This window comes from Pongo abelii, chromosome 19, assembly GCF_028885655.2.
Source record: "Pongo abelii isolate AG06213 chromosome 19, NHGRI_mPonAbe1-v2.0_pri, whole genome shotgun sequence".
NCBI classification, from domain to species: domain Eukaryota; kingdom Metazoa; phylum Chordata; class Mammalia; order Primates; family Hominidae; genus Pongo; species Pongo abelii.
In genome coordinates this window covers 83,968,227-84,112,405 of record NC_072004.2, presented here as the reverse complement: position 1 = coordinate 84,112,405, position 144,179 = coordinate 83,968,227, and the positions used below count along the sequence as shown (strand labels likewise).

Genomic DNA, 144,179 nt, shown 5'->3' with positions numbered 1-144,179 from the left:
GCATGAGCCACCCTGCCTGGCCAAGAGTGATGGCTTATGTGCCCACTTGGGCTAGTACCAGTTATTTAACCAAACACTGGTCTAGATGTTGCGGTGAACGTATTTTGCAGATATGATTAACATCCAAAATCAGCTGACTTAAAGTAAAGGAGATTATCCTAGATAAAATTTGTCGACCTCATTCAATCAATTGGAGGCCTAAAGAGAAAAAGACTAAGACTTCCCAGGGAAGAAATTTTGCCTCAAGATGGCAACATCAACTCCTGCCTGAGTTTGCAGCCTGCGGCTTGTCCTACAAATTTCCAACTTTCCAGCCCCCACATTTGCACCAGCCAATTCCTTAAAATAACTTTCTCCATCTTATGCACGCATATACTCTTGGGTCTGTTTCTCTGGGGAACGCTGATTGATTTATTACATTTTGCTAAAAAATAATTCACGGTGTCAAGACACAACCCAGGCCTGATCGTGCTGTTTTTTGTTGCAAAAGGGAACCAGTCCCATTTGCTCCATCCCTCGGAACTGCTGATCATCGGTCAAGTAGGGCTCGGCAGTGCTCACACACAACTCAAGGTGGCATTCATGCTCTACTCGAAAGAGCCAGGCTTCCTAGTTGCCGGCCACGCCTCACAGACTTTTTCCCTCAGATTTCAAGACAGCCCAGTGACTCAGCAATGGGAAAGAGAAAGCATAAAATTTGGACCGTGCATACTGCAAACATATCCAACACTATCAACAGGAAAATTCACTTTGAGGATGAATGCTTTCTTGGGAGTCCCATTTCTTTGGTAGGATTTAACCTACTCTAAGCAAATAATCACTTGGACAGTCCTACAAAATCCCCCACATAATAGGAACATGGTTGACTCGCCATTTTGTCTTGTTTCTGCCTGCCACAAAAGCTAGGCCACCTACTCATTGTTCTAGATTTTCTTACTTTTCAAGTTTTCAGGGTTGTCTTTTGGAAATTTAAGCCCGTGGAGCCCGAGGGTGCTGCATGCATGCCTGCATGTTTATGCACGCAGGGCATGACTCATCCTGACCCCAGGATGTCAGCTGCCCTACCCGCGGTCCTGGAGAGACAGACACTGCCTGTGCCTGCTCTGCAAACCCCTTGGTTAATCCTGCTGGTGGCCAGGACCATAACCTGCCATTAGGCCATGTCCTTGACCACAGAGTGCAAAACATTTTAATGGTACAGGCTTGTTTAATCCCTGTATTATTTTGCAAGATAAGTTTGAGATGTCTTTAGTTTTTAAATTTCTGCTTTGCATATGGGGAAACAGGACCAGATACGCTGAACGTAATGCAGTGATTCGGAATTAGAATGAAGGACTCTTACCTTCAGTTAAAGGTGCTAACCTCCCTAAATCTCTCCCACGAAAGTCTTCCCTCTTCCCCGCCACTGCTGACCTTTACCGTATCCATATAGTATTTGTTTGTTTATTTTTTAGAGTGTACACATTTACATAAGTACACAGATCAATGTCTGTGTTCCTGCAGTTTTAAACCATGTGCCAATGGTGCAGTGTTACTGCCATGACCCGAAATTAGAATCTTTTACATTAGAATCTGACTTTTAGAATATACACACAGTCTCCCTCTTAAAGATACATAATTCAGAATAGCAGGTGGAAAGCCCTGAGTAATCCTATCCAAAATAAAAAATGTAATTCTATTTAATCACATAATTTCTTAATTTACTTGAACAGAGATCTTTTTTTTGCACTGTACTCTTTAATTTAACATCAATAACATTCCCTGTAGCACCCTTTTGGAAATGCTGAATAAAATTAGAATTTTTTTATGGCATAAAGTTGGGTGTGTAGACAGTGACCACCCCTCCCCTCCGATAGTCCACCTTACTAGGCAGAGGAATTTCAGAGTTCACCAAATTAGTCTTAGAGATAGTTGGATTTCTGTGGCTTCCCAAAGCATCCCAATGGTTGACAAAAGCCAAATCCCATAGCAGTTTTCTAATCCTGAAATTAAGGAGCAGAAATCAGCTTACATGGGTTAAATAGCACTCTCTTCTACTTTGGATGGGCCCTTCCCTTCCTAAGCACACAGGCATCTCCCAAGGTCCCCTTGAGGCTTCTCCAGCTGTTCCAGCCTTGGCATCAACAGGTGCCTCCCACTCCTAATCCTTTGGAAATGTCCTCCAGCCATTTTCAGTCCCTTAATTCTTGAAAGGTGACTTGATTACTGGGATATTCCTAAAAATCCACTACATTTTTTGCTTTTTTAAAATTTTTATTTTAAATTCTAGGGTATATGTGCAGGATGTGCAGGTTTGTTACATAGGTAAACAAGTGCCACGGTGGTTTGCTGCACCTGTCAACCCATCATCTGGGTATTAAGCCCAGCATGCATGAGCTATTTTTCCTAATGCTCTCCCTCCCCACATCCCACTCCCTGACAGGCCCCAGTGTGTGTTGTTCTGCTCCCTGTGTCCATCTGTTCTCATTGTTCAGCTCCCACTTATGAGCGAGAACATGTGGTGTTTGGTTTTCTGTTCCTACATTAGTTTGCTGAGGATAATGACTTCCAGCTCCATCCATGTCCCCGCAAAAGACATGATCTTGTTCCTTTTCATGGCTGCATAGTATTCCATGGTGTATATGTACCACATTTTCTTTATCCAGTCTATCATTGATGAGCACTTGGGTTGATTCCATGTCTTTGCTATTGTGAATAGTGCTGCAATAAACATATGCATGCATGCATCTTTGTAATAGAACGATTTATATTTCTTTGGGTATATATCCAGTAATGGGATTGCTGGGTCAAATGGTATTTCTGGTTCTAGATCTTTGAGGAATTGCCACACTGTGTTCCACAATGGTTGAACTAATTTACATTCCCACCAACAGTGTAAAAGCACTCCTATTTCTCTGCAACCTCACCAGCATCTGTTGTTTCTTGACTTTTTAATAATTGCCATTCTGACTGGTGTAAAGGAGTATCTCATTGTGGTTTTGATTTGCATTGTTCTAATGATCAGTGATACTGAGTTTTTCTTTTTTTAATCTATCCCCAAATGAAAGCCAACTCCAGGCAATGACTTTTTCTCTACAATGATAAAAGCCCTCATTCTCACAGAGGAACACACCCTTCATCCCTTTTATTTGTCCAAGAGAGTGGGTAGGTTTGTACCCACTAAAGTTTCTCACACTACCCCTGGTGGTCTTTCATACCCATAGGAGCTAGAAAGAGGTATGGACTTTGTTTGAAGTGTTTTAGGGGTCAGAGACCTTATAACAATGACCCTACATGGCCAGGAATTTGTTGTTGAATATAACTGTATGTTAGTTTTCAAACTCTGGATCATCTCAGAAAAACATTGACTTAGAAGGAATAAAACTGCTGGGCAACGGTGGTCATCCCACGCTGAGTAATTTCCTCTGGCTTCTTTGTGAGCTTTGGGACCATCGATAAGACCGGTCTTCAGTTTGTGGCCCTTGCAAACTTTTTTATCAGGATAATAATCTTAGTTTTCTTTAAATAATTATAAGACCTAAGCCCAAAAGGGCAAGGAGACCTGATAGAATCAGCCCCTTTTCTGTTAGAAATGTGATTTCTATTGATCAAATATATTTTCTTTAGAATCAACCAACTCTCCCCAAATCCCAGAAAACGAAACAAAACAAAGCCATGCCACTTACAGGACCAGTAACATCTACATCTAGAAACAATCCTACTCAAATGTTTCTTCCTTCCTAAAGCTCAGGATCCAAAGTCAATAAAAGAGACTCCTTAGTGAAGATTTTAAGAAGACAGAATCCAACTAACTTGAATGATTTGAGTTCTGTCCAGCTAAGAGAGAAAGAAATAAATTCACCTCTTAAGACTTGGTTCAGGCCTGCTTCCTCAAGGACGCCCTCCCTGATCACCATTCCATGCAGCCTAGCTTTAGCAAGGGGCACTTTTTTCTGAGCCCTCAGCCCAGGGACAGACCTCCATGCACCCTGTGAATATAGCACAAAGGGTTATGATGATCTCCTTGCCACAAGGCCTGATGCCCATTCACCTTTGTAGGCCAAGCACATAAAGGTTTACTAAACTGAATTGGGCCTCCCAGGCTGAGGATTCTGGGAGTTCAAGCACGAGTGATGGCAAATGCTGCCTGTAGAGTTCAGCTTGTAGCCCTCCCCACTCACCCCGCATCTGATGGTTAACATGGCTTCATCTCCACCGGTCAGTTTGTCAAGAGCTGCTCACTCTCACTCTGGGAAGATGACCATGAGAACTGAGTATGCTTTGCTTCCATCATTCTCACAACAGTCTATCTGAAAAGCCTTTCGTTGGGCCACATGGACTCTCAGCCATCTTCAAGATAGAGGATCAACTGCCCTTATTGTATTCTTCATGGTTATTTTGTTATGCTGTCTATGGAATGCATGTTATTTGCCAGACCCTGTGCTTAGACCTTTGCATATTTAATTTTACTTAACTCTAACCTGTTAATGTAGGTTTTCCTATCCCAATTTTACAGATGAGAAAACTGAGACTCTGAGAGGTTTAATACCTATTCAATATCACACAGCAACCAGAACTAGAAAACACTCATGCGAAAGTTCATCTGTCTATTTAATTTTACTTAACTCTAACCTGTTAATGTAGGTTTTCCCATTCCAGGTTTACAGATGAGAAAACTGAGACTTTGGGAGGTTTAGTACCTATTCAATATCACACAGCAGCCAGAACTGGAAATCACTTATGCAAAAGTTCATCTGTCTTCTGTTACCAAACTCCACTGCTATCATAGAAGATATATTAAAATGTGAAATTGAAATATAAAAGGAAGAGGTGGAGAAGGGAGAGGAGAAGGGAGAAAGAGGGTAAGAAAAAGGAGGGATAGTGATATGGTTTGTCTGTATCCCCAAGCAAATCTCATCTTGAATTCCCACGTGTTGTGGGAGGGACACAGTGGGAGGAATTGAATCATGGGGGCAGGTCTTTACCATGCTGTTCTCATGATAGTGAATAAGTCTCACAAGATCTGATGGTTTTTAAAATGGGAGTTTCTCTGCACAAGCTCTCTTCTCCTGTCTGCTGCCATTTGAGATGTTCCTTTCACTTTCCACCATGATTGTGAGGCCTCCCCAACCACATGGAATTGTGTGAGTTCATTAACCCTCTTTCTTTTGTAAATTTCCCAGTCTCAGGTATGTCTTTATCAGCAGTGTGAAAACAGACTAATACAGAGAGGAAGGGGAGAATAAACTGAATAATTTTTTTAAATTAATTCCTTTGAAAGAAATTAAGGACAGAACTTTTAATTTGAGTGATGCTGGTAGAAGTGATGCAGGTTAAATCTTACTATCAAAAGCAAAATATTTATCTCAAAAATAAGTAACTTCCTGCATTAATTATCTATTTCTGTGTAGCAAATGATCCCAACGCTTAGCCATTTAAAACAACCAATATATACTCTCTCATAGTTTCTGGGTGTCAGTAATTCAGGAACCGCTTAGTTGGATGGTTTTGGCCCAGGGTTTCTCATGAGGCTGTGTCAAGCTGTCAGCCAGGGCTGCAGTCATCTGGAGGCTTCACTGGGGGGCTGAAGGATCTGCTTCTAAATTCACACCCATGGCTGTTTTCAGGAGGCTTTCGTCCTTGCTACATGGGACTCTCTATAGGTCGGCTTGTGACTTAGCAGATGACTTCCCACAGAGCGAATAATTCAAGATAGAGAGTCTGACCATGACAGAAGTCACAATGACTTTTATAACTTAATCTTGGAAGTGATGTGCCATTGCTTCTGCCATGTTCTGTGTGGTGCAGAGGAGACAACACAGGATGTAAATACTAGGCAGAGTCCATTGGGGATTATCTTGCTGGCTATAGCTTCTACCCTCCCTAAGCTACAACCTCACAGAAAATTGCATTGCCTCTGAATCTGGGGCCTACTGCTGAGCATCCAGCTGATGAAATTCAAATGTTCAGTAGGCAAAAGCCACAAAAATGGGCATGTCGGGGGCACTTTCAGACAGAAGGCAGATGTTTAGCATCATCCACGAAAAAGGAGAGAATCAAACAGGTCATTTGTATGCATATGGGGAGGCAAGAGAATCTCAGACAGACTTCAGTACAGGGTATAGAGGAATGAGTGGAGACCACTTCATTGGAGACCACTCAGACCACTTCAAGAGAGATGACTGTATGTGTCTCTTTTCTACTCCATCTTCAGTGGAGTTGAAATCAGCCATGGAGGAGTATTTCATCATGCAAACCAGCCAATGCTATGAACCAGGACTTTTATTTGTTTTTAGGAGAGTGATTTGTTTAAACATTTGCCAGGACACCAGTGAAAGAAACCCACTTTCATCTTTTTTTTTTTTTTTTTTTTGAGATGGAGTCTCTCTCTGTCACCCAGGCTGGAGTGCAGTGACATGATCTTGGCTCACTGCAACCTCCACCTCCCAAGTTCAAGCGATTCTCCTGCCTCAGCCTCCTGAGTAGCTGGGGTTACAGGTGCCCGCCACCATGCCCCACTAATTTTTGTATTTTCAGTAGAGATGAGGTTTCGCCTTGTTGGACAGGCTGGTGTTGAACTCCTGAGCTCAGGTGATCCACGAGCCTCAGCCTCCCAAAGTGCTGGGATTACAACCACGAGCCCGGCCTCCCATTTTCATCTTGGTCAGGACCCACTGAAGCTCACACAGTCATAGATAAAGGTCTGAATTTGGTACCAATCAACTCTAGGTCTTGATAATAACAGGATAATTGCCTGACTGTAACAACCCACATTAAACAGATTAATTCCCTCATATTGCATTGGTGGCCACCAATGCTGTCTTTTTACGTATGTAAGTCAAGCTTTGCAAGGAGTACTTTCATTTTTCAACAAATATTTTTAAGTTGTAGTTTTATCTTATCATCGAAACTCACACCAGGCACCTTGACCAAGGAAAGTTTACAGTTTATGGCAAACACCTGGAAAGAATGACAATGTTTCTAACTTTGATCCCTTGCCAGTACCGCATAGTTAGTAACTAACTAACTAAATAAATAAATAAATATTTTTAATTGCATTGGATTCCAATCTTGAGGAAGGTTAGGGATTTTAGTTTGTTTGCAAGAATGTAAGATAGCAACACCTCTTAATTTTTTAAGTCTAACTTTCAAAAACTGTCACATAGCATGGAATAACCCCAGGGGCCCATCCACACTGGATCAAATAAAGAAAATATGGTGCATATGCACCATGGAATACTATGCAGTCATAAAAAAGAACGAGATCATGTTCTTTGCAACAATGAGAATCAGCTAGAGGCCATTCTCCTAAATGAGTTAACACAGAAACAGAAAACCAAATACTACATATTCTCACTTATAAGTGGGAACTGGCTGGGTGCGGTGGCTCACACCTGTAATCCCAGCAATGTGGGAAGCTGAGGTGGGCAGATCACCTGAGGTTGGGAGTTTGAGACCAGCCTGACCAACATAGAGAAACCCCATCTCTACTAAAAATACAAAATTAGCTGGGCATGGTGGCGCATGCCTGTAATCCCAGCTACTTGGGAGGCTGAGGCAGGAGAATCACTTGAACCCAGGAGGCAGAGGTTGCAGTGAGCTGAAATCGCACCATTGCACTCCAGCCTGGGCAACAAGAGTGAAACTCTGTCTCGAAAAAAATAAGTAAATAAGTGGGAGGTAAACATCAAGTACTCGTGGACATAAAGATGGGAACAATAGACACTGGAGAATATAACAGGGAGAAAGGGAGATGGACAGAGGCTGAAAAGCTGCCTATTGAGTACTATGCTCACCACCTGGGAGATGGACTCATTAATATTCCAAACCTCAGCATCATGCAATATATCTTTGTAACAAATCTGCACATGTACCCCCTGAACCTATAATAAAAATGGAATTACCAAAACAAGACAAAACAAAAAACTGTCACATAGAACCTATCAATTCAATTCAACTGACAAACACTGATTGGTTACCAACTGTTGGCTAATGCCTTGGACCAGGTACATTCTAATAAGACATAGTCCCTGTCCTTTGGTAGCTTAATCAGAGTCAAGGGCATTCAAATATGTAGGTGCTGCTCTTAAAAAAAAAAAAAAAAAGCATTAAATTAAGTTTAGCCTAAAGCTGCCTCCCTGCATATTTTAAGCTCAACCTAGAGGTTTCTCTGTACATAGTGAACTGTACCTCACTGGATGTATAAATAGACTGTAACCTAGTCTTATATCAATCACCAAGTTTTGGCCAATAACAGACAGCCAACTATTCAAACCATGTTCAAATAGGACAAACGCTGAGCTGTTGCCAGTACAGCTATTCTGTACCTCACTTTCGTTTGCTGAATGTCATTTTCCTTTTTCTGTCCACAAATCCTCTCCAACCATGCAGCAATGCTGGAGTATCTCTGAACCTACTCTAGTTTGGGTGGCTGCCTGAGTCGTAAATCGTTATTTGCTCAATTAAACTCTGTTAAATTTAATTTGTCTAAATTTTGTTCTTTTAACATACACTTGGGCCGATATTTCCCTAAGTAAATAGCCACAAGTTTTTTAGCCCAGTCATTAAGAAGAGTACAGCCTCTATATTAGAGTCCCAGTTCAAGACCCAGTTCCACCATATAATAACTGCATGACCACAGTCAAATTATTTAACATCTTTAAGTGTTAGTTTCCTCATCCATGAAATGGAATAATCATAGTCCCTGTCTCTAAGCTTGTCATGAGGATTAGATAAGATAATGCATCCAAAATACTTTGTACAATATCTAGCAGATAGTAAATTCTCAATTAAAAATAGTATTTGGTATTCATCTTCTTCTCCCTGCCAACCCCTGCTCAGGATTGTAGAAAAGCACAGCCACTTTCTCAGCTTTAACTACATCTCTAGTTTCTACTATAAAGCCATTTCCCAACCTGTACATTCCAGAAATGCAGGTCATTTCATTCTCCACCAGTCCCCAAATATTCATTGTAATCATAGACAACAAAAGAGAAAAACCTACAAGTGAAGTATTAAAAGGGTGAAATCAAGATCTACCCCAGGTACCATGAAAGGGGCAGGAGGAGAGTGCCACACTTTTGTGGTATATCCCTTTACACATTCTTATGTTATTGTCATTTACTCTCCAAGAAGTCATGTACTTTGACTATTGCAAGTCTCTGAACCTCCCTGGGAGGAGTACACAGCTCTGTACAACTGTGAAGTTCCTGCATCATCGATCACCCAACAGCCATTCTCCAAGGACGTTGCAGAGAGATTCTGGAAGTCACCATCTATGAAGCTCAAGGACATGAGCTCAGCGATCCCCAGGATGCAGTGAGTAGACTATGCTTCCATTGGCTCTCACTGTCCATGGAACACGCCTGGTGCTCTCCCAATGCTCCAGGGAGAGTAAGACGGTTTCTCCTGGCTGCTTTCCCTTAGTAGAGAAAATCCTGCACCTCCCTCCTTTAGGGAGCAGGGCACTAGTAGATTACCTGGAGATTCACAGCTGCTTATACCAGCAGCAGCAGCCCTTGGACAGCTCTAGTGCCAGGATTCCCAGACTTGTGGCTTATCACACATAACACCAGTGCAGTTTGATAAGTTTATTAGAATATGGCACTAGTGTAGAAAAGATCCTCGTCCATTTTCTTGACAATGTTCTACATTCAAATACCTTTACAGAGGGATAGAATAGTTTGAAATGAAACCAAACCAACAAGACTTTTTAAAGAAGTTGAAGGGTGGCCAGGCGCAGCGGCTCACACCTGTGGTCCCAGCACTTTGGGAGGTGGAGGCGGGCGGATCACAAGGTCAGGAGTTCAAGGCCAGTCTGACCAAAACAGTGAAATCCCATCTCTCCTAAAAATACCAAAAATTAGCCGGGCATGGTGGCGTGCGCCTGTAATCCCAGCTACTCAGGAACTCGGGAGGCTGAAACAGGAGAATCACGTGAACCCGGGAGGCAGAGGTTGCAGTGAGCCGAGATCGCGCCACTGCACTCCAGCCTGGGTGACAGTGTGAGACTCCATCTCAAAAAAAAAAAAAAGAAGTTGAAGGGCACAGGATCAAAGAATCACAACTAATTGGTAAAGATTCAAACAAACAAACACTGATAATAGTTCATCAGTGATCAAGTTCTTGCTACATTCCAGGCAGCATACTAAGTGACTTACATAGAGTTTCTCATCAAATCCTCTCAAAAAACTCTTTAAGAGGATGCAATATTATCCCCTATTAAAACTGAGAAGACACCGCGGCATAGTGGTGTTAAGCAACTTGCACAAGGTCATGTGGTAAGTTTTCAACGCCTCCTTGTTTCTAAAAACTTGTATTTAGAGAGTTTCAAAAGCCCTAGAGAGGAAGAGAGAAAACATAACTTCAACATTTCTTGGGTTGCATTTGTAATGGGTAGGGGTACGGACTGGTTGAATGACTACGATCGTCAATGCCTTTAGGTGTTTGCTGGTTGAGCCATCTTCCCTCGCAAACAACTATTTCTGAAGCATGGACTGACGTCATCACCCAATTCTGAAAGTAAATATATGGTCTAAGTGGTTTTACAGTGGTTCTTAGCCTCACTTCAGGCTGGGACAATCTTCTGCTAGAACTGAGGAGGGCCAGGAGTTCTAAACAGAACAGAAAAACTCAGTAACCTTCCCTTCTTAAGCCCTCATGGGCTTGTTTTCCTGTCTGAGGCATAGACACAGTTAATTCCAGCAATCAGAGCCCTCAGAGTACTGCTGATTCCAAATGAGAGAGTCGTATTTTTATTATGTTATATTCACAGATGCCCCCTCAAGCTCTCCATTTCTGTTCATCTGTTGAAGATCACTTACTGAGTTTAAGATTATCCTTGAGTTTATGTACATTCTAATGCAAATTAAAATGGTGATGAAGAACAAACAAGTGTCACAGGAAAGAATCTGCCTTCTTTAACCTCAGAAAGTAGAATACACTGTTGAAAGAGATTCCACAGTTAACAAACTTTACAATTAAAAAAAAAAGTCCTAAATTTCACTTGGAAATGCAGCATGTGAACTCGCTGGCTGATGAGAAGCAGCTTGTAGAGGCTCAGCTTTGACAGTAAGGAGGCCAGCATTCTGGTTCTAGCTGTGCCACCAACTAGAAGGGTAGCTTTAGAAAAGCTAATCCCCTCAAGAAACAACAGATGCTGGTGAGGTTGCAGAGAAATAGGAGCATGTTTACACTGTTGGTGGGAATGTAAATTAGTTCAACCAGTGTGGAAAGACAGTGTGGCAATTCCTCAAAGACCTAGAATCAGAAATACCATTTGACCTAGAAATCCCATTACTAGGCATATACCCAAAGGAATAGAAATCATTCTGTTACAAAGATACATGCACATGTATGTTCATTGCAGCACTATTCACAATAACAAAGACATGTAATCAACCCAAATGCCCATCGATGATAGACTGGATAAAGAAAATGTGGTACATATACACCATGGAATACTATGCAGCCATGAAAAGAAACAAGATCATGTCCTTTGCAGGGACATGGATGGAACTGGAAGCCATTATTCTCAGCAAACTAATGCAGGAACAGAAAACCAAGCACCGCATGTTCTCACAGTGGGAGCTGCACAATGAGATCACATGGACATGAGGAGGAGAACAACACACACTGCGGCCTGTCAGGGGGTGGGATGTGGGGAGGGAGAGCATTAGGAAAAATAGCTAATGCATGTTGGGCTTAATACCTAGGTGATGGGTTGATAGGTGCAGCAAACCACTAGGGCACACGTTTACCTATGTAACAAACCTGCACATCCTGCACATGTACCCCAGAACTTAAAAATAAAAATAAATTTAAAAAAAGAAAAACTAATCCATGTCCTAACCTTCTTGTAGAGAGGAGCAAAGTCACATGAAACACATTTGATAAATGTTGCATTTTGCTTTCATTATAATATTAATCATAGTTTGAAATATCATAACTTTTCATGATATGAAGTGTACTGGTAGCTCTCTCCCAATTGATGACCTCACTTTGCATTTCTCTAACTGGAAACACTCAGCCAAGAACTATCTCATCTTTCCAGTTGTCTCCCACCTGGTCTCCCTAATTCTGCCCTTGTTGCCTTGGGCCCTTTCTCTGACCAATAACTAGAATCAGACTTTCAAGTCCTAAATCAGGTCACGTTGCTCTCCCACCAGAATCTACCAGTGGCTCCCCTTCATCTTGGTGTAAAATCTAAACTCTTTCTCTTGACCTACAGGGGCCACAGGATCTGATCCCACCTCTGACCCCTTTTCCTCCTGTTCTCTTTCTCTTGCTCTCTGTGCTGCAATCCTGCTGACTTTGGACACACAAATTTTGGGGCTTATATTGTTCTAAATTTAGATTGTAAATCTTTGCATGGGTGGCTACTTTACCATCTGTCTAAAACTGACCTCCCATGTCTATGGCCTACTACCCTGGTTTATTCTTAAAGTATATTATTTCTTCATTTGTTTACTTTTTCTTGTAGCCCTCACAATTCCCAAGTGTCTACAATAATGACATGTTGTAGGTATTCAATAAACGTTTATTGAAACAGATGGAGAGATGGATGGATTCAGTTCCAAAGCCTACATGTGTGTATGTGTGTGTTCATTTATTTACTATTCTGAAAGACTGACACTTAGCTCTACAACATTAGAGCAGCTAATTGATCATTGATGCTGTGTTTCTCAACAGTGACCTCAAATGGATTACTGACTGACCACCTGCAGAGGAAATTATCATCACTTCCCTTGTGGGACCCAGTATCAGAAACAGTGAGAACTAAGGAGTATCTGTGATAGGACAAGTAAACCAGAAATCAAAAGACGTATGTGTAAATAGAATAACTTAGGACCCAAACTGGTGGAATACAGAAATGAGCAAAGGAGCCCTGAACCTAGATGAGAAAAATCACAATCTCTGTTGGAGAAGAAATTTCTTCATTTTCCACCATGTTCCAAATTATGGGTGCCTTATGTCTTCTGCTCACTCTAGCCCTGCTCCTCCTTATCTATGTCCTAGCTTAGTCAATGTTCTCATCATTCACCCACCCACCCTCCCATGCCTACAACCTTGGTGTCAGCCTACGATTCCTTCCTCAACTTCGTGAATGTTCCTTGTATTCAATCGATTTGCATATCCAGTCAATTTGATCTCACCTTCTCCTTGCAACCACAATCTTAGTTCCTGAGCTCTCGTCTCTAAGCCAACCTCCACATTACTTCTCAAAGGATCTTTCTAAGTAGTAAATCTGATTATATAACCTCCATACTTAAAACCTCTTGAAAGGATAAAGTCCAAATTCTGTAATATGGTTTTTAAGGGTCTTCTGCTCATCTCTCTGGCTTCAATATCTGCTTTACTCTCTCACTTTTACCACCGTGAGCCACACATACACAGTCGCTCTCCTTAATCTCTTTCTATCTCTCGCACATTCTCTCTCTCTGTCTATAACATTCTGTTTTTGTTTGGGGGGGGGTTGGTTTCATTTCTGCTTTGGAGATGGGGGTCTCCCTATGTTGCCCAGGGTGGTCTCAAACTCCTGGCCTCAAGTGATCTTCCCACCTCAGCCTCCCGAGTCACTAGGATTACAGCCATGAGACGCCACATCCATCTCAAACATTCTTGTTGCCTCGCCTTCCCTAATTACTTAAAGCTCCCTAAACACATCTTGGTCTTTCTAGTCATTCCTTAGCACATCTTGTTTCCTCTACTCATCTTACAGGACTCAGTTTAAGCATCTTTATGTTCAGAAAAAAAACAATATTTTCCCTAATGTATGAGAAGACACTTTTTGATTGCTTTCTTTTTTTTTTTTTATGAGACGGAGTCTCACTCTGTTGCCCAGGCTAGAGTGCAGTGGAGTGATCTCGGCTCACTGCAAGCTCCGCCTCCCAGGTTCATGCCATTCTCCTGCCTCAGCCTCCCAAGTAGCTGGGACTATAGGCACCCACCACCACACCCGGCTAATTTTTTTGTATTTTACAAAGGTAAGATTAAAATGTATTATTGATTTATGTCTTTCTTTGGCTGCTGGACACAAGCAATCGCCATCCGTCTTCAATAGATAACATCAGCATAAGGCCCTTTTCCTTTTCTATACATACATCTTGGCCATCAAATTAAACAGGTTGTCATTGGAATGAATCACAGCCAACACACTACTATATATTTAACGTTCAGGATGTTGTGGGTACATAAGCCTCTTAGAAGTGAGTTAGGATCTTCAAATAAAAGAACTTAAATGTAAGAGCCACAAGCACAGGGGATTTAGATGGGTTTCCTGATCTGCATAAGAATGACTGACACAGGATTCTTTAACATTAACACAATCCAGAAATTCATGGAAATGTTGACTTTTATTCTTTCTTTTATGATGAAGGTCTGCATCTTCATCATAAAAGAAAGTGTCTGCAGACCATGATGCTGAAAGATCATATCGCCCACATCTGAATGACCCTCCAGAGGAGCAAGGCAACTTCTCCCTTCTGTTTGTCCAGCAGCCTGTTCCCTCCTTCTGATCTCCTGTGCTGATTCAGCCAATCTGCTCAAATTGATGCAAGAATCAACCTGCACCAAGGCGCCACTGTGTGAGTCTTGTACAACGATAGTTACCACCAAGTTAGATACCACTGAAACGGGAGAAGTTTCCTTATCCCCCTTGCAGGGCATGAAACAGGAGTGTGGCTCACTTCTTCAGTGCCCCGCTGCTCAAACCCCTAGGGGAAGCATGAAGATGGGCAGGTCGTGGGGAGTGTTTTGGGGCTCCAACCCCACAGCAGCATCTAGGGTTGAGTGTCTACAGCTCCCAAAGCCCCAGTGGACATGTGTTACATTGTGCTCCTTCAGCTTTGCCATCTGCAGGTGGCTTGTGTTAATCAGCTCAATTAGACCTTCTGCCTTATTGCAAGGACAGAGGGCTTTCTGTATCCTGGGTTCTTGCCTTAGTGTACAGGAAAAATTGGATCACTCATGGGCTTGGAGAATGAGTGCAAGGTTTTATTGAGTGGTGAAAGTAGCTCTCAGTAAGGTGGATGGGGAGCTAGAAAGGGGAATGGAGTGGGAAGGTGGTCTTCCACTGGAGTTCGTCCGCCCAGCAGCCAGACTCACCTCTGACCGTCCCTGGCCAAATAACCCTTGGCATCCACGTTGTTCCACCATCGATGGCTTGCTGGTGTCTACTGGTGTCTGTCAGTGTGTTCTGGACATTGTGCACCTCCCAATGTCTGGCCACTTGTGTCCATGCCTGCTATGGTCTCGGATTTTTATGGGCACAGGATGGGGGGCATGGTGGGCCAGAGTGGTCTTGGAAAATGCAACCTTTGGGTTCAAAAACAAAAGTGCCTGTTCTCACTTAGGTCCATGGGCTTAGGCCCGAGGGTAGAGCCCTCACCAGGGACCCCACCCTTCTCTACCCAGCACTTCCCTGCCCCCTTCCCATATCATTAGGATTAAAAACTCTTAGGGTCTAAAGCCATGCTGATGAACCATGCAGAGGATATGACAAAAGTAGATTTGGCCTCCAGTCTGCTCCTCAGTTATGCTGGCCATTTCTGATCTAAACGGTGAAAGCAGGGATGTATGAGGTGAAAGAAAAGGGAATACAACCCTCGTATGAGGTCAAAAATGCCCAAACGCAGGTTATCTGGAGTAGATATCTGCTCTTCAAAACACTTAGCCATTTGTGATAACTTGTGGTTATCTTCTTGCTTTCACTTCATCTGCAGACCTCAAACAATAGCCCCTGGAATAATATGTGTCTCAAACACTTCTTCAGTTGTGATTCCTAAATAGAAAACATTATCCTCTGGCAGAAACAAATGTTACGGAGCTGCGAAAAGGAAATCCAAGTACAGCCAATGTCTCAAAGAGAGTTTTAAAAATGAAGGAAAAAGAAGCTTTCAAATACACCATTACTTCTCGACGGCACAATTGCTCCTTCAATGTTGAAAACACCCTCTCTAGTATCAGGAAATAAATTACCTTCATGCTAAGTCAAACAACAGGCTGGAGAACTGGGTAGGAATTTATCCCATTTTCCCCACCTCCACCCCTCACCACTTTTCCAGGAGAAATTTTAAAGTTACATCCCTTCTCAACCAGGGATCCTGCAGGGAATTAAGCCCTCAGATCCTAGGGCATCCATTGTATTAACTTATCTTATTTGCATCGAAAATGCTCCTAACTCTGTACTATCTATGGGAGAATTGAGAAAATAGTCATTCAAAGCATTTTCTGTAGGACTTAGTTCTCTCAAGGAACACAGGTTGAATAAGTCTGTAGGTAGGAGACTAGATTTTGTTTATTAGCAAGCAGAGTTGAACATCTAAGTGAATATTGTCTCTTATAAAGTAAATATCTTCTCTGATTCTCATATCTCAAAACAGCTTTGGGACTACTTTTTGGGAATGAATTTCATGGCCCATAGCAACATTCCTTTGACTCTTCAGCACTGGCAAATTTTCATCTTTTCTATGAATTGTATTGAACTACACATACATATAGTGAAATGCACAAGCCTTAAGTATCCAGCTCAAGAAACTTTTACAATGGCAAGACATTCACTCAATGGCCTCCAAGAACCTCCTACATTTTTTATTTTATTTTACTTTTTTGTAGAGACAAGGTCTCACTATGTTGCCCAGGCTGGTCTTGAACTCCTGGACTCAAGTGATCCTCCACCTTGGCCTCCCAAAGTGATGGGATTATAGACATGAGCCACTGCACCTGGCCTCTCACTTTTTTTTCCAGTCATAGCCTTCATCCCAAAGAAAACCACAATTCTGACTTCTATTACTATAAATTAGTTTTCCTGTTTTGGTATTTTACATTAATGAAATTTAACAATATATAAAAATTTCAGTCTAGTTTCTTATTGTCACACGTAGCCCTCATTTGTATTTTTATTTTTCATTACCATATGATATGTCACTGTTTGAATACATCATACCCATCATAATTTGAAGCATATTTGGGTTTTTCTCACTTTCTGGCTATGATGATAATGCTTCCATAAACATCTCTCATACATTCGTTTGGCAGACGAAATGTTTTATTTCTATTGTTTATATATCAAATAATGTAATTGATGGGTAGTAGGGCATGCATATATTCATAGGTTTAATAGATATAGACAAACAGCTTTTCAAAGTGGTTATATAAATTTACACTGACTAGTATTGTATGAACATTCCATTTACTACAAGTTCTCAACACTGCTTAGTATTTGTGTAACCGAAACACAGGTTCAGTCACTCACCACCAGCAGAGTCTAACTAACAAGAGTGAGGTCTGGTATAAAGAAAGTGACTTTTTATTCCTAAAGTAGTTTAGGGGAAGTACAGGCTTCCTGCCTTAAGTATCCTTAAGGGTACCGCTTCACTTTTGCAGCAGAAAGTGGGTGCTTTTAAAGAGGGAGTCTATGCAGAGGTGGAAATGAACAGGTCCAGGCCTGCATATCACATTGGTGCCTTACTTACCGGGCAGTAGAGTTGGCATTTTCATGGGCAGAAATAGGTTGTAAAGGTGGCTGAAAACTCTCCAGGTGGGAGAGAGTTTTGTAGCAAACATACTTTGGGTTATGAATTGACTATTACCTCTCAAGGCAGTCTCCTGGTGAATGAGAGTTCCTCTCTGGAGCTTCTAAGCACGTAGTTAGATGAACTTGATCTGCAGCAAGTATCTGGTGAGGGGAGGTAAGAGGTTATAATTGCATTTCTAAAGGGCTAAGTAGGAAGTCAGGAATGGGGGAAATAGAGTAAACAGAAATGAAGAGAAAACAATTTTTAAAAATAGTAACTCATTCTCTTTTTCTTAGAAAAAATAGTGTTGCGTTTTGTACTAAGTTACACTAATGATGGTTAAACAATAATGTTGCATGTCGTACTAGGTTACGTTTTTGGTTTTTTTAATTTGGGCCATTTGGGTGTCTAATAGCATCTCATGTAGTTTTAATTTGCATTTTCCTGATGACTAATAACGTTGAACATTTTTTCTTGCTGAATGTCCAGTTAAATAGTCTCTTTGGGAAGTAATTTGTTTACCCTTTTTTTTTTTTTCCTTAATGATCTGTAGAAATTCTTTATAGATACTAGATATAAGTCCTTTGTTAGATACATATTTCAAATTTCTTTTCCCAGTAAATGAGTTTTGTTTCTTACTCTTTTATTATAGCATCTTTTGAAAAACAGAAATATTTTATTTTCATGAAGTCCAATTTATCAAATATTCTTTCCTTTCACTTATTGTGAATCCTGTTTAAAAATTACTATCCACCCTAAGTTTAAGTATTTTCTCTTTTTTATAGAAGTTTATTGTTTTACCTTTTATATTTTCTAGAATTGATTTTCCCATTTGGTGTGAGTAAGCAATCAAGATTATTATTCCCATGTGAATATCTAATTGATTCAACAACATTTATTAAAAATGCCATCTGTCTGTGATGCTGTAATGTTGTTGTAAATTAGGTGACTGTATATGTATGGAATTGTTTTTGCACACTCTTCTCCTCTACCATTGGTATACCCTTAAATCAATAACATTCTTCTATATTTACTGTAACCTCATAATAATGGTATCTGTACTGTAGAGCCTCCAACTCTATTCTTCAAGATCATCTTTAACATTGTTGGTCACTTGCTTGTCTATATAAATTTTAAAATTAGTTTGTCAATTTAAAAAAAAATCTTCAAATATTTGATAGGATATTGGATGTATAAGTTGGTTTGGTGAGAATTACCATCTTTACAATATTTAATCTATGACTACAATATGTTTTTCCATTTATTTAGAGTATTACTAATTTCTCTTGATAATTGTAGTGTGTTAGAATTGTGGGTCCCCCAGCCCAAAAGATATTTCCACCCAAAACCTGTGAATGTGACTTTGAAACAGGAGAGTTCCCTGATCCCCGTCACAAGACATATAACAGGGGTGTGGCTCCCCTCTTCAGTCTCTGCCTCTGCTCACACCCCTGACAGAAGCAGGAGCATACAAACAGGTAAGTGCAAGAGCCGGGGTGAGTGCTTTGGGCTCTGGCCCCACAGTGGTGTCTAGGGGTGGGTGCCTGAGGCCCCAGTGTTACAGTGCTCTTATAGCCTTGCCATCCACAGATGGCTTAAATGTTAACCAGTTCAATGGACCTCTCTGCCTTTTCACAAGGGCAGAGAGCCAATGTGACAGCTTTCTTTATCCTCAGCTCTTGCCCAGCATCCCAGAAGAATCAGGTCACACACAGGCTTGAGGGATGAATGTGGAGTTTTACTGAGTGCTGGAGGTGGCTCTCAGTGAGATGGATAGGGAGCTGAAAGGGGGATGGAGTGGGAAGTTGATCTTCCCCTGGAGTTTGGCCATCTAGTGGCCAAACTCTTCTTTGACTGCTCCCAGCCGGACTCGTCTCAGTGTTTAGACGTTCCTTCTCTTCTCTACTTCTCTGTCATGCCATTCCACCATTCATCTGCCTGTCTCCTCATCTCCTTGTCTCCTCATCTGCTCGTCTGTCTGCTTGTCTGCTTGTGGAGACTGGGATTCAGAGTTTATATGGGTACAGGATAGGGCATGTGGCGGGCCAAAAGGCAACTTTTTGGGTGTGAAAACAGAAATGCCTGTTCCCACTTAGGGCCACGGGTCTCCAGGCTTGAGGGTGGTGCCTTTGCCAGGGAACTGCCCTCTTCTGCCCAATGTTTCCCTTTCTCCTGTTCATATCATTCTTATCAGGAAAAAGAGTCTGTGTAGATATAATTAATGTTAAGGATCTTGACATTTAAAATTTTTTGAGATCATCCTGGATCTAGCATAAGTCTTAAATCTAATGTCAGGTGTCCTGATAAGAGAAAGGCAGAAAGAGATTTCTCACACACACACACACACACACACACACACACACACACACACGGGAGAAGGCTATGTGAAGATGGAGGAAGAGATTAAAGTCATGCAACCAAGGAATGCCCGGAGCCACCGGAAGCTGGAAGAGGCAGGGAAAGAGTTCCCCCTGGAGACTCCAGAAGATTGATGTCCCTGCCAACATGTTGGTTCAGACTTCTGACCTCCATAACTGTGAGAGAACAAATTTCTATTGTTTTAAGGCACTAATTTGTGGTAATTTGTTACAGCAGACCTATGAAACTAATACAATAATTTTTGTGGTGTTCTATGCGAAGATAGTAAAATCTCATTTAGACATATTTCTAGATTTTTTAAGTTATTGGTGTGACTGTAAGAGGTGTCATTTAAAATTTTTCATTTGTAATTGTTGGTACTGTATAAAAATACAGTTGATTTTTCTATGCTGACCTTTTATCCACCAACTTTGCTAAATTTACTTATTAATTCTAATTGTTTGCTAGTAGATTCTTTTGAATTTTGTACATGCACAAACAATGTTTATATATGTGGCTTCCTCAAATAGTAATTGTTTCATTTATTCATTTGCCATTTTTAAAGGTTTCTTTTTTCATTGCTTTATTGCACTGACCTCCTATACCATACTGAAAATAGGTGGTATTTGTAAGCATCCTTATCTTGCCCCCTGATCTCAGCAGGAAAGCTTTCAATATTTCACCATGAAGCAGGATGTTTGCTATAAGTCCTTTATAAATAACCTTTATCAAATTTAAAAAGTTCCCTTTGTTTCCTAGTTTGTAAGGTGTTTTTATATCATGAATAGGTGTTGAATTTTATCAAATATTCTTTCTGCATCAAATGAGATTATTATGTTTTTTAGTCTTTATTCTGTTAACAGGGTGACTTACATTATTTGATTATCAAATGCTAAGTCAAATTTGCACTCCAGGAGGCAAATTTGCATGATGTATTACCCTTATACATCACTGGGTTTGATTTGCTGGTATTTTGTTTAAATTTTTATGTATTTTTGTAAGAGAGATTGGCCTATAGTTTTCCTTTCTAGCCAAGTTTTTGGTATCATTCTTTTACAAAATGAAAATGAATAACCTCCAATTTTTTTAGTCTACAAAATTCTTTCTCAAAATGTCTATATTTCATCTTCATTTATTAAGGGATAGTTTTTCTGGGTGTAGTTTTCTATATTAGCACCTTTTTCCTTCAGCACTTTAAATGTATCATTTTATTATCTTCTGGCTTCTATAGTTTATGTTGAAAGACAGCTTTTGGCCATATAATTTCTCCTTTGAATATAATATGTCTTTTTTCTCCAGCTGCTTCTAATATTTTTTTACTTTCTTGGTCTTTCTGCAATTTTAATAGGATGGGCTTTCTTTACATTTACTTCGCTTAGTGTAAGAGATTCTTCAATTTGTGAATTGATGCCTTTTGTCAACTTGGAAATTATCAACCAGCATCTTTTCAAGTATGTTTCTCCCTAACACCATTTCTCCTCTTTTTCTGGCACTCCAATTACACATGCTAGCCAATTTCAAAAATTTTCATGTGCTTCTTACACTTTTTCTATATTTTCCATTCTTTATTTTAGTATCTGTGCTCCAATCTGGGTATTTTAAAAGACAATTTACTAACCATTTCTTCTTCTGTGTCTAATCTGCTATTAAATCCATTTATTAAATTCTTAATTTCTTATGTTATTTTTTAACTTATAAATTTCTACATCTTTTTACCTATAATAAAATAATTTCCAATTCTCTAATGAAATTCTCTATATGTTCATCTGTTTTTCAACATATTTATAATATTTATTTTAAAGTCTGTGTCTCACTACTGTCTGTTTTTCCTCTTAGGATTGGGTCAATTGGCCCTGCTTCCCGGTATATCAGGTCATTTTAATTGACTGTCAGACATTGTATGTAAAAACTACAGGTGGTTCTAGGTGATGCTATCTTTCTCCAGAGATGATTAATTTTCTTCTGGCAAGCAAATATGGTTAGTCACATCACCTTGATCCAACAATGGATGAAAACTCTGTTTCAGGCTTTGTGAGAGCTGGTCAATTTCTGGTCACCTTAATCCTAGTGCATAGCACTTAATGAGGCTCAACTAAAAGCCTAGGATGTTCACCAGGCGCCTCCTTCTTGGCAAGCTCTGAATTTCAATGTTTGTCTCTCCAGCAGTGAGACTGCTGAAATCTCTGCTTAGCCTTTTATCCTCTAAGCTACTATTTTCTGCTTGTTTTTTTAGATCAGTGCTCTAGGCATGTGGAATTTAGTAATCAGTAACTGCTTCAAGGAGAAAGAGCACTTAGAATGTGAGGCTTATTTCTCTCCAGTTTACTGTGCTCTGGGACATTGGCACCTCACGTCCTGGCTGCCTTGGTAATCCTGAGCTCAAGTTTTACCCTTAGTTCCGTGTATCTGCTACAAGCTCCAAGCAACCTCATTTTGTTCTCTATGACCCATGATGTACATTTGCAAATTCCCTGAGGGGAGGATAACACGTAAAGCTCACTTCAAGGTATTTTCCTTCTCACCTGAATCTGGGCCCCTCTTGTTCAACTGCTTTGGCTGCCTTCCAACACCTTCACAGAAATGTTTATGAATGCTATCCATCTTTCCTAGTTATTTTCAGCAGGATTGCTAATCTGCTAAAAGTCATTCCATAATTGTTGGAAGCAGAATCTTTATTTTACATTTCAAATTTCTGAAAAAGAGCAAATTAGCCACAAACAATTTCAGCAAAAATGTTATATATATATACACACACACATCTAGGGTTGTATTTTGTAGGTTAAGAAAAAGGATGGCTATAAAACAATTTTGCAAGTATGTGCAAGGGTTAAATGAAAATACAGATGATTCATACTGTCCAGATGTAAGACACTAAGAAATGGAAGACCTCTGCTAACTACTGGAGACTGTGTGTGTCCCGTGTAAAGGGGTCAATAGCTTTTCAGCCCTAGATCTAATCAGCCAAGCTTTTCTGTAAGGGCCAGATATTAAATGTGTTAGGCTTCGTGGGCTATACGGTCTATCAAAACTACTCAGCTTGGTTATTGAAGTGTGAAAGCAGTCATTAGGCAATAAGTAAACAGTGGGTCCAGCTGTGTTCCAAGAAGATTTGATCTACAAAAACAGGTGGTGGCTATATTCACGAGAGACATTGGCTTGTTGTTTTCTTTCTTGGTACTGTCGTTTTCTGTTTTGGATATCAGGGTAATACTGGCCTTAAAAAATGAGTTGGGAAGTGTTTCCTCTTCTATGTTTCTGGAAGAGATTTTATAGAATTAGTGTTAATTCTTCCTTAGACATTTGGCAGAAATCTCCAGCAAAACCATCTGAGCTTAGAGATTTCTTTTTATGAAGTTTTTAAATTAAAAAATTCAATTTCTCTTATACTTAAAGGCTATTCAAATGATCTATTTCATCTTTTGTAGTAGTTTGTGCCTTTGGGGGAATTGGCCCATTTCATTTAAATAGTCAGTTTTATGTTTGTAGTGTTGTTTGTAGTATTCTCTTATTAGCATTTGGATGCCTGCAGAGTCTGTAATGATATCTTCTGGTTCATTTCTGTTGTTGGTAATAGGTGTTTCCTTTTTTTTTCTTTGTAAATTTTGAAATTGAGGTTTCTAAATTTCATTGATCTTTCCAAAGAATCAGATTTTTGTTTCATTTATTTTTACCTATTTTAGATTTTTTTTAAAAAAATCACTCTGCCACTCTCTTACTTTTCTTTCCTTTTCTTTGTCTTGCTCTTTCTTTTATTTCTGAAGGATATTTTCACTGGATGTAGAATTGTGAGTTGACAGTTCTTTTCCTGAGCACGTTATGCCATGTCCTTCTGGCTTTCATGGGTTCCAAGGAGAAATTAAAGTGAAAATGTTATCTTTCTTTCAATCCTTTGCAGACTTTTTCTTTGTTCTAAGTTTCTGGATTTCGCTTATGAGGTGTGTTGGCATCAATTTCCTTGGTGTGGATTTCTTCAGGTGGGGGGCTGGATTTGGCCCACAGGCCCTGGCTTGCTATACTCTGCCTGGATGATTGATGCTACATGAAAATCCAGGCTCAGTATTGTCAGACTTTCTGATTTCTTTAAGAGAAACTGGAAATCCAGAGTTCTTTAAAACTTGAAATCACCTGAATTTTTAAGTCTCCCAATAAATTCTATTTTTTTTTTCAGCAAAGAACTGGACAAAAAATGAAAACAAAAAAAAATCTTCATACCTTCAAAGGCCATGGGTCATATTTGTTAGATATTAATGTGGTACTCTTTAAAATTGTAAAGTGTCATTCTTTGTTTCATTTAATGCTTTTTTTGTGCCTTTAACTTCAATACAAAAATAGAGATTCATACTTTTTTTTTTCAAGACAGGGTCTCACTTTGTTGTCCAGGCTGGAGTGCAGTGGTGTAATCACAGCTCACTGAAGCCTCAACCTCTCAGGCATAAACTATCCTCCCATCTCAGCCTCTGGAGTAGCTGGGACCACAGGCATGCACCAACCACCAAGCTCAGCTAATTTTTTAAATTTTTTTTTGTGGAGACAGGATCTCACTATGTTGCCTAGGATGGTCTTGAACTCCTGGGATCAAGCAATCCTCCTGCCTTGTCCTCTCAAAGTGCTGGGATTACAGGTGCGAGCCACCAAGCCTGGCCCATACTTTCTTTTAACTTATATTTGCCTGTCATGCATTTTCCCATCCTTTTATATTGAATTTCTGTGAGTCACTTTGTTTTAAACATGTTTTTTTCTCAGCTTATAGTTGGGTTTTGAGTTGGGAAGTGTTTCCTCTTCTATGTTTCATATTTTTAAATCATATTTTTAAATTATGGATTTTAGCTCAATTATAGTAATTGACATGCTAGATATGATTAGTCTTAATTTGTTTCTTCTCTGATGAATGCATGGGCTTTTATGCATGGCTTCTGAAGACAAGTAATGATTATAGAAAAGGCCTACTCCAGCAAAGATCTGGAATAAGCATGTCATCAAGATGACTACATTGATAGGGTTTAATGATGCTTAATGCTCCCAGGGATGTACAGCTTTTGACATAGCAAATATTTAAAAGGCCATTCTCATTTATTTACAGTTAAATCACAGATTCCTTTCAAAGAAAATCATTGGAGAATAAAGCAATTATACTTCCCTCCTTTCTTTCTGCTTCCAATGCCCAAAGGAGCCACAAACCAGTTAGGGTGGTGGGTTTTTAATGTTTCCCGTACACCAACTGGCACCTCCACATCCCTTAGCTGCTGGCTGTCAAGCAGCTGGCCCTCATTTCAAGAAGTGAAAGAGCTCAGGCATGTGACATTTGGGACTCACTCTGCTGCCCAAAGCAATTGGAAAAACCTGTTCTGTTTTTGCATTCCTAAAACTCAAGCTGCCAAAAGGCAGAAAGGAATCATGAGAAAATTACTTTTTCATCTCAGGCCTTCTTTTTGGTCCTAAATAGGGAAAATTGATATGGGAGAGCTAGGTCATCCCTTGGTCCGGTGGCCCTTCTCCTATATCATGGACCCTGGATTTACTTCCTTCCTCCCTTGTGCCCTGTGTTCTTTGGATCCCATGTTTACACTGAGAGAGGCAGGAATCAAGGGGGTTGAGGGCAGAGGGCTACTGCCAGGAAATATCGAGAGGGAACAGAAAAGCAGAGCATCTCTTTGGCAAGTGGTTGATGAGATAATGGACTCTCCAGGTGAACTCCCAGGCACCTGGGATGGAAAAAAAAATCACCTCTCCTTCCACTGAAACTGAAGGGCTCAGAAGGATCAAGTCATCCTGATCCCAGCCAACCTGAGCTGGCAAGGACCTGACATTGTGTTTTCTCAGCCTTGAAGACCAGCTGTGTTTTGTATAGCACAGCACAGCACAGTGAAGCAGCAAGCCCAGTTACTTGATTCTCCACTAGTTCCTCACACAAACAAGAGTATCCATGATCCAAGTTCTAGTGAAAAGGCCTCATTGCCTGGGGTGGCACCCAAAGTTCTTTGTCTCACAGCCAAGAAAATCAAGGACGCAGACACACCAAGGGTGAGGTTAGAGCAGAAGTTTACTGGGCAAAAGAAAGAGAACAGCTCTCTGCTGCAGAGAGGGGTCCCAAAAAGGGTTGCCATTCTGCAGTGAAATGCAAGGGTTTTTATAAATGAGCTAGTGGGAAGGGGGTACCTTATCTACATAGGGTACAAAAAACAGTTGAAACGAGGTGGGTCATCTGCATAGAGCATGAATCTCTGGCAGTCCCCATCCCAATCTTTTATTATGCAGGCGGGTCCTTAGCCTGAGCTACTCTGTGTTGTTTATCTCTTTCCTACTGTGCATGTGCTAAAGGAGAGGGGATGGTGCTCCCACAATGAGCATGCCTGGCCCAAGGTAATCCTTTCTATCAGTGCAGCTGCAGGCATTCCCCATGCAAGTTTCCAACTTCCTTATCTGAGTATGCCTAAAAAAGGAAAGGAATGTGCTTACTAAGGCCGCAGTGCTTGCTGGGACCCACCGTATGTATGTGAAGCTAGCTGATTACCCAGGAAGCTCCCTCTCTGTGCCAGAGTGCACTTCCTTATCTATGTTTGCAGCCCAATCTTCCAGGCTGCTCTTTGTTAGAAGAGAAGTGATTTCTTGGGCTGCTTTTCATTAGAAGGAAAGTTCTGCCGAGGACTCTGCCCTATCTGCCTTGCTAGTTTCTTTCTACTGTCTCTCTCACTAGTTTTTCAAAAGTCCTTTTCTGGGCCCCAAGGAGGGTGATTTGATGAGGATAACATGGGACTTGATGTGGATTTGAATATTGTCTCTACCACTATTCGTAGCTATTTGACCTTCAACAATCAATGCCCTTAAGAATGCAGTGAGATATGCACCGAGTGCCTATGACATCACTGTATGGGTCTGAACTCTCCAGAGAAACAGAATCAAGTGGATATGGAGAGAGAGAAAAAGATTTATCTTAAGTCATTGGCTCACACAATTGTATAAACCTGGTGAATCTAAAATCTGACTGGGGAGGCCAACAGGCTGAAGACTGACTCAGGAAAAAGTTGAAATTCAAGTCTGAAGACAGTCTGCTGGTGGGCCGGGAAAAGCCAATGTTGCAGATGAAGTTGGAAAGCAGTCTGCTGGCAGAACTTCCTCTTGCTCAGGGGAGGTTAGTCCTTGTTCTACTTAGTCCTTGAACTGACTGGATAAGGACAACTCATATTTTGGAGGGCAATATGCTTTACTCAAACTCTACTGACTTAAGTGTAGATCTCATTCAAAAACACCCTCACAGAAACATCCAAAATAATGTTGGCCAAATATCTCAGTACCATGGCCCTACCAACTTGACATTACCACTGCCAACAAACACTGGAGATCCAGTAAATATAATTCCTTCTTTCTCATTTCCCTAATTCCTGAACTATTAACTCCTCTTTCTCCCAGCTCCTTTACTTTTTTCTCTGTCTTGGGCCCTTTGGTCACTGACAGTCTCTGTCACTGTAACTGCCCAGTTGGTTCTTCCTTACTACTGCACAAACACATACCATGGCATTGCAGTGAGGAAAGCATTTAATTGACATGAAGCCAGCCATATCACACAAGAGACGGAGTTATTTACTCAAATCAATCTCATTGAAAGCTTATATGTTAGGGGTTTTTCAAAGATCATTTAGGGGAAGGAGTAGGGGGGCTAGGCAATGGGTGCTGATGGTTGAGTTGGAGATTAAATCATAGGGAGTTGAAGCTTTCTTCTTGCACTGAGTCACTTCTGGGTGGGGCCACAGGAGCAGCTGGCAGATCTAGGTGGAGCCATGGGTGTCAGACATGCAGAAAAACCTGAAGATAGCTCAAAGGCCAATGTTAAGTTCTACTGATAGTGATGTTATCTGCAGGAATAATTGGGGAAGTTGCATATCTTGTGACTTCTAGAATAATGGCTGGCCATTGTTTATGTTTACACCTTAGCAGAATTTAGGCTCCTCTCCTCCTCCTAGCCTAGTGGTCTCTCATTAGCTTTACAAAGGAAGTTGAGTTTTGGGAAAGAGCTGTTATCATTTAAACTAAATGTGTCCCAAAGTTACCCAGCCTAAGCCCAGGAATAATTAAGGCAGCTTGAAGGCTAAAGGCAAGAAGGAGGTTGGCTAGATCAGATCTCCCCCCCCTCCCATTTCACTGTTATAATTTTTGCAAAGGCAGTTTCCTGATTGCTGAGTGAGAATTGTCTCCCAGAATGCTTGCCCCCAGAATCTTCAGCATGCGCTTTTGAACTGCTGTCTGCTTTGCTCCTGATAACCCTCTGTCCTTCACTGTGCCCTTGCCTTCTTGTTCTACTGGCCTAGGCACTTACCAAATGTTTACTCATCCTCAAGACCACCTGTCTGACATTACATGCAGTCTCCCCTCCACATTTTTATCTCCTCTCAAGAAAATTAATGATGATTATACATAAAAATAACCATGAAGAGGAAATAGCAAAGACTGAATTTAAATTCTTCTTGATAATCACCTGTTTCAAATATTTCTGAGTTCCATTTCTCTTATATTTGGCTTCCTGGTCTTTGCTTTTGAGAAAACTGAACAAACAGCCTCCCCACTTGGTTGCTTTTCCCTTGCTGCTCCTCCTCTTTCGGTCAAGGCAGTGGAGCTCATTTTGCAAATCTCTTCGGGTAATTTCTTTTAACAGATGCAGAGTGAATGAAGATTTTCTCTAGGCCATCAGTGACCCACTGATATGGTTTGGCTGTATCCCCACCCAAGTCTCATCTTGAATTGTAGTTCCTATAATCCCCACATGTCATGGGAGGGACCCAGTGGGAGGTAATTGAATCATGGGAGCAATTACTCCATACTGCTGTTCTCGTGATAGTGAGTGAGTTCTCATGAGATTTGATGGTTGTATAAGCGGCTTTTCCCCCTTTTGCTCAGCACTTCTCCTTCCTGCCATCATGTGAATAAGGGCATGTCTGCTTCCCCTTCCACCATGATTGTAAGTTTCCTGAGGCCTCCTCACCTGTGCTGAACTGTGAGTCAATTAAACCTCTTTCCTTTATAAGTTACCCAGTCTCAGGTATTCCTTCATAGCAGCGTGAGAATGGACTAATATACCCACTGACCAATTAACAGAAAAATTAATTTGGGTAGAGAAAAACTTCCTCAAAACTAGAAAATATGCAAAGATTTGTAAATGCATATTAATCTGTAATCTGTCTCTAAGAGATAAATGTAATGGTCTTCTATATAAATTACAGAACCAGAAAAGAAAGATCACTTCTTGAATATACAATTTTACAGAGCTTGATCCTGGGTACTGGGAAGGCACTCTAAAGATAAAGAAGGCACAAAAGGCCAGTCACAGTGGCTTATGCCTGTAATCCCAGCACTTTGGGAGGCAAAGGCAGGCAGATCACTTGCGGCCAGGTGTTCAAGACCAGCCTGGCCAACATGATGAAACTCCATCTCTACTAAAAATACAAAAATTAGCCAGGCATGGTGGTGCAGGCCTGTAGTCCCAGCTACTTGGGAGGCTGAGGCATGAGAATCGCTTGAACCTGGAGGCAAAGGTTGCAATGAACAGAGATCATGCCACTGCACTCCAGCCTGGATGAAAATGTGAGACCCTGTCTCAAAAACAAAGAAAGCTACAAGAAGCAATAGACAATGAAGATGGAGAAAATTTAGAAAATACCTTAAATGGCAACCAATGCATAACTGAAAGAATGCAAAGAGTAACAAGCACTCCTAGATTCAATAAACACCCAGAAGAGCATCAGAAGCACTTCGTCCTCTTCTCCAGACAACTAATTTCTACCCAACTTAAATCCCCAGATCAAAACTCTCCTCATTCTTAAAGATTTCGTAAAGCACTCCAACTCACATGTTATCACTTTCTTCTCCAAACTCTTAGAGAAGTGTGTTGCCATAAGCTTTGCTCAGCACAAGATTGTGATGTCTAATAAACTGCGACAGCTTTGCTTCGCTATTGATTGATTTTTCACCCTTGTATGTCGTGCTTTTCTCATTAGACTGGAACATCCTTGAGGACTATGCATATGACTTGTTTCTCTGTGTCACTCAGAGAACATAACACAGTGACTGCAATGGTCACTCAAGACATATGAGTTGTTTGTTAAAATGTGTCCTATTTTACCCACACTATCAGGAAATGACCCAAGAATACCCACCTAGTATGGTGAATTCTTACAATTTTATGTTGCCTCAGCATTCATTTTGAATATAAGTTTAACTTTCTCATACCAAAGCAGGGCTCAGTCACCCTTAACACAGTTTCTAGTTCTATATCTCCTTACAGTACCTCAGTGAGGTTGATCCAGTTGTTTGCCTGTAACAGGAATGGCATGGCAGAGATTACTACCCAGATATCAGAAGTAAAAAACACCATACCTAAATGGCCCAAACCAGTGGCCAGAGATAAGAACTTAGAGGCATTCTTCCTGCCTACTACACTGGGCTCCCACTTTTCAGCTGCTTCCTTTAAACTGGTCATTCAGACATTTACCCAGGAACTTAAACGTGATCCACATCCTATTCTTCTATATTCACTGCTAGTTGTTGCACTCTCTCTCAGGCATTTTTTTTTTTTTTTTTTTTGAGATGGAGTCTCACTCTTTCCCCCAGGCTGGAGTGCAGTGGTGCAATCTTGGCTCACTGCAACCTCCATTTCCTGGGTTCAAGTGGTTCTCCTGCCTCAGCCTCCCAAGTAGCTGGGACTACAGGCATGTGCCACCACATCTGGCTAATTTTTTTTACTTTTAGTAGAGAGGGGTTTCACTGTGTTAGCCAGACTGGTCTCCATCTCCTGACCTCATGATCTGCCTGGCTTGGCCTCCCAAAGTGCTGGGATTACAGGCATGAGCCACCATGCCTGGCCTCAGCCTGACTCTTTATTTCTGCCTTGCCTGACCTGGAGATGGAGGACTGCCCTTCTGACTCATTTCTCTAATGATTAGTGATGTTGAGCATTGTTTCTTATGCTTGTTGGCCACACATACATCTTCTTTTGAAAAGTGTGCCCTCCCTACCCAGGATCTGTAAGTAATAAATCTTTGAACTTATTTCCTGCTGCAGTGGTGGATTGAATTTGTGCCTTCCATCTGAGGAACCCAGGCTGAGTTTTCCCTAGGATGTTGGGAAGAACACAAGGCCAGGCTCCCAGTGCCAGAGAGATGGCGATGTGGGTATAAACTGGAAATGGCTCATACAAGAGCCATCAAGATGTCTGCCAGTACAAACAAGTTTCCCGTGTGAGGGTTACCTGGTCGTAAGTTGGGCAACTAGGCATTAGGCCGTTCATGAGGTAAAAGAAAGATCCCATGAAAGGCAGTCACTTATAGACACCCACTCCCAGCTCCCTTTTATTTACCACTATCACAGGGCTGCTAGTTGCTTTGGTACTGGAACACCAATTTAGCTAGGAGCTCTCAAGTCACCTGGTCATATATATAAATTACAGAACTGGAAAAGAAAGATCATTTCTTGAATACACAATTTTACAGAGCTTAGGGTCACCCCTAGCTAAACTAAGCTCTTTAGTTTAATTTAGTTTAGTTTAGCTCTTTAGCATTTTTCATGGCTGTGTAGAATTCCTTGGTATATATGTACCACATTTTCTTTATCCAGTCTATATTAATGGCATTTATTATTCTATCTTTGCTATTGTGAATAGCGCTACAATCAACATACATATGCATGTTACGCATGTTTCTTTATGGCAGAATGATTTATATTCTTTTGAGTATATACCCAATAATAAGAGTGATGGGTCAAATGTTAATTCTGTTTTAAGTTCTTTGAGGAATCACCACATTGCTTTTCACAATGGCTGAATTTACATTCCCACCAGCAGTATATAAGCATTCCCTTTTCTCTGCAACCTTGCCAGCATCTGTCATTTTTTTACTTTTTAATAATAGCCATTCTGACTAGTGTTAGATGATATCTCATTGAGGTTTTCCTTTGCATTTCTCTAAGTATTAGTGATGTTGAGCATTTTTTCTTATGCTTATTGGCCACATGTGCATCTTCTTTTGAAAAGTGTCTGGTTCATGTCGTTTGCCCACTTTTTAAAGGGGTTGTTTGTTTTTTGCTTGTAAATTTGTTTAAGTTCTTTATAGATACTGGACATTAGATCTTTGTTGGATGCATAGTTTGCAAATATTTTCTCACATTCTTTAGGTTGTCTGTTTACCCTGTTGATAGTTTCCTTAGCTGTGCAGAAGCTGTTTAGTTTAGTTAGATCCTATTTGTCTATTTTTTTGTAGCAATTGTTTTTGGTGTCTTCATCATGAAATCTTTGCCAAGTCTTATGTCCAAAATGGTATTTCCTAGGTTATCATCCAGGGTTTTTATAGTTTCACGTTTTACATTTAAGTCTTTAATACATCTTGAGTTGATTTTTGTATGTGATGTAAGGTAGGGGTCCAGTTTCAATCTTCTGCATATGGCTAGCCAGTCATCCCAGCACCATTTATTGAATGGGGCCATTGCTTGTTTTTGTCAGCTGTGTCAAAGATCAGATGATAGTAGGTATGTGGCCTTATTGCCTTATTCCTGGGCTCTCTATTCTGTTCCATTGGTCTATGTGTTTGTTTCTGTACCAGTACCATGCTGTTTTGGTTATGGTAGCCCTGTGGCATAGTTTGAAGTTGAGTAACGTGATGCCTCCAGCTTTGTTCTTTTTGCTTAGAATTGCCATTTCTATTTGGGCTCTTTTGCAGTTTCATGTGAATTTTAAAATAGTTTTTTTCTAGCTCTATAAAGAATGTCATTGGCAGTTTGATAGAAATAGCATTAATCTGTAAACTGCTTTGGGAAGCATGACCTTTTTAACAACACTGAATCTTCCTGTCCATAAGCATGAAATGTTTTCCATTTACTTGTGCCATCTCGATTTTTTTGAGCAGTGTTTTGTAATTCTCATTATAGAGCTCTTTCACCTCCCTGGTTAGCTGTATTCTGAGATATTTTACTCTTTTCATAGGCAATTGTGAATGGGATTGTGTTCCTGATTTGGCTCTCAGCTTGGATGTTGCTAGTGTATAAGAATGCAATTGATTTTTGTATGTCAATTTTGTATCCTGAACTTTTGCTGAAGTAGTTTATCAGATCAAGGAGCTTTTGGACAGAGACTATGGGGTTATGGGGTTTTCTTAGAGTGCAATGGCATGATCTCGGCTCACTGCAACCTCTGCCTCCTGGCTTCAAGCGATTCTCCTGCCTCAGCCTCCCGAGTAGCTGGGATTACAGGCATGTGCCCCACGCCCGGCTAATTTTGTATTTTTAGTAGAGACAGGGTTTCTCCATGTCGGTCAGGCTGGTCTCAAACTCCTGACCTCAGGTGATCTGCCCACCTCGGCCTCCCAAAGTGCTGGGATTACAGGCATGAGCTACCACACCCAGCCAGGGTTTTCTAGATATAGAATCATGTCATCTACAAACAGGGATAGTTTTACTTCCTCTCTTCCTATTTGGATGCCGTTTGTTTCCTTCTCTTGCCTAATTGCTCTGGCCAGGACTTCCAATACTATGTTGAATAGGAGTGGTGAGACAGGGCATCCTTGTCTTGTGCTGGTTTTCAAGGGGAATGCTTCCAGCTTTTGCCCATTCGGTACGATGTTGGCTGTGGGTTTGTCAGAGATGGCTCTTATTACTTTGAAGTATGTTTCTTCAGTGCCTAGTTTATTGAGGGGTTTTTTTTGTTTGTTTAACATGAATGGATGTTGAATTTTATCGAAGTCCTTTTCTGCATGGCCCAAACCTTCTTATTACTGCTGACCCCTATACTCCAGAGCTCTGTCAACATTCCACCTACTTTTCAAGGCCCAGCTGAGATTTGCCCCACCCAGGAAACTTAGCCTTCTATTTCTTTCCTTATCAGAATTTATCCTCCTCTCCCCCTAAAAGATGACATTTGTAATAATTTCACCACTGATGACTTGCATTCAGATAAGCTTCCTTACACAGATGAGAGGCATGAAGCCAGAGCTGGTAAGCTGGTTGGCACACATACATCACCACGTCTTGTGTCTCAGCTGAAATGAAGCAAGCCCTGCTTATATAGATTCACAGGGGTATGGGGGACATGTGCATCAGGAAATAAATTTAAGTTGGAAACTACATATTTATGTGAGTTTCACACACATAAATAATGCTAGAAAAATCATGAAGGGTTATAGTCAAAATAACCCTGAATCCACTTAGATTTATTTTTCAATTTTTTTTATTTTGTTTTGTTTTTATTTTTTTGAGACAGGGTCTTTCTTTGTTGCCCAGGCTGGAGCACACTAGTGCCATCTCATTTCATTCAGCCTCGATCTCCTGGGCTCAAGTGATCCTCCCAACTTAGCCTCCCAAGTAGCTCAGACTACAGATGCACATGACCATGCCTAGCTAATTTTTGAATTTTGTGTAGAGACGGGATTTCACCATGTTGCCCAGGCTGTTCTCCAACTCCTGAGCTCAAGCGATCCTCCCACCTCAGCCTCCCTAAGTGCTGGGATTACAGTCATGAGCCACTGCACCTGGCTAGATTTATTTTTCTTAGTGCATTTTATTCAGTACTTTAACTATTATTTGTAACAAACTGCTGATGACATATCTCACAACTGATAGAGCCCACCAGAATGTGTTAACAGCAAGGCTGAAAGCTGCTGAACTGATAATGCCTCCTCTTGCTGAACTGATAATGCCTCCTCTTGCTTCAAAGGCTTTGGAAGGTACAGACTGTATCTTCTTTGCTTAAAGGTCTTAGCCTTGTGCTTCAGTCATAGGAGGAACTTATGAATTGTGAATGGTATTGACCCGAACTGACTTTACCAGACCTGAATGAGGGTTTAATCAGAAAAGCTCCCAGATTAGAAGAGAGAGCATCCTGAGGAATCCAGCAGTTGGTAAACAAGCCTTTACTGCGCTCTCTCGGGAAATGAAGCCCTGTAAGTAGGCACTCTAGATAATGGATGGTGGGGAACAAGCCTGTCCCCACCCTGTAAAGAGGGCGTATGGGAGACAAGACCAACAAATATGTAATCAGCATAAACACAACGAGAAAAATACAGTCATTCCAAGAGTATGTTGAGGGGGAAGAATGAATGGGTAAGGTGGGAGAAATGAACCACAAGATCACTGGAGAGAGAAGAGCCTGGTTGTTGTGTCTCTGGTTCAACTAGTCATTAGTACCCTGAAAGCAGAGAAATCCCAGAAAGCAGTCTTCCAGGGGTCTCACACTGCTCATTCTCCACCAGTGCAAAGGGCTGGGATTAGCAAAGTCCTGCTCTGAACTTCATAAGTCTTTGTTTGGAGTGTGGAGCAGTCAGAGTCCACTCAGTCCACTAGGGAAGGGTGACCCATCCTCGCTGGGAACACAGATGAGTCTTTTCCTGTATGGTTCTTTCTAGAGCATTCATGTGGTCACCCACACATGAGAATGGGAGGACAGCTCCACACAGAATGTGGCTTAGCTGTGGATGATTGTCCACCTCTTGATCTCTTTGCTACCACTAGTTTTGATGGAGACATCATTGTATGGAATGTGGAGACCCCATTGGACTCTGCTGCTTCCGAAAGACACTACATGTCCCTCTCAGAGAGAGATGCCAAATGACAAAAGAAGGTTGGAGATCCAAGCTGACTTCCTTTCAAGTTATATTAGTTGATGATTAGGTGAAAAAGGAATCTTTCTGCTGATAGACTGGCTTCCCCGTGATCCAGTTGACCCTTTAACAACACAATTTTGAACGGTTTGGGGCCACTTATATGCAAACTTCCTTCTGCCTCTACCACCCTTGAGACAGCAACACCAACCCCTTCTCTTCCTTCTCCTTTTCCCCCTCCTCTGTCTACTCAACATGAAGATGACAAGGATGAAGACCTTTATGCTGATCCACTTCCACTTAATGAATAGTAAATATATTTTCTCTTCCTTAAGATTTCTTGGTAACATTTTTTTCTCTAGCTTACTTTATTGTAAGAACACAGTACATAATACATATAACATACAAAATTTGTGTTGATTGTTTATGTTATCAGTAAGGCTTCTGGTCAACAGTAGACTACTGGTTAAATTTTTGGAGAGTCAAAAGTTATACACAGAATTTTCTACTGTGCAAGAGTTAGCACCTCAACCCTCACATTATTCAAGAGTCAACTGTATATTCACTATTTGTATATAAATCTCAGGAAATATCCTTTTATATGAAAGGTTCTTATTAACATCTTCCTTCAATATCATTTTAATGAGCTGGGGAAATGAGCAGGCTTGCTCTCCTATATTTGACTATCCCAAGAATTCTCAAGTGATACAACTTAGCAATATTTGTGTGGCCTCCAAAAAAACTGGAAAATCAGTTCTTAAAGAATTAAACCATTCCACTGAGCAGTTTTGCAAATATTCAGTTGCCTGTCTGCTGCAAAAAAGAAATTAGGTTAGTAGAAGAGTACTGCATGTACTTTTCTGCTTGTACTAGATCCTGGAGGATCTAGGATTGCTGTTTTTGAAACAATTTCACAAGCTAATTTTTATTTATTGATGACCTCCTATTTCCAGTATCATGCAGTGTGTTTTTATGCAAATCAATCTTCACTGCCACAGATTCATTACTTTTTGGTCCAAAACAATGGGATAGAGGAAAATAATCTAAATGTCCTGGACTTACTAATGACCTATGTTATTAGTAATGATAGTAGGTAAGTCTTATAATCTCTGGACTTTAATTTCTCCCACTTCAAGAATGGAGAACTAAAGTGTCCCATGCAGGACTGAGGAGATCAAATAAGAAAATGCACATAAATCTCTTTTGTAAAGAATAAGATATACCAATGTTAATGACAGTGTTGCTGTTACTATTTTTACCCTCACTGTGATCACAGGGCATTGGCCACCAGATTCAAGAGTGTCATTAAAATCCACATTTAAGGATAAGCAAGATCCCATTCTTTTCATCAAAATGTAATAGTGTGGCATTTGACTATTTCGCTTTGATTCTCAGAAGTATAATTCATTGAAACTGAAATGGGCTGAAAGATTATTGGATAATCTATCGGCTACCCATATTTTTATTTATGAGTATTTTCTCTGTGTCAAAGCAACTAACCTTTTCTTAATCTTCTTTAAGGAATAAAGATAAGTTTTAACCCATTTCTATGTTCATTTTTCCTTCTGACATCATGTGAAGCTGGCAGTTCTTCATTTGTGTAGGATGGGCTCAGATCTGCCTGATTCAAAAAGAGTAAGAACATTATCCCAGAAGAAATGAGAGTAAAGCTGAAATGGTCTTATCCTTCCATATGATGGAGGCAGCCTACATAATCTGTCTAGTTCTATTTTTTATTTCACTCTAGAGCTAATAAAACACATTCAGTGATAATTCTATTAGCAAGAGATAGTGCAAATAATGGCAATAAATCTGCAGGACAATTCAAGCTTCTAGAGCTTCTATGGATCATCTAAAAGAATCAAGTTAATATCTGAATGCATTAATATATGTGTGCCCGGCACATAGGATGCTTCACGAACTTGGTAGCTTTTAATATTGAGTGACAGCAGTTGTTTTTTGTTTGTTTTTTTAGACAGGGTCTTTCTCTGTCACCCAGTCTGGAGCACAGTGGCGCAAACACGGCTCACTGCAGCCTTGACCTCCTGGGCTCAAGCAATCCTCCCACCTCAGCCTCCCAAGAAACTGGGATCACAAGTGTGTGCCAACTTGCCCTACTGATCTTTTTTTATAGGCATGGGGTCTCCCTATGTTGCCCAGGCTGGCCTTGAACTCCTGAGCTCAAGTGATCCTCCTACCCTCAGCCTCTTAAAGTGCTGGAATTATAGGCATGAGCCACCACTCCCAGCCAACAGATCTTCATTTATGAGGTGGGACAATGCAGCACAACTAGGCCTGTCTTGTGTTTCTTACTCTAATTTTCACCTCCTTGATCCCATTGGGTAAAGCAGAAGCCCAATAACAGAAAGTACTTCTCAGGTCCCACCTTCACCTCCTGTCAAACTCTGGCATCCTTTAAAGTCCTGATGAACCTTCTGGGGGTCCCCAGGTAGTGTCTCCTGCTGAAAGATAAACAAGTCTTGTCTTCTAAAAATTACTTGTATCTCAGCCTTCCCACAAACAGACCCATCCAAGAAACCCTCCAAGACATCATTAAATGTCAAGGTAAATACAGTATCATTTGCCAAAATAAGACCTGGCTGACTTACCATAGTTTCCCCACAGGTGACAGCACAGCACCTAGAACCAAGATTTTGGAATCTGACAGACCCAGAATCAAATGCAGCCACCGCTATTTACTAAGTGTGACACTGAGTAAGTCATTTAACCTTTCTGATCCTTATGTTCCTTGTAAATGGTAGTTATTTGAAAGCCACAATATATTTGGCCAATCTGTTGCTTCTGTACAAAATTTGTATTTTATCAGATACTTGTATGTAATTTATTAGGTGCTTAGCAAACATCAACTCATTTAATTCTCCTAACAAGCCTATGGTGTAGGTACCATTTTTATCCACATGTTATAGATGAAGCCAACAAGACACAAGAAGATAAAGTAGGTCACAAGGTCACACAGAGTGTGGCAGAGGCAAAATTCAAACCCAGGTATTCTGCTACTGAATCCTTATTCTTAACCATCATCCTAGCTAATCATTAATAGCCAAACAAGGAAGTATTTTTTAAAACTTTTTCAGGGAAGCAGTTTTTAAAATAAGAAAGTATTTTTTAAACCATGTTGTCATGGACATTTTCAAACACACAAAAGCATGAGAATTCCTTGTGCATTGCATTTTCCTCTCATTGCAATAAAAAATATCTTTGTTATTCTTTTTGATCTTGCTCATATCATTGGCTAAATTACGGTACTTACCATAATTTACCTTTCGTTTCCTCACACAATCATAAAAGTAATCATGGTGAGTTCTTATATTTGTGCAGTACTTTCTTTCTTTTTTTTTTTTTCTTGAGATAGATTCTTGTCCTGTCACCCAGGCTAGAGTGCAATGGCGCGATTTCGGCTCAATGCAACCTCCACCTCCTGGGTTCAAGCAATTCTCCTGCCTCAGCCTCTCAAGTAGCTGGAATTAAAGATGCATGCCACCACTCCTGGCTAATTTTTTTTTTTTTTTTTTTGTATCTTTAGAGACAGGGTTTCATCATACTAGCCAGGCTGGTCTTGAGCTCCTGACCTCGTGATCCACACACCTCAGCCTCCCAAATTGCTGGGATTACAGGCATGAGCCACTGTGCCCAGCCTTGTACAGTACTTTCATAGTATTATTTTCTACATTACTTTGGAATGTTCACTAAGTACTTTTATTTTATTGTTTCATTGAATTCTCCAGCAATCTTCTAAGGCAGGCAGTGAACTTTCTATAACCCCATTTTGCAAAGAGTCAAATACAGCTCAGAGAGCTTAAGGAATTTTCCCAAGTTCACACACCTAACAAATGATGGAGTCTATTAAAATATCAACCTGATTTTTAAAGTTTTCAGCTCATTTATTCTCTGGACAACAATACATAGTGGAAAAATTAGTGAGTTCTGGAACTCAACAGACTTCAGCACAAATCCTCATTCTTCCTCTTAAAAGTAGTACCTTACACAAGTAATTCTCTAAGCCATAGACACTTTATCATTAAAATGGGCTAATACTACTTATATCACAGGTATTTGGAAAGACTATATTTTAAATTGTTATAATATATAAAATATTATATTATAAATACATATAAAACACGTGCACATATAATGTGTGTAATCTAATATGTACGTATGCATAAAATCTATACATACACATATGTAAGCATGTGTGTATGTGTGTGTGTAATCTAATACCATGGCTATCCCAAAGCAGATGCCTATTGAATATAAGTTACTTTTTCCTGCTTCTAGATAGGATCAATCAGAAGAAACACCCTACTGATGGCTCAGTAGTCAGGTGCCCTACATCCAAATCTCCCCAAACCTTTTCAGCATTAGGATATTCACCAAAGACTCCTGGATGCTTTTTTTCTTTCCCAAAATTGCCTACTTCTTTGGTGCTCAGTTGCCCCATCAAACTGAAGATGTTCCAGTTTTATTGATTACATTACATTCATCTGTTTGGAGAAACTAAGCAAAACCTCCATTATTTTATTTCAACTTGGGGGTCAGGTTGGAGGCTATATGTTATATTTTTATAAAAAGAATCATTTGTGTAAAATCAATTTTAAAAATGCATTACAAGGCCGGGTGTAGTGGCTCATGCCTGTAATCCCAGCACTTTGGGAGGCCGAGGTGGGCGGATCATGAGGTCAAGAGATCGAGACCATCCTGGCTAACACGGTGAAACCCCATCTACTAAAAATATAAAAAATTAGCCAGGCGTGGTGGCGGGCGCCTGTAGTCCCAGCTACTCGGGAGGCTGAGGCAGGAGAAAGGCGTGAACCCAGGAGGCGGAGCTTGCATTGAGCTGAGATCATGCCACTGCACTCCAGCCTGGGTGACAGAGCAAGACTCCATCTCAAAAAAAAAAAAAAATGCATTACAACAGTGGTCTTCCCACCCCTGAACTAAGCCTTCTCTATGTCAAATAAACATATCTGTGGCTTCATGTCTTCCTTCTATATTTATGAATAGTTTATTAAGAACATCATGGATGAATACTTTTTAGTTGAAAAATATTAGACTTTAACAGGAAGGCACAATTTGTCTTTTGTTACTGGATATGTCAGCCAGCCTGTTTCTTTACTCATATGTTTGCATTAAACTCTCCTAAATCGGTAGAAACCATAAGTGACTTTTAAAGAAGAAATTCAAGAAAAGCGGTTCTTTTCACTTGTCCCATTACAAAATGAAACTTCCCTGCTTAGAACTAGATGGCATAATGCCTGGTACAGAATTGGCACTGAATATATTTTTGTTGAATGACTAAATGAATGAATGAGATCATCTAAGTATCCTACTGAAGCATATGAATTATGACACTTTCCAGAAATCTGCTTTTTGATTCTTTTCCATATATATGTGAAGTAGTTTTAATTAGAGCTAATAGTTTCTTCAAGTATTAATATTTTGAAAACCTATTTTAATGAACAGTGATAATATTTAGTGAATATATTGATCATAGTATACAATAAATCTCTCACACAGACACACACCGTTGCTCTCTCTTTCTTTTCTAAAATAAAAAATATGAAGGTAAATATCAGGCTTTCTCCGTCTAAATGATTACAACTTCTGAATTAGTGAATTAAGTGAGGTTGTATTGTATCTAACTTTAATACTTTATGTTTAAATTGGAATCCATTTTCATACTGAGATATGAAAAACATATGGTTGCCAACTTTGTAGTACCAGCCCCTGGGCAGGGTGCATCACCTTGCAAAGCGAATGCATGAACTCACATAGACCAACCCCCAGCTGTTCCACTAGTTGAGCAATTGAAGCTCCTTAAGGCTTTTCTCAAAAGGCCTTCTTTTCTCCCTTTTAGCTTACAGTGTCCAGTGGAAAAATTCTTGTTTCTCCAGCATCATCCTACCCTTTCCTCCCTAAAGAAGGCTGCAGTCCTGATAAGCTCCCATTCAGGATCCCTCCACTGATGGAGTGTCTCTGAGGAGAGAAAGAAGTATGACAATACATAGTTCACAGTAACTATGGCCTCAAGGCACAGGGGTGCACTGGGGGGTGGGAGGAGACTTGGGTGGCCTTTATACCTGGAATGGTGAATTTGGAATCAAGAAATCAATAGTCCAGGTCTGGTTCTATCATTAACTGTGAGATCCTCCTCTTCTGTATTTAAGAAAAAAAACATCAAAACGCAGTGTTTTAAATAACCTCAAATATCGTCCAATCTGACTCAGAGGGAATCACCACTTCCCAGTGCAATAGGCTTAGATTTCTTGGGTTGAAATCTCCTGTTTTCACAGTCTCTTGCAGACAAAAATGGAAGTAAAATGATGTGAACCAGACCTGGCTTAGTTATTATTTCACTGGTTGGAACCTCTGTGCCCTGCATCAGAGTAGCATGTCTTTATTTTGGTCTTCTGTGAAAGATTGAGATTCTTGATGGGAAGTTTCAGTAGTTTTTTTTGTTTGTTTTTTTTGTTTTGTTTTTTTTTGAGACAGAGTCTTGCTCTGTCACCCAGGCTGGAGTGCAGTGGTGCCATCTCGGCTCACTGCAAGCTCCGCTTCCCGGGTTCATGCCTTTCTCCCTCCCGAATAGCTGGGACTACAGGTGCCCACCACTACACCCGGCTAACTTTTTTTGTATTTTTAGTAGAGACAGGGTTTCACCGTGTTAGCTAGGATAGTCTCAATCTGCTGACCTCATGATCCGCCCACCTCAGCCCCTCAAAGTGCTGGGATTTCCGGCGTGAGCCACCATACCCAGCCTCAATAGATGTTTTTTTCCATCTCCAATGTTTTATGATTCTGTATCCTTTGGATAATGAGGATTGCTCATTATTGGTAACTTCAGTAAGCCAAAGCTAACCCCACAGCTAACACTGATACATAAAAATTCTATGTATCCTCTTTTCACCCACCCTGCTACTGTAAAATACAATAAAACCTCAAATAAAAAAATCAGGTAAGCTTGTGAAATGGCTAATAAATACAGGAAATAGTTTATCATAATTTTTAAAAAATCATAATGAAACTACAACATCAGCATCAAAGTTAAACTCTTATAAAGAGAATATTAATAATAAATACGTCAATTATTAAATTAATAATATTTGTTATTTTTAAACTACCATTTACTGAATATTTATTGTGAGTCAAACTCATAGTAAATAGAAAAAATAATAATAATATGCCAGACATTAGTCCAAATAGAATTTAATCAGAAGAAAGATATGTGGATTACATTTTTAAAATACTGATCAAAATAAAGATGCTCTAACCATATAAATTGGCAGATGAAATAGACTTTAAAGTAAAAACGTTATCACACAATATGTCAGAAAAATATCACAAACCTGAACCAACAAACATGAGCAACATAGCTCCAAAATATTAGATCAAACCGTAAGAAATTCCTAATAGTTGACAACTTTTTGACCTACAAAAGCAACAACTCATATAAAGTAAAGGTCAATAAAATTATGGTAAATTGAATTTCTTAGAGTATAATTTTTAATACTTAATTATTACAGACTGATTGATCAAGTGATCAAAAAATTAACCATGTTGGTGAGTTAAACAGCATGGTTAAGACATTTGGTCAAATTCACATATTTAGAACTTTATGTCAACTCTTAAATAATCTGAATTCTTTTCAATTTTCCAGGGAATATTTTCAAAAACTGAGCACATACTAGACCATAAAGGACATTTCAATAAATATTAAGGAATTGATTGATAAAACATGCAGACTATATTCTCCAACACAATGCAATGAGAACTCAATTTCAAAGAAAAAAACAAAAATACTTTTGTGTTCAGAAACTGAAAGAAATATGGTTCTAAATTATTCATGACTCACAAAGGAAATTATAAAAGAAATTAGAAATAATGTCATTCCGGCTTATCACGATCTGATTTTCCTATTTGATTTGGTCAGCATGACTTAAAATCTGGTAATGCTGCCAAAGCTAATGTAGTGGGCTTCAGGAACAACAAAAAGAAAATTACTTGTTTATTTCACCCATTTGCCCATAGCTTTTGCCTCTAGGTTTCATTCAGTCTTTTCTCTATTTTTTTCTCCAGGGTTTCTCTAAGTGTCACCCCCTTCAAAGCTGAAAAATACACAGGAACATCATCCATGGTGTTTAGTACTTCTCATGTGGCCCCATGATCATCATGTTTGAGATACTTCTGCAAGAAGCTCCAAACAGTGAACTACTGAGAGAACACTTGTGGGAATATTTGCAGAGACAAACAAATGTCATCTCAAAATACCAGCTACTGTAACTTACCTACAGCAAGTAGGCTTCTTGGTCTGTATTAACCCTGTAGGTACTATTGTTGAAATAGGCATCTCCCCTACTCAGGAATGTGGGCAAATCTGATCATGCCTCTTTAAGGTTCTAAGTTGACAGAAGCACATGAATAAGCAATTGTTTAGAAGAGTATATGCCTCCAAATCAGAGCAATACAAATAAGAGCAGGGAAAGCTATTTCACTTCACTGCTCATTTCCCAAGTATCCAAGTAAAACACTTCCTTAAAGTATCACATGCATTAGAACACAAAGGAGAAAAACAGGCAGAGGTAAGCAAAGTTTAAATCTGTAAATCTGTTCTTTAAGACTCCAATTAATAAAAACTCAGGGATTCTACTTGGAATATTCTACCCATAACATCATAATGTCAATAATCCAAAAGAGTCAAGAGCCCCAGAATCAGGGTCTAGAATGCCAGATGAAGAATAGAGAGGAATCCCCATGAATCCTGGGGTTTTGTATAATGGCAAACACTAAGAAGTAAGATAAAAAGAGTGAAATCCTATTGACACCGTTGAGTCTGGACACCATCCTAAAAATGTCCCATTTCACTAATTGGAAGGGCATCCAAGTAAGGAGAAACTTGATGCCATATGACAACATCAGGTACTCAGCTCATTTCTCTCTCTTTTCCTTTACGTCACCAAGGACAAACTCAGGATGTTGACAGGACAGACTTTTATAGGCAACGGTTTGGCCAATCTGTCAGCAATATATTAACATAGGCAAAGAAAATATTTTTTCAAAATGGATGTTTTTGCTTTAGGGTGGAGGGATATGATATTTTTCTTTCTATCTTAATTTCCTTCCATGTTTATGTTTAAAATGACTTAATAAGTAAAAGTAATGGTTATGTTAGAGAAAATTCATTCACCACCCTTAATATGACTCAGTGACTCAAAGACAAAGGTCCAGAGAAAAGGGTCAATCTTGTGAGAGAGGTCATGCAGAATTTACAAAACAAAATTTATACAGAACACTCGGAAGCATAAAAAAGATGAAGTTCATTATTATTTATAATTACTCTCTTACTCTGAAGCTACCTTTCCTCCTGCTGGCAGAGAAAAATTCAAATTAATTAAATTAATTTTAATTAAGGGCAACTGACTTTGTTCCTGTTTAAAACATTTCACTTTGGGATTAACTTAGCTTCATTTGGGTAAATTACCCAGGAAATTCAAAACTGCTTCCCTCCTCTCACAAGGGGTCACTTTGCCCATACCTTCTTCCCAGGGTGATATCTGGGGGCAGAGAAAAGCTGGTATATAGTCCTTGGAGTCCTGAGTCTTCAGCTACACACTGGTTTTGTCCCTGAATGTCCTTGGCTGGTGTTTACTTAGGTGTGGCCGATTTCACTGTCCTTTACGGGCATCCGCTGGAATCTGCTGCTGATGTCCAAGGTCTCTGGGTCCCTCAAATCACCAGCCCTCTATGGTTTGTGGCCTCTTGCTTCTTAGCCCTAAAGTCTATACCAAGACAACATTGTTCTCAGCACCTTGGTGTCCTCTCCCTGGGGCAGACAGGAGCTCTGGGCCATAAGGAACCCTCTACCCTGGAAGAGGGATGGTGGAAGTTTCACCATGTCCCTACCACAGTAGTCACAGGGGGACACGGGGGACAAGTCAAGATGTGTTGACTATCCCTCAAGCTATCTGGGCTTTCTGTGAGGGTTTACAATGCCTCATCACACCCTGCCCCAATTTTGCTTAAGTAAGGTGGGGTTGGGGAGGAAACAGTCATTTCTCAGTGACCAAGCTGTGGTACACATCCTGGTTGTGCCTTCTCAAAATCTCCCTTCCTTCTCCAGGGCAGTGGTTTCTATTTCCTCTTCCTGTCTGGTGGAAATTTCCCACAAGTCCTTTCTCCTGCCTGTTCTCCACTTGTGGCTTTGATCCTCTGTGACCTAGCCTGGCTTTCTATATGTTAATGGAAACCTCCAAGAATTTTAAAAACTTTTTTCTCTCTCCATGAAGCCTGATTTCTAGGACCATTACCTTGCTGTGGATTCAAAATATCATCTTGAGCTTAGAACCTTAAAATTAACTCCTTTTCTTTGATTTTTACTTTATTCTTTCTTCTTCTTCTTTTTTTTTTTTTTTTTTTTTTTTTGAGACAGAATTTCACTCTGTCACCCAGGCTAGAGTGCAGTGGTGCAATCTTGGCTCACTACAACTTCCACCTCCCAGGTTCAAGGGATTCTCCTGCCTCAGCTTCCCGAGTAGCTGGGATTACAGGCACCTGTCACCATGTACTGCTAATTTAGTATTTTTAGTAGAGATGGTGCTTCACCATGTTGGCCAGGCTGGTCTTGAACTCCTGACTTCAAGTGATCCACCTACCTCGGCCTCTCAAAGTGCTGGGATTACAGGCATGAGCCACCATGCCCAGCCACAATTCTAATTTTTTTTTTCAAGGCAACGGAAGCTACATCATTTGATGATTTACTCCAAGTAGGACAAGTAGAAATTGTTTTGATAAAAAAGATTGTCTACAAAAGGTTCAAAGACATATGAGAGCACTGCAAGAAACGTGACATAGCCCCAGGGCTAGTGAGAGTGTCATCATTACCACCCCAGGTCCAAGACCTCGTGATCTGATGGAAGGGTTACCAAACTCAGAAGGAGAGAATATTTGAAGGGAAGTAGTAACCTTCAGTGAGGGTCTCAGCAGGCTCAATGCAACGCCTTAGGGAAGAAGCTAGACGGGGAATAAATAGTGACACCATTATCCCCTACTGATGTAATCCAAACAAGTCAGCTCCCAGGTGGAAAAGGGTGAAGGGTGGATGTGACAGCAGAAGATTCTCTGTCAAATGCTTTTCCCTAAGAGGAGAATATAGAGACCAACTACAAGGATGTATGAAAAAAGAAAAACTCACTGTATTTTTCAAAAATATTATGTCCCTATAACAAATGTGTGTGTTATCCACAGTTTAATTTCTGTCAGTGTCTACTTAGGTATGTATTTCAATTAGATACCCATTAATTTGCAAAGCTGCCTAATAATGATCATAATAATAGCTAACCCTGAGTTCTTTCTCTCCACCAAGCACTGTGAAAAAACTTTTTAATTGAGGTTTTTTAATCCTCAAAAGACACTTTTGGGATAAGTGTTATGATTATCATCTTCATTTTACAGATGGGATAACTGAGACTAAAAGAGTGAAAGTGTTTGTCCAATCACATGAGCTGGTCAGTAGTCAATATAAGAGCTAACACTAGGTTATCTCTAAGATAGAGCACTAGGAAGGAACAGTGGAGAGAATTGGAAAGAGCCTGCCCTTCTAAGTTACAGCTGATGGTCATGATCTGGAATGCAGGGGGCCTTGTGTTGCCAGATCTGGTTTTTCAAAAGAAGCTTGTCATCTACATTGCATAGGAAAGGTCTCCATTTTTTTAACTTAATTGGTCAATTTGAATTTTTAACACAATTTGAAAAATAAGTGAGTTAAACACGCCAGGAGCTTCCCTTTTGCAACATTTGCTAGCCTGTAACAGAGAAGCCCTACCCCATCATTCCGGCGCCCTCTCACCATGGTTTTAGTGCTTGTCAACAGCCCTTACAGGGCTACAAACCAAGGAGGTATATTTCCTGTCAAACTGACACCATTATGTTTGTATATTCAATATAATAGCATGACAGACTATTTGTGGTAACCAGCATGAAATAAGTATCATCTAAGAACTTTACATATGTCATATTATTTACTCTTCACAACAACCCAGCCATTTACATATGTATAATTATCCATACTTTACCGATGAAAACACCAGGTTCAAAGATATTAAGTCACAAGGCTAAAGTTGCAAAATAGAAAACAGCAGAACTAAGGACTGAACTCAGGGCTCTCTGACTCCAAAACTTAAGCCTTTTCTATACCAACAGTAGAGGAGTCTCCCCTGCACCATTCTGAGATTCTACACACACAAAGCAGAAACCCGCAGGGACAATCTCCTCTTCCAGGTCTGGTACCAATGCTAACATCAAAGTAACGTATTTTGCTTTGCAGACTGTTCACTAACCAACCAAATATTATGCTTTCTAAAAGCACCATGGACCCCTTTTGAACACCAAACAGAAAGAGATAAGCAAAGAGTGGGACAGCTTGTACTTGGAAATGGGCAGGCAGGTAGAAAAACAAGCCCAATCTGCTGAAAATTAATAGGAAGGCAGAGACTCCACGGAAGAAATGTTAAGAAGGGCCTGGGGTCATTTTTTTTTCATGCCTGATTTACAGAGAAAATATCATTTTAAAGAGTAGCTTTAAAAAAAATGGGCTGCACTCCATAAAACTCAAAGGACAATATTAAATAAGTACATTGTATCATTTCCCAAGCGTACCTTCCAACCCCGGAGTACTTCCACCTCTCCCTGAATCATAAAGCTCATCTTCCTTGCTGGACGTTTTGGCCATCCCCTCTCAGCACAAGCAGCCCTCACACTCCCTGCACCCACATCTCAGTCAGCACATTTGTTTCCAATACAGAAATAAAGTCTAATCAGACAGGAAGCTACAAAGGAGAAAACCCATGTTTACACTTTCCCATATGCTATGTCATTTGCTAGATTTATTGCTAACCCTGAATCACCTCTGATTTTCCGGACTTCAGTTGTCTCAAGTTCCATCTCATTTTTTTCCAAATGTTTCCGTCATTACGTTGAGAGTTACAGCAATGAGTTACAAGGTTTGCCCTTTCAAGAGATATATTGCCAAAAGACTTCTTCATTTCTACGTACAGCTTACTAACAGGTCTTCCCAATTAATAGGTTCGAGATGAATTTGCATTCCCCACCTTCCCACAAAACAGTCGTTCCTTCCCTAGGACTCTTCTCACAGTCACTAGTTCTGTCAGCCACCTCATTGCAGGTCAACATGCTAGCAGCTCCCTTGAGTCTTCCTATTGTTTATCTCCTCTATCCAATGCAACCACAAGTCTTGTCAGTTCTACCTCCAAAACCTCTCTCAAGCTCATCCTCCTCTCCCAGTCTCCAATGATGCTATCCCAGTGCAAGCTGCTGTGGTCCTCTCTCACCTAGACTGAGCCAACCGCCTCCCGCCTGGCTTCCCTGCTTCCCCCTTCCCCCTTCCAATCTGTTCTTCATAGATAAGCCAGCCTAATTCTCCTAAAATGTAAATCCAAACATGGCATTTTCCCTTGGCTTTCCATTGCTTTTTAAATAAAATCTAAAATCATGAACATTTCCCATAAAACCTGCCTGGGCAGGCTCAGGTTTCTCTCCAGCCTTATCACCTGGCATCCCTCCATGCCATTTTCCCCCTCTCTGTCCACTCCGACTGCATTGGCTGGTTTTCTGTCCCTCAGATACTGCAAGCCCTTGTAGCTCAGCATTCCCATCTATCATATCAGGAAGCTATGCGGTGCATTTTTAGTCAACCTCAAGCCCACAGTGATGACCAGAGGCTTTGACAGGCTTTGACTATCTCAAAGCCTTTGCAGATGCTCTTTCTTTTGCCTGGAATCTTCATCCTTCCGTTTCTATTTGAGAGGCTTGTTCTTAGCCTTCATGCCTCAGCTCTAAATTCTTTTCTAACCACCCAATCTAAAGATTGTCCTTGACAATCTTGTCCTTGATTGTCTCTGTCTCCCATGTTTATTTCCTTTAGGGCAACTTTTGCAAACTATAATTACTTTACTTATATATTTACTTGCTGAGTATCTTGTTCCCACTGTATCCCCAAAATGTAGCACAGATTCAGGGGCATGACAGGAAACAGAAAATAAGTGCCAAATGAATAGAGCCCACCAACGTCATGCTTTAGCTCCAATAAAGCACAACTCAGAGTCAAAATGAAGGAAGAAATATCGCTGGCTTGTGTAAGGAAGCAAGCAGCCAGATAAACTTATAAAAACATACTTTCTGCTAAGATCACAGAAGATCTTTTTCTAACTGATTATGCTGAGCTGGGGAGCATGACGCAAAGATAATAAACACGTTTAATTTGAAACAGATGGAAATCTGGTCAGTTCCCCCACGGGTTCTTTGACATGGGGGCCTTTAAAAAGCATTCTCTTCTCTTCAACATTTTATGAGTATGATTTTTAAGTGCCAGAATTTGTTCCCATGGAGGGCATCTCAGCTCACCAGCAGTCCCTGGATGACTCTATTCATCTTGACAAGGCATGGCTTAATTGAGTCCTGTGGGCTCACATCATTTGCATATCTTCTTGATATGATAGATGGGAATGCTGAGCTACAAGTTTATAAACAAGAATCCCAAAGCGAAAGAAGCACTTTCAGCTTCTTCAGTGGGACACTGGAGAAATGTATAATAACCTATTTATTGAGCATAGATTTCCTTAATGTTCCGAAATATGCCTTAGGGTTGTCAGTTCAAATGTCACAACTTGCTAAAAAAGTTGGCAGAATCTAGCGAACAGACACAGAGCAGATGTTTTCCCAGCTTAACAATTTTGTTTTCCTAAAAAAAACTGCCCAGCTAGTCACAACTGCGCAACACATAAACCGCTTAAGCTGAGTCTTTTGAGAGGAGTAAAAGAACCATCAGAAATGAATAGAAGCTTCAAAAACCACAACTTTAGGCACCAAGTTGAAATTCAAATGAAAAATGATGCATCTTTTTTTAAACTGGATGGCATGAGAAAATTTCAGGTTTCCACCCAATATCGAAGAGGATAATTCCCATGTCTGATGTGAGTATAAGGCTCCAGTTGGGACTCTATTATTAACCATTCTCTTCTAATTATCACCTCCAGGATCCTTGTTTTCAGATTAAATTTCTTTGGCTCTCAGGGAAAAAAATATATTAAACCTACCGAATATGTTGCCATTTAGTGCTTCTGTAGGTGGGCTACCCACAAAATGCCAAAGCAACGTCATGGCCTGTTGTCTGAGCCCTTACTGTATAGCAGGACACTCTTGAACAATCCCAAACACAACCTTCTTGGGTGAAGAAGCACATCCTTGACTTTCTGCTCCTGACTGACTCTGGTCATCACTGTGGACTTGAGGTTGATTAAAAGTGCACCACTATCGGCCGGGTGCTGTGGCTTAAGCCTGTAATCCTGACACTTTGGGAGGCTGAGGCAGGCGGATGACTTGAAGTCAGGAGTTCGAGACCAGCCTGGCCAACATGGTGAAACCCTGTCTCTACTAAATATACAAAAATTAGCCAGGTGTGGTGGCACATGCCTGTAATCCCAGCTACTCGGGAGGCTGAGGCACGCAAATGGCTTGAACCTGGGAGGCGGAATTTACAGTGGGCTGAGAACGGGTCAGTGCCCTCCAGCCTGGGCGACAGAGCAAGACTCTGCTTCAAAAAAAAAAAAAGCACTACTATTAACTCTCTCTTCTTCATAGTTAATATTTAGAGTCTACAGTCTACTATCTATGTTTCCTCTCTACCTTCATCCAATACTTTGTAATCCATCCATCTATCCCTCCAACCATCCATCCAACAAATACAGATTGAGCATCTACCTTTTCCCAGATATAGTACTACATGGTAGGGGTACATTGGTGAACAAGGTTTGCAGAATTCTGACCTCATGGAACATATAATCTAACAGTGGAGACAGGCATGAAAACTGACCATTACATATAGCACAAAATATACTAAATATTACTAAAAATATATAAATGAATAATTAACATAATGTGAACTTAAAAACAGAAAACACAGTCTAACATGCAGTATGTTGACCCTACTTACTCTAAAATGAAATACTTTATAGTCACCACTGGAAGCATTAGTGTGGAAAACCTGTTCTCCAATCGTCTTACTATTTAGAAGAGTATTCCCACTTAATGAGACTATTAATGTAGTCTCATTAAGTGTATTCCCACTTAATGAGACTATTAAGTGGGAATTACTATTTCTTGCAAGAATAAGCTGACAGTATTTTTTTTTTTTTTTTGAGTCAGGGTCACTCAATCTGGAGTACAGTGTCACCCAGGCTATAGTACAGTGACGCCACCATAGCTCACTGCAGCCTCAACCTCCTGGGCTCAAGTGGTCCTCCTGCCGCAGCTTCTGGAGTAGCTGGGACCACAGGCATGCGCCACCACACCCGGCTAATGTTTCAGCTTTTTTGTAGAGACCAGGTCTCATTATATTGCCCAGGCTGGTCTCAAACTCTTGCCTCAACCTCCCAAAGTGCCGGGACTGCAGGTGTGAGCTGCTGCACCCAGCTCATTTCTTTTCTTTCTAGATTAAGTCATTTTTCATGAAGTTGGGGGTTCCAGTTCAACATCTTCCTCTTGTGACCACATGATGGGTCACCCACTGAGGTTTGTTGAGTCACTCAGGACATCACACCTGAGGGTGGATGTTTTTCTGTCCAGATTTCTCCGTGAGAGGAAGGAGGGGAACAAGAGGCAAGAGGGCCAGCCTGAAGACGGGCACTCGCCTCCCGGTCAGGTGTTGCAGAAGGGGAGGGTGCCTGGAGCACGGAGGACAAGACAAAGGAGGCAGGAGAAGATAAGGCTGCTGAACAAGGCCCTTCTCTCAGCAAAGCAGAACTGCGTAAAGATGCAAAGGGTAAGGGCAGCCCAGGGCTGCAGACCCAGCCCCGGTGCATTTCAGTTTATGAAATGGGGCCTTGGAGCTAGGGCCTTTTGGGACAAGGCCAGAGCTAATGTCCTAGGACAAGACAAAAAAAAAAGCCAGGCATGGTGGCTCATGCCTGTAATCCCAGCACTTTGGGAGGCCAAGGCAGGCAGATCACCTGAGGTCAGGAGTTCGAGACCAGCCTAACCAACATGGAGAAACCCCATCTCTACGAAAAATACACAGTTAGCCGTGTATGGTGGCAGGTACCTGCAATCCCAGCTACTCGGGAGGCTGAGGCAGGAGAATCGCTTGAACCCAGGAGGTGGAGGTTGCGGTGAGTTAAGATTGTGCCATTGCACTCCAGCCTGGGCAACAAGAGCAAAACTCCGTCTCAAAAAAAAAAAAAAAAAAGTTGTAAACAGCAAGTCTGCAGAGCTACTACTATCCACGACTGGAATCTGGCTCAAAAACTCTGATTCTCATATTTAGGTATTATCTGGTGTTGGGCCAAAGAGGACAACTTCCAATAAAACCAAAGCCCGTGCATGCCACTAGCTCAGTAGCTGCATATGGCATCCTGGGTCCTGGAGACTCAGCCCCATCTTCTCAATGAGAGAATGTGATCATTTGAAGGAAACGTAGAGGGCACCACCTCTAGGAGCTAGGTTGATTCTGGCCAAGGGCCCCCCACTCTTTGTCCCATTTATTGCCTTTGTGTCTCTGGAGTTGGGCTCCTCCAGGTTGGGTTCAGTCTCCAAGCTTAGCAAACCACATATCTGAGCCCCAGGCACATCCCATTAAGGCAGAGAGCAGTCACTAGCCATGAGGCATCTCTTCAAGTATGAGGAATGAATCAGCTGGGGATTTGGTGTCTTTAGAGCAGCAGGCCATAGTCATGAGCTGATGCAAAGAAAGGCAGCTGAGCTGTCTGGAAGCATGTTACCACCTCTCCTCTTTTCTCCTCTTGTAAATTCTTTTCTCTTTTTTCCGCCTCTCTTTGTCCCTCCTCCCCTGCCTAACCTATTACCTAAGGAATCACCTATCCTTGCCATGGCTCTCAGAGCTCTGACTTACTAACCTTGGGTTCAACACACAGAGGAGCCTGTGCTCTCTATGCCAAGCGAGCTTGGGAAGGCACAGAGGCAAGTCATCTTTGCGTTTCCATTTCTTTCTCCAGCTAAAGAAATCAAGCCTTTTGCAAATAGCTCTACATGATGTTTCTGCTAAGTGTGCCTTATTGATGGAGGAGGGAAAGAAAGAAGGTGTTTTATCTTTAAGCCTCATTTACTAAGTAAAATATGCAACCCTTTGTGATTATTAACATGGAGCTATTACTCCAAGTACTGAAGAGAATGACAAACTGCAGCTGGCAAAGGGGGGTACATAAATTCTCCAAATTTCCTCTAGAGCTCCAGTCACATACAGTCAGAGAGGGTTTTTAGTTATGCAGATGCTGTGTGCTTTTTGGAAATCACAGTTTCGATTCCCTGAAGTCTCAGCTTTAGTCACATTCAGGCCAATGAAAGCTGTCAAGATGTGAATTTGTTAAGAGAGAGTTTCGAAATGGGTCTTTTGCGAAGCTCAATCTTACCATCCAGAACTGAAACTAGCTATTAAGGAGAATTGCAGTGTAGGGAAAGAGAAGAAAGGAGATGTAGCAAAAGTGACAGGAGAGAGAGGGAAGACCCTTGATCTCAGGATAAAGACCTTGGCTATGAAGCAAAGCAAGGGCAAAATCTTCACTGCAGAGTTCAGAGTGAGAAGCAAACTTCAAAGGCACGTGAGAGAAACAACTGGCCTATACCAGGCTGAGACACTTTCCAACGGTCTGCGTATGAGCCGTGGCCTCCCCAAACATCCCTACACAGCTATGTTGGCTCTCTTATTCTCTTTCAGCCTCCCCAATTTATATTTCTCTCAAGTTCTGTCTAGAGATCAAAGTTCCTTTTGTTTTTTCTATTGTTGTTGTTGTTGTTTTTAACCTCCATTTCAGGTATCAACCAAATACAGAGCCAGCTAAGACATAGAAACTTTAGAGAGAGCTTAGGACACAAAAGTGCATTCATTCTGTCATTCAGCAAATGTTTGCTGAGCACCCACTATGTGTTAGGCACTGTTCCGGGTGCTGAAAACTCGTTGGTGACTACAACCAAGAAAGATGATCCAATACACTAACACAGAGAACTCATTAATGGGCTCCAATCCATCATTCTCCAACTCATCTCCAGCCTTACAGAGCAATGTTGGGAGGGTGAATTTGATCAGCACTCCCACCCACATATGGTCCAGTCTGGGCCAAATAAATCATTTCATGAGAAAGTGAGTTCTTGCTCCCTAAGAAAGTACTGCTTTGGAAACATTTACCCCAGGGTCCTGCAGTTCAGAATCCACAGACTGCACCCATGCGAGCTTGTCTGTTTCTTATTTTCCTCCCACTTGAAAGCAATTAGGCTTTTCTTCCATTTGGGGGTTTCTACCCACTTCTGACCCTAAATGCTTAGGAAATTACAAAGCAAGTTTTCCAACAGATGCTTTTACCAGCGTCAGACAGTCTTACACAGCTGCTAATTTGCTCTTGCTACATCTTGCAAGCCTGATGCACCATGGAGGAATAGAGGTTTGAGCTGAATGGCCCTGCTCCTTCCTTATGAGATGCCCAGCTGCAAAAGTAAGGTTGGCTCTCATTGCCTGATGAGGTGCTCCCAACCTATGGAGGTTCTGCCAGGCAAGAGTTCCTAAAAGAGAAAAGTCACAGATATAAGATGTAAAGATTGGCAATGGAGTGGGGTAGTGTGTGTGTGTCTGTGTGTGTGTGTGTGTGAGAGAGAGACAGAGAGAGAAAGAGAAAGATTCACAAATGTTTAAAAAGAAATTGGCTTTCTTGGAGGTGTGTGGTTTCTACAGCAATTTTTGGAATGTAAGTGCAGAGAATAGCGGGGGTGACTGAATCTGAAGAATCCACAGCCACACCCCAGTGAGAAAGCCATGTGTTCCATGAAATCTGAACCACAGCCCTTGCATATAATCTGCCTCTGCTTGGGGGTATCTGGGGAAATTTGGAAGATTGCAGATCAAAGGGAGAGCTTGCTTCAATTTGTCCAGAGTCAGGAAAACACATCTTTCCAACCAATACTGGGTAACTGCACATCCTCCCCAAACGTGCTCGCCAAGCCCAGATGGTTTAGTAAAACACGACTTGGTTTTTTTGCATGTTTTTTTTTCTCTGAAAGAAACAGCTGTTTGAAAAAGAAAGGAGACTAGAGAGAAGCAAAAGCTCAGAGAGAATGAAGAATCCGCTATATATGTGTTCCGTGGCTTTGTACAACTCACTCCGGATCTTGGTGCATCAGTTTCCCCCATGCAAAATGGAATTCATTATACTCAGAGTATCAAAGAATCACAAAGTTAGGAGAGATTTCAAAGGTTGTAGTCAGTCAGACCAGGCTGTAAGAGCCTGACACATGGCAGGCACCAATAATTGTTAATTCATCAATTAACAATTAACTAAAAGAAATCAATTAGTTCATTGAGTGAAGAAGCCAACAGGTGAATGGCTGCTGGGATCCCTGTACCACATCCCAGCAAGTGGTAGTTCCATATGTGCTTAAATACCACCAGCAGTGGGACCAGCCACTGAGATGGGTCACTGTGTCTTTGACATATGCAGATCCAAATCCCAACCCAAATCCAAATATTGCAACCTGGAAGTTTTCACCATTGGTTCCAATTCCACCCACTGGGACTGAGCCAGAGGAGTTTGATCCTTGCTCTATGTGGAAGCCCTTCAGATTTGAAAATAACTGTCTTGTCCTTCCCTGGGTCCACTTTTCTTCAGGCCATTATTCCTACCTCCTGTAGTCATGGCCCTAAATAACAAACGGGGTTTTGGTTTTCTGCCCCATCCTCATCACTTTCCTCTGACTAAGCCCCAATTGGTTGGTCCAGGTGCCTACTGGAGTCAAGCCCTTGAGCTAAATTCAGGGGTTCGGCTGTGACTGGATTGAGGAGAGAAAAGTGTGCTCATCCCCTTCTTGTTCCATAATATCTGGTGTCTATTGATGCAGATGATGTCTGATATGGTTCGGCTGTGTCCCCACCCAAATCTCACCTTGAATTATAGCTCCCATAATTCCCACATGTCATGGGGGGACCCAGTGGGAGGTAATTGAATCATGGGGCCAGGTCTTTCCTGTGCTGTTTTCATGACAGTGAATAAGTCTCACAAGATCTGATAGTTTTATAAAGGGGAGTTACCCTGCACAAGCTGTCTTGACTGCCACCATGTAAGACATGGCTTTGCTCTTCCTTCATCTTCCGCCATGATTGTGAGGCCTCCCCAGCCATGTGGAACTGTGAGTCCATTAAAATGGCCTTGCTGGGCAGTATACATTGGTTACTGCCCACTTGTCTTACCCCAAATCCCTACATATTTTCTAGATCTCAAGTGAACTCTCTCTCAGGCAAGGGTTATTCAAAGACAGAGAGCAACTCTTTCTTGGGTCTTCCCTGCCTCAGACAAAATTAGACACATTAGGCCTGATGGGCAATTCGTTACTCTGATTAAATTATATTTTGGCCACACATTCCCATACCATACCAGGATACTTACTTCCCACAAGTCAGTACTGAAGAAGAGAGATGTCCCTGTCCCTTCTCCTTTCACACTGATTAAATCTCTAGAAAGGGATCCTTAATAATAAAGTTGTTGAATGACTTCTTGCATATGTTAACATCTGATGGCTCACTGAGTATTTTCAAATATTTGGGAAGTGTACCTTATAAGGCAGGTTTTTACATCAGCTAGAATTGCATTTGGCCTGAAGGGATAAAAAGCAAAAAAAAAGATCACCAATAGAAAGAGAAGTATATTTCCCCCATGTGTTAAGATGTCCAAAGGAAGGCAGGGAAGGGCTGGTGGGTGGCTCCATGATGCCATCAGAGACCCAAACCATTCATAGCTTTCTGATCCTCCTTATCCTTAGGCTCACAGGATGGCTACTCACCTCTGGACATCACATCTGCATTCCAGGTAGGAAGAGGACAGGCAGGTAAAGGGAAAATGAAAAGGAACATTCTAGCTGAGTACAGGAAAATGATAACTTTCCAAGACACCCCTTCTTTACCAGTAGACTTTCACTTCTCACTAGCCAGAGATAGGTCTTACAGCTATCCCAGCATCAAGACAATGAAATGGTTTTAGTTAGAGCACACTAACTTCATCCCACAGTTAGGCTCCTCCTACTGAAGAAGAGAGGAGAATGGATACTGAGTAGGAGGTCCGCCCAAACATTATTATGCCTGTTTTATAGAAGAGGAAATGAAGGCTAAGACAAGTCAAGTGACTTGCCCAAGGTTACACAGCTGCCAGAGGGTAGAGTAGGGTTCACCCACCTTCGAGTCAAAGTCCAGCACCATTCAGGTTATAAATACCTACGGAATGCTCTGGTGCGGGACACCCATGGCCTTTGCACAAGATGATAGAGGGGTGGTGACCACCTCTCTGAGAAACCATTTAGAAGCCAAATGGTTTCTCAAGAAGCCAAATCGTTTCAAATGGTGTTCACAAGAACACACACCTCTGTTCACAAAAGCTGGCTTTGGCCACCCAGCACAGCCAATATCCTGCAAAGAGAGCCCATGTGGCCCCAGTCTGAGAATAACCAAATCTTAAAAGTTCTCTCTCTTAATCTCCTTAAGAAAATGGAAAAGCTGGGCCGGGCGCGGTGGCTCACGCCTCTAATCCTAGCACTTTGGGAGGCCAAGGTGGGCAGATCACGAGGTCAGGAGATCGAGACCGTCCTGGCTGACACAGTGAAACCCCATCTCTACTAAAAATACAAAAAAAATTAGCCAGTCATGGTGGCAGGCACCTGTAGTCCCAGCTACTCGGGAGGCTGAGGCAGGAGAATGGTATGAACCCGGGAAGTGGAGCCTGTAGTGGGCTGAGATCGTGCCACTGCACTCCAGCTTGGGCGACAGAGCAAGACTCCATCTCAAAAAAAAAAAAAAGAAAATGGAAAAGCTGGATTAAAATGTACATTACTAATGAAAGTAAAGCTTAGCTTTTCTTTAAGAAAGGACCACTGTATAATAATGATGTTTAAATTCTGGATGTGATCAGAAATGTAGGCCAACACCCTCGCCTCTCAGCTGGAGCAAAGCAGATATGGTTGTCACCACAAGACAACAGCCCCATCTCTTTCTTTCTTAAGGTTTATTTGATGTTCAGCAAATTGGCCTTTGAGGTCCCAGTTGTGATTAAAACAGCCTTCTTCAGTCCTTCTCTTGTTCATGACTGACATATGTACCAACTTGGGGGCACAGCTTGGAGTGTGGATCTGGAAAAGACACCATTTCCACGCCTCTGGCCCTGACCCTCCACATGTGTGGCATATGCTGGCAGCTCCTGCCTCTAATTCCACATCATTGCACAAAGCAAGCAAGACTTTGAATCCACCTTGGTTTTGTCCCAGTTTATAGCTTTCAGAAAGCCAGTGCGCTAGTGCAAATGAGCCTCATTTTATAAATAAATGGTGGTGATGGTGACATGGTTAAACAGCTTGGGGTCAGAAATGTCAGGGTTTGACTCCCAACTCCACCAGCTCATAGTGTGGATCATTGGCCAAGCCCTTTAACCTCTCTGTATCATGACTTTTCCACTGGTGTATTAGTGTTCTATTGCTGCATAACAAATTACCACATATTTAGTGGCTTAAAACAACACCTGTTTATTATGTCATGGTTTCTGTGGGTTGGGAATCTGGGTGACTTAGCTAAGTCTTCTTACTCAGAGTCTTATCTGGGGCTCTGGGATGTTAGCAGAATCTATTTCCTTACAGCATTAGTACTCACGGTGACTTGCTTATCAGCAGGCCTCCAATCTCTAACACTCCTTTTAAAGGGCTCACCTGATAAGGCCAGGCCTACCCAAGATAACCTCCCTTTTGATTACTTTAGAGTCAACTGATGAGGAAACTTAGTCATATCTGCAAAAGTTCTTCACCTTTGCCATAATATAATCACAGGAGTGATATCCCATCATATTCATGGGTCTGGCCCACATTCAAGGAGAGGGGATTATATAGGGCAGGCACAATAGGGGGCAGAATATTAGCATTGTCTTAGAATTCTGCCTTCTGCACCTTCCTAAAGGAAGATACTAATAGGACCTACCTCATATGGTTGTTTTGAAGATGACATGAGGTGTTCAGTGTAACAGTAGGTACCCAGCAAGCAGCAGCTACTGTAACTATTTTAGCGTTTTTGACTATCTACCACATGGCAGGCCTCATGCTAGGAGCTGGGGATTCAGAAAATTATAACACAAACCTTGCTTTAAAAGAAATCATGATATTTCTCTAGCACTAATAGTTTCCACCCAATTCAAAAGTTGGCAAAAAGCAATAAAACTTTAATCCAACTAAATGACTTTTTTATATGAAGATTCAGGGTTTGCTTGACTTGTTGGAACCACTGCCAAAAATAAAAAGTGCTGACTCTAATCAAATACTGTAATCCACAGGATTATTATTTCCACTCTCCAAAGCCCCCTGGTTTGACTGCTAATTTGCAATCGGAGGAGCAGCTACTTGACGCTAGTGCTCCAGCATGGGTAAATGCCAACTCAGGGGTGTCTCAGCCTAGGCTGCCCACATCTGAATTACCTGGAGAGCTTATCCAGAATCCTACTTGCCAAAACTCAGATGCAATTTGTGTAGAGTGCACCTGTGTGTTGGGATTCTTTTAAACCCCTCAGGAGGCTCCAGCATACCACCAGGTTGAAAATTGCTGCTCTAGCCAAAGCTTGATAGTTTCCCAGTGGTCTGAAAACTAAATTCCCTTTTTAACAAAACTGTTAAAGACATGATAAGCCAAAGAGACATGAGCAGCGATAACACATTTTTCCATTTATTTTCAGCAAAGGGGTTGAAATTCAACACACTGCACACCTTTTCAAGCCACTATCGCAGGTCTGGATGTTGAATGTAATTCTGCTACTTTTTGCAGATAACAGCTTGTCTCTGGGTAGAGAAAGGCTGGAATCGTATTGAGAAAAAATTAAATTTCCCACATATCCAGAAAAGCTGATGGTGCTGAGCATGTATTCTGCTTGCTCATCTGATGTTCACTCTGTCACCTACAAGTATTAAGCACCTACTGTATGTCATGTTTCATGCTGGATGCCAAGGCTTCAAAGATCAGTAGAACCTGAATTTTACCTTAAAGAGACTAGAGTCTAATGTCAACATGCAAACTTGCCTTTTCTGTACCAGAGGAGAAATGCTTCTGGCATCAAGGGCATGGAACTAATTTTGGGGTTATAAACAATCTTTAAAATTTGTCTCAATTTGGCTGGGCGCAGTGGCTCACGCCTGTAATCCCAGTACTTTGGGAGGCTGAGGTGGGCGGATCACGAGGTCAGAAGATCGAGACGTCCTGGCTAACACGGTGAAACCCCATCTCTACTAAAAATACAAAAAATTAGCCCGGCGTGGTGGCAGGCACCTGTGGTCCCAGCTACTCGGGAGGCTGAGGCAGAATGGTGTGAACCTGGGAGGCGGAACTTGCAGTGAGCCAAGACGGTGCCACTGAACTCCAGCCCAGGGATCAGAGCGGGACTCTGCCTCAAAAAAAAAAAAAAAAAAAAAAAATTTGTTTCAATTTTCTTTGAATATGTCTCTCTCTTTCCAGGGTCTCATCACTTCCAGAGAGCAACCTCTTTCCAACTTCCCCTCCTTCTCCGCCCACTCCCCCCAGCAAAAAAACAAAATTGTTATTAAGGATGGGAGCTGAAAAATTGCCAAAACTTCCTAGTTATCTCACAAGGAAACAGGGCAACACAGAGCCCCAGCCTCTACTTCTCCCACCCTCCGAACCCCCAGTTCCTTCTCCCCTACAAAGGAACAGTCTCTACAATCCAGAACAAGTCCTGAGCTAGGTGGGGGCTCATGGCTTCTACATGTCCAACATTCCCTGCTGCCAGCAGGACCAATTGCAAATGCAGCAGAAAGCAGACGCTTATTGATTTGGGCTTTGGCAAAAACCAAGGAAGCTGGATTCCTCTTTTGAGATAATGCTGAGCCAGTAGCAGCTGTCAGAAACAGGGAGCCATGTGGACTCTGGTGTCATAAAAGTAAGACTGGATTTGATGTGCCAATTGCCTGGGATCCAAAGGGGAACTTCTCTCCACTCCTCAGAATGTCATATGTTTCTACAAAGACCTGAGAGGCAACCCAAGACACAGTTCAGCTGGAAGGAAACCAGAATTCCTGTTCAGACAAAATGCTCTTCTAAACCCTCACCCCCTTCATTTGTATAGTAAACCTTTATGGAGAGCCTACTAGATACAAGATACTGCACTAAACTACGCCAGTCCATCACCTCCCCACCCCAACCAATGAACATTTTTTTAAATATCAGAATCCCACCATGGTCTCAGAATTCAGCACCTTGGCAGACTCCAGAAAGAATCATCCTGAGTTATTTTTTAAATGCCTACTCTGGTATCTTGAGAAAACTGCTACATTAAGCTTACTTTATTCTCTGTTTTTAAATACTGTTATAGTGGTGCTTCACTCTGGGCTGCTGGAAACATTCAGGAACCACATCAGCAAACACCACCCCCGTTCTCCATAACATCAGCTCCCACCATCTAGGGAAAAGGAAATGATCCACACCTAAGGTCATAGCTGGCCCAATAGAGGAAAATGTCAAATAAAACCCAGAAATGGAAAGTCGCCATTATTTACCCTTTTGGTGCATATGTGTAGGGGAATAAACAACTCTCTCCATTACATTACATTACATTACATTACATTACATTACATTACATTACATTACATTACATTACTCATCCACAACATTAGGAAGTGAGATTGCATTACACCCCTGAAAGCTGGCCAGTGTGAAAATGAGTGCTTAAGTGACATGATGATGTAATTGTTTACTCTAGGAGTTATGTTTTCCTCTAACAGAGAGGGGTCATGTATCCCTAAGTTGGTTTAAATGTGATCATGAAGTCTAGAATATGAACTGGAAGACTTCAAGGTCCCTGGAAGCCACAGATTTCAAATTGGAGTTAGGCAGGCAAGTCCAGGCTTGGTTCTTTTCAGACTTATGGACCAGTTATGTAGCCTGAAAACGGATTTTGAAATTGCTGGGAAAACTTCAAAATACTCATTTCTATCTTGGAAACTAGCTCCAATCTCCTTACAACAGGAGGTGCATCGAGGCATCCCCTAAGGCAGGAGTCAGCAAACTACAGCCCACAAGCCAAATTTGTTCTACCACTTTGTATGGCTTGTGAGTGAAGAATGGTTTTCCGTTTTTAGATGGTTGACAAATAAATCAAATGAACAGTTTTTTTTGACACATGGAAATTATATGGAAGTCAAATGTTAGTGTTCATATGTAAAGTTTTATTGAAACACAGCCATGCCTACTCATTCACATATTGTTACTTTTGTGTTCCAACAGCTGTGTTGTATAATTGCAACAGAGACCACATGGCCCACAAAGCCTACAATATTTGATACCTGGTCCTTTAAGAGAAAGTTAATTGACTCTTGCACTAAAGTAAAAAATAATAATAATCAGCCTGTACACATGCAGAAAAATGAGGCCACATAATTTATTCTTTAATTATCTAATTAAACAATCCTATTGTAGCTCCTAATTATCTTCTCCACTCAGTAAAACCCCCACAATGAGAATCAACTCATGTGGCATTAGCAGAGCAACTTACCAATAATGCTCCTGGCAAAGAGACTTTTCCACCATGTTCATCACATTCTCAGAACTTCTAGAAAAGCATATCAGAATATCAGGTAGATTCTGTTTATCTCCTAACCAGAGTTTTCATTCTTGGCTATGGGTTGAGGGTCTGCTTCCTTCTCAGCTGCACAAGCCTCTTTCTTGTTATGCTGTAAGGTCAGGCACCCCTAATCTAGCTATGGAAGAAGTGAGTGACATATACGGAATCCTACAGTGTGGCATTTCTCTCCATGCTTCCTGGCAACAGATTGGACACTGCCACTTTCCCTGGGACCTGTTTATCCACCATTAATCTCTTCAAGTCTGACCACCAACAAACCTGTGGGATGAAGCTGGGAATTGTCTTCTCCAATAGCAAAGAGCTTCCTAATGTGTGACGTAAGTCTTTCAAGGATCCCTTTTTATCTCTTATCCTTTGCAGACTGAGAAGTGACAATGTACCCCATTCAGGGATGGACTGAGTAAACAAGGTGTTGTGATAGACCGAGACCAAAAGAGCAGGAGTAAGGGGTTTCTGTTCACCACCATCCCCACTCTCACCACCCCCACCCACCCCTGTCACCTCTCTGCCTCCGTGTAAGGGCAGCTCGGGGAGAGAAACAAAGCCCTTAAAGTCAGTCATAATGCACAATAAACCTCTCCAGCAATCCTCAAAAAGAAAAAAAAAATAAGAAATTCTTAAAATTGAATGGTCTTCTGATATTCCTAATTATTTTTTCCAACCCCCTGGGCACCCCTGTTCCTCTTCCATACCCTAAATTTCTGCTCCATGTTGACTACATATGATGTTATGAGTCTCATCGCCTGATACCTTATCCTGTAGTTACTATGTTCATTTTGCTTTGTGTGAAAGAGGCATTTTGGAAAAGTTTGGTATTATCCTAACTTTCTTCCTATTATGTTAAAATCCAGAAATGTCCTCCTTCAAAACTTAGTCGTTTAATGTGACAAACTCCTGGTGAGCACTTCCCACATGACATGTAATTCATGTAGAAAGATAAAACGCAGACATCATTCTCAGGGACCTTGGAGTCTGAGTGGGACATTATTAAGTATCTCTACTTGATCACTTACACAAGCAATAAATCAACTCGGGGACACAGACCCTTGAAGTAAATGGTGTGGAAGCCCGGAGGAGGAGGAGCTAATTCTGATTTGAGGGCCAGAAAGGCCTGTGGTAGAGTTGACACTTCATTGGAAGCCCAAATTAGGGTCCTGAAAGATGAATAGGAGTGAGGCAGGAGGAGGCAGGAGAGCAATGGGTGGAGGGCAGTAGGTGATACAGCCAGAAGAGACGCATGCAAGCTTCAGCTCCTATAGTAAAAATGTAATGATAATGGTGATGATGGTGATGGTGGTGATGATGGTGATGGTGATGGTGATGATGAGGGTGATGATAATTATGATGGTGATGGTAGTGATGATGACGATGGTGATGGTGATGATAGTTGTGATGATGACAATGGAGATGGTGATGATGGTGGTGATGACGATGGTGACTCTCCTGAAGAAAGGCAAGATGACAAATCAGGGGAAAGAGAAGAGCCAGAGAAGTCCAAGGATTGAGGCCTCTCTCATGTTTCACCGCAGGCACAGCTCTGCACTAGGTCAGCTCTGAACCAATCAGAATGACCAGTTGGGCTGGCCCCTTTGAGGTCCACTGGCATCAAACTGCTGCTCTTCAAGGTGAACTCTGGAAACTACCTTTTTTGGAACCCAGTCTCCAACTTGATGCTGCCTAAATTAATTTAAACTTGATGCAAGGGAAAGTGACAGCCCTTGGCTTGCTTACACTTTGCTGGGTCTAAGTTTCCTCATTTGAGAAGGAGGATATTTGATCTCTAAAGTCCCTACCGGCCTCTGATTTTTATCAGCTCCTCTGTCTCCTGCCTGCCTCCAGAGCTTCTATCTCAGTGCCTGTCTGGCATCTTTATGGTCAATGCTGGAAGAAATAAAACAACACACAACTTTGTTTCCTGCTGTGTGGGAGGCAGGAAATGGCCTAACTCTCTAATTGCCAAGAGGTTCTTGTGGTGTGTCCAGCTGCCCACTCCTTAGCACGCCCCCACCCTCCCAGGTGTCTCAGCCAGAAAGGAGGGCACGCTCGGCCATCAGAAGCTGGAATCCATTCACCACCACCACCAGTTGCCAACCACACCCCTGGCCCTGTGGAGTATAAAATAAATCAAGATGTGGGTAGAGGGAGCATTTGCTGAGCCTCCTCTGAACACAAGGGGGATGGGCAAGCATAGCTGAGGAGGGTTTTCTGGTCAAGAATCTAGGCTGGGCATCATTCTCCCAGTGACCACACGTGGACAGAACAAGAGCAGGTATGAGCTCCAAGGGAGAAACTGATGTACAAGGCAAATTCGGGACTCTGTTGCCAGTCCAAATGAGCTAGACCAGAAGAAAGAAACTAGGTGAGAGTGAGATAGTCAGGAACTAGGAAAACCAATGGAGATCTGGGGTCAAAGCAATTGGAAGCCAAAGTCTGGTGCTGCTGGAGCTGTGGCCCCCAGCACAGGAGCTGCTGTTGATAAACCAACCTGTAGACCTATCCTGGGCAGGAGGCTATTGTTAAGGAAGACTTCCTGGTTGGGAGAATTCACTGGGCACCCTATGTTGGTGTCTTTCCTTGTGGAAGGCAAATGGGGTTCCTTTGCTTCTTGGTTTCTAATAGAGGCAAGATGAGAATTGCAAGACAGGACCCCTCATCACACATCAGATCCTACCTCCTGCCTCTGGGAAGAATGACTCTCAACCCATGACATTCTCGTCATGCCTTTTTTTAATGTAAATCATGCAATCTCATGGCTATAAAAAGATCTTAATCAATAATGCCCTGTAGAGATGAGTCATGAGTCAAGGTCTCGTAGTGAGTGGCACAGTCAGAGCTAGAACTCAGTCCCAGGCTCCCAGCAGCAAATAAGGGGATGGCTCTTGTGTCTGCCTCCCCAAGGCTACAGAAAACTTTGTGTCTGCCTCCCCAAGCCTACAGAAAACTAAGAAAGATAAATGGAAGTCCACTAAGAAACGAGAGGCGTGAACAAGAGCTGCCTGCTTTAGAAAGTACACCTTGCCTTGGAGTGGGCACGTGGTACTTGGTAACCACATGCTATCTGGCTCCTCTGCAGGCACTGCAGGTCTGCCCCAGCAGGGCCCTTTCCAGCACTTCATGAACAAGAAGGTGGGGAAGAGACTAGCCGGCTGGAAGGAGCGCCACAGTCTCTAAGGAGACATTGACGTGCATAAGTACTATCAGTCTGGGCTGGTCTTCACCCCTTTCCAAGCCCTCACCACCACGGTGAGCCCTTCTTTTGTAACATGTTTTGAAGTCTTTTGGTGGGACCAGTGGCAACCCAAATTCTTTCTCTTTTGAGAAGTGAATTAGTTCTGGCCGCAATCATGCTGAGAAACATACGACCCTAAAACTGAGTGGCTTGCAATAACAAATATCAAGCTCCTCAGTCATAAGAAGGTGAGAAGCATTCTCTTCCGCTTCTGTTCACTGCAGGCTCACAGAGCAGAAGAAAGTCAAGAGCTGAGAACAATAATCTCATCTGCCACAAGAGACTAAATCTAGCCCACTGAAGGTCAGTGACCTGAGGTTTAGGGGAAAATCTGAGAGCAGACAGCTTCAGCTGTGGTGTTCAGAGACATGATCATTTCAATGAGAGGAGGAGATCTGGGGAAAAGGGAGGTTTTTGTGATGTAAAGGAAAATGGTTCCGGTTCCCATTCCTCTGTCTCACCTGCGATTTTCTGTACCCAAGTCAATTCACACGGGGCTATTCTGAAGTTCATTTCTTTAAGACTATTACTATTACGCATGGCTTCAACCCATAGAAAAAAGCTAGTCACTCTCTGTATAAGCCCAGAAGTCAATAGAGGTCAATGACTATTAGTAACCTACCTCTGTATAAAAGTCTGCGATTGCCTTTTTACAGTTAGAATATTTCTGATCAGTGAATCTCTGCTTAATTCCCTTTGATGCTACCATATATCAAATACCTAAAATAACCTAATAACTCCCCTACTTGGCTCCCAGGGATCCAAAACTCTGCATGATGCTGAAAGTGTTTTTCTGTAAGCAAAAATGATAAAAAACAAAACAAAACACAAAATAACCCGAAACCAGAATGAAAGGGGAAAAAAATCCAACCAAAACAAAATGAGAGGGAGAATTTAAGAATTTAGATGGGAAATTAACTTTTTTGGTAACTTTGTTGCATGGATGAATAAGGTAATATGTAAACTCTTAAGCCCCTAAACTTCTAAAATTAGAAGGCTGCACGTGACAAAGTAAAATACAGTTCTGTATGTGTTGGCTTTCAGATATCCCTAGGTGGCATATCAAGTTCTATAAAATAAATTAAACTTTTCTTCTTACTCAAAAAAAAAAAAAAAGACTATTACTATTATGTTTTTGCGATACTTTCTATATATATATATGTTCTTGTGATTCTAAAATTGGAGCATGCATGTGAATCACTTGGAAAGCCTCATTCAAATGCAGATTCCCAGGCTTGTAGTGATTCCACTTTGGATGGTCTTGAGTGGGGCCTTTAAATTCCCTTTTTTAACAAGTCTCTATTCACCACCTTTATGCATTATTACTCAGTCAGTGCTTGCTTCCCAACCTTGTGCACGTCATAGCACACACAGAAAATGGGACATTTTGGAAGGCACACTGGAGTGAAATTAGAAGGTTGCTAATGGGGCTAGACAACCAGTGCCCTTGAGTCTGAAGGGAGCCAGTTTGTTAGCCCACCTGTAACCCATCCACAGCTCAACGATGTGCACTGCAACCCTGTCAGGAGCTCCTGCTCATCAGCACTTCTCATCCTTTTCTGAACATCAAAATCACCTGGGTTATTAGACACACTAATGTCCAGGCCTCACCCCAGACCACAGCTTATATCTTAAGCTCTGGGGCTGAGTCCCAGCCATCACATCAGCATGTTTTAAAGTTCCACTGGTAGGGTGACCACTCATCCCAGTTTCCCAGGACTTACTTTCATACCTTTCCCAGGACTTTCCAACTTTCAGCACTAAAAGTCTTGGTTTTAAAACTGAAAGTCCCAGGTCCTTGGAAACTGGGCAAACCAGACGGTTGGTCACCCTATCCACAGGTGACTCCAATGTATAGCCAAGTGTGAGAACCACTGCTCTCTGAACTTTCTAGAAACTAGCCCCAATTCTTCATATCACAGGTAGTTGCTGCCCGTCTACCCACTCCCTGGCCAACATTCCTTGTGAATGTGCATTAGCGCAGCCCAGAGCTCTGCATTCTTGAGAACCCAAGAATGGAAGTCCCAACTCTTCCCTCAAGGAGCTTCTCATCTGCTAGGGAAACTGAGCCACATGCCAAAATAATGCTACAAACACAAATACAATTTAATATGAACGAGAGAAACAGTTCTATGAGTTGAGAGACCCAGAAGAAGAGGGTTATCCAAATTTGAGCTGCCATCTGCTAAATCTCACTCCAGAAGATCTTGCTAAAGAACAAATTATCCCGATAGAGACATTTTCTCCCAGTCACAGTGACACTTGGAAACAGCAGTTCTCCCATGTATTGTGAGTAGTAGTACCCACGTATAGAGTTCTTACTACATATTAGGTATAATGCTAAAGGCTTCACACGTACTTCATCCTCATGACCTCCACCATATTACCATAACACACATTTTAGAATGAGAAAACCAAGTCAGAGACATGTTAAGTAACTTGCCCCAAATTCTTGTCAGTCACTGGCAGAACCAGGATTTGAACCTGGTATTGTGGAACAGGTGCTTCCAATCCCCACGCTCTATTTTATTGCTATTATTCTGTGCCTCGTAGGACATGCAAAGATTGGTGCTTCCCTGAGACCTGCCCACTAGTCACCACATGCAGAGAATGGACACTTCATGCCTCACTGATGTGAATCTCCAGGATTTACCCTTGTCTTCCACAGAGCTGAGTTTGTGAAAGGATGACAGCAACCACAAGAAAGACAAACCAGTGAGCCACATTAAAACGCCTTTATTCCCTGCAACAGTTAAAGCAACAAAATCTAATGACATGAAATAAACCCTGCAAAACTGCATTCTGACCCCTTGCTGCAAGGTTTTTCATTAAAACAATTAGAGCCCACGGCCCCAAGAATACTGAGACACTTTCAAACTTGACAACATTTAGATAACTTGAGGAACACCAGCATCATGCCTCTGTGTGAACATTTTGGAGAGGGTGAAATAATTAGGACCTGCAATACAACTGGAACTGAATCCTCAATAAGAACACTTCCCTCAGAAGTCTGAATATGGGCTGAGGAGATGGTTATATTTCGATGAATCAAGGACCCCACTCTTTCCATCTTTCTGTTCTACCATCCTCAGAGTACTGGATGGTAACCTCAGGTTTTGCTCCTCATGGTCATAAGATGGCTGCCATTGCACCAAAAACCACATGCTCAAAGAGTACATCAAACACTGGAAGGGTGATGCTTTTCCTCATGTTACACATACACACACACACACACACACATACACACACACACACACACACACACATACAAACACAGAGAGAGAAGCAGAACCTCTCCCAGGAGCCACTCAGAAGATTTCCTAGCAATTCTTGGCCAGGATAGGGTGGCTCGCCTATTCCCTAACTACAAACGAAGCTGGAAAAACAAGTACTGGGCATATACTGGGAGGTTAGTTCTACCATCAGGAAAAGAAAGCAAGAAAATGGCTGATGGAAAAGCGATTAATATCTGCCCCCAGTGGGAGATTCAGTAGTTTGCATGTCGGATCATTACAATGAGAAATTTTTATTTATGCTGAGTGAAAATCTGCCTTTTTATAATTTCTAAGCATCAGTCCCAACACTGCTCCTCTGAGAAGGTGGCTCCACCCTAAATAGTTTTTATTTTCCTTTGATGTTTAAAAGTAATACATGCCAATAATAAAAATTGCTGAAAGGTATAAACAAGAAAATAATTACCCAAAATCTTACCATTTAGAAATAACTTGTGTTTGCATCTGAGAACTTTCAGATCTTTTTTTCAATCTCTTGTCCCTATTTATAGTGTTGAGGTTGTCTTTGGGCTGAGAACTCTTTTCCATAGTTTTTATTAGGGAGTCTTCTTGGAACCATTGCCCCACATCTCTCAAAGGATCCTCCAGTCCACTTCCGGGTCCTGTGGTCCACTTCCAGGTCCTGTGGTCCACTTCTGGGTCCCCTTCCAGGAGGCTATGGTTACAGATGCTATGGCATCCATTTGCATTACAACACTGTACCCAGGCGAGTACCCATCCTCCCCTTGCTACAAACTTCTGCACAGACTAAACAACCCCCCAAAACAAAAATAAAACCTATTCCTTCTTTTTTAAGAAAATCATTAACCTTTTTACTAGATTCATGGAAAGCTTAGCCTTTTTCTTTTTTTAACATCATCGTATTTATTTCTGAACTACATGATATGCGGAAGACACCACAATTTCCCTACTCTTTGGTACGTGTCCTCTTTCAGTCTGAGGTAAACAGTTCCCATTGAAGCTACGTTGGCTCATTTAATAATTGCCTTGTTAGTTTTCAATTTGCTGTCATCATTTACAATTACACAGGCAGAATTTTATATTTTCCTGTTTCCCATTCCTCATAAGCCAAGGGTCCACAAACTACACAAACCTGTTTTTATAAATAAAGTTTTATAGGAACAGAGTCATGCTCAATTGTTTACACATTGTCTATGGCTGCATTTGTGCTACAACAGCAGAGCTGACTAGTTGCCATAGAAACCGTATGGCCCACAACGCCAAAAATATTTACTACCCGGCCCTTTACAGAAAAAGCTTGCTGAACTGTCTTAGGCCAAAATCCCCTCTATGTTTTCTACTTCATTTATCTTTGACTTTTTTAATTAAAAAATTAAAATTTTAGTTAAATTTTAATTTAAAAGTTATTTTTTAGATTTCCCTAAAGTCTAGGACCCATGACTCTCCATCTAAACTTTCCCTCACAAGTATGAATTCAAGTAACAATCATACTAACATCTAATGTGTATTGAATATTTGCCGTGTACTAAATGGACTGATTTATCTGATTTTTGCAAACATGACATGACGTAGGTACTACTATCATCCCCATTTTACAGAGGAGAAAACAGAGGCACAATAAGGTAAAGGAATGTCCCTGATAAGTAGCAGAGCCAGCATTTGGACCATGGGGCATGATCTCAGTGCTTATACCCTTACCACTGTGCTATCTGCCTGCCCAGTGAGGTTATTTTCTCCCAAATCTTCCCTCACCTTTGTGCTCCCAATCAGTTTTTCCTTACTGGTTTAAGTTCCAGATAGAAGATCTCCGTGTGGTATTCTTTACCTTCTCGAAGATTAGTTTGCCAGCAAAGAAAGTCAAAGACTTATCCAGTTCCCTTCTACTTTTGTTTAAATGTTTGTCCCCTCCAAAACTCATGCTGAAATTTACTTCCAAATATGGCAGTATTAAGAAGTGGGGTCTGCCCTCCTGAATGGATTAATTGGATTAATGGGAATGATGGGTTATCGAGGGGGTGGGACTGGTAGTTTTATAAGAAGAAGAGAGGCCCTGATGAGCATGCTCAGCTCCCTAGCCATGTGATGCCCTATGCCAGTCACTTCAGGACTCTACAGAGTCCCCACCAGCAAGAAGGCCCTCACCAGATGTGGCTCCTTGATCTTGAACTTCTCAGCCTCCATAACTGTGAAAAATAAATTTCTTTTCTTTATAAATTATCCGGTTTCAAGTATTCTGTTATAAGCAACAGAAAATAAACTAAGACACCTTCCTAGAAGGACCTATAGTTGGCACCTGCCTAGTGCCATCCCCATCACAGGCTAATTTATCATCTGTATTCAGAAACCAGCCTGCACACCTTGTGCACGACCTGGCAGTTTGTGTATAACTTCTGTCTCTCCTATTGTTCTAGCCATGAGCTGCTCTATTCCATCTGTGGAGGGAGGGAAGGTTCCATACAGTTGGCCCCATACAGGTGCCAATGAGAGCTTAACATCAGTGTTCTCCTACCTACATGTTTTCTTTTAGACAAGGAATAGCCTTCCAGAACCCAAGCAAAGTTCAATGGAGACCAACAAGTGCTTGAGACCCACAGAGGAGATTTCCAACACTTAGATCACATGCCCAAGCATTAAAAAGAAGAACTGTCAATTTAGTTTCACAAGTGACAGTAGATCCAAGGTATATACAGCTTTGCAGGAGCCCATTAATTACACAAAGCAAGATCTACATTTTTTTAAAAAAAGTGTATCTTCTACTCAGAGGACTCAGGAAAGTAAGAACTCAGAAGTGAAAATTGGTAATATTTGTATCAGCCAAAATATCCTGAGTAATTACTTTGCTCCACGTGCTATGTTAAAAGCTTTTGGGTATTCACCTCTTTTAATCCACACTATTGTTCCACTATAATAATCCAGTATTATTAACCATGAAAAAACTGAAGTTTCAAGATATTTTAACAGTGCTGCCATATACCTACCTCCCTCTCTCTACCTGATCAACAAAAACTAATCCTGCACATTTGTGCCCAACCACCACACACACTCTTACCACATCCTGCCCTGCGGTTTATTTGTTCTGTGTTCTTTTCTCAGTTCTCTTGGTAAAACAGCCTGTGCATCTACGATAAATGCTAATGGATTCGTCTGCCACTGTTTCTTCTTTTTTTATAAAATCCAATACATTTGTTGAATAATTAATACATGCTGATACATGTACACAAATTCATTTTATTTCTATCTCTTTCTTTGTTCTTCCAATTTTGACTGCTGCCTTCTAGAGCTAAGACATAAAAGTGAGCACATTAACCTCATGGCAGCTGAGTGGAGCAGGCAGGTTCCATGGCAAGAGCCCTGTAACGAAGACGCTAGAGCTTTGGGCAAGTTCCATAGGAGGGGAAAAATCAGAGGAAAGGAGAGGAGCAAGCTGAAGTTAGTCCTGTATGGTCAAAAGCTGGAAGATGGGTTCAGGCTGAAGCTCTGCCACTTATGATCCTGGTGTGCATGCATAAGTGTGTGTGTGTGTGTACATGTATATGTAATGAATTCAGGTAGAGGGGTGAGAGACATGACTGGGGCTATGAAATCCAACAAAGCAGCCCCTTATTCTAGAATCACTCCCTCACACCAACCTGGGAACTGTGTCTGTCTCTCTGACGACTTACTCTTCTCCCTTCCAGTGAAGATGTCCCCTGCCACTATTCCTGGTATGAAAAGCAGGGCTCTCACCCTTCCCTACAGCCCAGACCAGAAAAGCACTGCCCTTTGCTAGGTGCCCAGAGCCAGGCCTGAGGATAGACAGAGAGACCCAGTTGCTAGGCAAGGGCCACTGCTAAGGATAAAATCAAGAGCCTGCAGTTTGCCATTTGCAAGGAGGAAGCAAGACTAAAGCCCACAGCGCCATTTTTGTGGGGATCAGGGATACCTTTTATTTGAAATTCTAGAAATTATAACTTTCTTATTGTATGTTAAACTTCCCCATCTGCTTTGCACTGTGACCCCCAATAGGGTCACTGGATAAAGATGGATGTGGCTCACGCCTCATAACAGCCCTCAAAAACCCTCCCAAAATGTTTCAAGGTGGAAATTAGTGATCCTGGTTAAACTGGGCTGGGCCTGAGCCAGAAGGAGAGACGTTCTGACATGAGCCTCCATCTGTGGTTTCCTGCCCCTGTCCTACATCTGCAGGGGACTCTGGGTCCTAGGGGTAACAGGTAAGGGAGTGAGGCAGGGAGGGATTGGGGAAGAAAGAAAAGCAAGAAGGGGTCCCCCAACCTCAGACTCTGCATTCATCTCCATCTGTAGTCAGCAGTCATTTCCTGTGCATCTCCCACTCTCTGGGCCTGGACCAGGCTCTGGGCTTAAAACACCAAGCATGACAGTGTCCTTGCTTGCAAGGAGTCCTCTGTCTACCCTCCCTGCTACCTGTTCTCAGCCCATTACCTGAGCCCTTGTCGCCCTGCTCTGTGGTCCTCAGGTCATGGCTCCCTCCCACCCCCTGCCCCACTGGGATGCCGGTTACAGACTGTGGCAGCCACCACCATGGCTTGGCCTGATGCCATCTCCATCCTGACTGTTCACCCAGTGGGGTGGCTGTGGGGAGGGGCAAGCCCTGTGACTATGGTAGGCAGTGGAACTCTGAGCACCTCTCCCATGAACATAGTGTCATGTATGGTCACAAGTGCCTACACCTCGGGCACATTCATTCATTTGGCAAATATTTGAGTGAGTGTCTGTCATGTTCCAGGCATGGTACAGGTATGAGGGATATCACAGGGAGCAAGACAGATATGGACTTTACCCACCTACACTATCCCTCGAGCCTAGAGGTTAGTGGGAAGAACAGGTTCATGAACGATCTCCACAGGAAAACAGCTTTACCCGGAGAATCAGGGAAGGCTTCCCTGAGGAAGTGACATTTATACTGAGACAGGAATGAGTCAATCATAGAGGAAGCATCTTCCAGACATGAAAAACAGTATTAGTGAACTCCCAATGGTGAGTTAGCACAATGCTTTCAAGAAACTGAAAGGGGGCCTATATGTGGATGGAATAGGAGACAATGAATGGGGAAGAGGCACCAGGTAAGGGGAAGAGGCACCAGGCCCTGCTGCAGAAGGACCTCAGAAGCCATGCCAAAGACTTCAGGCCTTACCCCATAGGCAATGAGAACCCACTGAAGGGTTTTTAACATGGGAGAGCCTATTGAAAGGACATATTTGGCCATGCACGGTGGCTCACACCTGTAATCCCAGCACTTTGGGAGGCCAAGGCGGGCCGATCACCTGAGGTTGGGAGTCTGAGATCAGCCTGATCAACATGGAGAAACCCCATCTCTATTAAAATACAAAATTAGCCAGGCATAATGGAGCATGCCTGTAATCCCAGCTACTCGGGAGGCTGAGGCAAGAGAATCGCTTGAACCCAGGAGGCAGAGGTTGCAGTGAGCCGAGATCGCGCCATTGCACTCCAGCCTGGGCTACAAGAGTGAAATTCCATCTCAAAAAAAAAAAAAAAAAAAGACATATCTACCCATCACGTGGAGGGAGTGTCAGAGTATCAGAGATAAGAGACTCTAGTTGGGACACTAATGTCACGGTTCAGGCAAGAGATATGAAGGCTTGGACCAAGGTGGGGGCAAAAGAGATGATGAGACACACAGTTTGGGGTGGGCAAAATGTGTGGTTTGAGTGGACGTAACAGGTGGGAGCAGATGCTTTTCAAAATAGCTTCTTGGTTTCTAGCTTGAACAACAGGATGGAGGATGATGGTATTTGCTACAACAGGATTATTTGCCCAGGCTGGCCTGGAGACCTATAAATTACCATCTCTAAGCAAACCTGAATTCCAAGTTTCAAAATACAGATCTAGCAACAAAGTTTTGAAGCAAGGCCTCCATAAAAATTGCGAATAGCCTGTACTTTTATCATTTTATTAATATCAGGTGTTTTCAAAAGAGGCTTGTTCTGTATAACCAAGCCTGGGTCTTAGATATCCACATCCTTGAAAAGCAAAACAAAACAGAAAAAGAGAACAAAAAATATTGCTCACAGTTTGGCTTTGTTTTGTTTTGTTCCTGTTTCTTGCTGACTAAAACTAAATGCTGCCATATGCTCAGAAAATATCCAGTGTTTGCATGTTTTTTTTTTTTAATTTAGTTTTATCTGGTGGAGTCACAGAGACTTCAGCTAAGTAACCCTATAATCTGCGCCTCGTGAATAACCATACAATTGAGCAATTGCAGTAATCACTGAGGGCTGCTGTGTGGACAGTAGTTTTTGGGGATTTTTCCAAAAATTTTTTTCTCAAATGCCAGGAAAGAGAACACGTGAGTTGAATCTCATGGCCCAGTGTCCTTTGGAATCTGCAGCCTTCCTCCAAAAATAATTAAGGTGAAGAAACATGGCCTTGGTAAGCCAAATGCATTTCCAGGCCTAAGTCCATTTCCCAAAATAATCTTTTGGATTTTTTTTTAAGTGGAGAAACTTGGGAATAGCTAAATCTGTGCAGAGCCTTTTTGAGTGCTTAGAATGATCTTTTTAGAACTCTTCACTGCCTGATTACTGCTTTTAGTGTCTCCACGTCTCAGTGCATTATCACAAACCCTGTAGATTGATATTAACAGGCCCCATTTTTCTGTTGTGAAAGCTGGCTGGTAGCTGTGGGTTAACCTGTATAAAGTCAGGATGTTGGGGCCAGGTGTGGTGGCTCACACCTCTAATCCCAGCACTTTGGGAGGCCGAGGTGGGCAGATCACCTGAAGTCAGGAGTTCAAAACCAACCTGGCCAACGTGGTGAAACCCTGTCTCTAATAAAAATACAAAAAATTAGCCGGATGTGGTGGCACATGCCTGTAATCTCAGCTACTTGGGAGGCTGAGGCCGGATAATAGCTTGAATCGGGAGATGGAGGTCACAGTGAGCTGAGATCGTGCCACTGCACTCAAGCTTGGGTGACAGAGCAAGACTCTGTCACAAAAAAAAAAAAAGTCAGGATGTTGGTAAATTTGAGTGACAAAATTTGAACTTAAACTAGTCTAATGCTGAAACTCAGGATGATAAAGATTCCCATTTTACTCTAAAGTTGTTGATCCATAAGCAAAGTAAAGGACAGAGATGTTCTAAGGCCCAGAAACAACAGCACTGGTAGTTTCATACTATTCCCCTGAGTTCTAGATTTGACTGGATATCTCCAAGTTCAACATATCCCAAAGACAAACTATCACATTCCCTCCAAAGTTTAATTCCTTCCCATCTTCCCCAACTCATTCAATAAAGCTGCCATCTACCAAGCTATTGGTACTAGAAATCTTGGGATCAATCCTCATGCCTCTCACTTTTGGTGTTGCCATCTATAGCTCCTACCTTCTAAGCATCCTTCAAATTAATTATGTTCTTCATCCCCATCCATCTTCCACTACGTTAGTTTTAGCCCTCATCATCTCTGCTCTGCACTTACCATAGCCCAATAACTCTTCTCCCTGCCAGAGAGATTTTTCTGAACACAAATGAAACTGTGTCCTCACTCCTTAAATGGCTCCCCATTGCCTCTACACAACGAGAGCCACAATCCTGATCATTTTACACGGGGTCGTTCTTCATCGGTTTCAGCTTCATCTCCTGCTTCTCCTCACCCACCTCCTTCAAATCCCCCCTCTCACATTCATTCCTTCCCTTCACACCAACCATCTCTTGGCCATTGAATGTCCTGCTCTCTTATATTCCTCTGTGCCTTTGCATATAATATTCCCTCTGTCTTGATTCTTTCTTCTTTTCTTATCTCCTAGGGAATGCCTACTTATCTTTCATCTTCTCTGGGAAGCTTCCTTCCAACTCATAGGCAGAATTAGTTCCTCTCTATTTTGCTCCACTTTTACAATGTTTATCACAATGAATGGTGGTTATCTGTTGTCTGCCTTGAGAGCTCTGATTTCCTAAAGAGTGGTGATTATGTATTATTCACCACTATATTCCCCCATGCCCAGTCCACGCCTAGTCCTCAACAGCATCTCATTAAGTGTCTGGCAAAGAAGTGGATGAATGAAAAAAGCATGACACCCAGGCTTTAGAAATTGGGTGTGGTTTTGCACTAATACAGCAGCTATTATCAGGGAGCAGAAAAGACACTAGAGACAGTACAAGGTGATTCAGAGGTGAATGTGCATGTGTCAGAAGGCCAATGGGATGTTTAAAAAGCTTCAACAAGCATAAATGAATATGGGCAGACTCCCCTGAAATTGGCAGGCATTTTCCTTAGGCAGATCTGTGTGATTTGCATAATTGACGCAGTTCTGCCCGTCTCATAAATCACAGTCTGAAAACAGTCACATGGCAGCAGTCTGGCAGGGAAACCGAGGAGGACTTTGTGTGAAGGACTTTCCCAGCCAGGCTGGGCAAATCATTTTCCAGGTCTCATTTCATTTTAACATGAATATATTGCATGCCCATTCAGTATCTGGCCTTTTGCTCTATGCTCTAATGAGGTTTTTTTTTTTTTTAAGTGTTAGATGTTCTCCTCCCACTCAGGAAATTACAGTCTCACTGAGAAAGCTAATATATACACCTGGAATTATCAGAAGTCACAAGGCTAGGTAAGATCAATGTTAGATTGTGCAAAATCATTTGGGAGCAAAAAAATACCTAGGGGATGGATGGATGGATGGATGGATGGATGGATGGATGGTTGGATGGATGGTTGGATGGATGGATGGATGGATGGATGGATGGATGGATGGATGGATGGATGGACGGACGGACGGACACATGGACAGATGAACGGACAGATGGATGGACGGACGGGTGGATGGATAGATAGATGGATGGATGGATGAATAAATGGGTGGGTGATTGAATGGATGGATGGATGGGTGGATAAATGGTGAGCTGAGATAGTTAGGGAAGAGTTTATGGTGTTCATTTCCACGCACAGAACTTAACACACAGGTCAAGCTTAAAAATGTTTGAATAAAAGACATGGAAGAGGAGACTGGTAGGAAGTGGAAAGGCAGAAAGGAGGAGAAAAAACATTGCAAAATGGAGGGAAATCTTGACAAAAGTAAGAAATGAGCACAATGTGGAGCAGAACAGAGTCTGAAGGGAAGAAGATGGATACAATAAATATCACTATAAAAATGACCGTTTACAGAGCTCTAACCACGTGCTAAGTACTTTTCATGCACTATCTCCAGCATTCTTCACATACGTATACACATGCACACACACACATACACACACACACAATCCTACGAGTATTGCTAACAACTCAATATGGTATATTAATGGAAGGAAAGCTCAAAGAAGTTAATCACCTTTCTCGAAGTCACCCAGCTAGTAGATGATGAGGACGAGACCAGAATCCAGGCTCTCGACTTCTTACCACTGCACTGACCTAACTAGATAAACAGAGAATAGATATGGAACATCTTGACTTCAATAATGTGGAATTTCTCCAGGTCCCTAGATCACCAGGCAATGTTTCTAAGGACCATAGAAATCATATCTTTTTCCTGCTTCCCAAAACTTTTAAGTTACTCCATGCAGGATATGTATTATGCAGAGTAATTGATTCAGCTGAAGAGACCTAATAGCCAATGTACCTGCAAAATGTTGATTTCTGATATGGAAGATCAGACTTTTCCAAGCTTCAGTAACAACTCTTTATTGTGGGGCATGATCCCTATGCTCACAAGCTACAAACTGATCTGATAATGACTTCAACCTCCTCTTTGCTGGCTCCTCCTCTTCTTACTAATCTCTAAATGCTGGAGTTCTCCAGCATTCCTTCTCTATCAACACTCTTTTCTAGGTTATCTTTTGTAGTCTCACAGTGTTAAATATCTTCCATGTGCTGATGACGTCCAAATGTCTTTCTCCTGCCTGACCTCTCTCTCCTGGGCTCGTCTCGTATATGCTCCTGCCTACCAGGCACCTTCCGTCACAGGGTTCATAGATGCTGCAAACTTCAGTATATAAAACAAAGCTGTTGGTTGTTCCCTACTCCCCACGTCTGACTACCCCTCAGTGTTTGTTGTCCCAGCCGGGATGTCAGTGTTCAACCCATTGCTCAAACCCTGCACCTGGAAGCCATCATTGGTTAATTTCTTTCCCTCTCACTCTATGTCCATTCCACCAGCAAACCCTATGAGCTCCACACCCTCAATCTGTCCCTTTGTCTCCATCAGCACAGCTACCTTTCTCTTGGACCTTTAACTTCTTTTTTTTTTTGAGACAGAGTCTCGCTCTTTCACCCAGGCTGGACTGCAGTGGCGCTATCTCGGCTCACTGCAAGCTCCACCTCCCGGGTTCACACCATTCTCCTGCCTCAGCCTCCTGAGTAGCTGGGACTACAGGCGCCCACCACCGCACCCGGCTAATTTTTTTGTATTTTTAGTAGAGACGGGGTTTCACCGTGTTAGCCAAGAATGGTCTCCATCTCCTGACCTCGTGATCCGCCCGCCTCGGCCTCCGAAAGTGCTGGGATTACAGGTGTGAGCCACCAAGCCTGGCCTGGACCTTTAACTTCTATTCTTGCCATCCTAAAGTCTATTCTCCACATAGCAGCCAGAGTGATGCTTCTGAAATGTAAATTACATTATGTCATCCCTTTGATTAAAGCCCCCTGCAATGGGCTCCCATTGCACTGAGAATAAAGTGACCAGAAGTCTTCAAGGATGGTCTACAGGGCTCTCCATGGTGTGGCCCCCAATTTCTTCCCTTTCCTTCCTTCTATCTCCCCTTCCCCCTCCCACCTTTTCTCTACCTCTTCTCTCCACACTTCACTATGCTTCAGCTCAGTAATCTATACCAAGCTTGGCCAGGCACAGTGGTTCATGCCTGTAATCCTAGCACTTTGGGAGGCCACTTGAGGCCAGGAATTCAAGACCAGCCTGAGCAACATAGTGAGACCTCATTTCTACAAAAAATATTTAAAAATTAGCTGGATGTGATAGCATGTGCCTGTAGTCCTATGTACTTGAGAGGGGATGCAGAAGGATCTCTTGAGCCCAGAAGTTCTAGGCTAGAGTGAGCTATGATCATGCTACTGTACCCCAGCCTGGGTGACATGGGAAGATTCTGTATCTAAATGAAACAAACAAACAAAACACACCAAGCTTGTTATTCCTCAGTACGTTTGCACTGTCTGTCTCTTCAACACAGAACACTCAACTCATTTCCTTCTTTGGATGGATGGATGGATGGATGGATACATGGATGGATGGATGCATGGATGGATGGATGGATGGATGCATGGATGGATGGATGGAAAGGTGGGTGGGTGGGTAGGTAGATGGATGAATGGATGGATGGATGGCTGGATGGATGGATGCATGGATGGAAAGGTGGGTGGGTGGGTAGGTGGATGGATGGATGGATGGATGGATGGATGGATGGATGGATGGATGGATAGATGGATGGATGCATGGATGGAAAGGTGGGTGGGTGGGTAGGTGGATGGATAAATGGGTAATGGAATATGCTCTGCACTTGGAATTGCTCCAAGCTAATCAGATATATAAGAAAATTATAATGCATCAAGATGCCAGTCTTTCAGCATTCCAAATAACAGGATGATCTAGCACAAGTTAAAATACTCAACATTAGTTTAAGGAATGATACTGATTGATGAGTGAAAGGTGAGAATTTTTGGAAGCCTGCAAGAAGGACTGATATTTTTTGGTCCCCAAATGACACCTTCTTTGCCCGCATAAAATGTTATTCCTGGCAGGAAGTACCAGTCACTCCTCACCGCTTGAATGAAAATAAGAATGAAATGAATGAAGGAAGGAATGGAAACAAGAGACAAACAGGAAACCATGTTTATTTTTTACCATAAGTCAGCCAAACTCCCACACACCTATGCTGTGCATTTCCTCTGTTGGGTGTTAGAAAGTGCAGGAAGAAAATGACCCTTTCCTCCTTCCTTTCTCCAATAAGCTATCTGGCAGTCACCCTCTGGGTACACAGCGTGTGAAAGATTGCAGTGGAGCAAAGCTTAGAGGCAGGAAAAATGCTCCATTCCCCATTTATCCGGGATTTCTCAAGAGAGTCATTTAGAAACTCTCCTTAACAGGGAACCATGTAGATACTTAGCAGTGATAAGGCTAATAGGGACAAGGTAACATTTGATTTAAAACTCTCACATGCCTGGCTGGGAGCGGTGGCTCACACCTGTAATCCCAGCACTTTGGTAGGCCGAGACGGGCGGATCACGAGGTCAGGAGATCGAGACCATCCTGGCTAACATGGTGAAATCCCGACTGTAATAAAAATACAGAAAATTAGCCAGGCATGGTGGCGGGCGCCTGTAGTCCCAGCTACTTGGGAGGCTGAGGCAGGAGAATGGCGCGAACCCGGGAGGCGGAGCTTGCAGTAAGTGGAGATCACGCCAGTGCACTACAGCCTGGGCGACAGAGTGAGACTCCGTCTCAAAACAAAACAAAACAAAAACCCTCACATGCCTTACTTGGCCACAAGGTAGATCAGCTTGCTGTAGAAAATTGTTCTGTGATGAAATGACGTGGAAGAAAACAACAGGACCCCTAACGCCGTGGGATGTGTGCATGTTTCTAAACCTTGCACTCCAGGGCTGGTAAAGTTTACCTCCAATCGATTTATTTTACTCAGCGAGTTTTCTTTATCCAACAGAGGCTCTTCTCAAGAGAAGTTGGAATGTGAATACCTGTTCTAATTTAGACTGCTCTTTTAACTTCATTTAAATTACTATTATCATGCCCAGTCTTCCATAATGATGCACCTTGGTAGGCTGAAATGTCTCTGAGGTGCAGGCCTTTAATGAAGATCTTAGTCCAAGAGATATAATTTGACCAGTCTGCCATGAAGTGCTCACCGACTCAGCTGGGCTTTGTCCCCGCTTGCACTGACCTCCCTGACCCCTAAGGATGCACTCTGCTTGGCTCTCTTCCATTTTCCATGGTACAGGTACCCGACTGTCTCTTTCTGCTTAGCTCCACCTGCCCATTCTTTGTATAACAATAGCATCACAGTCAAACACAAACAAGAATATTGGCAAAATATCCTCATCCATATCCGCACGGGCAAGAAAGTCATTCAAACGTCATTCAGTTGAGAATAAAGTTGCTTTAAAATGTACTTGTTGGCCGGGCACAGGGGCTCATGCCTGTAATCCCAGCACTTTGGGAGGCCAAGACGAGTGGATCACCTGAGGTCAGGAGGTCGAGACCAGCCTGGCCAACATGGTGAAACCCCATCTCTATTAAAAATACAAAAATTAGCTGGGAATGGTGGTGCATGCCTGTAATTCCAGCTACTTGGGAGGCTGAGGCACAAGAATCGCTTGAACCCAGGAGGTGGAAGTTGCAATGAGCCGAGATTGTGCCACTGCACTCCAGCCTGGGCAACAGAGCAAGGCTGTCTCAAAAAAAAACAATGAAAAAAATAAAAAATAAAAATAAAATGTAGTTGTCTTAAGTTTTTACACATGCTGAAGAATTTGGAGCTTCATTCTGACCTTTTTCCATATACAAAGGAGCCTGAAAATTCTCCTAGACGTTTCATAAGAGTTTGCAGTGTAGCAAGGATCTTGACTTGAACGGAAGCTGTGTTTCCCTGAGGTGTCAGGTATGTGAAGGTATCACTGGGGTCCAGTAAGCACATGAGATTGATCAAATAAAAGGTCTCAATCATTGGGAAATAAGAGGCCATTCTTGGCATAGCATGGGAGTCTGTCACTCAGATCAACTCTTCAAGAATTTATGCCTGGGTCCTAGGAAGAAAGGAGTCGCAAGTGAAATGATGGGAATTCTATGACATGGTGAGGCCATGACAGCACTGGTCCAGAACCGAGGCCTGGTAACACACAATGGGAAGAGACAGGTGACCCTCTTAGATAGAAAACATGAGCAACTTTGTGCCTCAGAGGTATGAGCAAATTAGCAGTGCCAATTTGTGTGCTTTGACTCTCTCAACCCAGACCCCATTTCTTTTAGAACACCTCCCCACCCCCATTCCTTATCTAGTCTTCAGAGATAATTGACAATCCATATCTATGGAGGATCCACCACCCCTTTCTTACCTTTCCAGGAAGGATCCTTGAAGCACTTGAGTAGAAAGAGCACACATATTCAATGAGCCCTGCTCTGGAAACCGAGGGCCTCTAGCATGGGACTCCAGACCCAGAAAGCCAGGAAGATAGTGCCAGGTTTGGGAAGAGGGATGGAGAATCCTGAGTTCCAGTCCTAGCTTTGCCACTGACAGATGGACAACTTAGGCAGGAAATCGCTTCTCCTCTCTGGGGCTTCTGTTATTTCATATGGCTGCTTGCCATGAATCTCCTACAGGGGCCTCTCTGGGTCTGGAATTCACTCTTTTGAAAGGTAGTCTGGGATCTCCAGGCTCTGGAAATACCTGCATGGCTGGGGAGCGACTGCACGGGAAGGTACAGGATTTCCCGAGTTCACAGTTGCAGGCTCACTATGCCATGCAGGCTCACCTGCCACAGAAGTTGGAAAAAAGTGTCAAACATGCATCATCGTATATTCCCACATCACCCGGCTCATTTGCCTCCAATCCGGATCCAATCTCCTGTCTTACTGCTCTGGGCTCCACTTTAAGGTGGAGAGTTTCGCATCTGGAAAGTGAACAGCCAGAGCCTGCAGGGAAGTTCATTATTCTTTTCAATTTGTTAAAATCATACCACCCCTATCTCCCTCCCTCCGGGGCTGGCCAGTCTTTCTCACCTTCCCTCCTGAAACTGCAAACAACACATATCCAGAAGCGAAGTGATAGATTAGTGCAATGAACTGAATGTTTGTGTCCTCCCCAAATTCACGTTGAAACTCTAATCCCCAGTAGGATGGTTTTTGGAAGTGAGGCCTTTGGGAAGCAATCAGGTCATAAGGAGTGCTCATGAACAGGATTAGTGCCCTTATAAAAAGAGACTCCAGAGAGCTCTCTACCCTCTTCCTGCCACATGAAAATACAATGAGAAGCTGATAATCTGTAACCCGGGAGAGGCCCTTACCAGAACCCAACCACGCTGACACACTGATCTCTGACTTCCAGCCTCCAGAACTATGAGAAACAAATTTCTGTTGTTTATAAGACACTCAGTCTACGGTACTTTGTTACAGTACCCTTGGCAGACTAAAACAATCAATGTGTTATGATTCCTGAATGAGAAATAGAGCAGTTTAATTTGGAGCGAAGGGAAGTCAATGTGGGATCATTTTTGTATAGGGAAGAATGAGCAGAGGACAGATCCTTCCTTATTTAACCACCTCCCATTCTTGCCACTATCCTGTCCAGAGATGAAAATAGACAGTTAAATATTTGGTTAGTCAAGGAGATGTTCACCCAGGAACAAAATCTCTTGTGTGTCATTTGCCTTAGTCCCCTAGATGCTGACCTCCAGTCTCAAACCAAAGGAAATGAGGAACGGGAAAACAATGATAAGACAGGACTTGAACCTTAACTGCTGCTTCCTCAGGCCAGACGGATCTGTCCTTAAACGCACTGTCCTACTGCTTGCTAGGTCACTGCTGTTATGTGCTTGCTGGCATTTGGGTTTGGTCTGGTATTGATTTAAGGGAAGGAAATAAGTCACAAATCCTTATGGGCAAAGATAATTGCAATGGGACTCGTTTTTCCTAACCAAAGTCTTTTCTTCATTGCCACTGGATTCAAAAGGACTCCATCTCCACATTCTCCACCATGGCTGTCTCCCCAGAGTGGGCATTCCAGTCCCTGCCCTCTGGCCTTTAATGTGGCCATCAGCTGATCTTCGAAGTCCTCCTCTTCCACCCTTCCCTACATAGTTCCTGAGGCTTAAAAGAAATTTTCCTTTAAAGCAACAACTCTATTGTCCAGATACAGGGCTTTGTACTTGCCTATTTGAAGTCTAATCTTTTCATTCATACTTTGATGAATAAAGTGGTCTATTATTTTTAAATGTATAGAGAACTGGCCTAAAGGTACAGCCAACTCACAAGTTCTATTTGTAGATAATGGTAGTTGGCGAAGAACGTATCTATTCTCTCACAATGTTCCTTCCAGGCTGTAGGAAAAGCAAGTCTCAAACCAAATTTGTCCTATGGCATGGACATTTATTCAATAAATAATTATCGGCAAACAGGCTCAACACAGTTCACGCAATCGTTTCAGTAGACTCAAATGAACTCCCAGCTCTCTTTTGGGAACTATAAACATCCCATTTGTAGGACAAATTTTGTCAAGACAGACACAAAAACGTACCAGAAGCAGGATTCAGTTACTCTCAGTTATTCTCGCAAGACTAGAAATGCTCCCAAGTCAGAGAATGAAGCCAAGGTCAGTGACCCAGCCTCAGATGCCTGGTCGAAGGGTATGTGTTACAATCTTGTAAGATGTTCGTGCCCTGGTCATGGAAGGTAGTGGGTATCTCTAAAATATTTTGGCCAACACACAAAACCTGAATACTTTGATTTCTCCAATGAGAATGCATCTCTAATAATCGTTGTGCTAATTAACAAGCTATCATCTTCACCAATAAAAGTATTTCTAATATCACTGAAAGGAGTTAGCCAGCTTGCTTTAGGCAGACAGTAAGTGAAGGGTTCCCGGAGAAACTCCGACCTGTGTTTTGTGCAGATAAGGGAACTTGCACAGGGGGCTTGCCCTGCGCAACATGCCCGCAGTTGACTAAGGGCCTGCATGTGAACTGAGGGAATGGGGCGGAGCCACAAGGAATTTCCACCTTATACAAATAGGGAACCCAGCCCCATCAGCATGTATGTAAAAGCCCTTATATTCAACTGTGAAGGGGACAACCGGGAACCTGCTTTCAGGACTTTTCTCTTTACTGAGAGCTTTCCTTTTGCTTAATAAGTTCTACTTCACTCACTCTTCGAGTATTCGCATGACTAATTTTTCCTGGTTGTGAGAGAAGAACCCGGACCTAGCTGAGCTAAGGAAAAAAAGATCCTGCATCATCACTATGCTATCTAGCAGAGCCTCGGATGTTGACCAAAATCTGGATAACAGAGCACTGATAGTAATCGTGTTGGGTATGGTACCTCTGACGTAGCTAACTAGATATCCACACTCCCATCTCCATCTACCACCCTTTCCAATGTGAATTCTCATTTTGTAAATGTTAAAGCTTAAACTAACTGCCCATGCATAATTTTGCATAGTCTATGTTAAAATACTTTAAAGGAGAACGTTGCAATGACTCCTTGTAACTCAGCTTCTAAATCACAGCCCAAATCAAGTCAATCCTAACTCCTTGAGTATTCTGCCTTACATATTATTTCATGTGCAATGCTGGATGCTTCCTATATCAAGTGTGTGCAGATGAAGAAAATACATGATGAATTTATAATGTTGTGGAGGCAAAGACATGTAAACGTATTATTTGAGGAGGCAGAAAACATGGAGGGATAAAAAAGCAGCTAGTCCCAAGATGTCAAATGGAAACATTGGCATTGTGCTGTGCACATTTTTTAAAAATCTTATTCCAGTGACATCCTTGATATTAGAGGGCTATGGCTAGTTACGGGGACTGGTTAGGTTAAAGTATTAACCAACTGGATGAAAAGTATGTATGTAAATTTTACTTCACATTTCAAAAAGTAAAATAATATGAAGAAAGGACATATTTAAGGGGAAAGATGAAGTGTTCTGTTTTATATGTTTTATTCATACTTCGGTGAATAAAGTGGTCTATTGTTTTTACATGTATAGAGAATTGGCCTAAAGGTTATGCCCAGCTCACAAGTTCTATTTGTAGATAATGGTAGCTGGTGAAGAATGTATCTATTCTCTCACAACATTCCTTCCAGGCTGTAGGAAGGAACTATATGTGTTTTCTATGGAATATGGAAATTGTTAGAGTCCAATGGATAGCTGGATATGTAGAAGGAGACATTTTTTTCTGATTGGGTAAACATATGTTTTAATGCCAAAGAGAAGCAGTGTGTAAAAAGATGGAGAATGTAGGGGAATTTGAAGGTCATGCACAGAGATTCCAGAGGACACAGGGTAAGGCTGAGTGGGAGAGAAAGAGGAAGAACCAAGTGAGAGGAACAGTATGTGTAAGAAGGTAGCAGAGCATCTGCAGCCACATGGCAGAGACCAAGGCTGATGGTAAAGTGAGACATGGTGTGATGACCTCGTCTCAAGGTCTCAAACAGAGCTAGGAGGTAAAGCAACTTCATGGCAATGAAGGGGTGAGGCTGCACACTCAATAGTGGCCTAGTGTACAGGCACAGCAGTTTATCCAAAAGTCCTATTCATACAGGCCCTGTCCTTGATCTGGGCATGGGAGCTCCATCAGGATAAGATGTGATCTCTTTCTCAATCATGAGTTCTCTGCCACAATTACCTTGCTGGCCCAATTACCTGGTTTCTACCTGACCCAGGTAGGAACACTGCTTCTTTGAACGATTGGGTTTTCTAATCCTAAAAACTACACTTGTATACTCAGTGTCATTATAAATATGCACCCACACCTGGGATGTTCCTCTGTCTATCCTAATGGATGACTACATCCAAGGAAATATCCAGAAGTTTAAGAGCACCCAAGAAAGCAAACTTACACACAGGTATACCTTCTCTTTAAGTGGCACCTACTTATGGTTTTATCTGATAAATGAAATCACTGCATAGTCATTTGTGAAAAATGTGGAAAATATAAAAAAAGCACAAAGGATAGAATTAAAATCGCCCATTATCTGTACTCCTCTATCAGAAGTAACTACCATATTACCATTTAAAACCTATTTCCAGACTTTTTCCTTCACACAGATAACTTATATATTTTATTTAAATGGATCTATTTGCATAATCATATACTCTGATTGTTTTTCTATGTTAGGAAATATTCTTCTACTAAAATAATGTCAATGGCTGCATGGTACAGATTAATTCTCCAAGTTTTCATTTTTATGAAACAAATTGTGCTTATTACGCCTATAAATAAGTTTTCGCAGAAATTTATTCTTACTTCCTTAAGATGGGTTCCTAGATATGGAATTGATAAATGAAAGCACATGTGCATTCATAAAGCTTTCAAGACATCACCAAATTACTCTGCAGAAACGCTAACATTCCCCCCCATCAGAGGTATAGGAAAGAACCTTATTCCCTGTTCCCAAACCTTCCAATATTAAAGAAGTTCAGCCATACCAAATACACAAAGTGGCTATTTGCATTACAGAGGAAGCAATAAATACTAAGTAGTCAAGGGCACGGACTTTAGAATCAGATGGTCCTACACTTAGATGTGTAGTTCTATCACTTCTTGTGTGAGAGAATTCCACTGGGTTATTCTAAAATAAAAAGAAAAATGCCTTATTAAGGTATAATCACCATACAATCAATTGAACATATTTAAAGTACACAATTTCAACCATAAGAGAGCTGGCATGGCATACTAACATCAGACTAAACAGACTTTAGGATGAAGTGTACGAGTTGATAAGTTTTGACACATGTACACAACTTATGAAACCGTCACCACAATGAAGATTGCGAACACATTCATCTCCCTCAAAAGTTTCCTTTTGGAATTTCTCCTTCCTGGTCTTCTCCAGTTCCAGCCCCAAGCAAGCACAGATCTTTCTGTCACTATAGATGAGTTTATATTGTCTAGAGTTTTGTATAAGCGCCACAAAATAGTATGTACTCTTTTTCACCTTGCTTCTTTCACTCAACGTAGTTTATTTTGAGATTCATTTATGTTGTCACGTATATCAATAGGACACTGGTGACATCAGGGTAGAATTGAGACTGGGAAGGTCAAGTGACTCAATGAACAGCATGTGATCAGGGCCTGGATGTAATATCAGGAGAACTGCAGAAATGAGTGACAGCTCAGCGTACAGTGGTGAGGGGTGGTGGGGACGGGGTAGAGGGCAACACATTCGCAAGCAAAAGACAGGGCTGAAAATCAAGCCTCAGAGCAGGATCTCTTAGGGTGCACGGAATCACGTGAGCTCAGATCCACCCTACATCACCACAAAAAGCAAATCAGAGCAAGTCCCTGGCATCTGTAAGAGTCTTTGCTTGCCAAAGGGGTGATCAATCTAATTCTAATTAGAGAATTAGAATTAGAACTATCTATGGACTTGCCAGGAAAGGCCCTTAACGCTCTGATATCCATTCATTTCTTTTCAAAAATGGAATTCTTTGTAACTGACTGAGTTGAAATCACTGGAGTTATTTGTAGTAACAAGCCCATACACGTCTGGGAATTTTGCTTTATTCTATTACAGCCTATACAATGCTAATAAACATGGATTTTCTTCCAGCCTCCGAGCTACTTTAGAAAAATTAAAAAGACGTATTTCACTGCAAACAGTCCTCTCTGATTGACATGGCAATTCTAAAGCTTTCCCTCGGTCCCCAAAAGTAATTACACCCAGTCAGGGAAAATGAATCTTTGTTTTCTAATTATAGAACAGATGTTTTCCAGAAACAATTACCCCTAAGCCACTAGTAAAAATAATATAACAAATTGATCTTTGATTTGGGAAACAGCTGTGTGATTCTACCAGCAACAAACACTTGTTAGAAGAAAAAAAAAGAGTTGCCATTTATATGAACCAAATGTATTTCACATTTCCTGATTTTCCCGATTTCCTAGAATTCTGAGATTCCAGGAATCAAGAGCAAGAGCCAGTCACTGCTGTTTCTTTGAAAGCAGTGGAAGCCTGGGGGGCACTTTATTTTGGCCAAAGAGGAATTTCATAAGCTCACTCCTGTTGGATCTCAGGACCCTAGGTTCATCTTACCTATTATCTTCCCTGTAAAGGTACTAACGATTTTCTCCAGGGTGGTTCTGACCAGCCATTTACTCAACACTCAACTTCACTGAGCATCTACCATCTCAGGCACAGTGTCACTGGCCTGCTCTAACCCTTTCAGAGGTTCCCCTGTTGCCTGGTAAACTAAGCTAAGCATCAATGCCTCACCTGAGAATTGGAGACCCTCCACAACACAAGTACTCCTAGCACCCTTTCTTTCTTTCTTTTTTTTTTTTTTTTTTTGAGACAGAGTCTTATTCTGTTGCCCGGGCTGGAGTGCAGTGGTGCAATCTCAGCTCATGGAAACCTCTGCCTCCTGGGTGCAAGAGATTCTCATGCCTCAGCCTCCCAAGTAGCTGGGATTACAGGGGTGTGCCACCCCGCCCAGCTAATTTTTGTATTTTTGTATTTTTTAGTAGAGATGGGGTTTCACCATGTTGGCCAGGCTGGTCTCGAACTTCTGACCTCAGGTGATCCACCCGCCTCGGCCCCCCAAAGTGCTGGGATTACAGGCATGAGCCACCATGCCCAGCTGTGCTTCTTGCACCCTTTCCTGTTCTTAGCTTCCACTCCCCTGTGCTCTTCTTACCTCTACTACTTCCCACTTTAAGTTGACGTCCAAGCTAGAGATAGTCACATTTTATGCCAGAAATTTCTTTCTTCAATTAACATATCTTAGGACCAATTGTCCTGCAGGAACATATATAATGTTTGGAGAGATATATATAGTTAAAAGCAAAATTATTCTTACAGATATGTAGCCATCAGTTTCCTCATTTTCACCATAATTTTGTCCAATTACAGAATTTTGTGAACCTAAGGTATACCTACCATACTCTGTTTTATTTTTTCTCAACATTAGCTCTAATGCATTCTTCTAAATTACTATTACAGTTATCATAACCACTGCTTGGTCTCCCTCAGGCATTTTAATACGTCTAGCTTTCCAAAGTTGTTGACTTTTTTAGGCACATTTTTTGTATCAGGCTTAGCACCTACACAAAATAAAAGTCTAGATAATATTATTTCACAATATATAAAAGATTTAAAAATTATAATAACTGTAAATATTAAAATGGCAACACAGTAATCACCACAATCAGAATTTTCAATACTCATAAACAACAGATTGGTATTTGGACTAAACAATAGCGACGTGGAATAGTGAGTATCTTGCTTAGCCAGGAAAAGATGCATCAACGTTTCACCAAAATTCAAACACATTTTATTATTCACTCAGCCCTCCAGCTTGGAAGTTATACAATAAATTGGCTTTTTTTTATTTGAGAAATGAGAATAATTCCAAATTTGTACAGTAAATGAAACTCCATTAATATACCTATGCATCATATTTTCAAATTCCTCTAACTCAGGTTCACGTAAAATGAAACCACTTTGAAATTTTCTCCTTTAAATGTCCTCCCTCCTTCTCCCAACAATTTAGACCTGTCAGAATCTTACCAGTGTTTAAAGCCTAGATGACACAGAATTAATTTGCTTGTTGCTTAAATCCAGTAACATCTGAACTTCTATTACACTACTGTCTTATGTGAATGTGTCTTTTCTTATCTCTTCCTATTCCTCCTCAGACTAGCTATTCCTTACAGACAACTAAAAAGTGTCATACATTTAGAGCCCTTAAACACTTAGCACACAGCACTTGATTGAGGAGGTGTTGAGGAAGTTTGCTGCCAGGTGTAGACCCAACCGTGGGATTGCTGGATCATAGAACAGTTTTGGTTTTAATTTTTAAATTTTAATTTAACACCATACTGTTTTCCATAATGGCTGTACTAATTTGCATTCCCACCAGCAGTATATAAAGGTTCCTTTTTCTCCACATCCTCACCAACACTTGTCATCTTTTCATGTCTTTGATAATAGCCATTCTGACTAAGGTGATAGCTCACCGTAATTTTGATGTGCATTTCCCTAATAATTAGTGATGTTGATCATTTTTTCATACACATGTTGGCCATTTGTATGTCTTCTTTTGAGAAATATCTATTCAGGTATTTTGTCCATTTTTTTAATTGGCTTATTTGGTTTTTTTGTTGTTGAGTTGTTTGAGCCTTTATGTTTTTTCTCTGAGATGGGATCTTGCTCTGTCACCCAGGCTAGAGTGCAGTGGCACCATCATAGCTCACTGTAGCCTCCAACTCCTGGGTTCAACTGATTCTTCGACCTCAGCCTCCCAAATAACTGGAACCACAGGTGCATGCCACTTCACTTGGCTAATGTTTAAATTTTTTGTAGAGATAGGGTCTCACTTTGTTCGCTAGTCTCAAACTCCTGGCTTCAAGGGATCATTCCACCTCAGACTGCCAGAGTGCTGGGATTACAAACATGAGCCACCACACACAGCCTTGGATATTAAACCTTCATCAGATACATAGTTTGCAAATATATTCTTCCATTCTGTAGGTTGTCTCTTTGCTCTGTTGATTGTTTTCCTTCCTGTGCAGAAGCTTCTTAGTTTGATGTAATTCCATTTGTATATATTGGCTTTTGTTGCCCATATTTTTGAGGTTTTATCCAAAAAAAAATCCAAGGGATATGAAATCAGTATATAGAAGAGATATTTGTACCACATGTTTATTGCAGCATTATTCACAATAGCCAAGATATGGAATCAACCTAAATTTCCATCAATGGATGAATGGATGTAGAAACTGTGGTATATATACACAATGGAATATTATATACAGCCATAAACAAGAATGAAATCCTGTCATTTGAGACAACATGGATGAACCCGGAAGACAATATGTTAAGTAAAATAAGCCAGGCACAGAAAGACAAATACCTCATGATCTCATTCATGTAGACTCTAAAACGTTGTTCTCATAGAAGTAGAGAATGTAACAGTGATTAACAGATATAGGGAGAGGAGGGGTGATGGAGAGAGATTGGTCAATGGGTACAAAACTTCAGTTACAAAGGAGAAATAAGTTCTGGTGTTCTATTGCATAGTAGGATGACTAGAGTTAACAATAATGCATTGTATATTTCAAAATAGCTAGAAAAGAGAATTTTGAATGTTCTCATCACAAAGAAATGATAACTGTTTAAGGTGATAGATATGTTAATTACCCTGATTCAATCAACACAATGTATACACCTATTGAAACATCACATTCTACCCCATAATTATATACAATTACTATGTGTCAACCATAAATTGAAAAAATAGAAACAAAAGAAAAATATTGCTTTTCGTTGAATCAAATCTTAAATCAGTGTTAATCACTCGTTGTCTCCAAATGATCTAGCCTCAAAACTGTTTTTTTTTTTTTGGTTCAGTCAGCGATAGTGAAAAATCATATATTTTCTAAGAAATAAGATTTGTCATAGTTTTAGTTTCCTAGGGCTGCCATGCAAAGTACCAAAACCTGGGTGACTTAGAACAACAGAAGTCTATTATCTCAAAGGTCTAATAGCCAGCATCTATAAGGAACTTAAACAAATTTACAAGAAAAAAAAAAAACATTAGAAAGTGGGCAAAGGATATGAACAGATATATCTCAAAAGAAGACACGCATGTTGCCAAGGAGCATATGAAGAAAGGCTTAATATCACTGATCATTAGAGAAACGCAAATCAAAACCACAAGGAGATAGCATCTCACACCAGTCAGAATGGCTATGATTAAAACGTCAAAAAATAACAAATGCTGGCAAGGTTGCAGCAAAAAAGAACACTTACACACTGTTGGTGGGAGTGTAAATTAGTTAAACCGTTGTGGAAAGCAGTATGGTGATTCCTCAAAGAGCTAAACGCAGAACTACCATTCGACCCAGCAATCCCATTACAAGGTATATACACAGAGGAATATAAATCATTCTGGCATAAAGACACATGCACGTGAATGTTCACTGCAGCGTTATTCACAATAACAAAGACATGGAATCAACCTCAATGCCCATCAATGACAGACTGGATAAAGAAAATGTGGTACACAAACACCATGGAATACTATGCAGCCATAAAAAAGAATGAGATCATGGCTTTTGCAGGAACATGGATGGAGCTGGAGGTTATTATCCTTATCAGACTCACGCAGGAACAGAAAACCAAATACCACACATTCTCATTTATAAGTGGGAGCTAAACGATAAGAACTTATGAACACAAAGAAGGGAACAACAGACACTGGGGTCTACTTGAGGGGGGACGGTGGGAGGAGAGAGGAGCAGAAAAGATAACTATTGAGTACTGGGCTTGAGGGGGGAGGATGGGAGGAGGGAGAGGAGCAGAAAAGATAACTATTGGGTATTGGGCTTAATACCTGGATGATGAAATAATCTGGACAACAAATTTCCATGACAAGAGTTTACCTTTGTAACAAACCTTCAAATGCATCTCCAAATCTAAAACAAAAGTTAAAAAAAATTTAAAACACTTTTTCAAAAAAGTAAAGGCAAGAAGAACTGTATTGTCTCCCAGTTCTGGAGGCCAGAAGTCTGAGATCAAGGTGTCAGCAGGCTTGGTGCCTTCTGAGGCTGTGAGGGAGGAAGTGTTCCCTGCCTCTCCCCTCGCTTCTGGCAGCTTGCTGGCAGTCTTGGGTGCACATCGGCTTCTACTGCGTTACCCCTATCCTGCCTTTACCTTCACACGGTGCTCTCCCTGTGTGCCTGAGTGTCCGTGTCCAAATTTCTCCCCCGCTTTTTCTGAGACAGGATCTCACTCTGTTGCCCAGGCTGGAGTGCAGTGGCACAAGCACAACTCATTGCATCCCCCACCTCCCAGTCTCAAGCAATCCACCTGCCTCTGCCTCCCAAGTAGCTGGAACTACAGGTGCCTGCCACAATGCTCAGCTAATTTTTTAATTTTTTTGTAGAGATGGGATTTCACTATGTTGCCCACGCTGGTCTCAAACTCCTGGTTTCAAACTTTTGGTCTCAAACTCCTGGCCTCAACCTATCTTTCCACCTCAAGTGATCCTTCCGCCTTGGCCTCCCAGAGTGCTGGGATTTACAGATGGGAGCCACCACACCCAGTCTTTCTCTTTTTCATTAGGACACCTGTCATATTGGATTAGGGACCCACTCTACTCCAGTATGACATCATCTTAACTAATTACATCTGCAACAACCACCCTGTTTCTAAATAAGGTCACATTCTGAGATGATGGGAGCTAGGACTTCAACAAATGAATTTTTGCAGTGACACAATTAAACCCATAAGAGGCACCCTTCTATAAGAAAGCCAAAGGAAAAACCTGGAATCACTTTCTGGGATGAAAGAAAGGGACTGTGAGCTGGCTTTCAATGAGCACTGAATGCCAATTAAGAGACAATTCCAGGTTCTCCCAGACAAATCATTGAGCCTCTTGGGGTTTTCTGAATGTAACAGAACCTGCCCTATCATCTTCTAACAATTGTTTGGAGTAATATGTGGATTTCACAATGTGAGTGATGCTCAGGAGTAAATTATAACACTCCCTGAGAGAGAAACTATCTCATGAAGGTACTTCCCTATGCTCGATGCCCAACCAGGGTACTTAGTTCGACATATTAGTTGAATACATGAATGAATAAACCAACTACCAAGAAACGTGCTGACAACTGATCCAGATGTGAATACTCCAAATAAGTAATACATTGTAGCCAGAAAAGTCATCAATTGCATCCCTGTGATATTTTGAGAAGAGAGGAGAAGGAAAGCATGATGTTTATACAACCTACCACCCCTGCCATCACATAACAAACACAGAGCCCCCGGCAAAAGGAAAAGAAACAGTTACTCCATCTGTCTGAACTTTCCTTAAACATTACGTTTTATAATGCTTCTCAATGACTTAGCAGATTTCACCATCTTTCATACTTTAAACTATCTTAGGGTTTTTGTTAGTCACAAGTATATTTCATGAAGCAGCCATTTGAAAATGTGTGTTTCTCATGTTATCTTTTTCTTTTAAACACCTGTGAAGATTAATTACCATACATGTGGTACAACAGCCTCCTTTCTTCACTTAGTATCATTTCTTGAAATTATTTTCTTATCCACACATATAGGGCTACCTTTTCATTTTCAGTAGTTGTGTAGCATTTCAGTGAATGAATGTACCACAATTCATTTAACAGATGTCCTATCAGTGAATATTTATGTTAGTTCTCAATATAATCAATATCCTCAAATATTTTTCCTTGCAGTCTTGTCAAATAATTTCTGCAGTTATAACTGAGAACTGTTATTTATTTATTTATTTTGAGACAGAGTTTCATTCTTGTTGCCCAGGCTGGAGTGCAACGGCGCGGTCTCGGCTCACTGCAACCTCTGCCTCCCAAGTTCAAGCGATTCTCCTGCCTCAGCCTCCCAAGTAGGTGGGATTAAAGGCACTTGCCACCCTGCCCATATAATTTTTTTGTATTTTTAGTAGAGATGGGGTTTCACCATATTGGCCAGGCTGGTCTCGAACTCCTGACCTCAGGAGATCCGCCCACCTTGGCCTCCCCAAGTGCTGAGATTATAGGCATGAGCCACCTTGCCCAGCCAAGAAGTGTAATTTAATGTAAACTGGGAGTGAATTGTTTGGCCAAATTTTATTACTAGATTCCCATTCATTCTTTCCACAAATATTTAGTGACCATGGAATATGAGCTATGTATTGTTCTACAGTGTTGAATGTGGTAGGCACTGATTCTGCCTTCATGAGCAGATATCTGAGTAGGGAAGACAAAAAAATAGAACAGTAAATGTATAAATAAGCAAGATAATTTTCCAGAACAGTAGGGCTTTTGAGTAAATAAATGGGGCAGTTTGATAAAGATCAACTAGTAGGTAGGAGGAGGAGGACTGTATCGATCAGGGTTTAACCAAGAAAGCAGAACCAGTAGGAGATGTATATTAAGAGATTTATTGCATGAAATTGACTTACTCAGTTGTGGGACCTGCCTAGGTAACTTCAAAATCCACAGGGCAGGCTGGCACTTTAGGAATGGATTGAAGCTGCTGTTCACAGGTGGAATTTCCTCTTCTTCAGGGAAGCCTTGGTTCCGCTTTTAAGTCCCTTCAACTGATTGAAAAAGGCCCACTGAGATGATCTAGGATAATCATCCTTTTTTCAAGTCAACTGATTATGGACTTAAATCACATCTACAAAAGATCTTCACAGCAAAGCCTAGACTCGTGTTTGTTTGTTTGTTTGTTTGTTTGTTTGAGAACTGGAGACTGTAGTTTAGCCAAGTTGACACATCAAAAAAACCATCACAGTGTTCCAGATGGGATGGTCAAAAAAAAGTGACATTGAACAAAAAGTTGAAGAATGAGAGAAGGCAGGCAGAGGGAGAAACAAGTACACAGGCCCTGAGATAGGAAAGAGCATGACATGCTTAAAGCACTGCAGGGAGGCCAACGTGCCTGGACTATTACAAACTAGGAGGAAAGAAGCGAAAAAATAAGTGGGAGATATCATGTCATGTGGGCATTTTAAGTCACAAAAACGTGCAGATTTTATTCTAACTAATATAGGAAGACATTATAAGTTTTAACCAGCAGAGCAACATAATAGATGTAAGTTTTAAAAGATAAACATCCTTTTGCTGTGCAGGAAGACCAGTTAGAAGAATGTCCAGGTGAGAGTGGATTGTGGTTTCACTGGGAGGTTGGCAGTAGGGAAGGAGAAAATTGGATAGGTTTGAGAAATACTTGGGGTAAACCAAGGCAGACACCGCTACTTAACTATTGGTATTCATTCTCCCCTTTTTACCTACCCACCACATCCCCATCTTCATATTCAATATTCAAGATAGAATATTCCCTACTGCAATATTCATTATCCCCAGCTATCCGTGCTGCTGGACTCAACAGTGGAGATGTAAATGGAAGTTGCTAGACAGGCTTCCGGAAGAGCTCTTGTTAAGAATGGACTCAACTGGCTTGAGTTTTTATCCTTTTGCCCTCCCCACTTCTTCCTGCCTTAAATAGGAATGCAATTTTGGGTACAGCAATCATTTTGCAACTGTGAAAACAAAAGCAGCACAACTTATGTGCATGCATTTGCATGTATATTTGTGCTGAGACAAGGGTGGTTATGGGCATATGCATTGGCACTGAAAAATGAGATGCTTTATAAATGAACTAATTGCTGGGTCTGGACTTGAGTTATCACAAGTAAAGATTCCAGAAGTCACTTCTCCTCTCTTGACAAATAGAGCACCCATTTACCTTTTTTCAGGAAGACACAATGAGGCCTTGATGTACAGATGGCTGGTTAAAATACTATGACTCCCTTCATTATGTTCATAACTCCTTTGCTGCATTTGCATCTCTAAAAATCCAGATCAGAATAAACAACCTCCCAGTGTTTTCTCAACTTGTGGCTCGGGAATCTGTTAATAATTTCCAGAATAGACGGTAGAAAAAGAAGCAATGGTTCATTCTAGGTCAGCTTCCACAACAATTGACTGATGTTAGCATCAGAATCTTTCCGCGGATGGTGCCTTTAGAAGACAGAGAAGTGTGTGGGTGTAACGGCATAATCTCCATTCATTCTGAAAGACACTCAACAGTGATGTCTATAATCTGGTGCTTTTGGATTTTCCTTTTTCTTTTTGGGGGGAGGCCTTGCTGATTCATTTAGTTAGGAAGACACCTCCAGCTTGTTGCTATTTATTATTGTTGTTATTTATTGAAATAATTTGTTGTTATTTATTGAAATAAATGTCAAAATGGCCTTGGAAATGACAGGACTGAAGGGTTTATTTGTAGCATCCTTTGTTATTAAAATAGCAACAGTGGCCCTAAAGAATCACTTGCTATACCAGTTTTTTTTTCCTCACAGCTCTGGTTGCCCAATTGCTGTCTTATTTACAAATAATAGAGTAGGCTGCAGGAAGAGCAAAGGCCCGATTTTTTTTAAGTGCAAATTCTAGGGCTAAATCTCACACCAATAAATCAGAAACTTTAGGGATGAAACGTAGGAACCCTATGTGATTCCTATCTGCGTGTGACTCTAATATTATTAGAATAAACTATGTCTCCTTCTCACTCCTAAGAATCCTTAATATTATGATTTCTCCTGGAAGCAAAGGAGAACAAGGCATAAAGAATATTCCGAAAGCAAAGTCTGTTGAAATTGGCTAGTTTGTAGCTCCATGTAAAACCCTATAGGGTTGGGGAATATGTGAAACAGAAAAAACTACCAGACCTGCCCTCATTTGCTGGGAAATGAAGTCTATTTATATGGTAAACTGTTGCAGGAGCAACCCAGGGTAACACGCATTGTGAGAAAGAAAACCAGCCATAATGCTGAAGGTACGAAATCAAAAGAATAATCTGAGTTGGGTGGGAACCGCTTCTTGCAAGAAAATTAGTTTGGTTTTGATATTGGGAAATTGCACATCTCCATAAGAAATATTGATTTGGAGTTAGTCGCATGTTAGAATTAATTCTTTTCATCCCAGAAACAGAAGCATGAATATGAGGGCATATAGCATATGTGTAGCATTTTTGAAGGGGAGGATAAAAAGAATCAGTATTTACTAAACTGTGTTGTGGCTTTCCATTTAAAAAAAGAGGTTAGATTCCTCCTTCATACCACTTACAAAAATGAATTCTAGATGTATTAAATACCTAAAGATAAAGCACAAGACTATAAAAGCATTAGAAAATATTTTTATAATTCTAAAGCTAAGCCTTTCTGGGCAAGACATAAAACGGAAAAGGTAAAAATGAGAAGATTTGACATATTTGGCTACACAAAAATAAAAAAAATCTGCACTACAAAAGATACCACAAAGTTAAAACAAACCAATAATAGGCTGGGAGAAATATTTGCAGCAAATATGATAGATAAAGTAATAATATCTAGACTACAGAGTTATTGCCAATCAATAAGAAATGGGCAAACATCTCAACAGAAAACAAAATGAGGTAAAGAAAACAAATTACCCAAAAAGAAGCAAACCATGAGCAAACATGAAAATATGCTCACCCTTTTTAAACTCTAAAGAGACAAAAATCATTGTAGCAAATATTTTTCTTTTCCTTCAACTTTTACTTTAAGTTCTGGGGTACATGTGCGGGATGTGCAGGTTTGTTATATAGATAAACGTGTGCCATGGTGATTTGCTGCAAGATCAACCCATCACCCAGCTATCAAGGACAGCATCCATTAGCTATTCTTCCTGATGTCTAGCAAATATTTAACAAGTACTGATAATATCCCATGTCAGCAATAAGGGAGGATAAGGAGCACTTTCGTACACTGCTGATATGTTTGGAAACACCTAAATACAGTCATATGCTACGTAATGATGTTTTGTTCAATGACAGACTGCATATATGAAGGTGATCCCATAAGATTATAATACCTTATTTTTATTGTACTTTTTCAATATTTAGATATGTTTAGAAATACAGATACTTACCATTGTGTTACAATTACCTACAGCATGCCGTATAGTAACATGCTGTACAGGTTTGTAGCCTAGGAGTAATTTGCTACACCATATAGCCTAGGTGTGTAGGAGGTTATACCATCTAGGTTGGTGTAAGCGCACTCTATAATGTTTACACAATGACAAAATCTCCTAACAACGCATTTTTCAGAACGTGTCTCCTTTGTTAAGCGACACATGACTACATAACTTAAAGCAAGTAGAGGTCATGCAGGCTTTCCATTCTGAACTAGGGTTTATATACAGTTCAACCATTTGGAACCTTATAAGCACCTCTCCTCAACTGTTTACATCACTCTAAATTTTGCTCACCTTTACCAATAGTAATTCAGATACAAGCTTATCTTCCATTAAAACATATTAAAATTCCACTAGAAAGTAAGTTCCATGTGAGTGGTGATTTTTTTTTTTTTTTTTTTTTTTTTTTTTTTGACAGAGTCTCACTCTCTCACCCAGGCTGGACTGCAGTAGCATGACAATGGCTCACAGCAGCTTTGACCTCCTGGGCTCAGTATCCTCCCACCTCAGCCTCCTATATAGCTGGGACTACAGGCACTCACCACCATGCCTGGCTAATTTTTGTATTTTTTATAGATACAGGGTTTTGCCATGTTGCCTAAGCTGGTCTCAAACTCCTGGACTCAAGTGATCCACCTGTCTCAAACTGCCAGAGTCCTGAGATTACAGGCATGAGCCACCACGCCCAGCCGAGTGATGATTTTTTAAAAATTGATTCTTATTACCGTATTTCTACTTCCTAGAGCAGCACAAGATACACGGTAGAGGTTTAATAGTTTTTAACAGAACAGAATGAATGAACTCAGCTGTCCAAGCTGTGAAGACCTAGTTCCAGGGATAGAGTTTCTGGCTATGATATGCCTCTGGCTAACGTAGGCAGAAAGGAAATTATTAAAAAGGTAACAGAGAGCTCTAAGTCTGTGAGGAGGAGGAAGAACCTGGATTGGGAATGGCAGGAACCAAGAGAGACTGAGAAGTGGGAAGAGAGACAAGGTCATGCCCCAGGAACGATGTTAGATGCTGCCTCTGGATCCACCAGTTCACACCCAGCTGCCATTGACACACCCTCAGTGCCACCTCTATGCACGGAATCGTTTTTCATCTTCCTGTACCTTTGCACTCCTCTCACTAGGCTTAAAGCATCGTGTGGCTGAGCTTATATCCTCTTCCCCTGTCCTGGCTTCTGTGGAGTGGAGAGAAGGAATATTTGGCTCATCTCCTAATAATAAGCGTATTGGCCTTTGGAGAAAGGAAGGCTACATACAGCCTGCGAATGTCCACCATAATTACACTACAATCATAAATTTTGCCTGTCCTTACATTTATGGGTGTAAAACAACAGGCAGCAGTGTGGAAAATGCTTATACTGTCGTGTTACGTTTTTTAAAAGCATGTTACAAAATTAAATAGATATTTGACAACACCTCTGAATGAAACAGATGCATAAGAAAAAGGATGGGGAAAAAAATGTACCAAATTCCAAACACAGATCGCGCTAAGATTATAGGTTTATGGGTGATACTTACTTTCTTCTCTTTTTCACAGAAATAATGAATTTTTAAATGCATAAATTCTGTTCAATGGCAGGGCCCACTTCTTTCATCTCAGAAATGCCTGTGTATGAGACAAGGTGGAAGGGAAGCTAGAGTGTGTTGATCTTTGGAAGACTGACAAGACTAAAATTCGCCACTTGCTTTTTTTTTTCCCACAATTAAAGTAATTTAATACATCTTTTTTTTTTTTTACAAAGTTTGTTTCCAGAAGAAATTTTGATGTCAGTAAATCTTCACAATTCCTCCTGTACATTTTAACATTCATGGACTTGTAATGATGATGGTAAAGGCTAGTAGCCTAATAGATATATTTAATCTCATAGTACACAATTAAATAACAGGGGTTAAACAGCAAGCACGCTGCCTGGCCTCAGATCAGAGAGGAGAAGAATCAAAATCTCTTGTTTCCAAATCCCTCTCTCATCAACCTACCATAACTCAGAGATTTTTCAGGGCTGTGGCTGGAGGCAGGGTTTTCCTCCTGACCAGAAAAATGGGAAGACAAATTATAAGAAAGCACAGGAAAAACAAATAAATGAGGAATGAGATTCTTATTAGATGACTTCTTGCAGAGAGAGATCAGCAAGGCAGCGTGCCCTCATAATTCAGGCTGCTGCCAGCTTAGACATTTCTTGTCCTCATCAGCTCTGTGGAAAGGTCCTGGTCTTGGGAGTTAAATAAACCTGGGGAGGAAAGCCGTTTGACCTTGGGCAAGTTACTTGACCCCACTGACTCTCAGTTTCCTCATTGGAAAAGGAGGGTAGTTATATCTCTTAGTATTATTTATATTTTTTTTGTTATAAGTATCAGAACTTCACTCAAGCCAACTTTAGCAAAAAATAAATAAATAAATAAATAAATAAAGGGTGATTTATTATAAGGCAGCTGGAGTGTCTCGTGGAACTGAAGAACAACAGGAACCAGGAACAGGAAAGCCCTCAGGAGAGCAGGAAGAATGATTTCTCCTTATTCTTTTCTTCTTCTCTCTCTCTCCAGTGTTTTCATTCCTCTTGGGAGGATCCTACCTTCCCACACCCCCCAGATTGGCTTCTCAGCTACTCATGGCGGGGCAGTGGGTGGTAGAGAGGATACCGGTATAAATTTGGCTGTGAAGGTCATTATTTTAAAATACTTGTTTGGGGACTCATATTGATGACACAAAGCTTCTTCACAATTGTTGCTCATGTCGAGTGAATTACTACAAATCATACAGCTTCTGCAGCCTGTGTTTGCTGGAACAAAAAGCCTGCCTCTACTTCAAGTGCCCAGAAAAGCCACACCATGTTCTTTGTTGCATCCAATTAAACTGCTGGCCTAGAAATGAATTTGCCTGCCTCTTCTGGAAGCTGCTTTGTCCAGCCACAAGCTTGTTTTGTTGGCTTATAAAATTCAACAGCTGGTAAGGAATGGGGGTTGTGGATGGGAAAGCCTATTATTATTTCGTTGGGTTTTTTAAACTTTCACAGCAGTGGGAAAAAATGTTCGTGACAAGTACTACTGTTTTGTGAATTTGTCTATCCCTTTGTTTATGTGCATGATTAGAAAAAGGACGGGGGCAGGGCGTGAGGGTAGCAGGGTTAAGGGGAGAAAGGGAGAAAGAAAGCGTGAGAGATAGAAGAGCCCGAAAAACACAACAGGTATAATTTTAGTCTTACCACTACTGACAAATTCTATCCTCTGAGTTAGGATAAAAATCAATGGAATACAAAAATCTCACTTTTAATAACTGTAAAGAAGAAGGTTATTATGCCATCAAAGGATTAACGGATACAGCTTCCGTCAATAGAGAGGCTGGCATTTTCCAAGCTCACTCCTGGAAGAGATACTCTGATTGGGCCGGCTTGAGCAAGCTGCCCCTTTTTAAGCCAATCATTGGTGACCCGGGGTGAGGTCACATCATACAAAATGGCTTCCAGGGATCCACTATTCTTGATAAGGGCACAAAGACAGGATCATGGGATGCTGGGGCTATACCTCAAAAAATACCCACTACACAATCTCAAGAGGTGATGCAAAGACTAGTGTATGTTAAAATCCAAGCATTGTGTTCAAGACAAAAGCAAAACAAATGTCTATTTCCTTTCCTGAAGCATAAATCTGTTTCCTGGTTGTTCAGATTGAGGTACCCATTCCGGTTACTCTTTGCTCTGCTGATGTCTATGCCAGAGACATGGTAAATTGATAAATGTTTCCAATAATCTGAAGAACCTGTTTCCTGAAGGAGGCGATTAACTGCCACAAGTATCTTTCATTTATCTTTTTGTTGCAAGAAAAATCTCAGTCTTGATAATATACTAGGTCTACGTAGAAGCAAAGCACAATCTCACAGATTACTTTGTTAATCCTCACAGTAGTCCTGCAGAAAGACAGATATTATTATCCTCATTTTGCAAACTTGTTCACTGAGCTCAGAGAGGTTAAATAACTTGTTCACGGTGACCTGGGTTACGGATGCAATTTAAATTAAATCATCTAATCCCTAGCTCAATGTCATCTTCATTGTACAAGGCGACGTCTTTTATTTCAGTAGAATTCGGTGCTTGAAGCAAGGCTTGGAAAGATTGGTTCATTCTATGACTGTCAAGCACAAAGTAGGCTTGAAAAGGCACAGTAAAAATACAGTATTATAATTATTAAAATAAGACTTGAAGGGGTCTGGATAAGGAAAATACAGATTTTTAAATGTTTTCTTCATTATTTTGTATATTTTCTAATTTTTAAAAAATGATCAGGCATTACTTTTTAATTTTCTAACTAAAGGTTTAAAAATTACTTTTAAAACACACAATGCATGAATGTGTTCTTGTAACAATTCTAAAATTTAGAATTATAAAGTACTGTAATCTTAAAGTCCCTTTTCAGTTTCCTTTCCCCCAATCTCATTTATTTCCCCATAAATCACCCATTAAAATCAGAGTGTATGTATATCCTTTTGGACTCCATATGCAAGTATATGCACATATATATTGAGAGCTACCATTTCTATTCAAGTGATACCATATTATCAAATGTATTATTCTGTAACTTGCCTTTTACATTTAAGAATATAACTTGGAGAACTTTCTAGGTCATCATAAATCTCATTTATAAAAGGTGATGTTATGCTTTATCATATGACTTTTCCATAATTTCTTTCATCAGTCCATTGATGATGGAAATTTAAGATATTTCTAAATTGTTTTTGCCATTACAAACAACTCAGAAATAAACATTTTTTGTACTTGCATCTTTATAGTACCAGCACTAGTATTTTCTGAGAATAGATTCTTAGGAATGGAATTTCTGATTCCAGGTATATGGGCATTTATTTGTCATGCATCACTTAATGACAGAGATGCATTCAAAAAATGCATCATCAGGTGATTTTGTTATTGTGTGAACATCCAAGAGTGCACTTATACAAACCTAGATGGTATAACCTACTGCACACCTAAACTACATGATATGGCCAATTGCTCCTAGGCTACAAACCTGTACAGCATGTTACTGTACTGACTATTGTAGGCAATTGTAACACAATGCTAAGTATTTGTGTATCTAAACATAGAAAAGGTACAGTAAAATTACAGTATTATAATCTAATGGGACCACTGTCATATATGTGATCCTTCATTGACAAAAATATTGTTATGCAACATGGGACTGTGTGTGCCTCTCCCTGAGATTATAGCTATGTCAGAACAGGCTCATAATGATCTTATTAATGAATGCAAATTAAAAGAAAGTGGACAGTCAATTTCTCTGTACCCTAGCCCAATCTACAGATCTTAGAACTGTGTAAGGCTTCACATCAATAGAAAACCAAACCCATGCCCAGTTCTTAGTGAGGAACACATTGGCTTTCAAGAGAGGAAAACTAGGTAGCTTGGAAATGGTTCAATCATTCATCTCAAGATCTAGTCATTATTACTCAAACTGCCAATCCCTATAATTCTCTAGGGAGAACTGAACTGCCTCAGGTGTGGGTGAATGAATAAATGGTAAAAGGAAAGATGAATAGAAGAATAGATGAATGGAGGGAGGGATGAATGGATGGATGGATGGATGGATGGATGGTTGGGTGGTAGGCAGATGGATGAATAGGTGAATGGATGTAAGATTACAAAGGCTAGAACTAATAGCAATACCTTTCATGAAACTTACATTTTTATTTCTAAAGAATTTGGGGTGCTCACTTTTCTCATTTAATCTTAACTTTTTTTATTGTGAAACATAAAGCACAGAGGGAAAAGTGAAAAAGAAATTCACAGCCACCATAAAGCATACACCCATATAACAACCATCAAGTTCAAGAAACAGAACTTTCCAAGACTCTAGCACCTCTTTGCTTACCTCTTCCTAATCACAACCCCATCCTTCCCCCGCAAGGGACCATCCACCTTTTATGGTAATAACTTACTTGCCTTTTTATGTCATTTTTACCTACTATTTGTTCATCCTTAAAATCTATAGTTTTATTCAGTCTATACTGTTCTTTACATAAGTGGAATCCTAGAGTATGTCATCATCCTTGTGAATAGCTTACTTCACTCCACATCATATTTGTGAGATTCATCCACATTTTTTTGAAACAGGGTCTCATTCTATCACCCAGGCTGAAGTACAGTGGCATGATCAGAGCTCACTGCAACCTCCACCTCCTGGGCTCAAATGATCCTCCTGCCTCAGCCTCCTAAGTAGCTGGGACTACAGACATGTACCACCACATCCAGCTAATTTTTAAAATTTGTTTGTAAAGACAGAATCTCACTCTGTTGCCCAGGCCGGTCTCAAATTTCTGGGCTCAAGCAGTTCTGTCTTAGCGTCCCAAAGTGCTGGAATTTACAGGTGAGTGCCACCACACCCAGCTGATCCCCATTTTTTATGTAGCTATAATTTATTAATTTTTATTGCAATAGATACTTTTATTGTATGCTATATTGCAATGCATTTATCCATGCTGTGGTTGATGGATATTTGTATTGTTTTCTCTTCAGGGTTGTCATGAATGATACTGCTCTGAAATTATTGTATATAACTGCATGCACTTATTTATGTTAGCTATATATCTAGGAGAGAAATTCCTGGGTCACAGTGTATATGAATCTTCAGCTTCAGTAAAAACTACCAAACCATTTTCCAAAGTGACTGTAACCAATTTATCCTGTAGCCAGCAGTGTGTAAGAGTTCCAGTTACCCAAGTTCCTCCTCGCTGCTTGATTTTAATGTTAGCCATTCTGGTGGGTGTGTACGGTTACCTCACGGTGTTTTTAACATTCGTTTCCCTTCAGGGTAATGAAGTTGAGCCTTTTCATAAGTTTATTGGCCATCTGTATATCCTCCTTTTGAAGTGCATCTTCAGATCGTGTTCATTTTTCAACTAGTCTACCTGGTTTTATCCATTTATTTCAATCAGGTTTTTATGTACTCTTATTTTGGTATAAAGTTATGATGGGAATGCACTGGGAGAATGATCCACCTTTCATCATTCTCTGGAGGAATTTGTGGAAGAGTAGCACTTTTTTCTTAAATTTTTTGGTATAATTTGCTAGTGAAGCCACGTTGGCCTACAGCTTCCTTAGAATGAAGATTTTTAATTATGGATCAATGTCTTCACTAAGAGCATTCAGGTTGTCTATTTTTTCTTGTGTTAGTTTGAGTAAGTTGCTTTATCAAGAGATTTTGTTTTTTTATCTAAACAATGAAATTTATTTGAGCTTGTATCAGTTTGCTAGGGCTACTGTAACAAAATACCACAGACTAGGTGGCTTAAACAACAGAAATTTTCTCTGAGTCTGTGGCTTTCCTCTTCAGGTTCTGGAGCCTGGAAGTCCAAGATCAAGGGGTTGGCAGGTTTTATTTCTCCTGAGGTCTCTCTCTTTGACTTGCAGAGGGCTGCCTTTTTTTTTTTTTTTTTTTTCTGGAGATTGAGTCTCACTCTATTGCCCAGGCTGGAATGCAGTGGTGCGATCTCAGCTCACTGCAATCTCCGCCTCCCAGGTTCAAGGGCTTCTCCTGCCTCAGCCTCCCAAGTAGCTGGGATTACAGGCACCTGCCACCATGCCTGGCTAATTTTTGTATTTTTAGTACAGACAGGGTTTCATCATGTTGGTCAGGATAGTCTTGAACTCCTGACCTCAAATGATCTGCCTGTCTTGGCCTCCCAGAGTGCTAGGATTACAGGTATGAACCACTGCACCCAGCCACGATGCCTTCTTATTATGTCTTCACATGGCCTGGTCCCTGTGCACACATTCTTAGTTGCTCTTTCTCCTCTCATAAGGACACCAGCCATATGGGATTAGGGCCCCATTCCTACAACCTCATTTAGCCTTAATTACCTCTTAAAAGTTCGTATTTCCAAATACGGTCACATTCAAGGTTAGGACCTCAACACGCAAATTTGGGGGTAGGGAATACAATTCACTTTATAACAGCATTTATAAAATCCTCTTATCTTTTTAATGTCTGGGGGATTAGTGTTGCTATCTTCCTTTTCATTTTAGGTAACCATTTGTGCCTACTTTCTTTGTCTTCTTTTAAAATCATTTTGACATCTTTTTAATGTCTGAAAGGTCTGTGGTGGTGTCTCTATTTTTATTTCAAACATTAGTCTTTTGTGCATTCTTTATTTTTTAAAAAATTAATCTTATGAGAAGTTTATCAATTATTTTAGTATTTTCAAAAGGCCAAATTTTAGCTTTGATGTTTGCTTTCTACTTCATTATTGTCTGTTGCAATATTTATTTCTTTTCTTCTGCCTCCTTGAAGTTTACTTGGCCATTTTCTTCCCAACTTATTGGAGTGGATGCTGGGTGTATGAATTCATTTTCACACTGCTATAAAGAACTATCCAAGACTGGCTAATTTATAAACAAAAGGGGTTTAATTGATTCACATTCCACATGGCTGAGGAGGCCTCAGGAAACTTACAATTATGGCAGAAGGGGAAGCAAGGCATGTCTTACATGGTGGCAAGAGAGAGAGAAAGAGAAGGGGGAAGTGCTAGACACTTATCAAACAACCAGATCTCATGAGAACTCACTCACTATATGAGGACAACATGGGGGAAACCACACACATGTTCCAATCACCTCCAACCAAGTCCCTCCCTAGACATGTGGGGATTACAATTCAAGATGAGATTTGGGTGGGGACACAGAGCCAAACTGTATCACTTGGCTAATTAATTTTCAACACTTCTTTTTCTTTTTCAATATATGTACTTAAGGCATTTCCCCCTAAGTACTTGTTTAACAGGAAGTTTTGACATCTAATATTTTTAATATCATTCAATTCAATTTTTTTTCAGTTTCCATTATAATTGACTGTGCCTCACAGTTTATTTAGAAGTGTATTTCTTAATATTTTTATTGATTTTTTTTAAATCAATTTAATTTAGGTTCAAATTTACATACAATATATTATATGCATTTATACATATTAATACAGTTTTGTGAGTTTTGAAAAACATAAACATTTGTGTAACCATGACCACAATTAATATACTGAACATATTTTCACTCCAAAAAAAGTTCTCCAACTCTACCTTTAACCACAACCACTAAACTGCTTTCTGTCACTGCAAACTAGTTTTGTTTGCTATACAATTTTGTATAGATAGAATCATATATTATTTACTCTACCCTCTCTCATCATCGTAATGATTTTGAGACATAGCCATGATGTTGCATGTATCAGTAGCTTTTTGCTTTTTATTGCTGAAGAAGTGTTCCATTGAGTGAATATATCACGGTGTGTTTATCCATTCACTGTTTGATGAATATCTGAATTGTCTCCAGTTTTTTGTTATTACAAATAAAACTACGATAAACATTTATATATAATTCTTTTGTAGACATGTGTTTTCATTTCTTATGTACAACATAGTAATGAAATTTCTGAATCATACAGTGAATGTGTAAACTTCATAAGAAATTGCCCAATTTTTTCTAAAGTGGTTCTACAACTTTAGAACCACTTTGCAGTTCTACAGTTCTCAGCAGTAATAAACGAGGTTCTAGTTTTTCTTTTCCTTTTCTTTTTTTTTGAGATGGAGTTTTGCTCTTGTTGCCCAGGCTGGAGTGCAATGGTGCAATCTCAGCTCACTGCAACCTCTGCCTCTTGGGTTCAAGCGATTCTCCTGCCTCAGCCTCTGGTTGGGGTTCAATCAGGCTGGTGGGAAAAATACTAGAGATAGTGTAGAGATAGACACACATCTTCTTGGAAGGCCGAGAAGTTTGCATAACTTCTATAATAGATTTGGCTGAAGGTGGCCTGGTCCCTTTATCTTTAGTTAAACAAAATTAAAGTAGTAACAAAGGAAGGCAGAGTAGTTTACCTAGCTAGCTTGTTTACTCATATGATCTTAAGACTAACCTTTATTGAACCAAGGTACTTAACTGCTTTTTACTCAGGAAGTCCACAATGTCAATTACCCTTTAATGGTGTTAACTCAAGCCTTTATTAATTAATCTTACCAAATAAATGCGAGTCTCACTAGCTGATCAGGGCCAAGTCACGACTGTTTACAGGACTCAGCAGGGAGTCTGTAAGCAGCTGAGACACACTCAGCTGAACAGGCAAAGCAGAATGTCTGTGTGTCAGTGTACATTATTCATCCGTCGCCGGGTCAGGGGTCTGCAACAGACAGACCCCCCCCCCACCCCGGAACTGGCGCCCCCATGAGAGGTGCACTGCCACAGTTGGTGCTCCGTGTGGGAAACTGTGATGAGCACTGCCACAGCCTCAAGTACCTGGGATTACAGGCATGTGCCACCATGCTGGGCCAGTTTTTTGTACTTAGTAGAGACAGGGTTTCACCATGTTGGTCAGGCTGGTCTCCAACTGCTGACCTCAGGTGATCCATACACCTCAGCCTCCCAAAGTGCTGGGATTACAGGTGTGAGCCAGAACTCTCAGCCTGGTTATAGTTTTTCTACATCCTCACCAACACAGGCTGCTGCTAACCTTTTACATTTTGACCATCTTAGTGGTTGTAATTTGTATTTATCTTATGACTAATAATGTTCAGCATCATTCCATGCGCTTCTTGGCCATTAAGATATCTTTTGTGAAGTATGCATTCAAATCTTTTGCTCATTTTTTATTGAGTTTTTGTTATCCTCTTACCATTCAGCTGCAAGAGTTATTTATACATTCTGGACACAAATCATTTGTCATATATGTGTATTGAAAATATTTTATCTGAGTCTGTGGCTTGCTTCTTTGATTCTTAACAGTGTCTTTTCGAAAAGCAAAGTTTTAAATTCAATGAAGTCCAATTATTATGACTAATTTTTATGATTAGTGCCTTTTTGTGATCTGTGTAAGAAATCTTTTCTTCTCCAAAGGTCTTGAAGACTTTTCTCCTCTGTTTTTTTCTAAATTTTTTATGTTACCTTTTTCATTTAGATCTAAAATCTATTTTGAGTTCATTTTTATGTATAACGTACAGGTTGAAGTTCACTTTTTGCATATAGATGCCTAGTTACTCCAGGACCATTTGTTGTTACTGATTTTCAACTTTATTAAATGTGTTTAGAAATCAAACACTATATGATTTGCATCATGAAATCTGGTGAGACTTCCTTTATGTTTCAGCATATAGCCAATTTTTATTGTGCTTGAAATTAATAGGTATTCTCCAGTTGTTGACTGCAATATTCTCTACATGTCCTTAGGTCAAATTTGTTGATTGTATTATTCAAGTTTTGTGTATTATTGCTGTTTTATATCTACTTATTTTATCAGCCACTGACAAGTGTGATAAAAATCTGTCAATATGACTGTGACTCTATTCATTTCTGCCTTTTTGATTCCATATTACTGGATCTATACAAATTGAGAATTTTTATACCTTCTTGGTAAATTGATCCTTCTGGTATTATGAAATTCCTCTTTATCTCTACCAGTCTTTTTGCATTAAAAACAGCATTTTTACTCAACATAGCTACATCAAATTTCTTTTGGTTAGAGTTTTCATAGTGTTATCTTCTTTTTCACCTTTTTATTCTAATCTTTCCACATTCTTGTGTTCTTGATATGTCTCTTGTAACCAACAAGGGTCTTTCATTGCAATTTGTGTCTTTTAATTTGACCATATAGTCCATTTGCATTTGACATAAATACCGATATGTCTAGGAAGCTGTATTAGTTTGCTAGGGCTGCCACAACAAAATACCACAGACCTCACAGCTTAAACAATACATACTTGTTTTCTCATAGTTCTGGAGGCTAGAAGTCCAAATCAAGGTGTCAGCTGGGCTGGTTTCTTCAGAGGCATTTCTCCCTGACTTGTAAATGGCCATCTTTTCCCTCTGTCTGCATATGATCTCTGTTCTGTGTCTCTGTACCCTAATATTCTCTTCTTATAGAGAGACCAGTCATTTTGGATCACATTTACCTTAATGATCACATTTAACCTTGATTACTTCTATAAACGCACTATTTCCAACTAACGGTCACAACTCCTTAGGTATTGGAGGTTAGAATTTCAGTATATGAATCTGGGGGCGAGAAGGGGACATAATTCAGTAGTAAGTATGTCATCAAGCAAATAAAACTACCATCTATCATGTGTTTTCTATTTGTTCCATCTGTTCTTTGTTCCTTTTCTGACTTTTCTCATCTTGTTTCGAATTGATTTCTTTATTATTACATCTTTTCTCTATTAGCATGAAAGTTGTACGTGCATCAACCATTCTTTTAGTGCTACCTGGAAATTATAACATGCATCCTTGGCTTATCAAAGCAGAACATTAATTGGTGTCTTTACCTACTCTCCAGACAAAGACCTTGGAACACTTTAACTCCATTCAGCCCCATTCTTATTTATGTTTAAATTAGCCTACATTTTAAATCTAAATATATTTTAAATCCCACAGTGTGTTATTATTATTGCTTATATAATCAATATCAATTTAAATTCATTCACATCATTGCCTAAAAACAAAAGTTCCTACTTTATTTATCTTTCTTTTTTTTATTGTTCATGAAGTGAAACAACATTTCATTTGTCTCTTATGCTATCCTTGTGCAACATATAAAAACAGATATGTTCATCCTCTGGTGACGTAAGTGGAAGAACGACTAAAATTCCCAACTATTTATAGAGTCCTAAGAGAGGAAACTACAGAAGTCAGAGGAAACTTCAATATCAAGAAGTTTGGAAAGAGGTAAATATTATAATACCCCATAAAGACATAACTTCTGCCAAACTGGATGACATCGGTTCATTTCTGTGATGTTTATTTTGTTTTGTTGAAGAGCAAACTAGATGGGAAAAAAGCAAAGCTGATAGAAAGGATTAGAGAAATGTGCAAGGATTGAGAGAGTGTCTAGAGATGGAAAGAGGAGCTCCACGGAGACCTCCCAAGAGAGTGACCGAGACCTCCCAAGAGAGTGACCTGGGTGGCATAATAGCAACCAACGTGAGTTGGAACTCAGAAACTGGTAGATGTTTTTCATTCCCAGCCATAGGTGCCTGGATTAAAGGAGCCCAGAAAATCACAGCAGAAGCCCAGATATCACACAAGTGACAGCAGAGCAGGCATCCTCCATATTTACGAACTTCCTAGTAATACGATTCAGCTTAGAGCGCTGTAAATATTGTCAGTCCCTGCTCTTGGGCTTGTGAAAACCTGTCTGGAGCTTTGCAACTTGTGAATATTCAGACTCAATTAATGGAAATGAGCTACGTTTTTAGGGTGAAAATATCCTTTCCTTTGCCAGCTCCGAACCATGTGTCTTGCATTTTGAGACGAATCCAGTTGCGATGTCGACAGTTGCAGACTAACTACTCTTTCCACAACAAGCATTCGGAAACATTTTCCTGGTGGTCATGCTGCAAGTCTTGTGTATTAAAACCAGGGCTTCAGGTTTGCTAAGTCAGAACGCTCAACGTAAGATATGTTAGAGACATAACTTCTGAGGTGAAGGGAATGATGGCAAATTTACATCAGAAGCTTTGTCTGCTGGTCCTTAAGATCAGTTGACTAATGGTCTTTGCCTCTGGGGTTTTTTCCATGCTCAGAAATAAGGACAAAGAAAAGACCTACTTAAAGACAACTAAAATGAGGAAATTTTCAGAAAATTGACCCTTTTTATATGATTGTTATTATAAGTTAACATTCATTCTGCTTGCCATGAGCCAGGCACTCATTATACTTAGCTCTTTGTGTGCATTATATCACCTTATTTAAATCTTACAGCAATCCTGCCATATAGACACCACTGTTATTCCCATTGCAATAATTGGCAAGGTTTAGTAGCTTGCCCAAGTCAACTATGTGGAAGTGCCAAAGCCAGGAATCAAATGTGGCTTCCTTACTCTGAAAATAATGTCCTTAACAACTCCAATAAACTACACATTAAAATGAGCTTACCACCAGTATTATATCAACAATTGAGTTAATCACCATTACTATATCTCATCTCACTAAAAACTTGCATATAAACGCATCTGCGCTGGATCTAATCGCCAAATGTCTGGTTCACCAACGTGGTTTGTATCCAACTTTATGTGCCCTCTGAACTCGGTTGCATATGATGGGCAACGGTAAAAGCCACATTTTCAAAACCATGATGCAGCAAAGTTCTCAGGTGTGCTTCATTATCCTTCCTTCTCCTCTAGCTCTGAATCTTCCACCTCTCCCAGTTCCATACTTCTTTGCCAGAGGCTGAGTGAACCAGAACAGAGAAGGACAAGTACAAGGAAGAGCATTTAGGAAAATGATCATATCATTTAAACAGGTGCAGCGTGGAAAAAGAATAGAAACGTACATAGATCTGCACAAATTGCATGGCAATTCATCTGGGACATTAGATTTTGTAGCAAGGTGATATTTTTTAAATATGTATCTATGTTATCTCTTTTTTGGCCTTTTCTCCATTTTTAACAGCAAAGCTGTTTTATGTTTATTGGTTAGGGCATAAGGTTGAGCTTAAAGAAGGAAGCAGAGAAACAAACAATATTTTTCCTGGCTCCAAAAGCCTATGATGTTAGGAGTCTGGAAAGGATTCTTACCTTAGACAAAATGTTCCTTGGAAGACATCTTGAATAAGAGGAAGGCCATGTATGAACCATATAGACACGAACAAGGAAGTCTCTGTGGTGACATGCTTGGACCAATGAGGAAGGATCAAATCGGGTGGCAGATATCTTACCCCATGCCCATATAACCAGATTATATTAAAGAGTAGAAAAACCCATGAGACATCCGGTTCCCCTGAATTTAAATACAATGCCAGGGCAGGAAGAAACCTCAAATTAACTGAGATTACATTTTTCCACCCTAGAGAAATAGGAGATTGAAATATAAATTAGATTGAATTTCAAAAATACATTATAAGTTGTTTTTCTCATACACTCAAGCTTCTGAACAAAGGTTCGTACCTATGACAATTTATACAATTGAATGCAAATCAGGAGAGCATTCACAGCTGACTTCCATCCAAAGGGAATCTTGGGAAAGGATAGAAAGGAAGAGGTTACCGGCCACAAGTTTGGGAGATTTCTGGACAGCAAAAGGGACAGGCCATGCTTCATTGCCAGGTCAACTCATATGAAAGGACAATTTGTCTCTTTGTAGACATCCCAGAGCAGGGACGTCAAACAATTTTGAAACACTTCTTTTTGGAAAAAGAGCCAAGATGTTACATAAAGTTAAAAAACAGGTTTGCAGCCCAAGGCTCAAGACCAACACTGAACGCTCTCCCAATGTATTAGGAATCTTGTTTCCCTGAAAAGGGAGAGCTAAGCCTTTGCCCTACGGACGTGATGCCATTGGTTGCTTTTCTCTTTGAGAGGAGTTAGATATGCTCCCTTTTTAGCCAACAAAGAAAGGGAGAAATCCGAGGATACACCTGTGCTGAATCTAATCGCCAAATGTCCGGTCTCACCAACGTGGGTTTGTATCCAACTTCATGTGCACCCTGAACTCAGTTGATGCCTTGGAGACAGGGCAGGGGAATAAAAAGCAAGAGAGGTGCATTCCACAAAAATAAGAGGCTCTTGACCTTTCTATTAAAAGCACACTCCAGGGATCATCAGGAGCAGCATTGCCTGGGAGCTTGTTAGAAATGCTGGATCTCTGGTCCCAACCCACATCTCCTTAATCCTGGTTTTCACACAAGATCCCTTGATGATTTGGAAAGCTCATTAAGGTGTGAGAAGCACTTGTCTAGGAAGCCAGCCTCAAGCTTCCAGAAAAATCGAGACTCCTAGCTGTTCCAGCAGGAAGGATTCTTCATTTTGGGAGGTCTGGCAATCATAAGACTGGCATGGAGAAAATGACAGGCCCTGGAATTAGTCTTCCTGAGTTCAAAACCTAGCTACTTTATCAGCTCTGGAGCCTTAAGCAACATGCTCTCTGGACCTCAATTTCCTAATCCGTGAAATGGAGACAAAAATGATAATACTAGCTGGGTGTGGTGGCTCCCGCCTGTAATCCCAGCACTTTGGGAGGCCAAGGTGGGAGGATCACTCGAGGTCAGGAGTTCAAGACCAGCCTGGCCAACATGGTAAAACCCTATCTCTACTAAAAATACAAAAATTAGCTGGGTGTGGTGGCGTGCACCTATAGTCCCAGCTACTCAGGAGGCTGAGACAGGAGAATCGCTTGAACCTGGGAGGTGGAGGTTGCAGTGAGCCGAAATTGCGGCACTGCGCTCCAGCCTGGGTGACAGAATGAGACCCTATCTCAAAAAAAAAAAAAAAAGGGTAATACTGGAATTTAGTTCCCAGGGTTGTCATGAAGATTAGATGAAAGAAAATACATAAAATATTTAGAATAGTGCCTGGCACAAGGAGCCCTCAATAAAAGTTAGCTATTAGTATTTTTAAGAGAAAATGTCTTATGTGGATTCCTAACAAAAGTGCTGAAACCATCTTGGAGAGTTCTTCCATGTTCTTCCTTCTCAGCTACAGAAAACACAAGGAATGATTTTAACTGCTTCTGACCAGTCTATGCTAAGTGGTGGGGCATGGAGCCAATTCTAGGGAAAAAAAAAAATGGCAGAGTCACTGTTTCCCAAACTGTATTCATTCCAAAACTCCTTCAGTCTTTTTTTTAACCATATCCATATACAACCCTTATGTGTTATTTTTATTTAAGTCAATTTACAATGAATTTTGTTTCTTAAGAGACACATCCAAAGCAATAAATATTATCTACAAAGTCAGTAGTTTAATGTGATTTTTTTCTAATTCACTTTAAAGTGAAACCATAAATGTGAAAATTAAAATGTTCACACATACATAAAAACATTACTTAGAACTCCAGGAAGTCTCTTCGTTCCTACATTAGCATTTTATTAGCTCTCAGCTGTAATTCCAAATGTTTTGACATCAAATCTCTCCACTCAAGTGATTTGAGCAAAACCTTTGCTTCCAGCTCATGCAGCCCAGCTGAGGACCACAGCCACCAAGCAATTTGTCCAAGCAACACAGCCAGTGCAGGGCAGAAAGATTAGACCACAGCTTTTCTGTAGTAGAGATGGCAAAAGCATCCTTATTCTCCCAACAGCACTGAGACAACAGCTGTGTCTGTGCCCCTATTCCTATTCTCTCTGCTTGGTGACTTTTGTCTTCTTCCTGTAATGATTGAAAGTCCCGTTCCTTTCACATCTAATGTGATCACTGGGTTCATACAACAGAGCTAAAGAAATGATTTCTAAATGTCGTGCCTTTTCTTTTGCAGTTTTCGCACATCAGGGGGGCCAGTTTCTTTCGGGGCCATCAAGTTTTTTCTCACATAACAAATGCAACAGCTTAGATTTTTCTGCCACCCTACTTTTCACAGAGCCATGTCAAACAATGAGCCTCATGGGCCAGATTCCCTGCTCCTCAATGATGCACAGCTTCTGCAAAAGGAATGCGTAAGCGCTCACGAGTGACAGCCTCCGGCCCAATTATTTCTTCTCCATGTTTTTTCTCTGTGAATTATCAAGTGACATTCTAGTGATTCTTGACAATGTTAATTAATGTAAAAGGAAAGAGAAGAAATTAACCCAGTCTATCTGCTCTGCTTTATGGCGGGTATGATAATGTTCTAAGACGTTGTGTTATCAACATTCAGTTCCATTTAGTAAATATTTTTGAAGGGCTCCAGACAAGCCACAATTACTAGATGCTGCACAGGTTGCTAGAGTTGGATCTTACAACCCTTACAATACAAGGATGTGTCTATTCCATAGACTCGCCAAACAAAAAGTTTTCAATTTGTGTTTATCCAAATCACGCATTCTCAAAGGGGGCAATACTACAACCCTACTCAACAAAATCTTATTCTTTAGTATTTAACTTCTCATATCAGGGAGAAATTTAATGTAATTTAATTATTTAACTTAATTTACAATTAAATTAGCCTGTCATTTTACTTTAATAATTTCAACTTAATTTTTTCTGGGGGGAGGATAATAACAGAAAAAACGGTTGAGAAACACTGCCCTAAATGCAACTATAATTCAAATATACTCCTCCTTTGACCCAGCAATTTCGTTACAGGAAAGGGGTCCTGATCCAGACCCCAAGAGAGGGTTCTTGGATCTCCCGCAAGGAAGAATTCAGGGCAAGTCTGCAGTGCAAAGTGAAAGCAAGTTTATTAAGAAAGTAAAGGAATAAAAGAATGGCTACTCCATAGACACAGCAGCCCCAAGGGCTGCTGGTTGCCCATTTTAATGGTTATTTCTTGATGATATGCTAAACAAGGGGTGGATTATTCATGCCTCCCCTTTTTAGACCATATAGGGTAACTTCCTGATGTTGCCATGGTATTTGTAAACTGTCATGGCACTGGTGGGCATGTAGTAGTGAGGATGAGCAGAGGTCACTCTTATCACCATTTTGGTTTTGGTGGGTTTTGGCTGGCTTCTTTACTGCAAACTGTTTTATCAGCAAAGTTTTTATGACCTGTATTTTGCACTGACCTCCTATCTCATCCTGTGACTTAGAATGCCTTAACTGTCTGGGAATGCAGCCCAGTAGGTTTCAGCCTCATTTTACCCAGCTCCTATTTAAGACGGAGTTGCTATGGTTCACATGCCTCTGACAATTCCACTTCCATTATTTGTCTTAGAGAAAGAGTCCCTGGAAGAAACAAAGTCATTTGTTGCTGACTATATCATCATTTTTAACAGGGAAAACAACCTAAATGTCCATCATTTGGAAATAGTTCAATAAACTATAGTGCATCTATATTATGCACGCCTGTAATCCCAGCACTTTGGGAGGCTGAGGTGAGCTGATCACTTGAAGTCAGGAGTTCAAGACCAGGCTGGCCAACATGATGAAACCTGGTCTCTACTAAAAATACAAAAATTAGCCAGGTATGATGGCACAGACCTGTAATCCCAACTACTTGGGAGGCTGAGGCAGGAGAATCGCTTGAACCCAGGAGGCAGAGGTTGCAGTAAGCCAAGATCGTGCCACTGCACTCCAAGCTGGGTGACACAGCCAGACTCCATCTCAAAAATAAATAAATAAAAGGAATGAGGTAAGCTTAGGGAAACTGACATGGAGAGAGAGGCCTCCAAGCCTGATACAGCTGGGCTGCGTCCCCACCCAAATCTCATCTCGAATTATAGCTCCCATAATTCTCACACATTGTGAGAGGGACCCAGTGGGAGATAATTGAATTATGGGGGCAGTTTCCCCTATACTATTCTCATGGTAGTGAATAAGTCTCACGAGATCTGATGATTTTATGAGGGGTTTCCCCTTTTGCTTGACTCTCTCATTATTTCTTGTCTGCCACCATGTAAGATGTGGCTTTCACTTTCTACCATGATTGTGAGGCTTCCTCAGCCTTGTGGAACTATGAGTCCATTAAACGTCTTTTTCTTTATACATTACCCAGTCTCGGGTATGTCTTTATCAGAAGAGTGAAAATGGACTAATACAAAGTCATATTATGGGTTGGAAAAAGCACTCTGCAGAATATGTGTGCATGATCACTTTTAGATTAAAACATGCATACAACAGATCTATGTATTTCTGTTTGTGCATGCTCTATATGTAAATGCAAAAGAAAGTCAATGGAAGGTTACCCACAAAAGTGATAAACTCAGACTACCCTTGGGGATAAGGATGAATTTGACAACAGAGAGGTGGTTGAATTGGCAGATGCACTATTTTATTTATTGTTTTCTGTGTGCTTTCTTTCACATTTTGCACAAGAATAAGTCCTGAATGACTCATAGAAATAAGAATAATAAACAAATATTTACAAAAATCAACCCTTCCTCATCTAAAGAAAGGAAGAAAAGATCTCTTCAGCCCTAAAGAAAAGATTTGTCACTTGATTTCTAATAAAATCGGGAAGTCGAAAGCCTCTGTGCTTCACTTGGATTATAGTTTTTGTCTTTTTAATCAAATTATAGAAAAATGACATAAAGCTATGCTAGGTTTAAAAAAAAATTCCTAAGGCTTGAAGTAATCAAAGAAATCAAATAGTCAGGAGAAATGGATTTTACTATCTAAAAATGAAACACTGGTGGGCAAGACCTCTAGAGGATGGTTGGCAGCAGGTATCAACATGTAAATAAGCATACCTTTCCACAAGCAGTCACAATTCTAGGAATTATACAAGGATGTTCATTACTGCATGCTGTACAATAGAGAAAAACTAGAAATCACCTGAAAGTCCATTAATATGAGATTAATAAGCAAAATAAGGCAGATCTATATAGAAGAACACTTTGTATTCATTCCCAATGATGATCTATATTTATCAGAATGAAAAGAGATCTACAAGGTATTATTGTATTAAAGAGTGGGTTAGGCCAGGCATGGTGGCTCACGCCTGTAATCTTAGCACTTTGTGGAGCTGGGGCAGAAAGATCACATGAGCCCAGGAGTTCATGACCAGCCTGAGCAATACAGCAAAACCCCCATCTCTACAAATGGTGGCGGTGGTCCCAGCTACTCAGGAGGCTGAGGCAGGAGGATCACTTAAGCCTGGGAAGTCCAGGCTGCAGTGAGCCAAGATTGCACCACTGCACTCCAGCCTGGGAGGCAAAACATTCTTTTACTTGAAGTCTAAATCCAGTTTTGGGGGTATCAGCCCTATCTCCACTTGGCTTCAAGAACACTGGCAGCTAGACTTAGACCACAGGAAGGGTCTTATAGGATTCCTTTTTAAGGAAACTGATTAGTCCAGGAGAAAAGTCCTACAGACACTGATATCTGAAAGTCTCCCAGTGAAATGCCAGGTTACTACTTGATCACTTGACAGTGAAGTTCCAAATTGACAGGGTTTTGTCAATTACCCACCAGTGTAGAGTTTGCATTTTAGTGTCTCTCTGGTAAGTATAAATGAACAGCCTAGGAGAGCTAGACATTGACGTCAGCTTTTACGTAGTTTTGCATTGCTTTGAATTGGTATGTTACAAAGTTGGGTCCCAGCTCTCTTCCAAGCTTTGAATGTCAAAAAAAAAAAAAAGTTGAGGGTCAGGGGGCAGGGTGGGAAACAAACTAAGAGAAAAAACTTCATGGAAATAAAGACAATGCGGATGGCAAAATGACTTTTTTAACTATAGTAAATATCCTCAGAGAAATAGTTATATTATTATACAATGATGGTCTATAAAAAGAGATAATAAGAGAATAAGAAACAGCTCTTGGAAATTAAAAGCATAATTGTAGAAATTTTTAATTTGATAGAATGTTTGAAAAGAAATAGAGTTGAAAAAATCTACCAACAAGTAAAACTCAAAGATAAAATAAGGAAAAAAGAGAAAAAAGATAGAAAAACTATAGGGTCCATTCAAGAAATTCTACATCCAAAAAAAGGGAAAAGATAAAGGAAGGAAGAAAAGAAGAAATGTTACAAGAAAAAGAGTACATGGAAAACAGAAGGGAAGAAATTTGCAAAGAAATAATACAAGCAGTGAAGGCCGTGATTTTCCAGACTGAAAGTTTTCATCAAGTGTTCAGCACAATAAATAGGGGGGAAAAGACCCACAAGGCACATATCGATGAAATTCAACAACAACAACTACGTTCAGAATAAAGAGAAAAGAGCAGATCAAATGGAATGAACAAGGCTTCAGAATGCTATTGGAATTGAACAATGAGCAGAACCTTCAAAATTCTGGGGAAAATAATGCCCAATGTAAAATTTGATATTCAGCCACAATGCTCTTTATTTTAATAAAGATATTTGCAGACATGCAAGAATACAAAAATTTACTTCTCATGAATTCTTTCTTGGGAGGTGTATTAGTCTGTTTTCATACCGCTGTAAAGAACTGCCTGAAACTGGGTAATTTACAAAGGAAAGAGGTTTAATTGACTCACAGTTCAGGCATGGCTGGGGAGGCCTCAGGAAACTTACAATCGTGGCAGAAGGCAAAGAGGAAGCAAGGCACCTTCTTCTCAAGGTGACAGAAAGGAGAAGTGCCGAGCAAAGAGGGAAGAGCCCCTTATAAAACCATTAGATCCATAAGACCTCACTCACTATCATGAGAACAGCATGGGGGAAACCACTCCTCTCCCCCACGTCCCTCCATCCCCCTTCCCCCTCCCTGCCCACGCCATGATTCAATTACTTCCACCTGGTCTCCCCCTTAACACGTGGGGATTATGGAGATTACAACTCAAGATGAGACTTAGGTGGGGACACAAAGCCTAACCGTATCAGGAGGTTCTTGGAGAATATTCTCCATCAAAATAAGAAAGTACACTCAGAAAGTAAGGGCTTGTGATTTGAGAAACAGAGATCCAACCCAGAACAGGAGTTACAGGATTTTTCAGGAATGGCAGTAAAGAGACATCTTAAGACCTGTAGGCCTAGAAAGCAACCAGACCAGATGAGAAAAGCAGAACAAGGATCAGAGAGAGAGGGTGTCAAGAAAAGATGATGAAATTGAGGGAGTACCTGAGCTGTCAAATGTATTCTCAGATTATCCATTCACTTAGAAAGTTAAGGATTGACTCAGTAATGGATGCAATGGAAACCTAAAGCAAATAATGGAGGAAGCAATTATTAAGCCCAAGAATACAAAAAGTTGTGTGAGACACGCAATTGCAGCTCAGTGGTGAATCACAGCTATATAATCATTGCAGTGTAAATATACGATGTTAATTTACCCAACAATGGGAGGTGGGAGAAATAAAAGTACGCACAAGGGGCAACCCAGGCATGTAAGGGCCACCCTTAACCAAGGAGGGACTGCAGCCAGTGCATCAGTATCTCCACCCTCCTGCCCTCTAGCGGGACAATTCTGAGGTATGGTCCATAGTCTCTCAAAGGGCCCCCAGCATGACTGAGCTCAGATCGTCCACAGTGACAATCCACTCACTACATGTACCCTTCGCTGACTGTTCTCTCTTCATCCTCTCATTCTCCCTTCATTCTTGCTTGTGCTTCCTGGGAGTGCCTCTTGATTAAATTGTGTACTGTATTAGTCTATCTTCACGCTGCTGATAAAGACATATCCGAGACTGGGTAATCTATAAAGAAAAAGAGGTGGACGGGCACGGTAGCTCACGCCTGTAGTCCCACAACTTTGGGAGGCCGAGACGGGCAGATCACCTGAAGTCAGGAGTTCAAGACCAGCCTGGCCAACATGGTGAAACCCTGTCTCTACTAAAAATACAAAAATTAGCTGGGTGTGGTGGTGTGTGCCTGTAATCCCAGCTACTCGGGAAACTGGAGCAGGAGAATCGCTTGAACCCAGGAGTTGGAGGTTGCAGTGAGCTGAGATTACGCCATTGCACTGCAGCCTGGGTGATAAGAGTGAAACTCTGTCTCCAAAGAAAAAAGAGTGCTTTTTCACAGTTCCACATGGCTGTGGAGGCCTCATGATCGTGGTAGAAGGCAAAAAGCACTTCTTATATGGCAAGATAGAATGAGGCCCAAGCGAAAGGGGTTTCTGCTTATAAAACCATCAGATCTCATGAGACTTACTCACTATCACGAGAACAGTATTGGGGAAACCACCCCATGATTCAGTTATCTCTCACTGAGTCCCTGCCACAACACATGGGAATTATGGGAGCTATAATTCAAGATGAGATTTGGGTAGGGACATAGCCAAACCATATCATGTACTGTCTTTATCTCTGTGTCTCCTTCAGGCAAGGTTGCCAGATTTAGCAAATAAAAATACAAAACGCCCCACTAAATTTGAATTTCAGATAAATGACAAATCATGTTTTCCTACAAGTTTGCCCATGCTATACTTGGGACATACTTGTACAAAAAATGATTTGTTGTTTAACTGAAATTCAAATTTAAATGAGCATCCTACATTTTATCTGGCAACTCGACTATTGTGGGGAACAAAAACTAAGACAGAGGTAGAGCCTCTTGTTTTCTAGTAAGATGTCAATGGTAATACATAAAACCAAAAATCGAGAAAGAGTTCCTTAAGCATATTATTTTAAGATATGAAAGCAGGCCGGGTGTGGTGGCTCATGCCTGTAATCCCAGCACTTTGGGAGGCTGAGCGGGTGGATCATCTGAGGTCAGGAGTTCCAGACTAGCCTGGCCAACATGGTGAAACCTTGTCTCTACTAAAAATTCAAAATTAGCTGGGCGTGGTGGCACGTGCCTGTAATCCCAGCTACTTGGGAGGTTGAGGCAGGAGAATGGCTACAACCCAGGAGGTAGAAGTTACAGTGAGTCAAGATCACTCCACTGCACTCCAGCCTAGGCAACAAGAGTAAAACGCCATCTCAAAAAAAAAAAAAAAAAAAAGCAAATAGCATAAGAACTTGCTAAAAGAGTGGACAACAGTTGGCTCCAGGGAACAGGATCTAGTGTGAGAAGGGGTGGGGCAGGAGATTACTATCTTTTATATTATTCCTCATGGTACCACTGGACTTTTTAAAAGCTCTGTACATGTATAACTTTGATTACAAGTCTTTTGTAAAAGAAAAATTGAACCATGTATTTACATTCCCATCCACAGTCTCTCCACTCACTTTGACACATCACATTTCTTTTGTTTTTAACTAATCTGGTGGGTGAAAAAAATGTTACAATTTGTTGCTTCCAGATACTAGTAATTTTGAACATTCACCTCCCTATGTTTCTTGAATATTCCTAATTATCCTTTTACAAATTACCTATAATGTCTTCAGCCAAAATTCCATCGTGGTGTTATTTTTAAAAATTTCAGTGTTCACTTTTATTAGATTTTAATACGATATACGTGATTGACATGACTTTTAACTCCAAATCAAATTTGTACTGAGAGATGGTGATTTATTAGTTTGAATCAGTGGAAAGACTCCATAATTGCCAACTTTGAAAACACACACACACACACACACACACACACACACACATACACACACACACACAATGAAACAGAACCATTGGGGTCCTACCCTTCTTATGCAGAGGGACCTCCACAGCAGAATTTTGGGTATTCATCAGACCTCTGGGTTTATCTTGTTTTTCTTTCCTTCTTTCTTTTTTTTTTTTTTTTGAGACTGAGTCTCACTCTGTCACCCAGGTGGGAGTGCAGTGAATCTCGGCTCACTGCAACCTCCACCTCCAGGGTTCAAGCGATTCTCCTGCCTCAACCTCCCGAGTAGCTGGGACTACAGGCGCACGCCATTGTGCCCGGTTAATTTTTTTTGGATTTTTAGTAGAGACAGGGTTTCACCATGTTGGCCAGGCTGGTCTTGAACTCCTGATCTTGTGATCCGCGCACCTCGGCTTCCCAAAATGCTGGCATTACAGGAGTGAGCCACAGCACGTGGCCTGTCTTGTTTTTCTTAACCTCTTTCTGCTTTTAACTGGATCCCTTCACTTAAAAAAAAAAAAAAAAATCTCATTTGGTGAAGCATGTATTCATCTTGGAGAAGTGACCACAGTTTCATGCTAAAAATACTTTTTTTATATACAATATTTTATGGATTTATAGGATACGTGTGATATTTTGTTACATGCATAGAATGTGTGATGAGCGAGTCAGGGTTTGGTGACTCAACTAGAATGGCTCAGAAGCAGTGTCTCTCATAAAATTACAACCAGGATGTCAGTGGAGGGTGGGGAGGCAGGGGCTGGAATGCCCACTTCTAGAGTGGCTCATTCCCATGGCTGTCGGCAGGACACCTCACAGCCTCAGTAGCTGTTGGCAAGAGGACTCAGTTCCTCACCATGTGTACCTCCTTCTTGGGACTGCTTGAGTGTCTTCATGACACAGCGGCTGGTTTTCCCAGAGTGAGGGATTTAAAGAGTAAGAGGGGCCGGGCGCAGTGGCTCATGCCTGTAATCCCAACACTTTGGGAGGCTGAGGCGGGTGGATCACCTGAGTTTGGGAGTTCGAGACCAGCCTGACCAACATAGAGAAACCTGTCTCTACTGAAAGTACAAAATTAGCGGGTGTGGTGGCGCATGCCTGTAATCGCAGCTACTCGGGAGGCTGAGGCAGGAGAATAGCTTGAACCCAGGAGGTGGAGGTTGCCATGAGCCGAGATTGCACCACTGCACTCCAGCCTGGGCAACAAGAGTGAAACTCTACCTCAAAAAAAAAAAAAAAAAAGAGTAAAAGGGATGCAGCAATGTTCGGATGCCAGGCCTCAGAAGTCACGCTCTGTCTTCTCTGCAATACGAGACACAAATCATCCCTGTTCAGAGTGGAAGGGGATTACACAAGGGTGTGAGAACCAGAAGGCAGAGATCACAAGGGACCCTCTGCAGACTGGCTACTATAGGTATATATTTTTCTTACTTTGTGTAAATCTTATTACAGCAAAATGGGACAAAACCGGATGAAGGAGGTAACTATTGCACTGTGTGGTGTTCAAAACGTGTTACTATTTTTCATCAAAACTAAAATTCTATCACCTGAAGGACAAACTGTTATTTTTTGTACCTTTAAAAAGTAAATAAAACACTGTCAATTAAGTTATAACACAGTTTATCAGTTTGAGGTTTTATTTTCTACTTATTGAGAAGACTATTTTGTACTTACATTTAGTGATTGTCATAGAATTACTCTTGTGTCTTAATGAGAAAGAAAATATAAGAGAAAGAAAAATTCAGTCTGAATGTTCACATTGCATAGCTATATCAAAGTATCTCATGCATCCCACAAATATAGATGCCTACCATGTACCCACAAAAATTAAAAATCAAAAAAAAATTTAGTTCTGCCTGGCTGACAGTAACTGCAAGATGCATTTCTAATTTCAGAAATGTTAAAATATGAAAAATAGGCATCTTTAAGGAATGATATATAACATTTTTTTAAACTTCCCAACAGCCCTATGAAACAATGATTGTTTTTACAGAAGAGGATGCCAAAATTTAATTAGATAAAATTGCTTCCTTAAAGTCACACATCTAGTTAAGACAGAACAGATACTCGGCTGCAGGTTCCTCTGACTCTACTTCATACTCCTGCCTTTCAGGTCAGTATGGTCATCCTCATTGCCGGCATCACTGACACCCTTATCAACATTGTCATGGACACAATCACTGTTGTCACCTCTATCATTCCTGTCACCACTGTAATTATTATGGTTTTCTTTATCATTGTCACTGCCACCATAATTGTTGTTGTCAACATCATCATCATCATAGCTAATATTTACTGAGCACGTACTATGTGCTAAGCTCTGTGCTAAAGGCTTTACATGGTTTGCCTCATAACTACCCTATAGGTAGGTTTATCATTACCCTATTCTACAAATATTAATAGCGAGGCTCAGTAAGATTAACTAACTTGTTCTAAGTTATTCAGCTGAGGTCTGAATAGCAAGGTTGAATTCAAATCCACTGACTATAGAAACCACACGCAGTATCTGACTATAGAAACTACTACAAGCCAGGCGCTGTGGCTCACGCCTGTAATCCCAACACTTTAGGAGGCCGAAGCGGGCAGATCACATAAGCTCAGGAGTTTGAGATCAGCCTGGGCAACATGACGAAACCCTGTCTCTACAAAAAATACAAAAACTAGCCAGGCATAGTGACGTGTGCCTGTGGTCTCAGCTACCCAGAGGGCTGACATAGGAGGATAGCTTAAGCCCAGGAGGCAGGGATTGCAGTGAGCAGACACCACACCACTGCCCTCCCACCTGGGTAATAGAGCGAGACCCTGTCTCAAAAAACAAGAAAAGAAAAGGAAGTACTACTGTGTACAGTATTAAATACAGTACACGGCAAATCATAGGGGCTCGGGAAGTGATGTATATACTTGTGCCTCACCCAGTGAGTGACATATAGGCAATAAACAATTACAAAAACAACACCAACGATCGAAGCTAATGTTCATTGAGCAATTACTATGTGTCAGGCATGACACTAAATGCTTCACACAGTTTATTGCTGTTAGTCCTCATATTACCCTTATGAGGTAGGTACAATTTTTATCCTCAGTTTACAGGTGAGGACATTGAAGGGTAGAGAAATTAAGAAAGTGTTCAAGGTTGCACTATCAGTGAATGACCCAGCCATAGTTCAAACCCAAACAGTGTCATTTAAAAGCCCATGTTTTTGATTACCATACAATATTGTCTCCTACAAGAAATGTTATGAGCGAATTTGTTTTCATTGATTCACCCCACAAATATTGTCTTAGTACATACCATAGGTCATGTGTTTGCCAAGTGCTATGGATATAATAAAGAATAAAAAAAAAAGATAGACCCTTCCTCCACGGAAATTACAGTGTGGAGAAAGTACCAATAATAACGAAAGCTACGAAGACCATGTAGATACAGGGATGTTCAATCTTTTGGCTTCCCTGGGCCACACTGGAAGAAGAAGAATTGTCTTGGACCACACATAAACTGCACTAACACTAACATTACTTGATGAGCTACTGGAAAAAAAAAAAAAAGTCCATGAACGAATCTCGTAATGTTTTAAGAATATTTATGAATTTTGCGTTGGGCTGCTTTCAAAGCCATCCTGGGCCACATGTGGCCTGTGGGTTGCAGGTTGGACAAGTTGATGTAGAAGGATGGAGACATTAATAGAACACTCATATTTACATCCTACCCTTCCAAAAACTCCACTGAGAAGATGCTGAGATGGTAATGATGATGACTAATATTTACTGAATGTTCTCTGGGTGCCAGACATTAATCTGGGCACGTTACATGTGTTGTCACTTTTCAACCTTATAACAATCCATTTTACAATTGAAGAATCTCAGGCAAAGAGAGGTTAAATAACTTGTCCAAAGTCACATAGTTAGTATGTGGCAAAGCAAGTGTAAGAATCTAAAGCTTGTACTTTAATGCATCTGTTTCCACAGTAAAGGAGAAAAAAATATATAAATTCTCACAAACAGAGACATCAGGACAAGAGATGTCCTGAATGGGAAAGATAAACAGTTTTGAGGAATGAGAAACAGGGCAGAGGGAGTAACTTATTTAGCAGGGCAGAGAAAGCTGTGAATAAAAGCAGAGGGCTGAGAATAGACCTGCCTCTCCCCACCACAGGGCGTCAGAGAAACTCATAAACTGGGGACATCTGATATCACAGAGTGTGGGAGGGGGACACAAGAGCAACCCCAGGGGCTAAGATGGAATTCAGTATTTATAACAGTCAGCGCCTTCACCTACTCCCACACACAGAGTGCCAGAAACCAGGAACTGACCCTCCACCCCAAGGAGAGGTTGGCAAGGAGACTTACCAGCTTCCCGTATCTCCCTCCACATGGAGGTAGGACACGCTCTGGCGTTGCCCACCCTCCCACTAGCCTCTCCCACAGGGCAGCAAAGGTGAGTCTGGGAGAAAGAACCGGTCAGACTTAGTTCAGCTCCACCCTTTCCTCCTGGCAGTAAGTCTTTCCAAGACAGAGCATGTTTTTTTTCTACCCCTCAGTGAGAACAGTCGTACCATGGGAGGAGTCCTGTCCCAGTTCAGCATTGCCCGTGATTGGCTGCCTAAGTTTCCCAGTTCTGGGGTTGAGTTTGCAGGCCCACTGGACTCTTAGACTAAACTGCATCCTCTACCTGACTCTTCAATTGTTTAATACAAGTGGTTTCTTGGTCTTTCATCTGCCTTACCTCTTTTCCCACATTATTTCTCAATATGTCTAAAGTTTGGGTTAATTTTTTAAAAAGGAGAGAGAAAGGGAGGAAGAAAGAGAAAGACAGAGACAGAAAGAGAGAAAAGAAAGAAAGAAAGAGAGAGAAAGAAAGAGAAAGAAAGAAAAAGAAAGAAAGAAAGAAAGAGAAAGGGAAAGGGAAAGGAAAGGAAGGGATTTGTGCTAAATGTCATCCTTGGAGAGATATGAGAAGATAATGCATCCATAAAACAACCTTAACATAACATCCTTGGAAAGATATGAGAAGATAATGTATCCATAAAACAAGAATTTATTAATCAGTGAGGAAAGAAGAGCTCTTAAAAAATAAAGCTAGAGCACACAAAGTAAAAATTTCCATGGAACTTTATCTTTCCATGAATATAAAGTTCATCCCAGTTTCCCTCCCACAAAGATAGCAAATAGGGATCAGGAAATAAAAATTATGGGCAAAAGCAAGACATGAGAGAAAGGATTAACCCAGAAAACCTAACAGTCAAATAATAGGAATAGAAGTTTCCGTTCCAGACGAACAGAAAACAACAGGTAAAGAAAAATACACACACACACACACACACACACACACACACACACACATTTATACACATACATACAGGAGTAAAAGCTAGCAGCCTGTAGATTGAAAGAATATACAAGGAAGCCAGCATCAGAAGCAAAAATAGAGCTAAATTATCACAGAACTTTACAAGTCATGAATAAATAAAAGATCTTAAAAAGATTTTAGAGGCCGAGCGTGGTGGCTCATGCCTGTAATCCCAGCACTTCGGGAAGCCGAGGTGGGTGGATCATGAGTTCAGGAGTTTGAGACCAACCTAACCAACATGGTGAAACCCTGTCTCTACTAAAAATACAAAAATTAGCCAGGTGTGGTGGCACACGCCTGTAATCCCAGCTACTCAGGAGGCTGAGGCAAGAGAATTGCTTGAATCCAGGAGGTGGAGGTTGCAGTGAGCCCAGATTGCGCCACGGCACTCCAGCCTGGGTGACAGAGCAAGACTCCGTCTCAAAATAATAATAATAATTTAGAGGGAAAAAATGGTGGAGGAAATGCTAAAGTCAGACTTCTCAGCCTCAATATCGAAGAGGATCTTTACAAAGTGTTACGAAACTATTACCAAGATACATTGTTAACTGAAAAGCGCAAGGTGAAGAACAATGCACTTAGTGTGCTACCAAGTGTGTTAAAAGAGAAAAAACAGAAGAGAAAACAAGGGAAGAGAGATGCTTGAGTGTGCACAGATTATTCCCGGAAGTATATAAAAACTGGTAGAAATAATACATGGACATGTACTATTTGAAATTTTTTGTCATGGATGGGGGGCTGGGCGCAGTGGCTCATGCCTATAATCCCAGCACTTTGGGAGGCCGAGGCGGGCAGATCACGAGGTCAGGAGATTGAGACCATCCTGGCTAACATGGTGAAACCCCGTCTCTACTAAAAAAAAAAAAAAAAAAATTACAAAAAAAAAATGGATGGGATAAAGATGGCATACAACCTTGGACTATGTCCATAATAAAATATCCAGGAGCCTGGCGTGGTGGCTCATGCCTGTTATCCTAACACTTTGGAAGGCCGTGGCGGGTGGATCGCTTCAGCTCAGGAGTTCAAAACCAGCCTGGGCAACATGGTGAAACCCTGTCCCTGCAAAAAAATACAAAAATTAGCCAGGCATGGTGGTGAGCACCTGTAGTCCCAGCTACTCAGAAGGCTGAGATGGGAGAATGACTTGAGCGTGGGAGGCAGAGGTTGCAGTGAGCCATGATTAAGCCACTGAACTCCAACCTGGTGACTGAGTGAGACCCTGTCTCAAAAAAAAAAAAAATTCGGAAAAAATACATTATATAAAATTTATGTATGTGATGATTACAACTACCGTAGTGTCATTGATTGTAAGATGCACATTTTGTTCACACATCTCTGAAATTATGTGATGTATTAAAATCAACAGTGCGCTATCCATCTTATGACAGATCATATTGGCAGGAGTGTTTCTTATTTAGGGAACATAAAATAAAAGGTATCTTACCATTAATGGCATCTTACAGTTTGTGACGTTTGTGTATTCATTATCTATTGCTATGTAACAAATTATACCACGACTTAAAGGATTAAAACACCATTAATTATTTACAGTGTTTGTTGGTCAAGAATTCAGGCACAACTTAGACTCTGCTCTAGAATCACTCACACGCTGCTATGGAGGTATTACCTGGGGCTGGGGTCATCCCAAGACTTGACTGGGGAAGAGTCTATATCCCAGCTCACTGATTGTTGGCAGGATTCAATTCTTTCTGGTTTGTTGGATTGACAGCTTCAGTTCCTCACTGGCTGTTGGCCAGAAGTGACCATCATTTCTTTGCTCCATGGCCTTCTGCAGAGCGCAGGTCACACACAGCAGATGGCTTTATGTAAATGAGTAAGTGAGGGAGCAAGAGAGGGCAAATAAGAGAAAAGTCACAGTTTTTTGTAACTTAATCTCTGAAGTGACACACCATTACTTTTGCCGTTATTCTATTCATTAGATATAAGTCACTAGGTTCAGCTCACACTTTTATTCCATGAGGACATGAAAACCAGGAGGCAGAGGTCACTGAGAACCCTTTTAGAAGCTACTTACCATAATATGTAAAAATATATGTATATGGACAAAAAAAAAAAAGCATTTGGAAGTAAGCTTTGTCAAGTTGTTGGTGCTTTAAACCAAAACTGGCAAGTCAAGGAAAAGCTTATTTTTCATGCTGTTGCTTTCAGACAAATCTACTAGTGTGATCCTTTGAAGGAGTGAGATAAATCCCAGGGACCTGGAAGTCTTTGTCCAGAGTGAGGCCACACTTCCCATGCTGACATAAAGTCAGAAGGAGCAGTTCAACCTCGGATCTGTGGGTGACCTTGGGCAGCCATGGGGAAGACAGGCTACTGGCTGCAAAAAACCATAGTTAGAGCCACAAAGGCCTCCCTGCCAATAACAGCTCCCCCAAGCCATCGTGTAAATCATGCTTGGAGGTGAAGGCAATGAACATTCCAAATCTTCACAGCTTCAAACCTCTTGATTTTCTGCCACATCTATTTTGCCAATTCTTGACCCTGAATCAAGCCAACCATCCATTTTCTTTGTTTCTGCTCCTGGATTGTTAAACATTGCTGGAGGAAATTCCAAAACCATGCTAATTCATTCTGCTACAAATCCAGGCTTCACAGCCTGGGCAAGACACCATGTGACTCATGCCCAGTGAACTCCCTTTCTTATCCCCCCGCAACAGCAAGGAAATGATTGCATGTGTGTGTCTTCATAGATAGGTAGATAGGTAGATAGATAGATAGATAGGTAGATAGATAGATAGATAGATAATAGAATGATAGGTGGATAGATTAATTTATAATACAGACACATAGAATATATAGTATATGTTGTTTGTAATATTCATAAATGTATATATGGTACATATTGATATAGATTTCTAGATATATAGAAATATAAAATCAGATAGTGATAAGTGTTCTAGAAATGCAGATACACTGTTCAAACTCACCACAATCCTTCATAAAGAAGACTTCTTCATAAATGCTATTGCCCTGTTAAGAAGGCTCTTACAGGCACTCTTTTGCCTGAACTATCCTTTCTCATTGGTAACATCTTGATTCAAATAGTCTGTCACTCTAAAGGCCTTCCTTGACCACCCATCCCAACATATTAAGGTGCCCCAGGGCATTGTTTTAAACTCACATGGAGCATTCTGGGATATTTTAAATTTTCAAGGGAAACACGACGGCTGGCATCTGTTGAACACTGGGAGAATTCCTAGTCAGAGGTACTTAACAGTTTCCACATGAAGTCACTACATTCCTTTTGATGGTGTCATATTTTGGCGAAGTTGGCTTTGGGGTGGCAGATGTGATCTAAAAAGCAAGTACCACATGAAAATCAACGTGAAAAAAGAAACGAGGGTGGCAACGTCCAATCTGCTTCCAAGGTTCGAGAAGCTGTGCGGTGCCCAACAGGCACACATGTGTTACTAGGAAGTAACCATGGTCTTTAAGAATAAAATAAATATATGTTTTCATTCTACAGTATGCCCTGTATATCTTTTTAAGCAGCTACTAAGTTGTTAGGACATGAAAATTTATTAAAATATCAGGACCTAACTACTTAATAAATGGAACTCTTAGGTATTTATTTTGCCGTGGGGCACTGTAAAAGAACTGCTAAAACACGAAGGCCTCTGTGAACCCCAAAAGTTTAGGAATCTCTGCTCTAGACTCTTATCACCAGTACAGTCTGCCCTTGTAATGCTCTTTACCTTCCCTCACTAAACAATCATTGTACTTTGTTGCAGTTGCTTAAGCAACAAAGTGCTTGGAGCTGTCAGCTGCTAATATAGATCACACCTCTCTCTTTCTCTCTCTCTCTCTCTCTCACACACACACACACACACACACACACAATTAGGGAATGGACTGAAAGAAGTGATAAAGGACACGTGAATGGGAATGAAATAATGTCTGTGCACCATCCACTTCACCAGGTCCCTTGAAGCTCCAGAACATGGAGTGAAGACATTAGAGACAAGCCATGACAGCTGCTGTGAAACTCTGGACAATAGAAGAGAAACTTGATGAGTGCAGGACACAAGGCGTAACACAAAGTATACAGGAAGCCCTAACCTGAGTCGCACCCTTGCATGCAACATTGATGGTCTCGTGAGCACTGGTTTTTCGGGCAATGGGAATAGAACAAAGGGAAGCTGGAGGCAGAGAGTATGGGTGGAACATATGCAATGTGGTGAATGCAGGAGAGAGATTTGTTTCTGGGCCCATCCCCTTGGAGATATTTCCTAAGTATCTAGGACACCGCAATGGATGAGAGTTGAGGCCCTGCCACTCACAAATGAGAACAGTTTGGATCACTTGTAAGCTGTATGAGGACCAGGACCAGGTTGGACCTCTCTGCTGCTATCTCTATACCCTAGGACAGGGCTCACCCCATAGTAAATGCTCATGTATTTGTTTTTGCCTATGTGGGTTTCTTTGTTTGCTTCTAACAGTCTTGAAAAAAAAAAGCACAGATATTTCCAACCTACCAAACTCCATATATCCTAAAACAAACTCATTGTCTTGGAATGTCCTTTAACTCCCCTCCTTTGATACCTCATATCCAATCTTCATGGTTTCCATCTCCAACATTTCTCTTGAATACTGCCTTATTCAGGTCTTCATTTCCTCTTGCCTCAAGCCCTTCCTCCATTCTAATCCACCCTACACACTGCTTTCTGATACTCAGTTTCTCACTCCCCTGCTCAGAAACCTCCCATGGTTTCCTATTGCTTGTCTAATAAAGACCAAATTCCCTGGTAAATCTTGTGAAGGTCTTCACGTTCCGGTCCCTTACAACTTCAGTTTCTTCAATTTCCCTCACCCTTCACTGACTACCACCTGCCCTAATGTTTGCATGTCTGTATTGCTATTCATGCCATTTCCTCTCTTTCATGCTAGCTTATAAGTTCCTTGGATCTTCAGGCATGTTTTTTTTTTTTTTTTTTTTGACAGAATCTCATTCATTTTGTGGCCCAGTCTAGAGTGCAGTGATGTGATCTCACTCACTACAACCTCTGCCTCCTGGGTTCAAGCAATTCTTCTGCCTCAGCCTCCCAAGTAGCTGGGATTACAGGCGCCCACCACCATGCCTGGCTAATTTTCGTATTTTTAGTAGAGACGGGATTTCACCATGTTGGCCAGGCTGGTCTCAAACTCCTGACCTCAGGTGATCCTCCTGCCTCGGCCTCCCAAAGTGCTAAAATTACAGACATGAGCCACCGTGCCTGGCCATGTTCTTTATCTTTATATATCCTGTGCCCTTGTCCCTAATACAATTCTTTATTTTGGGGAGGAAACTTCATCTGCCTGCAAGCCATGGGAAGGACGTCAGTTAGAGCTAGACTGCAGGACTCTCCCTGCCTTCCTCAATGACTCTGCCCAGAGAAGAAGAGGTGACTTATCTGATTCATGAGTTTGGTGAAAGGATCTGAGTTTGCTTAACTTAGCACCCCCCAATCTCTCTTTGAAAATCTAGCCACCTATAGAAAACCTGCTTTCTCAGTATATCCTCATTTGTTCTTGGCCATCCAGAAAGAACAAATGAGGATATACTGAAATGTCCCTAATTGGGACAGGATTATTCCTTCATGAAAGGCCTCCAGTTTGGGGGACGGATATAAATTTGACTCAGGGTAGTGCATGCAAGCCTCTTGGCTAGATCTAAGCTATGCCCTATGATATAGAGCTTTATGAGTAACAAAAGGGATATTTTTATCTACATCTGTTTGATTCTTATGTCTATTTTTCAACACATTCCAATTGAGGCAGGTTGGAAGGATGTTGTTTTTTAGGTCATCTCAAACCTAACATCTCATACATATTACGCATATGCTATAGGTGTCTCAATTTAACTGACTTGAATTCTATCCCAGAGGCATATTTTCCATTTTCTCATCCTGAGTAAGATTGAGCAAACAAAGCCTTACTTTATAAATAGTATAACAGTAACATGGCATCTTTCAACTCAGGAAATTGAAACATTCGAGGCTTGAGAAACATCATTTATTTCACAAACAGCATGAGGTTGGGAAAAGCCAAAAATGGATTTTCCATGTCAAATTTCTCTTCATCTGTAACCCTTCCCTTCTCACGGAAATTTATAGGTTTCTGGCTTCCTTTCTCTTTGGTCATTAAATTTAATTTCCCAGGACTTGTGTTTTTGTTTGGGGTTTGTTTACTTTTTCTAGTTCCTATTCTAAACTTGGAGAATTTTCCCCATTCTTGATTTCATAGATCTTCTCCTCTCATTTTAATCTGTCACTTCTAACCTATTCTTTTCCTCTACCTCTCCTCTCCTCTTTTACTTCTTAATAAATTCCATAGATGACCAGGCCTCCTGATTCTCTAAACGCTATTTTAAGCCTTTGTATTTCTTTTGTTATCCTCTCAAAATACATGCAAACCTACCTTTTTCCATCCTTCCCTCCAGCCTTGGATTATATGCCTGTCTTCCTCTCTTCTATCCCCCATAGTACCTAGTATATCCACTTTTCTCCATTCCTCTTACATCCTTTCTATCTCTTTTTCTCCACTGATTCCTTCTCCCCTACCTTTAAACATAGCCAAATGTATAAGTCCATTATCATGTTGCTATAAGGACATACCTGAGATTGAAAAAGGTTTAATTGGCTCACAATTCAGTATGTCTGGGGAGCCCTCGGGAAACTTACAATCATGGCGGAAGGGGAAGCAAACACATCCTTCTTCACATGGCAGCAGCGAGGAGAAGTGCCAAGCAAAAGGGGGAAAATCCCCTTATAAAAACATCAGATCTCGTGAGAACTCACTATCACAAGAACAGCATGGAGGTAACCGCCCCCATGATTCATTTATCTCCACCTAGTCCCTCCCACAACATGTGGGGATTATGGAAACTACAATTCAAGATGAAATTTGGGTGGGGACACAGCCAAATCATATCACCAGGTTTCCCTGCTTTGAAAAAAAAACTCTCATTTCTCACTTTATTTGCAGTCCCTTCCCACCTCTAGCTATCTTACCCTTTCACTCACCTTCTCTTCACTCTCAGAAAACTAAAAACATTGCCCCACATGTTCTACCTGTGTTTCCACACTGTTGGCTTGCTCCATAGCTCCCCGACCTTCTGCTTTCAGCCTAATCACTCAACTGAAATAATTGCTGTTAGAGTTCAAGAACAATTTCTTCATTGTCACTCCTCAGTCTTTCTTCAGTCCTCATTTGTCTTGACATCTTTGCTACATGTGACATTGTTGATCACGTTCTGACCTTAGCGTCATGTTCTTTCTTTTAAAACTGTGGTTCAATCCTAAGTCTTGGTGAACTCTGTGGCGGGCACTTTCAGTTGCCATTCTCACCGTCTATCAACAACTGATCAGCCCCAATCATGGGAAACTCTTCCCCTTTGGCAGTGATTGATGTAAAGGCAGGCACATGGCCCATTTCTGATGAATGGTAAAAGGAAGACCTCCAAGAGGGTCTTGGGAAATATTTGATTCTCTATAAAGGGCACATAATGAGAAAAAACATTTCTTCCTGCCCTTCCCTTTCTTCTTGGGATATTCCCACATTAAAAACATAAAGCATTGAGCTGCATCATCCTGCCACCATGAGAAAAGGTCAAAAAGAATATGGAAGCCAGTGCTGTGTCCTGACATCTGGAACTGCCAAGTCAATGTTACAACTACACACATACTGGAATGACAACAGGTATAGATATAAGTAGGGAACTATTGGCTATGTTTGTATTATTTGCAACCAAATACATTGAAGCATTCCTCTGAAACTTTCTGCCTCATCCATTTTCACAGAATATATTGTGAGGTCTACGCTGACCTTATGAAAATCTTTATTTCCAAACTTCCCCACCCCCTAGACTCTCAGGGCACCAGATGTTTCCACCTGGATTTCATACCATCGGCTTAATGCAACATATGCAAATCCAACTTATCAGTTTTCTCCTAACATCAAGAAGCCTTTTGTCATTTTCATTAAGATGAAGAACTCCATTGAGCTTTGTTAAAAGGACATGAGTTCCAAGAGCTCCAAAGTAGGGGGTATAGTACAGATAGGTGAGACAGACAGAATTTCAGATTTGTCTTAACATGGCTTAGCTCTGCCTGGGTGTTCTGGCCATTTCACAATGGCATGGATGAGACACAGAGTACATGGTAAGACATGGCCAGTGATAAAGCCAAAGTAGAAGCAGTTGTCAGATCATGAAAGATGCCTTCTGAAAGAGCTTGGCCTTAATAGTGTAGATGGTGTAAGACTCTTAGCTGTGGAACAAGATGATCAGATTTGTGTTTTGCAAAAATAGCTTCAGCAACATTACGAAGGATGGATCAGAATGTTCAAGACTGAGATTAGTAAAGCAAAATAAAAATTCTCTAGTCAGAAAATCATGAGGTCCTGAACAAAGACTCTGAAAGTGGCAATGGAGGGGAAAGGATATATTTGAAAAATAATTAGGAGAGAATTCACAAGATTGAGTATGGAAATTGAGGGAAACAGAAAAGTATAAAATGAGAACATAGGTTGACCAAGTAGTTCATGGCATAATTGTATAAAAGGGAAGACTGTAATTATTGTGGGTCAATATACTGGAGTTCAGTTTAGCACATGTTCAAATTCAATTGCCCATGTAACATACAGGTGGAAATATCTAGTAGCCAGGGAAATACATGTTTCCAAAACTCAGAAGAAAGATTTGGAGACACAGGTTTGAGAGTGTGAAAGGTACTGGGATGTACATGCTCAATACCCATCCCAAACCTCTTCTTGCATGCTTTCCTCTCCTGCAGAGGCTAGAATGTTAAAAAATAAAAATAAAAAAATAAGTTTCCTAGTTTCCCTAGTAACTAGATGTAGCCATGTGACTATGTTCTGTTCGTTAATGTTAAGTAGGAATGCTGTGTGGGACTTTTAAGAAAACTATTTTAACTAGTGTAACTCAAATGGGAGGTAGACTCTTTGCCCTCTCACTCTTCCTTTTTTCTTCTGCTGAGGTCAAGAACGTGATAGCTGGAGCTCCAGCAGCCATTTTGGCCATGATGTGACCTTCAAGATGGAAACCATATAGTAGGAAAATACAGCAGAAAGATAAGAGGACCCTTGATTCCTAATTACTGTGGAGCCTCCGTACCAACCCTGGACTGAGCACCTCCAGACTTGTTTTACATGTAAAATTTTATTTGGGTTTTATGTTTTATCCCCCAAAGTATAATCCTAAATGATACATTAAATCACTATCAGTTTATAGGTAACCCCACAGAGGATAAGAGGTCACGTAAGAGCCGTGGAAGTGGAAGAGATCTTCCAGAAATAATCTATACAATGGGGAGGAAAATAAGCACCGATTTCTGGAGAACCTCAATGCAAAAAGCAGAGGGAGAGAAGTCAGCCAATGAGACTTGGAAGGAAGAGACAGAAAGTTAGAATGAAGTGTCAGACCTAGAGATGGCCTGCCCAGATTCCTAGCTACAAGAAGTGTGAGTCGAGAAAGGACTCACTGCCCAGCTGAAAGGAGTGGGATTGGTTGACAGCTCCATCACGGTCTACCTCGGTTTTAAGGTCATACTCTTATTGGGCTAGCTCCTGGCCAGTCACTGAGTAACACAGTAAGCGAAGATCACTTCTCAGTGCAGCTCTGCCAATGATTGAACAATGCATGGCACAAAACTTCCACCCAAAACAGGACTTCTCTAACAGGCCCTCTTTGTTCCAGAGCTCTCCATCGGGCTGATAGAGACCATCAGACCTGCATCACAGGCAGATAGTTCCTTCTGCCCAACTAATCTTTTGACGACCTAACTCTGTTTCTCCATCTCCTTGCCAGAAAACCCAGCTGGATATTAAGAGGCTGTACAAGTTAACATGTATTATTTGATTTGATTAAATATGTATAAAATCATTTACTTTCAAAGTGAAGAGGTAGGTTAATGATTTCTTCAACTTACCAAAACTGCCAAACACAGATGTTCTTACTCAAAGCAGTTCACTTTCCAATTCATGTGCTCAGTCCTCTCTGGTTTTTTCTCTCTCTTAACCCAGAATAAAACCATATTCCATCAACAGTCCTTCCAAAATGTCCATTTCTCTTGTCTTACTTTCCATTTAAGTTTTATCTTGCAATCAAATATGTAGGAAAAATGAGTAAGAATGAATTAATAACATCACAAGTAAAGGAATGCATTCGAGGCCCTTTGTGTGCATCATTACCGAATACTGTCCAGATTCAGCTATATTATGGTATAAATCACAATCATTCAACACATAACTCCATATGGTAAAAGCTCAATATAATAAGATTAATTTCTAAGGCAGGTATTAAATATGTTCCCAGAACATAATGGCCAAGAGTATTGTCAATAGAATTCATTGAAAAGGTCCTTGTTTCTGAGAATCCAACCATTTATTTCACAAAGACAAAGGTTCATTTTCTCTTCCTTCCTTTTATGTCAATCATCACTTAGCACAAACTAATCTCCCAAGCAAAGTATGAATACCTGCAAATATGTTGGCATTTCCTTCTTATAAGAAAAGCAACAAAGCAGATAAAAATCTGCTTTCCTCAATTTCAGACAGCCACTATTATTGGTGTACTATTGAAAACCTCTGATGTTCTCTTTGGAGGTCAGCAAACTACCACCCATAAGCTAAATCTGACCTCTCATCTGTTTTTTAAATAAAGTTTTATTGGCACACATTCCTGCCCATTAGTTTAAATACTCTCTATGGCTGCTTTTGTAGTACAAGAGCAGAGTTGAGTCACTGCAACAGAAACCATTTGGCCTACAAAACCTAGAATATTTACTATCTGCCCCTTAACAGAAAAGATTTGCCAACCCCTGTTCTAGTTTAAAAATTATCATGTACTTTTATATTTCAGGTATTTATCCACTCATTTCACTGATATTTTAACATGTTAACATCACAGTTAATAGGTGTCAATCTGAAATCAGATAACTCTTTTTAAAGATCATAATGCATGCTCTTTTTCTTTGATTAATAGGTGGTTATTATTTTTAATTAATCTATTTTTTTGTAATTATCTTCTACCCAGATGACATTTGTATTTTTTCTCAGATGACATTAGAATCTTGACTCCAACACTTGATATTTGGCCATGTTTTAAGATAGAGGTTTAAACTTTGGGTTTTGGAATTAATTAATTAATTAATTAATTTTAAAAAAGGCTAGTCCCCAAAAGAGACTGGAAATAAAATATCTACTGCTTTAAGAGAAATAAAAAGATGAGTATGCCCTAATTCCAATGTTTTTCTGTCTTTCCTTTTGAAAAGATTGCCTCTCTAAATAAAAGAAAGAAGATGACGGCCTCTTAAAATGCCTTTCATCCTCAGATCTTTTGACGTCACAGACCTTCCTATTTTAATGGAGCAGCACCTTCTAAGAATTCATCAATGAATCATAACACAAAAAGGAAGGGGAAGAGGAGGTCCGGAGTGCAGGAAGATTCCAAACTGCTGTCCTAAATGGCAAGTGTTATGCAGACCACAAGTTTGCTCAATTCAGAGATGCCCAGAAGGCTAAGCATGGATTTCTGGTTATCAGCTTCCATGTGTCAGCTTTCAGCTGGGAGGTCTGTAGCTTACCCATAGAACATAAATTAACTTAGGTTTCTGTGTGATGACTTTGCCCTCCTCCTGAGGCTCTTTATTTTCTCTTACTGTTTCCTTCTCTGTAGTGCACACAACTACTTGGAGTTTGTGAACCATGGGTTCAATCATAACTTCAAGATGATCAAATCAGCATTTTTGAATGCAGTTTCTCAGTTTTCATATGCCAAGTACATTTTTCCTTTCCTTTTATTTCTAAAGTAGTATAAAGAACTTTGCATAAAAATCATAAAATACTAGCAAGTAAAAAAAGGAAAAAGAAAATTCAGATTATTCATAAATCCCACCACCCAAAGAAACCAACGCAAAATGTTGCTATATATTTATTTATGCACGCAATAGGTTGAGTGGTACTCATCCCTCACCTCACCTTCCAAAAGATACATCCACCCAAAACTTGTAAATGTAAGCTTATTTGGGAAAAGGGTCTTTGCAAAGACAAATGTAATTATGTTAAGGATCTCAAAATAAGACAAGTCTGGATTATCTGGGAGGCCCTATATGTAATGGCAAGTGTTCTGATTTCAGACTCCTGGCATCCAGAATTATGGAAGAGCACATGTCTGTTGCTTGTGGCAACTTTATAGCAATTTGTTACAGTAGCCTGAGGAAGCTAATATATTTATTCAGTAAATATTTATTGAATGATTGTAACTCAGATGTCATACCAAGGAGCTGGTGTATAACACGCCAAACAGGCTAGGCGTGGTGGCTCACGCCTGTAATCCCAGCACCTTGGAAGGCCAAGGCATGTGAATCACAAGGTCAGGAGATCGAGACCATCCTGGCTAACATGGTGAAAACCCATCACTACTAAAAATAAAAATTAAAAAAAAAAACCCAACTGAGTGTGGTGGCGGGCGCCTGTAGTCCCAGCTACTCGGGAGTCTGAGGCAGGAGAATGGCATGAACCCGGGAGGTGGAGCTTCCAGTGAGCCAAGATTGCACCACTGCACTCCAGCCTGGACAACAGAGTGAGACTCCATCTCAAACAAAAAAAAAAAAAAGAAAGACACCAAACTTCTCAAAAGTTTTAATCTATGCATACATAGAAATATATATATAAATATGTTTTCAATGGGTAATGATACGATTGTTATTAACACACCTTTTCCATCTAGTGATATAAACATCTTTTTATGAAAATAAATAAATATAGCTTCATCTTATAGAAGAACCATTATTTTACTCAGTTTTCAATTTTCAAACATTACACTTATTTCCATTTTTTTCTATACTGTAATAACCATTTTTTATCTAAATATTTACATACAACTTTAATGATTTCCTCAAATTTTTATAAATGGAATTCAGAAGTCAAAGTCTGTACCAGTTACGAATTTGTTGCCTCTCAGTTGCAAACCTACCTTTCTCTATTGGGCTTTATGAAACTGGAGCTGGACCCTCTAGACATTTCTCCTTTACCAGTTGTCACAATCATAGGCTTTGTCAATAGAGGGCGCTGGAGGAACTCTGCAAGGCAGTAGTGGCAGGAAGACACTTCTCCTCTGGGTCCCAGTCCTCAATTTTACTTCAGCATGGGAGCCCTGCAGCCTTCACCAACTAGCTCCAACCACACTATCAAGTCGCACTCCCCACCACCACCACTCTGTGGTTGTTTCCACATTAGCTCTG

General features: G+C 40.9%; 4 long non-coding RNA genes across 4 annotated transcripts; 2 read left to right on the top strand and 2 right to left on the bottom strand.

The window, feature by feature from the left end:
• Positions 1-26,736: 26,736 nt before the first annotated feature.
• LOC129051426 (uncharacterized) lies at positions 26,737-43,731 on the top strand. The gene is made up of 4 exons (XR_008515689.1): positions 26,737-26,982; positions 38,048-38,137; positions 41,298-41,432; positions 43,517-43,731. It is a non-coding gene; the product is annotated as an uncharacterized LOC129051426 (long non-coding RNA).
• Positions 43,732-44,188: 457 nt separating this feature from the next.
• On the top strand, positions 44,189-69,151 carry LOC129051427 (uncharacterized). The gene is made up of 3 exons (XR_008515690.1): positions 44,189-44,356; positions 63,304-63,434; positions 68,900-69,151. It is a non-coding gene; the product is annotated as an uncharacterized LOC129051427 (long non-coding RNA).
• A 12,193-nt stretch (positions 69,152-81,344) lies between these two features.
• On the bottom strand, positions 81,345-129,950 carry LOC103892887 (uncharacterized). The gene is made up of 5 exons (XR_657056.3): positions 129,918-129,950; positions 115,339-115,433; positions 88,829-88,882; positions 83,650-84,066; positions 81,345-83,423 (listed from the first exon to the last, which is right to left on the bottom strand). It is a non-coding gene; the product is annotated as an uncharacterized LOC103892887 (long non-coding RNA).
• On the bottom strand, positions 97,218-104,164 carry LOC129051425 (uncharacterized). Its single transcript, XR_008515688.1, has 4 exons — positions 103,988-104,164; positions 102,306-102,393; positions 98,528-98,802; positions 97,218-97,376 (listed from the first exon to the last, which is right to left on the bottom strand). It is a non-coding gene; the product is annotated as an uncharacterized LOC129051425 (long non-coding RNA).
• Positions 129,951-144,179: the final 14,229 nt, after the last annotated feature.